The sequence below is a fragment of the Corella eumyota genome, chromosome 2 (genome assembly GCF_963082875.1).
Source record: "Corella eumyota chromosome 2, kaCorEumy4.1, whole genome shotgun sequence".
Taxonomy (NCBI): domain Eukaryota; kingdom Metazoa; phylum Chordata; class Ascidiacea; order Phlebobranchia; family Corellidae; genus Corella; species Corella eumyota.
Genome location: NC_137491.1, coordinates 11,067,690 through 11,178,115, shown reverse-complemented (window position 1 = coordinate 11,178,115; position 110,426 = coordinate 11,067,690). Strand labels below are relative to the sequence as shown.

General features: G+C 30.4%; 13 protein-coding genes and 1 non-coding gene across 19 annotated transcripts; 9 read left to right on the top strand and 5 right to left on the bottom strand.

Annotated features, from left to right (window-relative positions):
• The first annotated feature begins 318 nt into the window (after positions 1 to 318).
• On the top strand, positions 319 to 4,708 carry LOC145741702 (zinc finger protein 703-like). Of its 2 annotated transcripts, none has more exons than XM_082559337.1 (2): positions 319 to 455; positions 2,813 to 4,708. In XM_082559337.1, exons 1-2 carry the CDS (start codon positions 390 to 392, stop codon positions 4,043 to 4,045), a joined length of 1,299 nt encoding a protein of 432 aa, XP_082415463.1. In that variant the 5' UTR covers positions 319 to 389; the 3' UTR covers positions 4,046 to 4,708. The 2 variants fall into 2 exon arrangements, with proteins under 2 accessions (XP_082415463.1, XP_082415465.1); XM_082559339.1 differs by lacking the exon at positions 319 to 455 and adding an exon at positions 2,270 to 2,501.
• A 16,606-nt stretch (positions 4,709 to 21,314) lies between these two features.
• Positions 21,315 to 24,707, bottom strand: LOC145743246 (uncharacterized). The gene is made up of 12 exons (XM_082561165.1): positions 24,637 to 24,707; positions 24,466 to 24,540; positions 24,015 to 24,128; positions 23,831 to 23,922; positions 23,622 to 23,676; positions 23,472 to 23,550; positions 23,267 to 23,397; positions 22,969 to 23,118; positions 22,586 to 22,720; positions 22,342 to 22,428; positions 22,084 to 22,176; positions 21,315 to 21,946 (listed from the first exon to the last, which is right to left on the bottom strand). Exons 1-12 carry the CDS (start codon positions 24,679 to 24,681, stop codon positions 21,746 to 21,748), a joined length of 1,257 nt encoding a protein of 418 aa, XP_082417291.1. The 5' UTR covers positions 24,682 to 24,707; the 3' UTR covers positions 21,315 to 21,745.
• Positions 24,708 to 26,218: 1,511 nt separating this feature from the next.
• On the top strand, positions 26,219 to 39,249 carry LOC145742391 (uncharacterized). Its single transcript, XM_082560171.1, has 33 exons — positions 26,219 to 26,304; positions 26,395 to 26,511; positions 26,718 to 26,807; positions 27,006 to 27,134; positions 27,324 to 27,513; positions 27,597 to 27,749; positions 27,873 to 27,957; positions 28,041 to 28,189; positions 28,309 to 28,364; positions 28,456 to 28,592; positions 28,673 to 28,783; positions 29,307 to 29,437; positions 29,528 to 29,679; positions 29,787 to 29,949; positions 30,190 to 30,316; positions 30,469 to 30,605; positions 31,491 to 31,686; positions 31,742 to 31,938; positions 32,080 to 32,270; positions 32,612 to 33,206; positions 33,778 to 33,963; positions 34,034 to 34,176; positions 34,357 to 34,572; positions 34,701 to 34,795; positions 34,875 to 34,924; positions 35,010 to 35,421; positions 35,536 to 37,309; positions 37,447 to 37,694; positions 37,802 to 37,846; positions 37,960 to 38,051; positions 38,243 to 38,364; positions 38,535 to 38,661; positions 38,764 to 39,249. Exons 1-33 carry the CDS (start codon positions 26,219 to 26,221, stop codon positions 38,995 to 38,997), a joined length of 6,936 nt encoding a protein of 2,311 aa, XP_082416297.1. The 3' UTR covers positions 38,998 to 39,249.
• Positions 39,250 to 39,595: 346 nt separating this feature from the next.
• LOC145742390 (membrane-associated transporter protein-like) lies at positions 39,596 to 43,435 on the top strand. Its single transcript, XM_082560170.1, has 9 exons — positions 39,596 to 40,326; positions 40,490 to 40,636; positions 40,728 to 40,885; positions 41,008 to 41,174; positions 41,283 to 41,847; positions 41,928 to 42,249; positions 42,359 to 42,561; positions 42,713 to 42,918; positions 43,232 to 43,435. Exons 1-9 carry the CDS (start codon positions 39,596 to 39,598, stop codon positions 43,433 to 43,435), a joined length of 2,703 nt encoding a protein of 900 aa, XP_082416296.1.
• A 296-nt stretch (positions 43,436 to 43,731) lies between these two features.
• LOC145742056 (uncharacterized) lies at positions 43,732 to 57,272 on the bottom strand. Its single transcript, XM_082559801.1, has 23 exons — positions 57,172 to 57,272; positions 56,851 to 57,023; positions 54,396 to 54,517; positions 54,051 to 54,187; positions 52,614 to 52,794; positions 50,986 to 51,053; positions 50,751 to 50,865; positions 49,922 to 50,103; positions 49,257 to 49,400; positions 48,521 to 48,655; positions 48,158 to 48,357; positions 47,960 to 48,021; positions 47,719 to 47,825; positions 47,455 to 47,634; positions 47,053 to 47,232; positions 46,871 to 46,981; positions 46,248 to 46,430; positions 45,982 to 46,123; positions 45,658 to 45,799; positions 45,341 to 45,494; positions 45,012 to 45,172; positions 44,581 to 44,765; positions 43,732 to 44,428 (listed from the first exon to the last, which is right to left on the bottom strand). Exons 1-23 carry the CDS (start codon positions 57,227 to 57,229, stop codon positions 44,203 to 44,205), a joined length of 3,348 nt encoding a protein of 1,115 aa, XP_082415927.1. The 5' UTR covers positions 57,230 to 57,272; the 3' UTR covers positions 43,732 to 44,202.
• A 2,189-nt stretch (positions 57,273 to 59,461) lies between these two features.
• Positions 59,462 to 60,860, bottom strand: LOC145742991 (mediator of RNA polymerase II transcription subunit 21-like). Its single transcript, XM_082560842.1, has 5 exons — positions 60,762 to 60,860; positions 60,531 to 60,642; positions 60,282 to 60,382; positions 59,899 to 60,048; positions 59,462 to 59,673 (listed from the first exon to the last, which is right to left on the bottom strand). The coding sequence occupies exons 1-5, from the start codon at positions 60,804 to 60,806 to the stop codon at positions 59,584 to 59,586; spliced, it is 498 nt and encodes a 165-aa protein (XP_082416968.1). The 5' UTR covers positions 60,807 to 60,860; the 3' UTR covers positions 59,462 to 59,583.
• A 285-nt stretch (positions 60,861 to 61,145) lies between these two features.
• LOC145743167 (p21-activated protein kinase-interacting protein 1-like) lies at positions 61,146 to 64,288 on the top strand. Its single transcript, XM_082561076.1, has 7 exons — positions 61,146 to 61,457; positions 61,707 to 61,833; positions 62,033 to 62,189; positions 62,461 to 62,689; positions 62,885 to 63,038; positions 63,511 to 63,669; positions 63,849 to 64,288. The coding sequence occupies exons 1-7, from the start codon at positions 61,218 to 61,220 to the stop codon at positions 63,941 to 63,943; spliced, it is 1,161 nt and encodes a 386-aa protein (XP_082417202.1). The 5' UTR covers positions 61,146 to 61,217; the 3' UTR covers positions 63,944 to 64,288.
• Positions 64,059 to 64,140, top strand: Trnal-aag (transfer RNA leucine (anticodon AAG)). The gene has a single exon. It is a non-coding gene; the product is annotated as a tRNA-Leu (tRNA).
• A 651-nt stretch (positions 64,289 to 64,939) lies between the features above and the next one.
• On the top strand, positions 64,940 to 65,975 carry LOC145743524 (uncharacterized). The gene is made up of 3 exons (XM_082561510.1): positions 64,940 to 65,047; positions 65,147 to 65,335; positions 65,410 to 65,975. Exons 1-3 carry the CDS (start codon positions 65,018 to 65,020, stop codon positions 65,812 to 65,814), a joined length of 624 nt encoding a protein of 207 aa, XP_082417636.1. The 5' UTR covers positions 64,940 to 65,017; the 3' UTR covers positions 65,815 to 65,975.
• Positions 65,976 to 66,101: 126 nt separating this feature from the next.
• On the bottom strand, positions 66,102 to 72,452 carry LOC145743026 (uncharacterized). 2 transcript variants are annotated; one of them, XM_082560885.1, is made up of 10 exons: positions 72,317 to 72,452; positions 69,648 to 69,733; positions 69,431 to 69,525; positions 69,014 to 69,200; positions 68,851 to 68,912; positions 68,354 to 68,536; positions 68,091 to 68,203; positions 67,502 to 67,988; positions 67,239 to 67,379; positions 66,102 to 66,777 (listed from the first exon to the last, which is right to left on the bottom strand). In XM_082560885.1, the coding sequence occupies exons 2-10, from the start codon at positions 69,702 to 69,704 to the stop codon at positions 66,525 to 66,527; spliced, it is 1,578 nt and encodes a 525-aa protein (XP_082417011.1). In that variant the 5' UTR covers positions 69,705 to 69,733; positions 72,317 to 72,452; the 3' UTR covers positions 66,102 to 66,524. The 2 variants fall into 2 exon arrangements, with proteins under 2 accessions (XP_082417011.1, XP_082417010.1); XM_082560884.1 differs by lacking the exon at positions 72,317 to 72,452 and adding an exon at positions 70,418 to 70,642.
• A 2,886-nt stretch (positions 72,453 to 75,338) lies between these two features.
• On the top strand, positions 75,339 to 82,044 carry LOC145742080 (uncharacterized). Its single transcript, XM_082559831.1, has 14 exons — positions 75,339 to 75,492; positions 75,637 to 75,726; positions 75,854 to 75,928; positions 78,411 to 78,504; positions 78,598 to 78,707; positions 78,915 to 79,060; positions 79,288 to 79,408; positions 79,587 to 79,721; positions 79,975 to 80,150; positions 80,371 to 80,475; positions 80,701 to 80,869; positions 80,956 to 81,106; positions 81,261 to 81,374; positions 81,628 to 82,044. The coding sequence occupies exons 1-14, from the start codon at positions 75,364 to 75,366 to the stop codon at positions 81,711 to 81,713; spliced, it is 1,701 nt and encodes a 566-aa protein (XP_082415957.1). The 5' UTR covers positions 75,339 to 75,363; the 3' UTR covers positions 81,714 to 82,044.
• On the bottom strand, positions 82,014 to 84,081 carry LOC145742081 (sequestosome-1-like). The gene is made up of 6 exons (XM_082559832.1): positions 83,818 to 84,081; positions 83,593 to 83,742; positions 83,173 to 83,464; positions 82,897 to 83,067; positions 82,749 to 82,817; positions 82,014 to 82,580 (listed from the first exon to the last, which is right to left on the bottom strand). The coding sequence occupies exons 1-6, from the start codon at positions 83,932 to 83,934 to the stop codon at positions 82,399 to 82,401; spliced, it is 981 nt and encodes a 326-aa protein (XP_082415958.1). The 5' UTR covers positions 83,935 to 84,081; the 3' UTR covers positions 82,014 to 82,398.
• A 1,347-nt stretch (positions 84,082 to 85,428) lies between these two features.
• On the top strand, positions 85,429 to 103,095 carry LOC145742036 (mitogen-activated protein kinase kinase kinase 1-like). Of its 3 annotated transcripts, none has more exons than XM_082559774.1 (30): positions 85,429 to 85,712; positions 85,910 to 86,492; positions 86,754 to 86,863; positions 87,003 to 87,098; positions 87,253 to 87,309; positions 91,093 to 91,263; positions 91,417 to 91,530; positions 92,270 to 92,386; positions 92,591 to 92,736; positions 92,936 to 93,057; positions 93,377 to 93,531; positions 93,893 to 94,050; positions 94,315 to 94,441; positions 94,648 to 94,769; positions 95,018 to 95,109; positions 95,674 to 95,821; positions 96,314 to 96,449; positions 96,565 to 96,725; positions 96,903 to 97,281; positions 97,413 to 98,726; positions 98,887 to 99,113; positions 99,197 to 99,266; positions 99,488 to 99,581; positions 99,703 to 99,956; positions 100,138 to 100,269; positions 100,436 to 100,598; positions 100,816 to 100,947; positions 101,061 to 101,203; positions 101,496 to 101,627; positions 101,741 to 103,095. In XM_082559774.1, exons 1-30 carry the CDS (start codon positions 85,476 to 85,478, stop codon positions 101,885 to 101,887), a joined length of 6,039 nt encoding a protein of 2,012 aa, XP_082415900.1. In that variant the 5' UTR covers positions 85,429 to 85,475; the 3' UTR covers positions 101,888 to 103,095. The 3 variants fall into 3 exon arrangements, with proteins under 3 accessions (XP_082415900.1, XP_082415899.1, XP_082415901.1); XM_082559773.1 differs by having other exon boundaries at positions 99,194 to 99,266; XM_082559775.1 differs by lacking the exons at positions 85,429 to 85,712; positions 85,910 to 86,492 and having other exon boundaries at positions 86,757 to 86,863; positions 87,261 to 87,309; positions 99,194 to 99,266.
• Positions 103,096 to 103,647: 552 nt separating this feature from the next.
• LOC145743046 (calcium channel flower homolog) lies at positions 103,648 to 107,702 on the top strand. 2 transcript variants are annotated; one of them, XM_082560919.1, is made up of 6 exons: positions 103,648 to 103,771; positions 104,147 to 104,261; positions 104,874 to 104,946; positions 105,541 to 105,666; positions 106,075 to 106,182; positions 106,495 to 107,702. In XM_082560919.1, the coding sequence occupies exons 2-6, from the start codon at positions 104,150 to 104,152 to the stop codon at positions 106,565 to 106,567; spliced, it is 492 nt and encodes a 163-aa protein (XP_082417045.1). In that variant the 5' UTR covers positions 103,648 to 103,771; positions 104,147 to 104,149; the 3' UTR covers positions 106,568 to 107,702. The 2 variants fall into 2 exon arrangements, with proteins under 2 accessions (XP_082417045.1, XP_082417044.1); XM_082560918.1 differs by lacking the exon at positions 103,648 to 103,771 and having other exon boundaries at positions 104,031 to 104,261.
• Positions 107,703 to 110,426: the final 2,724 nt, after the last annotated feature.

Genomic DNA, 110,426 nt, shown 5'->3' with positions numbered 1-110,426 from the left:
ATCCGGTTCTAATAGCTACCAGGGTCGCATGTGATATAGGCACGAAGCCTGTAAGAGTGATGGCAGTACATAAATACGAACGTAGGCAGTTATTTTTTTGCCCGATCATCAATTATCTTATAGGATATGAAGGATATGATAGACACCAGTTTTTTCTACCATACGTCAATGTAGCGGGGGTAAAAACAAAGACGCTAATTAAGACAGCATTAGCAAGAAAAGTCAAAATAAATAGATACAAGAATAGGAAAAAATATATACATCATAATTAGATTTTAAAATAACAAAATTTTAAAGCATTTATTTTAAAATTTTAACAGATTAAATTTTTTTAAATATACATTTAAATCGATTTGCGCCGCTTCAGACATCGGGAATATATTTTCAAAATGACGGGAAGAACGCAGCAATATATCCGCAGTGAATATATACAACCACCCCCTGGCCCACCCACGGTAAGATAAAAATAATTTTTCAAATTTATTCTAATAATATAATTAAAAAAATATTATTATATCAAGGCGCAAATAATATTTTTTAAGTAAATTAAAATTTTAAATTGATATAGGCAATTATAATAGTTATTAATAAAATGACACAATCAAAAAAAAATTTGAAAAAAAATATCGATAAATAAATTTGACAGATTAATAATAAAACACTGATTGATCTTGTTGCGTTTTAAATAATTTGGATCGTAAAACAAAGAGACCACGTGATATGTTATTGTGGGCGTATTGACATCAATAATCGCCAGTCGCATTGACAGCTTTATTGTATTGACGTCACATATTGTTCTTTATTACTAACTGTCCAAAATCTTGTGCGCCGCAAATTGGGATCTGTCAAAATTTCGCTAAAACGGACACTGGCCGCGCGATGACCCTGTATGTGGCACTTTGCATGACCCTTGTGGTAGATTTGACCGAAAGTTGGTCGTTTGCGTCGCCGCGAAACATAATAAGAGAGCGAAATTTACGAGCGGCTCACCTAGATTCGAACTCTAATCACGGCGAGAACAATTGTAATGGTTATAAATTACATGGCGCATTACAAACACATACAGGGCCGTATTAGGACCCATTTATCACAATCAACACCACTATACCGGTGCAGAGTTGTAACGAAAATTCTCACCATTTCGATTATTTAACGCGGAAGTTGGAATGCGGTCAAACAGAGGTCGATATGAGTTTAAGCAGTCCCGATCTGGCCCGAAGTTTAAATGATTCAATCACTTCTCCCCCTTTTCGATTTTGGTCGGTTATAATTAATCGCCTGGGATCGATAATAATAACTTTTGTCGCCCAATCGCTGTTTTCTACGACCAGGAAACAATAAACCAATTATTCGCTTTGTTTTGCAAAAGGTTAGCGTTAAACTTGCGCCAAATTGCGGCCATTTAAAAGCATTATAATGACAAGAATAAATTTTAGTGTTTTGCACTAATTAGCGCTGACATTATAAAAGGTTTTGTCGGGATTTATTACTCGCGAATTGAGGCTAATACCGGTTAATCATACATAACTGAAAACAATCCTACGGCACGTCCGCCTCGTAATGCGCGAACAATTAGGCATTATGACGTCATCGAGCCGCTTGAAGGGGCACTCGACAATTGGAATAACGAGGGTGGGGGCGATATATTTTATGTCGAGCTGTTGACTCAAACCCTAAAGAGCTCATCAATCAGCGAATAATCCCGAGCACCTGGCCTTTCTCGTTTAGACGTCTTCCCTCGACGGCCTTTTGTGATTCTTTGGCCTTAGCAAAAAAGCCCGGTACGCTTTAGGCCGCGATGACAGCAGTAATCGCTTCGCGGTGTCGGCTTTTATGCCTGGTGAAGACAACAACCCATGCCACACATGGCGACACACAGGCCGCGGTTCTCGATTACACCAGCGCGTTTTTCTATCGGGGTGCTATAGAGGCCCTGTGCTTGTATACTTCTATGTGTGACGTAACAATAGGCCTGTGAAGCGCTCGGCTTGACTCGTTTGCCATCGCGGATAGTTTACGTTCCCGGTCGCCGCGCGTCACGTGACCCCCTACTTTGATCTTTCCTTCATTACGACCGTCAATCAAACTCCAAGCCGGACATGAATGGATTAGCTCGAATTTAAGGAAAGAATTTGTCGCTAATTTGCCGTGGTATAAAGGAATCTCGGCCCCTTAGCTAATAACCAAGTCTAAAAAAATTAACAGCTCAGTTGTGTATACGTTCCTCGCGCACCCTTTGTGACATCACAATGCGCTTTGATCTTTTTAAAGGCTTCGTTTGTGACACAAAGAATCGCGGTGATTTGTCAAAGAGATTTGGCACCAGCGTGTTTGCCTTACGTAATGACAGCCTAATACGTCAGCTATGCAAAGACATTTTATGTCGTCGGCAGCCATTGCTGAAAATTTACGATCCCAGGCTTGTTTTTATCGTTTTTGTCGCTGTGCAATAAAGCGTCAATCATCGCGCGGCGCCTTTAATCTTTAGGAACAGTTGGAATGTAAATTTCCTTTACACCTGCTTGGCTATTAAGCGTGGATTTATTAGATCTCTTTGTTACGAACCTTTATTAAGGCTTGTTTGATGTCAGAAATGAGTAATTTTGCCTTAACAAAGCAGCGATCGTCGTTTAAAGACTTATTAGTCGTCGTAATTTTACGAAAGCGTACATCTGCCTGGCCTTTTAGTAGATACGTCGTTAGGGTTTTAACGGCCAATTAAAATTTTACAATTATTTATTCGCCGTCCCGACTTCAATACATCATAAAGGGTTATTATTACTTGGTTTTAAATTTAACTTTTTTTTTACAGCTTGATGCCAAAAACAGCCCTCTCGCATTATTGGCTCAAACCTGCAGCGCCATCGGAAAAGAGTTACCATCAACAACAAAGCATTCGCTCCACACCAAATCCTTTCAGTCGAATATTGATGTTAAAAAAATGTCCACCCCATCCCAGCCCAAGACATCGCGTACGTCACCAGTAATGACATCATCAACATCACCAAAGCAACCATCATCGCCAGGTTCGTCCGAAAATGGAAGGTACTCGACGTCAGGAAGGAGCTTGAAACGTGAAAAATCTCCAACCACGCAATGTACGTCACCTGCCAAGAAATCAAGAAGCTCGCCGGATGCATGCAGAAATTATTCTCTTTCCTTACACAAAACAAACAACAAGCATGCTGACAAGGCAGAAAGAAGACGGTATTCTGACGTCGAACCAAAACGTCGCCACACGATTTCGAGTAGCGAACAGCACCTCGACTCAAAGCAAAACAAATCAGAAACAGCACTTACCCGTCATCGATCCCCACAGAGCGCTTCCCCCCAAAATAACCGCTCTTTAGCGGGATTTCCAGTCATGTCAACGTCCTCGATCGAGGCAAGCCGCCAGCTAACCAACAGCATCAGCACTTCGCCACATCAACAACATTTAATGTCGTCGCTTTACGACCCATACTGTGTTGGCTGCCAAGGACCACACGTCCCGGGAAATCCCTGTTTTGACAGCCTAAAATCACCGCACATGCCATTTTACCCGTTTGGTCCTGCCAGTACTTACCCTTTCTACGCACAGATGGTCATGGCAGCTGCAGCGAGAAGTGGGGCAAGTGCGATTGAACCCACGCCGCATGTTTGTAATTGGGTAAGCGTCGGTACAGGAAGTTGCGGGAAAAGATTTGGAACCGCAGACGAACTTTTTAACCACCTTAGAACCCACGCGGTAACCACAAGCAATACCACAACCTCAGGGAGTGACTATTTAATGGCTGGACTTGACAAGTTGGCAAACCCATACGCCACTTATTTATCGCAACAGGCCGCTGCATTAGCCGCCGTATCCCCTACCACCCCAACTAACTTTCTGTCTCGTAGTCACAGTCCATTATCCCGTTATAATCCCTACAAAAGCCCTATGTTGGGCCAATTACCTGGGGTTCCGTCTTTACCTATCGCGGCGGGAGTTGGGCCTTACTGCTCACCCCTTACCTTATATGGACAACGCCTTGGAGCCACCGCCTCGGCTTTTTCATATCAGTAGAACGCCAAAAATGTTTTTGACCTTTCACAACAAGTTCCATATTCTCGACGAATCAAATTTCACGGCACGTTTTCGCCTGTTGTTGTTTCTTTATATTTATTTCCCTCGACCTATTGTGATGTCGAGCCGCGATCTTAAGAGCTTTTTTTTACGTATAAACGTTAATCCAGTGATATATCATCATCGGCTATTATAGCATTTGAATTCAAAGTCGGTCGAGATTTTTAAGTCGAAAAGTTCGCATCGATAATCAATCATCATAAACCCGCACCCTTTAATCAACATCGTCCCAATCTAATTGTACATTTAAATGGCATTCGACTTTGCTTCGTTGTTAAAGAATCACCTATTGTTATACTTGTATTTTTGTAGTCGAACGCATTTCCTTGATATATTGCTATTGCGCTTTTTTATGGAAATTCGTGTTTCCAAATAAGATGGAGAATACATGCTAATTAAACAATATGGTGATCGGCCAATGTTTAATATCAACAAGCAAAAACTTAGACCTACAAACTTACTCGGTTAATTGCAATATTATTTTAAGTTTATTTGCCATTTAAAATGATGCTATTGTTTTGTTTTAGCCAGGTGACTGCATTGTGATTTTTAATCGCCTTTTTTTCTAATGTCTTCATTTTCGTTCGATTTTAGCCAATAAAAGAGTGACGAAAATTAATTTAAGATTGATTGTTGCAGACTAAAAGGTTTAGAAAAAGCAATTAGCAAGTATTTATTAGCCTAATTCCATATTTATTTATACGACAAGGTCTGAAAATTCAAAAAAAAATCCCTGTGAGTTTAATGACAAAGACTGATTGGTTAAGCTTAAAACTGTAAAAACTTTTACATTTATATAAATTAGTCTGTCGGGATTCTTCGAAGCGGTATAAAAATCGCTTTTATAATTATGATTGAAAGCTTCATATCAAACTGTGTAGCTGCAGCACCTGTTCTTCAACTAACCACTAGCTTGATAATGGAACAAAAAGATGTCAAATAAAAAACCAAAATTATTTTGATGAGCTATATCCATGAGATGCTGTTTTAAATACAGAATCTAAAAACACACTCCAAAAGCGTTATGGAGATTTAAAATTACATACTCAAGAGTATTTCGCTCTATTAGGCAACGAAAACTCAACCAATTTTGGTATGTTTATTACATGCTATTACCACACCGGAAGGTAAAATACACAAACGTCTCTCAAATCTGGTGATAGATTTTTAGTAAAGCTTATACGGCAGCTGTCAATACAAGACCCCCATAAGCTCGTTTAAGAGACCAGCGGTTGGATGATAGATTGATTTTGTATTTTTAGTACAAGCACACCTTTGTTGTGTAATGTATGCTAGGTTTAAGATGAAATGTCACCTGTCAGTAAGCTTTTTTGAAAATATAAACGTTGTGTTATCTATGTCTAACTTAAGTATAGTTTGGGAAATTTTGGCTACTAAAATTATTATCTGTAACCTTTACAAAGCTATTTAGAGGTTTAAAGTAGCTTCTAATTTTACGTGATTATTTGTGTGTTTACATTTTAAAGAAAGCTAGAACAATCTTTCTTTGTATTTGTGCATATTAATAAGCTACTTCCAAATTATTTAACCTTAATTACAATTTGACGAAAACATCAATTGACAGCTACAATGAGTGTTATGCCATTAACTCATGCATAATTAATTCACAGCAATCTACCTCACGGGTAATATAAATTTCAAGGGTAAATTTTACTTGTCAACAGCAAATTAATACCATATTTTTCTTGTGATTAATCTTTGAATTTAGAGGTTCTTCTATATTTTTAACTCATAAATACATCTAAAGATTAATTACACACCCAGTTAAAATTAACCACCAAACAAGTTTAAAAATAGAAAGCAATTAAAATCTGTGTTTAAACGTGGGTGTTATCGTGTATTGTATCAAGGTTCACAGATGAACTTAAACAATTTAAATCAGTCTAATTATTTCACCACGTCCGGAAAGTTTCCCATTGCCAGATTAAACCTGCCATGTTACCTGTCACTTTTCCACTACTACACATAACGATTTTGATCTCGCATTAAAATTATTTCCACCTCTTCAAATGTTTATGCGCAAATTTGCATGGCTGTCGTCTGCATTTATGTCTGACTTTGATTTTAAGTTAAAAAGCGTAATGGCTTATACTGTTTCACCTTTGCAATGCATTAAGCAATGCCACAATCATGTTGTGGTGCTTAAACTTGTGTACACAATGCATAGGCCATGGTTATCAAACCGTTTAAAAAACACAAATTAAAATAATAAATATCCCAAGTTTTGATACAAATTGAAAATTATTTGCGTGGGCTAATTATAGTAAAGGGTGTTTTGATGATATAGTTTTTGTGAAAAATTATCCAATTGATGGTTGAATTGTAGATGTGATTCACACCAAAGGGTAGAAAATTGCTTGTCATTGACACATCGTTGTTTTTTGTAGATTTGTATCTAATCACCATTACATCATTTTAAAGCTGTTAAATCGCTTTTAAGTGTAATGTTGCGCAAGGCTAACAAGCATAACAAACACAAAATGATGGATGACATGTCTTGCCTATAAGATATAAATTACGAGCAAGGCCTTCAAAGGGTGTTAGAAATAAAACGAAAACGTGTACAAAAATGGAAAAAAAAGTTAGTCTTAGTGAGTTAAACCGCCTTACATTCCCTCAATTAAAATTCCAATGTCTTAGAAAGGAGAATTTCAACTTAAAAGCCCCTTCAACACTTTCGGCATTGTGTTAGAAGTTTTTTATTTTGATCTCTAAATTATAAGGATCCAAAATGATTAATTCGAAGCAGCTTTAGAGCGAATTATCATTAAAACGAGAATTACTTTTGTTTTTGACATAACCCAGCATGGAATGCTGTACAACACACGCATTCTTAAGGACTGACCTAACACAAAACAAGACTTTATCAATCTCAACTTTAAAATGTATTTAAATTAACAAGATCGTGAATATGGTAATATAATAAAACATATACCTAAGTAAATACGTAAGTGGAGGCCGCATATCAATCATTACAAATCGGCAGCCAACTTTTAAAAGCGCTTAAACATTTTAAATGCATTTTTTATTTAATCACATTACCGTTTCGCTGATTGACGTAGCTGTTAAATTCAAAGAACACCAATTCTCCTTAGTGCGAGGTATCTATGTCTAAAGCCCCTCATTACCTGGTCTATGCCAACTTGTACTATCTCGAGTGTATTATGATCTTTTAATTAGCGGTTTACAGCGTTAGTCTGGCTTCAAAACATTACAATTAGCAGCACTTTGTAGCGCTTAAACTATGCGAGTTTTTCATTTAAGTCTGCTTTTGATGTAAGTTGTCCATTAAATAATGTTTACAAATGTTTTTAACCTAGTAACTCGTAGTTTAGACAGCGGCTACATCACCGTTGTTAGCTAATTTCCGTTATTAACATCTTATTACAATACTGTTTTGTTTACGCTACAAGTAGCCATAATACAGACAAGTAATTACTGCGTCCAATTGTCCAATTTTGTGGGTTACGCATTTTGAGATATAAACTGTGTTGATATTTAAATTTAATAAACCATTGTTTTCAAAATGGCGTATAATTTTATTTAAGGCTAAAGTAATGACAATACTGGTTATATTTTGAAATGTTAAACGACACGTTTTCATTTAAAACATAAAACGTGATTTATTTAAGCAAATTTAAAATTTTTGTTTTGTCTTGATTTAACCTGAAACTTATCTTGGTCAATGGCAACGATTTTGATCTTAATAACGTCAGTTTAATGGCTTTTTCTATGACATGTTATCGCGTATGATCACCAGCATGGTGTCTATTTTAATCTAATCGCATTACAGATCAATACAAGGTAAATTCTCCCCTGCTTATTAGTATTGGGAAAGTCTGACTGACATTCATTCCTATATGCACCTTCTTGCTACCAAAAAATTCCACGTGTCGTGCTTGTTGATATTAAGAAGGTGAACGAGTTTACCAAAATAGGTATGAGTAGGGATATTCTAATACTTCGATTAAAGGGCCTTAAAAGTAAATCGAAAAAAGACAATCTTTTAGCCTATCAAAAAAAGAAACAAATTTTGTAAATGCAGGACTTTAATTTGTGATATTTATCGTTAAGCATTATTTAGTTACAAAACTTTAAAAATAAAAATAATAATGTGTTTATAAACGTTTTTTGTAAGCAATATTAAATTTTTACCAAATTCGTTTTGAATTTTTATTTTTTTTTTCAAATTCGTTTTGAATTTTTTTAAAATGACTAAATGACATTTTTTTTCAAAAATACAGAGGGCTGTCAAAAATTTTGCAAATTTATTCTTCTATTTTGGAAACAACACTTTTTAAAGGGCAATGTTGGCAAGTTTTCCGACTGCTTCAACAATTTGTCATTCACGTCGAATGCAGTGTAATAAATACAACTATAAGTAATACCTGCAAGGTTAATTTAACAACAGAAATTTCAATCAACCCGATGACATTCACATATTTAAAATGAAGAAATGACATAAATAATTTGGTACGTCGTTGGCACCAGAAATAATTAAAAAACGTCTACCTAACAGCAAGGCCCGCAGTGTTACATCATTTTATAAATAAATTTTTCTTCAGGCACAAAAATAAATTAACATAAAAATATTCTGAAAATATTTTAAGGCAGGTTGCTGTATTTATCATTTAAATCCATTTTGTTATCACTACATTTTTGTTTTTTTTGGGTTGCTTTTTAAATTAATTTTTTATTGGTTTGTAAGATTTGGGCGAAACTTGGGTGCGTTATTTTTGTTTAAACGCCTTAATTATTGTAAGTACAATTAACAGATTTGTATTTAATTAGTCGGACTAAGTATTATGCAATTTTTTTTTTAATTTGAATTTTTTATGTGACTGTTTTTAAAATTTGTAAAAAATTTATTTGCCGAAACAATTAATAAGTATTCTTAGTAAATTATTTTTTCTTTAAATCACCATACAATTAAAAAAATTTCTTGTTAAGAGAATTGATGAATAAATAATAAGTATTTTATCTTGGTATAATTTTGAAGTTGAATTTATTTTCTTAGTTATTGCTATCAGGAAATTTTTGTTTTTTAATCTAAATTGTTAATCGTAACGGCAATGTTTATTATTATTTTTCAAACAAAATAAGGGATTACTGAAAACCACCTCCTCACGTTGAAAGTTCTAACAGGGTTGTTGCAAAATGAAGCTGTCAAAATTGCAATCAGGCCCTAGCGCTTACGATTTTATCTGGCATTTTTGTTATCGTTTCAGTCAGAGCCCCGAACTTAAGCGGACGCTATTCTAGTTAAAAGTACATTAGAATAATGAAAACGACACGCCGTTGTACCGCGCCGGGTTAAAGCGATTTGTACAAGTCTTAAAAGACCGTGGCAACATGTCAAAACTGTGGGCAGAAATGGACTGCGTAATCACGATACGGGATTGTAATCACAAAATCAACGCCGGGATCAGCAAAAACAAACGATGGGCGAACTTGATAAAGCGATTTCACCGTAGGGCAACTGATTGGCAGCAGCGATCGGGTTAAATTTAACGCACAGAGCCGTCTGTTTGTTTATTGTGAAGCAGAAATAAATGAGCTCGTGCGAAATTCTCCTTCTGCAAGGTATGTGGATTATATCGACTAAAACCGTTGAATAGTAAAAGCTTTAGCGATCCGACCTGCCAAAGGCTTGACAGAAAGCGAATAAATAAATACGATTTAAACTCTTTTCTATGAAACCAAAGTACTAAGTCCAACTTATTTCTGATACCATAATAAATCAAGGCGAGCGTGTTTTGGACAACGAATTAATCCAATTAAACTTAAGCGACCAGCCGGTAATCTAAGCATGAAAGTTTAGTTGACCCTTTGTTTGTTGTATCAATACTAACACACACGAGATTTGCTAAGATTATCTTCCTTAAACCCTTTAGCGACCACGTCAACACAACATCTACAACCTGTCATATGGATAATGCATTTTAATAATTGAAGGGTTAATAAATGGATTTGCACCGAGATCATCTTTACGATTTGCTCGCATCCCAAGCTTAAATTAGGTTCGGCGTGGGAGAAACTAACTTGGACATAAACAACTAACCTACCCATCCTTCCATCATTAAACCAAGCAGATTAAAAAAACGGATAAACTTTTTAGAGAAAATGAGATAGAAATGTTATTGTTAGGTGTTATGAAAATATTATTCCAATAAATCAATGACAAAAACTTTTAAACAAAGTTATCACCAAAAAATTTTGGCATATATTTAAAAATTATAAACAAACTATCAAAGTTTGTTAGTATAATTTTTCGAAAGCATTTTTAATTTAGTTTTTTATCTAATGTACATGTAATAATAGGCTATGACGTCAAACAATTAACATTGTTATGACGTTTACCAGGTGTTCATAGACGTCGATTTATGATCAAGTCCGTTTAATTAAGCAGTAAAAAGTCAGTTAGGTCGAGATATAAAACAGATTTACCGCCGAGCCAACTGTTGCCTATAATAATAATAAAACGAATGAGCATTTATAGCCAGAAACTATAAAATCCATGCGCGTTTGGATATTGGAACGACCGCATTAAATTTCATTGCTAAAAATACGAAGCTAAAAATTGAAAAGACGAAAAAAAATTCAATTTTGTTTGAAATTTGTATTTACTATTATTAAAATATATTTAATTAAACAATACCGTTGGCGTTTTTGTAACTTTGGGAGCTACTACAGAATAATAATTTTAAAGTATGAGCTTTCAAACGTGGTAGCACCACGAATTCTAAATAACATTAATCACTGTCGAAACGGAATGCAAACAATAAGCTCAAGAGCGATTCCTGATCTCAGAAACCCTTTAAACAATACCGGCAACTAAACATGCCAAGTTGTTTATATAGGAAACGTGTAAAACAATCACACGGTTGGCGAAGGGTTTTGATTGAATGTGACATGCGGATTTTGACGCTGGATTTATTTCTTATCGTTCGATTTCGGCGTCGAATCTCGAACGTTAGGTGCTGATAATTTAATTCGTTTTTTAGAAAAATTTTTCTTAATCCAAACATCATTATCGCATAAAAAAATTTCGTAATTGAGAATTTTATCGTTTGATTGATTGATATTTAATTTACACATTAATTATATTTGTCCATAAGAGTTTACATTTTTTTTAACAAACAATTCGTTGCAATGACTTTTTTTAAATAAATCTTAATGAATTTTTTCTGTTTTTTTTTTGTATAACTTCTTTATTAAAATACTTTAATAAAGGATTAGAATTCGCGATAATAACATTTTAAAAAGCTTATCAGCTGGGCTGTAACAAATTTAAAGTAGGTACAGTTTCAAAGTTTATTATTAATAAACGGAAAATAAAAATTCACAAGTTTTGAAATATTTTTAAATTGCAAATAAAATATAGGTGATTGACCATGGCAAGGAATTAAAAATATTTGCTAAATATTATACTACAAATTTATAGCTAAAGGTATAAAAAATATTTCGTATAACATAATTAATATTAAATAATTAAATAATTTAAAAAGAAGTCTGTTTTATGTTGCTTGAGTTATGTTATTATTAAAAAAGTTATAGCACCCTATCGCCTATTTACACAGGTTTTTATTGAAATCGTATTTATATGACTTAATAAACTGGTTTGACAGCTTAGATTGGTATATTGTAAATAAAGAATTATGCCATCGTTCAACGTCTAATTAATCAAAGCAAGTTACAACTTTGAATTTAGATATTCCACTATCAATCAAACGAAGGTTTTGGTATTGTAAATCACTCCATTGTTTAAACAGTCTTCCCTTGGCTGATAAATCAGTTTTTCTATCACATAAGACCAAGGCAAACAAAATTGAAAGCTGCGATTGATCATTTTTAGATAATTTACCATTTTTAAAAAGTTTGATTGCTGAAGTAATATAAAGCGTTTGGAAAATTAATCACGTATGGGTTTTGTCTGATATAAAGCTTATGAGTTTATTTTTATAACCGTTTGCTCTTATATTTTGACAGCATTGCACATGGAAATTGTAAAGCCAATAATTTTACACTGGAAAAACGAATAAAATATCATCTATTAAAGTAAAATACAAAATTTAAAAAGTAGGTATAGTAAACAACAGTTTTAAAAGTTTAAAAGTACATTAAACGAAAATTGGAGATATAAGTCAAAACACGAGGTTGTGTGGTTAAATTTTTTGCGCAATTTATTCGTCGAATAATAATAAATCGTTCACAAGCCTGAGTGGACGTCAAGTTTGGTTTGTTGGGGAAAGGCGATACTTTAATCCCACTAGAAAGTGTAGGTCACCCTTGTCGCGTCTGCAACTGACATTGGAAAAAGTGAAACACCCTTGAGTTCGACACTTACATGTTATGAAAATTTGTGTATCCTGACTGACAGTGACTTTAAACAGCTTAAATTGTGCTTGTTTTTAATTTAAAATTAATTTAAAAATTAATATTTTTTTAATTATTGTTCAGTGACGTTGATTTAACAAAAAAGTAATTTAATAACCAAAAAGGCTGCGTGAAGTTCAAAAGCGAGTTTTATGCGTAGTAATAATTTAGTTTAATTAATTTTTACATGAAAGAATATGATTTGTCATTACACAGCAGGCACCTATATTAAAAACTAGGCGTCACATAGCCATTTAATCATCACTTTTGCTTTGTAGTGCCGCGCAGGCTCAGAGTAATAGAAATAGTTGCTTTATTGGGGAACTGTTTTAATGCCATCGTATATCCAAAGTGATAATGCGTTAACTTACCATGAACTGGCTTGTGATAGTTTATAGTTTATTAGACAGGTGTTCGGTCGTCATAAGTGCTGATAAAACCACATAAATTGCTTGTGTTAGCATGTAAAACTAGGTTTATAGGCCTAAAAGCAATTTATATGTGAAATAAATAAATTTTTCTGAATTCGTTTGAAAAATGGGGTTTTACTTTTGGTACGACATGCTATTTATCGATCTTCGGCAGCGGTTAACACTCCTTGTAATTTAACACTTTATTTACAATCTATCTGACATACAATACGTTTGCTTGCACATTTTTCACGCACAGGCGCAAAGCATAAACACGTTTATTTTAGGCCCTTGGGAGCACGTAATACCGTTCCAAAGTTTTATTCCCACGTGGTTTTAAACATTACTCGCCAATAAAGCTATATCGTCGTTGCTTTAAAGCAACTTAATTCCATTAAAGCCCTAGCGTATAAGGCAACTTACATAGAGCCTGTGTATTAAAGCAAAGGTCAGTTAAGCCAAGCCGATAATTTGATGGAAAAATAGGACTTAACACATTTATAAATCTTTTGTAAATGAATTCGTTAATGGCAAGTTTAAGCAATACTGTGAGTGCGTATAACTTGTATATGTTTTAAAGACTGCCAATCTACATTGCCAAGTGGTATGATACATTATATAATTTAGGATTTTTAATTTAAACACCACGAAGCAATTAACGCAACGTTGCCATTGTTGTTGTAATACAAGAACACTTTAACGAGTTAATCCAAGTTACTAAGTAGAAATGGAGTTACTTGAACAGGAATTATTAAGTAACTGACCGTATTTCAACTTTAATTCAATTACAATAACAACTTGTCCAACATACCATTATAAACTTGTTATAGATTTTTTTGTACAAAAAAAAATACTTAAAAGTCAGCCAAACTTGTGAAATCTAACAATATAGGCAACACAAAAAAATTAAAACAATCAAGAATTCCCCTTATTAATATATTTCTTTATCCTCAAAATGAGAGGTCGATCTTCACGTCTTATTTTTAAACAAATAAAGCAGCAGCCTATTTTGATAATAAATCAGCAAGCAAGCACATCCAAAATAAAAATAGGTGCTTGATTATTTCAGCCCTTAGTTGTTATACCATTAAGTTTTGATTTATCGTTCAGTTCAACAGTTTGCTTGGTTCTATAAAAACTATCTCTTCACTGGATAGTGATGGATTAACCCTCGACAATAAAGTGACGTTAAGATGATGACGTATTGATACTCTGAAATAGCCTTTTGAGAGGCTGCTGTTTTGTTTAAACATGTTTACCTACATTTCGGTATAGTAGCACGTCTGTCGTCGCCATTTTTAATTATTTAATTGCCTTTTTTGATTAATCTGGGCGATTCGTTAAATCTTTTGCAATTTTTATATAATGAAATATATGTTTTTACTTTTAATTATATTTTACAAAATTTATTTAATAATATATTACAAATCGATGTCTTTTTTGTTTTTTATATTTTTATTTGTATGAAGTAATAGCACAAAATAATAATTACATAAGAGCTTTTCGTTAGACAGAGCAATTTAATCAAAATTTATGAAAAAAGGCACCGCGAAAACCAGCGCTTGTTGTCACAATAACAAATCATTACATATTCATGACAAAGTAACTGCTTTTACATTTTCCGATCATAAATCCATCCTAGCTCGTTAAATAAACATGAGTTGGCCCTCTATTTGAAATTACACCTGTCTAGATCTGTCTAATGTGCAGTTATTTTATGTTACAACTTAGTTGCTGAGTCGCCGTTAAAAGCTTACCGCTTTTTAGTCTTTCGATTTTAAATCAAGCCCCCGTTTATGACGTCATAACGAACGCGTTTATAGCACCCTTAAATGATCATAGACAAGTTTACAACGGCCGTAAAATGTAATTAACCGTGTTCCGCGATTTTTATTTTAAATTTAGCTTTGATTAAAATTTATAAACGCCAAAAAATTTAAAAAAAATGTGACCTAGATTTGTAAAACGTTTTCAATTTTTTTGATTTGATATTTTGAAAAACCCTTAAACATACAAGGGCACTTTAAATACACCAATGGATTAACACTTTTGTCAGCGATATAAATATGTGTTGTTAAAACCGTTATGTGTGTTATGTTTTAAACTTAAAAAACTAATTAATTGTCATTTTACAACGTTCCAATATATCAGTAAAAACAAAATTTATTTTCAAGGCCAGATCAAATATCACCATCCAGTTGGATTTATCTACGCTCATAAAACGTAACAATTCTCTTAAACTGTTGTATCTCACTTTAGGCTTGCTGTTTGTTTTTTTGCACGGGATTATTACAACGACAGATTTATGTTATATCGTCAGGTCCTAAATCAAATTTAATACAAAACACCGTATTTTGTGCGACGGTCGTTAGGCTGGTTCGTAATGAATAAAAATATATTACTTCTATGTTAGTTCTTCCTGTGACATCACAATCAGATGACGTTGAATAGGTCGGTGTTTTCCTATGAAGTGGTTCTTTACGACTTGTATTAGGATTCTAAATCAGCAAGCAGGCTTTTTAGTTATTTATGTCATGACACTTAGCCTTACCACGTGACCAGTTAATATATATATATTGCACAATTTAAATGTTAAAATAGAACCGTTTAACTAAGCAAATATACAAAAATATAGGCAACTTTACCATAATATAAGGGTAATAAACTAGGTTATACATCCCACTTAAGACAGGCGTTAACTGTAATTGACATTTGAGTAATTTGTTTTCCTTTGTGTATACAGAACCGCGCGCTAACAAAATTAGTTTTTTTTTCTTCCTCCAATTTCCGGCCCGATTAATCTCCATCTTGTAGCACAACAAAGCGTCAGTTACCAAAGCCCCGTGTTTACGAAAGTCACACTTTTGAACTGGCGAACTTTTGAACCGTGGTAGTAATAATAATGGCCGATCGTTTTTGCTCAGTTTCCAAAGACAGTTCGAAGCATCGTTGGTCAAAATTAAAGCTTCAAAACGCGCAATCCTGTCATTCCATCATACTGATTTTAATTATTAAGTCAATTATTTTGTGTTGTAAATTTATTTTTTACAATCACTTCGAATATTTTGTAACCAGAAGAGGTATAATAACTTGAAAAGGGCTTTTATTTGAAATCCAATATAAGTATTTTGTTGTGGCAATCATAATAAAATAGTTTGGTATTTCATACTACTTAGTGGTTCAAAGTTAAAACTCTTGACCACGTATCACATTACTAGCAATAGGTTGTTGAGACTTATTAAATAATAGGGCTTATCAGTTGTTGTACATTTTAATCAAAATAACATAAAAATAAGTACGTTTTAAAACTGTATAATACATGTCTAAAAGCCAATCAAGGTACTCCTATTTAAAATCTGCGAATCGAAATTTTTGAATTTATTCAAATAATGACGTTTTTAATTTTTTTCGATAGTACTCACATAAATCCTATCCCTACTAATAACGTCAAGGCCGACGGTTCTAATTGTTACGTCACACAGATTGCGCACCGAGGGCACTCAGAGGAAGCGTTGCCACGGCAACTAGCTGTCGGATTAATGAGGTAATGAGCTCGATCATTAGAGGGGGGCTTTGATCTCCCGGCTCGCCTAAACTGTGTGTGACGTGAACGGATTTAGGCAATCAGCCGTAAAAAGAAAAGCGGCAATTCGCCTGATGCCTTCTTAACATTTCTACTGTGATGGGCCTATGATTTGACGGAAATTGACAAGTGGCAACCCTTTTGGGACAATGCCGATCGAAAGTAGCCTTGATCCATAGCTAATTTTTAGGTCTTGAAGCCTCCCTCGCTGGTTAAAGGTTAATTGGCGGATTTATCGCCTGTCAATATCGGTTTAAATTTAGAGCAGGGTTGGACGTTTGCTCTCTATTAGACTACGAGAATTCTAATAATAAACTGAACACAGGGTTGATAAGCTTGGAAATTATAGTGCGCTCAATCTGTTCGGGCAATTTTGGCCGACCTTATTCCACTGCGGCCATTTAAAACATATTAAAATGTCCAAGTTTTATTTTGATTATTGGTTTGTTGTATTTGGGAGGTTAAAAACAGTCAAAACAGCCAGTCATCGAGTGCCTGGCTTAATCTAACTACCTTAACCTTACGACAACAAGAAAGGGCTATATTTAGACTGCTTTGATAATGGGCGTTGAGTTTGGTAAAACACCAAGTATTTGTTGAATACAAATACTGGTTATCACAATAATTTTCCCATGAGTAATCTAGGTAAGTCTATTGTCAATACAATAATAACCAATTTAAGTACATAATTGGCAAATATATTTTCAGAAATAGAAAGCAATTTTAAAAAAGTAGCCGCGGATAGATTATGTTTTTAATGATTGACAGAATTCAGCCGGAGATTTTGCCAACGCATTGTAGTCAAAGCGTGATGGTAATCGCTTTACTACTGTCCATGGGGGAATTCTTACATCTAGTTGTGATGCCTTTGCGGCGAAAATTTGACAACATAGTCGTAATGTCGACATATCTACACTTGTTCGACTGAACTTGATTGCTTTGAAGTGTGCGCTTTGACACAAGAGCCGAAAAGGCCGTCACAACACTCTGCTAACAATAAAATACGATAACAATACAAATTTTGTTGGGTAATGAAACATGCCAAGAAATCGAACACAAATGAATGTTAAGCAGTGAATACATCATAACTTCGCAAAAATATGTCAGCTCTTTGATGTGAAGCTTGTGTTTCTTCTTTTATTAAAACCTACACTAATTTTATCAATTCCAGTTTATGAGGTTTTTACAATTTAATTCACATAATTTTGATTTCCCACAAGTCCTTACCTTGTTACTAGTCGATTTACTTTCAAACGGCCGACGTCACGAAATTATATTTTCTCATAACAACAAAGCAAATTTGAAATTACCAGCAAACTAACGATGTCCTTTTCAACCCAAATCCCAATGGAAAACTTGATAGCTTTAGTCAAAGTACAAAAATAAGATCAAACCAGTCGTGTACTACATGACCGTGTCATGTCGGGGCGAAGTATATCCATTTATTCCGAGTTAATTTTATTAAATTTTAACAGATTGATTGACACACCGGAGCCCGCTACTCAAGTTTGCGGTTCGCGGGGAAAGGCGTCGAGGGAGCCCGTAGAACATTTGGAAATGTGTTCGTTAACTCACAATACGATTATAGGTATAAAATCATTGCTAAATTCGTAGTTTAACAACTCATGTAAATTTAAAAATAACCTCAATTTGATTTTTTTGCACTGCATAAAAACATAGTAATTTTAGGATTTACGTTAAATGTTTTTTTAAAGTAAGTTTACAAACGTTAAGCGATTTAATTTATTTTAAATTTGTTTTTTTGGAAACGACTTTTTGTTATTTGAACTATTTTGTTGTTCAGTAAAACCACATACTACAACCCAAAATAGCTCGACTTGAATTAGAATGCTTTCAACTGTCACATACTCAGGTTCTTTTCTCCATAGCTAAAACAACAGTAATTGCAATTGAAGTTATCATAGCACTAATTATCGAATAAAGATTAAGATGTAATCGGTGACAAGCCAAGTCAAAAATAGGCGTGATTTTCTATTTATTTCGTTATCGAAATACGACGTTATTACAACTGTCGGCTTAAGTATATATATTATAAAGATCACAAGCAATTATTCTGCCTGAAAAAAGATAAGAAAAAGTAATTATGAAGGGGCTCATAGCTTTGTCATTACATGTAGCTATTAACATACATTACAATGTAGCATATAGGTAAAACTCTTCTAGTCATTATTACAATAACAATAATTATCACATTAATTTCATTTTCGAAAAATTTTGTATTTTTGTAGGCATAATAAATTTTATTTTTAGTGTAAATTTTACATTTTTATGTTAAATATAGCAAATGGTTAGCGCCTATTTCATAAAAATTTCTCTCTTGCTTAAAATAAACAAAAGTTTTAGGTAATTCCGTTGTTTAGGCTAATTAATTCAAATTTGTAAAAATAAAATACCATTTTAGCGTTTCTATTTTAAATAGCGGTTTTAAATTTTTTATTTTAGTGTGTACTAGATCTATAAATAACGATAAAAGTTTTGTAATCCGTTTTTTGGTTTTAATTTTTAAGAATTTTAAATAAAATATGACCAATTACCATCGTGGTTAGACGTCGAGACAAATAATTATAGTGCTAGAAGTTTTTGATCTTGTGTCGAACAACTTGATTTTTTTACTTATTTCAAAAGGAGTCTTCGACAGAAATAAAATCAGCAAAGTTTTAATAATAAAATTTGTCGATTGTTTCTTTAATATGTTTAGCCTAAATTTTTATTTGGTTTAGGTAAAATGGCGCCCCCAATTTACTCTTTAGCACTGGATAGCGGCCAATCTCATTGTATGACGTTATTGTTTCGGTGTTTACGTATAGCGAGAGATTAACCTGAAATTAAAGTAAATACGTAATCAATTATGTTCAGTCAATTAAGGTTTTAACCGTATTAGACATCTGTATTTAGATTATTATTGTACGTAAGGCACGCTCCGAAAATCGCGATGTTATGACTTCTGAGAAAACGAAATTAATCCGTTTTGGCATTAACTGTATTAGTCTATTGCACGCTTAGAGAAAGCATTTCTCAAATATTAAATTCGAGTTTTATATAAGTGTCAAACATTAAATTCATGACACTAAACCGTTTGTGGAACGCTACCGCTCTAATTAAGAACTTCAGTTGGACAAGAAATAACAGCCACTGTTGAAGTGTTTATGCGATATTTCATTGACTTGGTCTCGTAAAAATGCCTCAAGCTGAGAAATCTTTGTTTGACGTGTGCTGGACCAAAGAGGACTTGAACAATGGGCTAATCATCAAAACCACACGAACGGCTAATTGTCACCCTGCCAAGTATGTCTGTCGCAATCTTTTATTTAGTTTAAACGGAGATATGACACAGCCACGTGCAGTGTACATCATGTTTAAGTGTAATAACCTTGTTCCTGATCGTTTTCAGCACCGTGGGAGACTGGTGCGGTTAAAATTCAGGGAAAATAAAGACTTGTCAACTTGTTGTGATTTTTTAACCTTGTTTTGTGGCCATTTCAAGACTTTGCCATGGACAAAAATACCACACACTGGAAATTCCGACCTCCTAGAGTGGGATTATAGGAGTATTAACGAGTGATTTAATTTTAATAGTTATTAATTTAGGATAATTATTGTGAACTAATTTTTAAAATTATAAAAAATAAATTTAATACATTACCTTATACTTTATTAATCATTTTTTTTCAATTAAAAAAAATTAAATAAAAAACCTTATTACATTTTTTTTAAATTAAATAAAAAATCTTATTACATTTGTACTTAAACTACATGAGATATTCTAAATCTTTTGACACAGCCGAAAGTTGAAGGTAGGACAACATGTAATTCACCTAAACAAAATGAAGACATTTTAACAAAGGCAACTTGAATGTGTTACAAAATACTTACTTACAATCCAAAAAAAAAAAAATGTTGCCAAAGAGTTTATTAATGTAATTTCCATCAAAGTTTGTATATTGCAAAACTGGTTTATAAGGTGTCAGAAATGGTTTGGTTATCAAGATGAACCTGAATCATGATTCACATTTTTCCAACTATTCCCAAATTAGGTTCTTTTTGCTATATTAACAGATTAAAGTGCGTGGTTGGTCTTCACTGCTTTGAATGATAACAAAATAAATTATTTTTAAAGAAGAAAAAATTTAGTAATATTCTTAATACTTTAAATATAAAACACATTTAATTGTTTCAAAAATGGATTTTTAGCCTAATTTGAAAAACAAACAACATTTTACGTGATTTGTAACTTATCAGTGCTGCCATTAATTAATTAATTAAATATTGCTTCTATGTAGAATAAAATTGTTTTTTTAAAAAAGTTAAAATTTAAAGAATTTGGACTTTAAACTTGTAACAATAATGTTTTATTAAATTAAAAAAAAGGGTCTCGGAAGTTTATAGTGAGCCATGCTTGTTTGTTAATGAGTGAAAAAGTTATGTATGTTTGTCATTGAATACCTTCACCTTTGATTACCATACCACGACTAAGTTTTGCGACAATTTTTTATTTACACTATTTAGACTTCAAAAGAAATAATAACAAAACAAAGCAACGAAAGAACAGGAACAAACAAAACAAAATACGTCATAATTGTTGCCTTTATGACGCGGAAAACTGCAATTAACGAAGTAAACCTTTTCAACTCTTAAAAACGAACTTAAATTCAACTGTAACCAACCCATTTGAACAAACTAAACCAAAATAAATTGAAAATGATTATTATTTATATCTGATCTAATTAATTACAATATAGAAGGAAGATAAAATTTATACTGATGGGTAACATTAGTGCATTTCTTATAAAGGCAAACATTTGGAAAGGCAAAAAACTCTATTTAAAAAATACGATAAAAAAATATGCACGCGGAAAAATTTCTCATCAATTTGGCATTACACATAATAATAATTTACAAAAGTTAAAATGATGATATTATCAAAATTAGGGTATTTATGTGACGTCATTTAAAAAAACTTTTTTTAAGTATTTCAAGATATGTCTTTAAAATTGGCTTCAACGAAAAAATATATTATGTATAGCACATAACAATTAAACTTATTTTTAAATTAAAATAAATGGAGCCCTCACGCTGGGTAATAGAAATAAAACTATAAAACCATTTACAATGACTGCATGAATATATCTCCGGTCACAAAATTTTTTAAACACTTTTTTGTGTAGCTGGCATCAGCAATAGTCTTTAAAAAAGTTTTCTTTAAGTCTTTATATTACTATGACGTCACATTTAGTGACGTGGCTGCTCGGGGGTCATGGGTGGGGTCAAAATTTCATTCTCTGAGCTCGTCACTGTTTGTTGGATTGTAGGCTGACTGTCAGTATCCGAAGCGGGAATTACACCATAATTAAACATTGCCTGATTGCTTGGGTCGGAAATTTCGACGAATTGCGCATGCGCACACTTTAATGGTGGCTGACAAATCACAGGCTAGATTCGAGTTAGTTATTCGTGTTTATATTACCAAAAAAAATATTATTTATTAAATTTTACCGGATTAAAAGGTGAATAAATTCATTAAATTAAGTTTACACATTAATAATTTATAACTAATTAACCATATTTACCGGTACAGCGTGTAGAATAGGCTGTGGTACATTAGAATGCGGGTAGGCTGGAGCGGGTACTTGGCTTGGTGGCACTATCATGCGAATAGATTGCTGAGTCAAAAAAAATTTAATATTTTGTAAAGCAATTTTGACCACATTTTTTTAATTAGTTTTATCAAGTATAAAATTTTCGCTTTCATTTAAAATAAAATATTGGCTATAATGATGTACCCAATACGTTAAAATTAAAGTTTTAATTAGCTTAACAATATTTACATCGTTGCCTTGGTGCATAAATGATGGTTTTTCTTGATGAACTGGTTGAGGTTCACTTGGTCTTGTTGTAACCAGTGGCTGAACAGCCTAAAAATATTAAAAACATAATTTTATTGACCTCAAAAACATTGTGCTAAATTGCCATGTGTACTGGAAAAGAATACAATAAACCTTGATTCTTGTAGAAATTTGTTTTAATTACAGCATAACAAAAAACAAAGGGTGCTTAAACAAGGCTTTAAACCTGGGTATTTGCTGGCAGCGATCTAGGCACTAGATAGTTTGTGGCTGGAATGGGTTGAGGATTTTGGACAGGGACTACGTTCAAAGGTTCCAATGCGCTGGAAGGTGCAATTATTTGCCCACATGCGCCACTTAGCTGAAATAAAAAAAAGGCTAAAATAAGCAAAAAATCTGATAAGCAAGTCGCATATATACTTTATACGTAAAATGTTTCTATGAACTAGTTCAAAATTATCAACTTTATTAAATAAACCCATTGTTGGATTACAATATTATTTTTATAGCACGTAGTACAAAAGCTGGATTGAAAATTCTTTTAATGCTTGAAAATTCTTTAAAAATTAAAGTATTCTTGTTATTTATTTTATAATCTACTTTTCCTACCGGTGTGTGACCCCATGGAACATGAATTGCACTACAAGGCTGAGCATTACAAGTAGTTGTAGCTGGGTAGTATCCAGTGTAGTGTGCAGCTAATGGATAAGTAGTTGGTCCGTTGTTGTATGTTAAAGCCATGTGGCCATGTGGAAATGGCTACAAAAACCGCCATTAAAAAAATAAATTAAATTAGTTATTAGATAATGCTCATTTTAAAATATATTGAAACAATTTGTTGCTCTGTAAATGTTGTTAATATTATGCAAAATTAAAAAATAAAATATTGTTTTTCCTATGTTTTTACTTGAGATTGTGGCAAAGCTGTAACCATGGGTGGGGTTTGAGAGAAATATGTAATCCCGTTTTGATTTGTAAACGACGAGTAACCTCCGGGATGCATTACCCACGAACCTGGAGGGCCAGGCAACTGAATGTCTAAAAACAATTTAAATTTAATGATTTATCTACAAGTTTTTGTAAAGTTTTCTTTTTCTTTTTCTAATTTTTACCCTTTGGAAAACAGATTTGTTGTTTACGGATTGCTTGTCCGATGTTCAACTTTTTTCCGTTCAAATAAAGACAATCTTCCTAAAAAAACACAACAAAGATAAACATGAATCAAACTATGTAAATGGTAAACTATCTATTTAAAGATTTACCTGTTCTCTAACTTTATTTGCTTCATCTTGGGTCTCAAATGTAACAAAACCATATCTAAAAATGGGAAAATTAGGTAGGCTTCAACCACACAATTTTTATTTATAAAAACAATACACATATAACAATCAAACTGTGATTAATTTTATTTAATTGCAATAGTGAATAAATTTATACTAAAAATTTGGGCCCTTTAACTACAACACTCTACCCTTTGGAAACTTCAGCCCTATCTCTGATAATTTTGGTTTCTTTTACAATTCCAAAACTGCAAAAGAACTTTTGTAAATCCTCTTCTTTTGTCTAAAATAAATTTGAACTATTTAAAAAATGTAATGTAATTTAAACGCTCAGTTTTTAAAGGTTTTCTTTAAACCAGGTACTAAAATTCTTACCTTAAAGTCAATACCACCAACAAAAATTCTGTTTGGAATAATTGTTCCGTATCTTGGTATATTACTTGCAATCACGCTAGCCTGTGGACTGTTAGACGAATACATGTTGGCATCCTTGAATCAATTTAATGAAAAATCTTTGGTTAAAAGTTCAAACAAGTTATTTTTAGTATACGAATATAAATGTTAATGTTATATATTTAAAATAATATATTAAAGGTGGTAGAACGTTTTATCGGAAGAAATAACGTTTGGGTTTGGTGACCATGCCATAACATACTTAAAATCTTTATGTAAACATTGATACTTTTGGCATGTTTTAAATCATTAAATGGATTTTGTCATTTTTTCCCGTTGCATTGTTGTAATATTAAATGTATTTCGTATTTGTTATTTACTTTTATCAATGTGCGAAACCCACCCCCCCCCAAAAAAAACGCATAAAACTAACTTGTGGCAAAGTTTTGTAAAACTGGGCATGTTGACCACGCTCCTTGTCCACTAATTCGTATTCAGAAACTCCATTCTATACATAATAGTTGAGTTTTAAAAAAAACTCAATAATGTATATATAAGAAAGATTACCATGCGGTTTAGGTGAACAGTAATATAACTAACGTACTTTTACTTGATGAAGGTATGAGTTGTTCTGTGGAACTACCGACATAGAGTAATCCTTGTATTCGTTGCAATACGAATCCTTAAAAAAATATAATAAACAAATATATACAAACAACATTAATACACCATTGTTTTGCTTACTATTTTGGAATAATTGTAGCTGTCTTTACACTGATTATGTGGCCAAAGATAACCAAGCTAAAGATGTTGCGAAATGTACGATTAAACTAAAAGGCACATTTCATATGAACGCAAAATATAACGTTTTGAGGTTCAATAAACGTTAACTATTCTGCTTTTACTTTATCCGTCTATAATATGATTTTTTTGTAAGTCAGTCTAGAAATTGTTATTGGAACATCCCTTAAACTGACAAAAACCAACAGCCTACAGAGTTTAAATATTATATATAAAAAAACCTTACCATTATACTGCTTCAGGAAGGTCAACTGTGCGTTTGAAAAAAAATCTAGTGCACAGCAACTAACTTTAAAAAATAAAAAGATCAAAAATAAAACTAAAAAATCTGCAATAAACTTTCAAGTTGAGTTACAATCCCATAGCTAAATAGTAGGCTATATACTTATCGACAGACAAGGTAAAGGCAAATCATATACAGTCCCACGACGTCGCAGCAAAACGTATTTGCATTTGCGATGTCAATCAAACAAAAGTGTTAATGCATGTTCAGAGAAAGACGTCTGACGTCATTACAAGGTACCATGGTAGCAGGCTTAAACTTAGCTGGCGATAATATAATAAAAAAAAATGGCGAAACCAAAACAAAAAACACACGATAACCTAAAGGTTGTGCCATAACCTAATGACAGTTTATTCATAATGAATACCATCACCTGGTTACCTGTTATTTAACTGACTTTGATCCACTTGGTAAAAGAAACAATTCTGCTTAAGCACTTTTTAACTAAATATGTAATATGCATATAGTATAGGTTATAAATCCTGCTACACATTATTATAAATCCTGCTACATAACACCTAATTTCCAAAACTGAATCCTACATTATTAAATTTAAACAACAAAACAAGTATAACAGCTTATAAACCATTTAGTTAAGCCACCCCTATGTTATGCAACTTTGTGCCAAAACATTTAAACTACAGATAAAAAAAGGCAATATAAAAAGTAATTCTCGAACGTTGCCATTATTACGTCACTATATATTTTTTTTAATAAAGTTTAATTCTGATCGCTATAGCGAAAACAAAACTTGTATACATTTATTTCGCGCGAAAAGTCATGCTTTAACTCATTATCTGTTGTTGTACAGGAACTATTTTGTTTTTTGGCTTTTCTTTATTAGTTTTGTGAAAATCTATAAAGTAATTAATATTAGTTAATTAATAAACTCAAATTTGCGTGGTCTAACTCTTGTCCGTCTGTTGTTAACTTCGTTCGATTACAATACAACACAATCTGACAATATAACAAAATTGCGTTTAATCTGTAAATCAACCCAACTAAATTTAATCTGTCAATCAATCCAGCTGGGCAAATAAACAAAATAAAATAGTTTACTAAACATTTTTATAGAAATAAAGCACAGTTTTTTTTAAGTATCATGTCTTCAAAATTGACAAATATTGTAAAAAGTTTGGAGCAGCAAGAATCTAATGAGCGAGTGTCTTCCTACCAACTTTTAGAAAAGTATTTTTTCACATAAAAACTTTTTTTGATCTTTTTGATTCTCAAAACATATTATTTGCTTATTTCTGTTAAATTTTAATTTTTTTTAAGGTTAATTCAAAAGTCAACTTCATCAATTGATGTAACCGATCAAACATGTAAAATACTTGCTTCATGCATTATTACGGATTTAAAGTCTCCAATTAAAGAATGTCTATCTTCGATATTGTTCATTGTTGAATATTTTGTTAAACAAGATAAAAAGAAAAAATTGAAGTAAGTTTTATAAAAAATTAAAGTAAGTAACATTTTATGTTGCCTATTTCTTATATACAAAAAAATAGGTTATTTCGTTAAATAAATCTTACCTAATTTGATAGAGATTAATTTTAAAAAAAATTCCTTTAAAACAATAGAATATTATTCATATAAAGGTTTCCTCCCGATGTATATCAAGATAATGAACTCTTGGCAAATCTTGTCGATATTTTGGGGAATATTGAATTTAAGGAACATGTCGAAAAGTTAGTAGTTCTTAATGTTTATATACTATTTATGTAATTTTATAGGACAGTATTAACCTTACTATTATATTCAACATTTGCTCAAAAAAATATTTATTTTGATTAGCTTATATATATTAAAAACCTTTCTTTAAAAATTTGGACATGTACATTTGGTTTACTTTATAGTATTTTACCAGAACATTATGATTTTTGTAGAATTTATTTCATTTTCATTGAACAAGAATTTGATATTGAAATATTGGAGTTATTTGTTGAAAGCTTATTAACTTCTTGTGTAGTTTCTGGAACATCTACTGATTTAACTTTAGTTAAAGTAATAAAAAGGTAGATTTCATTTAAAATGAATATACTAATGTTAAATTTTTAGATTTAAAAAAAAAAATAATTAAGCATATTTATTTCCGTTACTTTCTTTTTTTAAATTGTTTAATGTTTTAAATAAAGATGTTTGTAATTAAAAAGTTATTTTATTTGTTAAAAACAACTATATATTCAGTTTGTGCAATTTTTTAGGTTTTTGGAGCAGTGTTCTAAAGAAATGCACGACCACATTAATCTGTGGTTTATTCTTATACTCAAAATGACCTCACATAATAACCTTAAAGTAAGGGAATCTGCTTGTAACGTTATTACGGATAATATTAAATTTCTTGTTCAAAACCGAAGCAAAATATTGTCAAAATGTTCCAAGACTCTTCGCCAGGTAAAACCAAGTCAAAATGATTGGAGTTGTTTATATTAACTACCCTTTTTGATTTTTACAAATTTGACTATTTGTTGCCATAGACCATTTTTCCTGCTTTACAATCCATGATTGATAAAACAATTGTTCTTGAAGAAGTATTAACCATTCAGATTCCATTATTTCTTGCACTTATTGGTGAAGAATTTAAAAGGAGCAGCAGTTTTACAAATTTGCATCTTTCTTTTATTCAAAAGGTTTGTTTACAATTTATGCTGATATAAATACTGTATATATAAACAATTTGCATTCATTATTTTCAGTATGCTTGCTTTTGTAATATATTAACAACACTATTGAATTATTATGAATTTTTTTAGGGATTTGTTAGTAAAAATGAAAGCATTCAAATCAACGCCTTTGGTGCTTGGGGTTATTTCATTAATGCATTTGCTGAAAATAGAGGTAAGCTAAGACTACAAATTTTAAAAAAATTGTGATCAAAAAAACCTAATTTTTAATTTAATAATTGCCAAATATTTATGTAGAAATATTGTCTTCCACAAGATATATTAAATTGTTGATTCAACCACTAACCATAAAATTAAAAACTGTTCCTCTTACGAAAACTTGTATTCAAACAATGTGGATGCTATCTGTATACTTAAATGAAAAAATTGTTGAATTATATGATGAGGTAAGACCAATGTTCTTATGTTAAAGCAATTATTTTGTGTAGTTTATAAATAAAAACGGAACAAGAAGGTTTGATGTATAATTTTATGAAGTTTTGTTTAAAGCTTATTTTATTTGCAGGTATGCTTGCCTCTGTTAAGGCTTAGTTTTTCCTGTTTGGCTTCACCTAGTTCACGGTAAGATAACAATATTTATAAATTGATCTAAAACATTTAAAAAAAAATATTGTTAACAGCACAATAATTATTTATTTATATTCTTATTTAGAAGGTTATCTCAGCGTTTGTCTGCTAATGAGTTAAGTAAATCAACAATTAAAGATCCTGTTATACATTTACTTGGTGCTGAGTTGTTAGCTCACATGCTCTGTGATACAACAAGCATGAAATTTAAATTTAGACTACGTGAGTTACAGTTTCAAAAAAAAAAATATTTGTGGTCCTTTAACTTTTCTAATATAAATTTTTTTAATATTTTTAATCAGCTGCCCTAGAAAGTCCATATTTTGGTACACCTTCTTCATTCAGTCGTTATCAAAGTTCTATTGTTCCAGCTCTTACTACTGTATTTGTTCACCCTACTACAAATATTTCAAGTAAGAATGTTAAAATTACAGGCAAAATTTGTTAAAATTGTTAAAATTACAGGCAAAAATCTTACATAATTATTATTTAAATGAACATTTATAGCTTATTAAACATTTATAGCTTCTAAAATGTGTTTAGAAAATTTTTGATTAGTTTATACTTAAAATTTAACTTATCTAGGCCATAAACCGGCAGCGTGGTGTAGTGGTAAAAACACTTGCTAAACCAGACATGGGGTCGTGGGTTCAATCCCCACTGACCTCATGCTGTAGCGCTCTTGAGTAAGACGCTATAAACGATACAAACTCCTGCTGAGCCAGCACTTAATCAGCAGTATAATTATCGGGCAATTATAATCTATAATATCCCAAACTGTCACAGGCAACTCAAGACTGGGTCGGAGTAACTGATGTTACTCTATGTTTAAGTCGCGCATTTGACTTTCTCACATCGAGGATAAAGATATATCCAAAAAAAATAAAAAAATAACTAAAAATTTCTTTTGTTGATTAGATGAATTTTTGTTTGAATTATGGAAAGTTTTTTTAACATGCACGCAAGATCACATAAATCGAAAACGAGATACTGATTTATTTAAAGCATTGTTTCAACTTGCAAACCAAATTGTTACCACTACTAATTATTCTCCAGAATTTTTGTTGGTAGGTAAATGATTTTAAATTATATAACTTAAAATAATTTTTGTTACTATATGTTGAGTAATCTAAAATTAGTTTATTTTTATTTTGTAGAAATTAATATCAAGTTTAACAAGATTTCCCACAAAAATTTTAAACTCAAGTTTAAATTTTTCCCCTGGGTCTTTTAACGGAACTCCAGCGTTAAGTTTGCTTCAACTTTTGTTCCACAAAACAATTTATAATGATACTAAAGACACAAATGAGTAAGCTAAAATAAGAAAATAAATTAGTTTATTTTTAATAGCTGTATCAAAATTGGATTGAGATATTTTATTGCAAGAAGTTTAAGTTTAATTTTATTTTTTAAAAGATTTTTTGATTGTCTGAAGACGGTTATCAGTTGTGGAATGGAAAGTAAATTGGCAACTTTGGACTTTGCGTATTCAGTTGTCAAACTTCTTGGCAATGACAATATTGTTGATCTAAAAATTTGGTTGTGTTTGGCAACTCTGCTTGGAGATTATATAACTAAGGTTGGTTTTTTAAAGATTTAAATTTAAAAATTAAATTTCTTGTTGTTTTAAAGTTTTAATGTATATATTGAAATTTCTTAAACAAATTAACTTAATTAGGATAGGCTATATTTTAATGTTTTGTAAATATACATAATGTGTAAATAATATATCGTTTTGTTTTAAAATTGCATCTTTGGCCTGAAGAACACATTTTAAATTTTTAACCCTGTTTTATTTTATAAATACATTTAAATTCAGACAAGTTACATTAATCAAGGAGACAGCTTAGATCATGACTTTACATCAGTGTATAGCACTCTGTTATTTCCTATTCAATTCCTGATTTCTTACAATTTAAACATTGATAAATTGACTCTTAAAAATGGTATGTAAATAACTTACAGATTGATGACTAAAATGATATACTAAATTTCATTTAAATTATGAAACAAGTACTTTTTATTTATACAATAAAATTATGGAAAAAATGTATTTAATTTTTTTATTTAAAAATTATTAAAATTTTTTTTACTATAGTTACTTCCTCCTGGACGGAATTGTTAAAGAATTTTTCGTTTTTGTCATCTGAAATTGAAACCACAAAACATGAAGAAGCTAAAATGACAATTTGCAATCAAATTTGTGAAAAACTTAATGATCACCAAACCAAAAATGTAATTATACCATAATTAATTTTTCTAGGAGTTAAACTTTATAAATAAGTTAAAAATATTTAATAGACAGCTAGTTAGAATTTAACTCTTTTTTTTAAGTGTACACTTATAGCCACTGGCGTCGATCCTGGGGGTGCATGCACCCCCACTTTTAATTTTATCAAGTGCTGAATATATGTGGCACCCCTAGAATATTTGCAAAAATTTGCATTTTTGGCGTAAAAACGGATAGTTATATACGCGATCTAAAAAATTTCACGATAATAAATACTTGAAATGTCGCCAAGTTTCTTTGTATTATTGACGTCATAAAATAAATTGTACGATCAATGAAAATTGGGGACAGATTTAAATAACCAAATTCGCTCCATTTAATAATTTTCTACTTTATGGGTAGTGATTTTTTTCCGAGTAGTAATAATGGTGTTTTTGCAACGCCTGTAATGCGTTACAGTTGCATTTAACCTTCTGGTGGTTGCATGGAAATTTACCTTGCAAGAAACAAAAGTTTTTTTTATAAAGTGTAAAAAATAACGTTAAAGATGTGTTTCTGTTAGTTAAAAGTTATCTTTATATTTGTTCACATAATTTTGAAATAAAATGTGCATGTATATTATTTTTTTATGAACCGTATATGTCAATAAATAATTGGTTTTTCTTTTCTGTATTACCACAACTTCATGCTTCAAATTTTTTAGTGAACTCACTAATCACATAACCTTCTACTAGATGACGTATTTTATTACAAAAGATAGTTTGAAGGTCACAATGCTTTTTTGTTAATTGTGCAAAGGGCAAAAAATTATTCAGTAAAATAAGCTTTCAATCACCCAATTAGTTTGTAATCAGTTTGTAATCACTTAATCAGTTTTTAATCACCAAAAGGTCATGAGTGGACAGATGAAAATAACTGGGTTTATGCTGCCGTCCCGACCAAAGCGGGTTCGTGGAAACGATGAAGTTCATCAGGGTTCTGTACCTCTTACTTCATTAGAGGTACAGGCTTCAGATTCCTGTCACTCCGAGACTAATCTACCTGCTGCAAGGGCTGATTTATCAGACGTGCTGCCAAAAGAAACAAGTGGAAGGTCGTTTCAGCGCCATTGGTATACTGATAATGACTGGTTTTAATTTAGATAGGGCAACTTTCCACTGTTTAGTGTGTCGATGGGCTGTCGATAATCGGCGAATTAAAAATGCTGAAATTAAAATATTAAACAACTCAAAATGGATTTCTACTTCAAACGGATGGAAAATTTTTAAAAAGGGACGGCAAAAGATCAAGGATCATGCTGAATCTGCTCCTCATAACGAGGCTACAGCATCTTTGCAGGTAACTTGTTTTTAACTTGTCTACAAATGTAAATTATTAGAAAGGATCTTATATTATGGTACATGCATTTTATTTTTTAAAAAGCAAAACAATTTAAATCATTTGTAGCAAAACTTTTAATGAATATTTTACTTACCGCAGATTGATCTTAATGACAGCCGGCTACAGTGCAGAGTGCAGACTGACTTTGAGGAAATTCAAACTAAAAATCAAGTAGCTCTTGAAGCCATTTTTAATGCGATAAGATTTTGTGCTCGGTCTGCCATTGCATTGCGTGGCCACGGCAATGAAAAAAACACGGGAAATCTCTGGAATCTTATGGAAATGATCATGTTATATAATCCTGTGATAAAAGAACATTTCAAAGAAAAAGGCGTAACAAAATTTATATCTGGAGACATCCAAAATGCAATTTGAAATAGGTGGGCCAGTGCCGTTTTGAATAATTTAATCGACAGAGTTAAAAATGAATCAAAAGGAAAAATTTCATACCTTTTTCTATATTCGTCTCCTGTAGCGTATTCTTTCAACAATTGACCCAATACACAAAACAGTACAGGGAAAAAACGTAACCACTGGTTACGTTAAGGATTCTCTCGAAACTTTGTATACCACAATGGAAGCCGACGCGAAATCCGCCGAAAATTTTAATTCCTTTTCCATGAGTGCAAAGAGCAGGCAACAGCTTTGAAGTTGGATCTACCTTGCGTGCCAAGGCTGTCAAGGACTCGGGGCGAGTCGACTTCTTCGAATATGGAAAGCAATATCTTCCAATTTTTCCGTCAAGTATTTTGCGAGATATTTTAAGCACCATTCAAAGTGTGAGCACGAGATACCGAAACGACTCCCTCACCTTTGCCTCGCAACTTCAAAAATTGCTGGAGGACCCAAATATGAAAGCCTCTGAAATCGATGAGGTAAATGCGTTTTATGATGGTGATTGGTCGGCCACCGACATTAAACGCGAAAGGTTGCATTGGTTTGCACGATGTCGACACATTGGAACTAATGTGTCTATTGCCGAGCTGCGTTTACAAATGCGTAATGAGGTTGCTCTGCGTGATATGGCTCCTAATCTATGCGCAGCTCTCGTGACTTATTTGGTACTTCCTACATCGACATGCGAGGCTGAAAGGTCGTTTAGTTTGCTTCGCAGAGAAAAAATCTACCTGCAAAACACCCAAACTCAGCAGCGTCTTAACAACCTTGCTGTAATGGCTGCCCACCAAGAATACGCAAAATCCATTCCACTCGAGCCATTAATGGCGGCATTTATAGATAAAAATTCAATGCGCAGGGCCAAGTTTGGCGCTGCGATTGCAATTTCAAAAAAATAGAGATAGCCTCACTTTTTTCATGGGTTGGTTTTTGTTTCAATTCACACGTTGTTTAAATAAATAAACTTATTAGTTTGTTACTGTTTTCTATTAAAAAAGGATAGTTTACGTCTTAGTATTATTAATAATTTATATCCTTAAAACTCGGCCTGATTTTCGTTCGTTACTTAACAAATGTTAATCAAAATGGCATTTTCTGCGTGCCACGTTGTAGATTGTGTAAAACTGGAATTATTGCGAAACAAATAACGATTGTCTGGTTCCTTATTTTACGTAATAATTGTACTTCCGTTGGTTAAAAACCAACGTGGTCTGCTATCGTTGCGAACATTAAGATTAAGACTATTTAACGTCTATTTTAGAAAAGCTAAACCAATTATGAGCACTTTAAAACGTTTACTTTTTTTGGCACTCCTAACATTAGTAAAAAAAAATTTTGCATCGACGCCCATGCTTATAGCTTTGACTAAAAAAGTTAAATATTTAATTATTAAACATTTAGATTACAACTACCAACTGTGTTCAATTTTTTGAGTCTGTGGTTTTAATTTTGATTGAAAACGTTGAGTTTAAAGAATTGGAAAGAAGAAAATCAAATAAACGCAGATCAATTGATTTAATAGAAGTAAATGAAGACTTAAATGGATTTAATTCTGCAATAACACAACTTATTTCTTGCCTACACAAGGTACCTTTACTAAAATTTTACTTAAGATATCAATTTTTTGTAAGTCTAATATTTTTTTGCATTTTTTCAGGTTAGAATCGATGGTGAAAAATATAAGATAAATTTAATTGCAGCAATCACAGACATTTTTTTTAATCTGCCCCAAGCTTTGGTTCAGGGTTTTTTTCTTGACCTTCTTTTTGTTATTTCGGACCTGCTACAATCTACATCAAAGTAAGTTTTAAGCAACGTTTAATACTTGGTATAAGTCAATGTAGATTTTTAGTGATAAGACATTTCTTTATAATGTTTCTTTTCATTTTATTTAAAATTAGAGGCATAACTTTTCAAATAGCTATATTTGCATTATTATTGTTTTACAATATATGTATAGCATTGACTTTATATTTATAGTTTAAAAAATCTCACAACTGAAAAACAAGTTACCGATTGTTGGTCAGTAATCCTTGAGCGTCTTTCTTTTTCTCAAGAACTTTTTGAAGATGATAATATTTGTGAATTGTTTAAAATTGCACTTAGCTCGAAATCAACAAAAATATATTCCAGTACTGTGAATTTTTGGGAATTTAAAGTTATTTTAGAGACCGAATCTCTCACAGACGACTTTGTGTGAGTATTTGTTACTAAGGTTTAGATTAAATAGGGGTGAATTAATTTAGTAGTAAGTCCAGTACTAAACAAAAGTGATATAAAAAATAGTAACAACAAGTTTAAACTATAATATTTTTTTTATATAGGGAGGTTTTGGATATGATGTACAAAAAAGAGGGATTCAAGATTCCTTGGGAAAAAGAACAAAATGTTTCGTTGGAAGAAAATATGTACCTAAATGGTATTTGTTGATAACTATTTAAATAGTTAATTATTACATATTTATTGAAAAAAATGTTATAATTTTTTTTTGTGTTTAGTGTCCTGCTCTACAACTAAAAGTGAACAAAGTAATTTTTCAGAATTGGAGGTTAGAATAATATGTCTAGATTTAATTTTAAAAATAACACATAGTTTAATCACATCTTACTCAGAAATGTACTTTTTATTTTTAGGAATCAGAAATAATGGAAACAAGTGAAACTGAGGATGCTGCGATCAGCGCTGAAAATGAAAATAATAAAATCATTATTATTGATGATTCAGTTACTGATGATATTATTGACAAAGAAATGAATGTAGAAGAGAACAACATTGTTACAAAAGATATTAAGAGTGATGATCAAAAAAATAAGAATAATAATGTCATTATGTCAAAAGAAGAAGATGATGATGTCATTATGTCAGAAGAAGAAGATAATGATGTCATTTTTAAAGAAGAAGAAAGTGATGATGTCATAAGTGAAGAAACTGATGATGATGTAACTCAATTTACCACACCAAAAACTAACAACAAAAAACTAAAAAAACAAAAAGAAATAATTGTTTTGGATTCAGAAGAATCCGATTCAGAAGAATCCGATTCAGGCAAAAGAAAGTCTGTTGAAAAAGTTCCTACCAGATTAAGTCGTCGCCAAAGTGCAAGAATAAGTGCTCGCTTAAGTTCTGTTGAATTTTGCAAAAAAGTCACTTTAAAAAAAGTTGCTAAACAACAAAAAACTGAAGACAGTGTTTATGAGGATTTAAAAAAATTGTCCAAAAGTCAACCTCAAAAGTCCAACACAAAGGGAGTTTCTAAAAGTATGAAACAAAAAGATGATGATAAAATTACTGAAAAGCGAAAGATTAAAACTATTAATCTTGATGATACAGGAGAAAATCCAAGTGATCATGAAACTTCAGATGAACAGGATAGTTGTGATCTTACAAATGATTCAAACTATGTGGAAACAGAGGAAGAGGAAAATAGTGATGACGATAATTTTATATCAGCTGATGATGCAAGTTTAGTTACTGATTGTGATGTCACAAAAAACGACGACCCAGATGAAATAACTGTTGATGATTCGGTTGTGGAAGAAACTGACTTTAATGAATCTGAAACTTCGTTAAATATAAATGATTCTGTTGCGGAAAAAAGTGTTTATGAGGTTGTGGAAATGGCAAATATGTCGATTTTACCAACTTCTCAGCCCAACAGCGATCAAGAATCTGAAAATGAAGTTAATAAAAGTGCTGTAGAATCTGACAATGAAGTTGATAAAAGCATTATTGATGGTGAAAAAAGCATTTATGAAGTTGTTGAAATGGCAAATATGTCGATTTTACCAACTTCTCAGCCTAGCAGTGATCAAGAATCTGAAAATGAGATTGATAAAAGTGCCGCAGAATCTGAAAATGAAGTTGATAAAAGTGTTGTTGATCAAGAAAAAAGTGTTTATGAGGTTATGGAAATGGCAAATATGTCTATTTTACCAACTTCTCAGCCCAACAGCGATCAAGAATCTGAAAATGAAGTTAATAAAAGTGCTGTAGAATCTGACAATGAAGTTGATAAAAGCATTATTGATGGTGAAAAAAGCATTTATGAAGTTGTTGAAATGGCAAATATGTCGATTTTACCAACTTCTCAGCCTAGCAGTGATCAAGAATCTGAAAATGAGATTGATAAAAGTGCTGCAGAATCTGAAAATGAAGTTGATAAAAGTGTGGTTGATCAAGAAAAAAGCATCATTGATGGTGAAAAAAGCATTTATGAAGTTGTTGAAATGGCTAACATGTCAATTTTACCTTCAACTCTTATGGACATAAATGAGTCTGATTCTAATGATTTAGATTCAGACCAGGAAAATGAAAAGCCATTAAAGAAAAAGGAGGATGTGGATGTCACCATTAAACATGACAATTTAAAAAGTGATGTTACAGCTAAAGCTAGTGACAAAGAAAAATTAACAAAGAATAAATCTAAAACTACTGTGAAACAATCTCGTCAAAATAAGGCTCAAGAACTTAAAACTAAGGATTCACTGAATCGAACTTTTGAGGAAGAATGTGCCGAAGAATTAGGCGTTCAACCTTTGGATGAGAGTTTTGAAGTTGAACCAGTACTAGATAAAAGACAAACACAAAAACAGAAACAAGCTCAGATTATAGAAGATGACCCAATACTTCAAAAAGTTGATGCTGTTGTTAATGATGATGTTATAGGAGCTAGTCAAGAGAGCAATAGTTCAAAAACAACTCCACTTAGAAAATCTTTAAGAAAAAGGGCACCAACTCCAAAAGCCTTGGACAGGTTTTCTTATGGTAAATCATCGAAAACAAGAAAACCAAAGTCATTAAACATGATTCCTGATACTGATGAAACTAATAAAGAAACTAAAAAACAATCTGTAGACAATCCTGACCTGCGGTGTGTAAACGATAAGTCAGATTCTGTTGTAAAAGAAACAGAAAAACTTACTCCCATTACTGAGTGAGGAGAACAACTTATTTATAACTTGTTTAATAGATTTTAAGTCTTTTACCTTGGTAAAAATTTTTAAAATGCTTTTGTAAAAACTAGAATGTGTAGGTAAAACTTTATTTTAAAAATTATTTTTTGTTTTACAGAAAAATCGATGTCAAAAAGGACATTCCAATAAATTTTGATAAAAGTGAGGAAGCAACTGCCACCAAAAAACATGAAGAAAAATCAAGTGAAGTTAATGTTGAGGAAAAATCTCCAGAAAGTGTAGAAAAAAACAAAGAAAATTTAAATGTTGACCTCAGCCCAATATTACCTTTACAAAATGATTCTTCTACTTTATCAAGTGACACAAAGAAATTACCATCTGTATTGATTTCTTCCCAATTAAATGGTAAATGTGTTGAGTACATTACCTTATTATATATACATAATTATCTGAATTGAAATTCAATAATTTGTTGTAAACTTTATTAGTTTTAAATTGTAAATGTTTTTTAGCTAGAGAAGGTGACCAAAAAGGAACTCCTAAATCTGTTAATCGATGTAAGTTTGTAATGAAAATTTGGTCACTTTTTCTTATTTATATTAACCAACAATGTACAGACATTTTGAGTGTAATATAAGTATATATATTTATTTAATATTTTTACTTTCAGTGATGACAATTCGAGAGGAGTGTTCAGTGATAAGCTCACCTGGAATTTTAAAACGACGGATTTCAGAGGTTTTAAGTCCATCTACTAACAAGGTATTAAGCAATCAAATTTTTTATTTAAACCTTATATACCTACTTTATTAGTTTCAAGTTAGATTAATTATGTAGTAAGTAATTTTGCCTTTGTATTAAAAATGTTTTTTATACTTGTGTACAAGTTTATTCACCTTATGCTTATTTTTCCTACTTTACTTTATGCTTTTTATAACCATACCTTCTTTCAGTCAAGACGAGTTTCGTTTGCGGAGCCTATATCAATAAGTTCTACAAACAAAAATGATAATGTTATTGAAACCTCACCTAATACAAGTCAAATAGATTGGCAAAAACGAAAATCACCACATCGGTTGGTATATAGTTAATTAGGCTTATGCATAAATTTTTTTTGTATATATTTTTTTATTTCAATACTATTTAATATTTAAATCATTTATTGGTAAATGTTGCCAGAAGATTTGTTTTTAAATATAGATAAAATAAACTTACAATTCATATAAAAAAAACTAAATTTAACAGAGTTGTTAGCAGACGACTTAGCTTACCTATTTCAAAACGATCAGTAGGTGGCGCTAGACCTGACGTCACATGTTCGCCATTGAGTGTAAGAAGTGTTAAAATTGCTGCTGCAATTGCAGATATCAAGGTTGGTATCCAAAGTTTATAATTATAAAAATAAAAACATTCTATTGCATTTTAGCCCCCTTTTTTCTAGCTAATCAATCATTTTTTTTTTTTGCAATTTTAGGCACGAAGTGGGGATTTAAATAAACCCACAACATCAACTTTATCAAATAAAATCAACGAATCCCCTTCTAAGCTTTCAATGTCAACGATTCCAGAATTATCAATGCTCCGTAACTTGTCAGATGATAAATATTTACAATCTTTCTCGTTGGAGAACTTAGGTCAAATAGCAGAATCACTTTTTCGATTTCAGCACTGTGTACATAAAGCTATAATGAAGAAGTCAACAGGATAAATTAAGTTGTTTTTTGTAGTTTTGTGTATGTATTGAATAAAAGTAAGTGCTGTGAAGGACCTTGAAAATTTAAATATTGTAAAGTCTATGTCTATAAATAAAACATAGCCTACTTACTTTTTCTATTAATTGAATTTTCTGTTACCATCTTGCATTTTTTGTGACTTTAGAAATGTATGTCAATTTGTTTGAAATTTAATATGATCAAGTGTTTACTTTTGACAGGTTTAAAACCTTATCACTGTTAGGAAAGTTTTGTTGTGTGTGAATAAATTATGCAATACGACCAAACAAATTACTTTTTAACTAATAGGAAATATATTTTTATTAGTAGGGTACTGAAATAATTAGGCAAGTCCACTTTATTAAACTAAAATAAACATTGCTAATCTATCCGTTATATAAAAATTAATTTGTTGTGGATATATTTAATTTGTTGGATTATTGGTGCTGTAATGCGTTCTTAACTTTTAATCAACTTCCTCTCGTGATAGAGATTAGGAAATTAATAGAACTTTAAGTCGTATAAAAGCGGCCCTGAATACGAAAGAAATCATTGTCAATTGGACAGCACGCACAGTTGTTTTAAAATAAAAAAATGCCCGCCAATGCCGTTGTTTATAATGGGGTACACTCAGGCAGAAGTAAGTTAGAAGAAAACAATAATGAAAGTTCATCGACAATGAAAGTAGGAAAAGTTGGGCGAATATATCCGCAGGTTGAAAATGAAAATGTTTTGCAGAAGACTGCTATGAAACAGCAGCAGCCTACACCCAAAATGCGAAGTTTCAAAGTCGGTAAGCGTACTTTTGAAGTAAAAGTTTGCCCGAAAACAACTGTAGTCGACGTGCACGCACCAGCAGAACTAGCTGACGAACGCGAGACTGACATGCTTCGTTCTGAAAGATCGCATTTGGACGTAGACTACCAGCAGAGAGGAAATATTTCAATGATAGATGAACGACGACTAGCTCTAGCGACTGACGATCAACTTGTATCTCAACCAAGACATCATAGAAGAAGGAAAAACCGCAGAAAGAGAGCCAATTCTATAGAGTCTCTACCGGTATCTACCATTTCAGCTTTTTCGGCTTTTTCGAAAACTTCTAAAGCCACTGGATATGTACCCCCAAAGCGATCTAAATTTCAACTGTTCATGAATAGTTTTATTATGTTTGGAAGGGAATTTTGTTATGCCGTTGAAGCAGGCTTAACTACGCCTATTTTGCTAAGCATTGGTTTACCATCCAACATGTATAGTTTGGTTTGGGTCATTAGTCCTATTTTGGGATTTATACTTCAGCCTATAATAGGCAATTTAAGCGACAGGTACTTAAAGATAAAGTTAATTTTATTTAAACAATGCATTTAGGCTGGACAATTTCACAACAATTGTAGAAGCAACGTGATTAAATGTAAAATGGTGCAAGTTATATGCTATTATTAAACTAATACTTACTATAACACATATAAATAGTAATCCTATTTGCAGATGTTCAAGCAGATGGGGTCGTAGAAGGCCTTTTATTTTAGCTCTAGCTTTGCTTCTTATAGTTGGTATCACGTTCTTTTTAAATGGGGAACAAATTGTTTCCCTTTTTAACACAAGGGAAAATGGAATAAGAGCGATGAGCGCCAGGTAACTTTAAATGTACTACTTTGGTGTTAACAATCTAAAAGTCAAGTAGTTTTCGACATAATTAATGTTACCAACATTATTTTTTTAACAGAGCAGTGACGATAGCATCTATCACGGTCACAATTATAGGGGTCGTAATATTTGATTTTAGTGCTGATTTTATTGAAGGTCCGATTCGAGCATATTCAATGGACGTTTGTGACGAAGATGACGTCAAAATAAGCCTGCTTTATCAAGCTGTGTTTACTGGTAAACTAAAACTCAGTGTTATTACTACAACTGTCGTTAGTTATACATATAAACTAACCTTATTTCTCACTATATTTTAACGTAATAAACAAATGATTTTGACATTTATTAACTAATTTAAGGTGCTGGCGGTGCTTTTGGATATGCTAGTGGGGCAGTACCGTGGACGCGAGGTACGGGATTGGGCCAGTTATTTCCGACCGACCGACAAGTTATTTTCACGATGGCTTCTTGTATTTTTATTATTACCTGTGTTTGCAATCTAATCAGCATACCAGAAAAACCATTGGTAAGTATAAAGCAAATTTGCATAATAATTGTAATTAGTCAGTTATTTTATATATATATTTTTTTAATTATAATAAACAAAGAAAGTAACATAAATTGGTTTAAACAGAAAGTCAAAAAGAATAAGTCGAAAGTAGAACATCATGAAATGGAGAATGGAGTCTGGGAGCAAGATGAACAATCTCAAAAGCTCATCCGTGACGTCAATAGCAACTTCACAAGACAGCAGCATCTGAAAGACTTAGAACGCGATTTGCTTCATTCGTTAATGAGACAAAAACGAAATCAACTTTTTGAGGAATTTGAGGGCAACACTGAAATCGAGTTTGCTTCTCTGGCAGAAAAACAGCAGTACGAAACAGCAAACCAACTGTTGAGAAATATTCATAAACGTGGAATTAAGAAACGTGGTGGTAAACGTCGCCTTTCTTCTTCGACTAAGAAAGTGCGCAGCAAATCAAAATCTCCCACTTCTAAAAAGTATGGAACTTTTGGTCCAACCGGCGGGTTTGTGAATCCCAACAATGGCGCCATTGTTGGAAGTTCTTCGACCAACTCTAACCCGTTTAACGGGTTAACGTCATACGATGACGTGATGTCTGCAAGACAAATCTACACCAATCAGCGTGAATCGAATGCACAAGGTGGTGTTGAGAATGAAAATTACAGCTCGGGTATGATAGATTTAAAATATTAATGTATATTTTTTTAAAACTTGCATTGTTAGGTTATTAAATATAATAAAAAAATTTAGATTCTTCGGATGCTACTTCTATTGATTTTGTAATGACAAAATCGTCACCATTTATGGCCATCGACCCAGGGGCAGGGATAAACAGTCGTCACGTGACGTCATTGGACGGGGACGTATTCGAGAACGCAACCGCTCCAGCATTGGAGGCACCTAAGCCACCCAAAAAGATAATTCACTACGACGCTAACGACAATGTTTCTGATCATTGGGAAGGTGATGACGTAATTCGACAAGCCAATCAAAAACCAGAAAGTGAATCTGGCGAACCAGGTGGTTTAAGAAGTTTGGTTCGATCCATTTCTACAATGCCAAAAGATTTAAGGTCTGCTTCCCAAATAAAAATTTTTTTTTTTATAAATTATTTATAGATAGAAATTTGCTTAAAAATATCTAAGTTATTTTTTATTTTAAAATATATATTTTTATTTAAGGTATTTATGTGTTTGTCATTTGTTTGGCTGGATTGCCTTCTTGTGTATGGCTTTATTTTTTACCGATTTTGTGGGTCAAGAAGTTATGGGAGGTGACCCACGTGCCCCTCCGAATTCAAGATTGGGGTCACTTTACAGAGAAGGGGTTGAGTATGGTAATTGGGGACTGACGATTAATGCTGCTGCATCTTCGATATATTGCGGTAAATTTTAGTTTTATTCTATTAATGCTGATCATAAAATGCCACGACAATACTCGTTTTATTTGCCATAGAACCTTTGTAATTAATTTATTTTTATTATAATTCATTGACGGAAAACAATTAAATCAGTTATTATGTTTTGTTTTTGTAGTTTTTCTAAAGCCCTTGATTGGCAAGTTCGGGCCAAGAGCAATGTACATTTTTGGTTACCTGACTTTCGGCGTTGGTTCTTGCATTGTCGCCATTTTCCAAAACGTTTATGTTGTGTTAACACTCTCGTCTGTAATTGGTATCATGTCAGCAACTTTATACACTTTGCCCTATTTGTTAGTGGCTCAATATCACGAAGGATATAAAGTAAGTTGTCAGAGTATATAAAAAAATTATACCGATTGCACCAACAGAAATGCTTAGAGGAATATAATGCTTATATTTTACATTGACTATTTAAAGCGGCTATATCAAGAAAAAATTACTGTTTGATGTAAAGACAATATGATTTTGTGCGATTTATAAAATTAAGTTCTATAAGTTTAAATTAATAATCTGGTATTAAAGCAATTGTATTTAAGTTGCTTGTTTGGAGGCCATAGACTTGTTAATATGTTATGTAAGTTAAACTTCAATGCCTAAAATATTCTTTTTAAATATATGTAATCTTATTTTTTAGAGTTTAAAAGGAACTGTTAATGAGCGTGGAATAGGAACTGACTGTGCTTTGGTTACATGCATGATTCAACTAGCTCAAATTATTACCGGTCTTGGGATTGGAACTTTGGTTAATTTACTGGATACAGTCACAGTAACTGTTGCTGCCTCATCGGTGGTTGCATTTGCTGGTACATTGTGGGCAGCTTTTTTGGTTCGATATTAAATTAAAAATGTTAGTTATTAACAATTTTAAATAATTCATATGTTTAACTATACTAAAATCTTTAATTCCTATTAATTTAAAAGCCTTTGTCTAATGCGCTCTATGATGTTTTGTTTACATTTGAAATAATAAAATTGAAGAACTAAAATCAACTAATAAACAATTTTGTGTTCTGATACAATTCGATATTTAGTTAGTATTATAAGATAATCGCAAATGTGTAATCACATAATACAAAAATTCTAAACAAAATTTATTGGGTTTGGGTAATACATTTAGCATACCAACTATTATATGTACACATATTTTATTTCGCTTCAGCGATTTTATACAGAGGTAGAACACACAATTAAACACATATTAATAGTCAAAACAAAAATCTTTATATGTAAATAAACATCATTTATATTGCTCTATTTAATTGACTAAGTTACGTTGAATTTTCCTAATTCCATTATAGTTTAATCTTAGAATATGCACATGAAGGCACAGTACACTAAAATATCTACAAAACTTAGACAGCAAATTTCTATTTAATCTAATGCAATTGAATTTTTGCAACATATTTTAATGTAAAGTGATGTAAATGTAAATACACAATAAAATGATAGCTTACAACATTTTTATCAACGGAACAAAAAAAGATAGAATTAAAACATAAAATATTTAAAAATAAAATTAAAAATCAACAAAATATACAGTGCAATAACTTCGACCTGGAAACTCTAAAATGTTTAAAAACTGTTTTTTCGGAAATTTTTTTTTGTTTATTTGCCTGCGATAGATTTTTTAAGAGAAACTTCCCCTTCAAGGGGAATTTCTTCAAAAATGGCGGGTTCTTCTAGCGGGGGGTCAATAGAAATTGGGTCAACTGGGATAGGGTCAACAGGGGTGGCAACCGAAGTGTGGTTTTGATAAAATTGCGACCAAAATTGTTCTTCAATTGGCTGTGCGGTTTGAACAGCAAGTTGTCGGTTTCTCAAAACAATTTCCCTGTAATAATAAGAATAAGGCTAAAGGTTAAGCTTGAAAAAAATCTAAAGAGCAAAACCTGAATGGTTAGTAATTGTTTTGGGACCTACATTAAAAGCTTAACATATTCATAAATTCATATTGTCACTTTAATTTCTTTTAACAAAAATTACCTTTGTTCGTATTTGAACTCGCAAGGTAACCAGCACACATCATTAGTTAGTTGATCACTAAGATCCCGTGCTAGTTGAGCATATCCGTCGTTGATAATTCGGAGATATTCTTTGCCAGACGAAATGTTTCTTAACTGGGCAAAGTTCATTCGATTAAATCTGTTGACTACTCCGACAACATATATCTAAAATAATTGTAGTTATAATAGATATTGGTGTCTAAACATGATCAAAAAAATATGTAAATTTTATTTAAAAGTGTACCAGGTTACCACCTTAACAGTATGTTTTGGCACGTGGCTAAAAATTAAAAAAACGTGCTTTAATATTAAGGGCAATTTAAAAAACGATGTATGTCCAAGACAGTAAATAAGTAAATTTTGTAATACCGAATAACAAGTAAAATAAGCATGTTATGAGCTTTTTCGTACCTTAACTTGCTCGTCTTTAATAGCTTGTGCAGCTTCATGGACAGGGTCAGTGGCCAGACCATCAGTAATAATAACAATGACATCAGGTATACCAGGTCTATTGCCAGGAGCTCTTAAACTATCATGGTATAGGTGCCACAATGCTCTACCAGTAAGTGTGCCTAGAATTTAAAAGTTTTGGTTTAAGATTTTACTAAATGAATGTTATACTTATTTGTTTTGCAAAACTATTAAAAGATCTAGTACATAAAATTTTTCCATTACAGATTAATTTTTTTAGTTTTATTTAGAAAAGTTTTATCTTGTATTAAAAATTGTTTTGTTTTCACCTCTTCCCTTATAAGGCATGTCTCTTAGCCTTTCCTTTAACTCATCAACACTTGTGTAATTACCAACCAAAATTTCACTCTTTTGATCAAAATGTCGATTGTATCTAGCCACCCCTACTCTCATATCATCTGGACCAATCACAAACTGATCTAACTATAAGAATAATTACAAAGATGGTCATCAAATTTTAAAAGTAAGACAAATAATAAAAAAAAATTTAAATTACCCTTTTTTTAAACGAAGTTTTTTAGAATTATAAATAACTATGTTCAAATTTATTGTTTGTTAGATTCTATATTTTTAGGCTTTGACTAACCAAAGCAATTGTGAAGTTGATTAAAATCTTCCAGTTGTTTTTACCAACAGATGAGGAAGAATCTAAGAGGAAGAGAATGTCAACAAGAGCATGAGGAGGACACATAAGATCACAACAAGGAACATTATCAGACCAGGTTGAACTAAAAATGTAACAAAAGGTTTTAGTTGCTAATTTTTATGCAAATTAAAAAAAAAATTAATAAAAAATTTTAAAAGTGATTTTTTATGATAAAATGTTTTTTTTTCATATAAAAAAACATATAAAATAAATGTATATAAACTAAAATCTACCAAAATTAAAACAAAAAATGATAAATCTTACTCTGTTTGACAGGTAATGTTAGTTGATCCTCCAGCAACAGTAAGACCCCTGGGGCAAGTAAACGTACAATTATCACCCACTTCAAACCCAGTACAAGTTGTCACACCCCCATTTATCAATTTTTGAGCTGGGACCGGACAATCTGGTAAAATAAATTAAAAAATTTATTAACTTAAAGTTTTTGTGAAAAATATGCAATATATTACATATTCGATTTTAAAGTTTAAAACTTGTCTTCTTTTTTTGATATTAAAAACCATACTTACTTTTGATAACGCACAAAGTTGGTTCAATTGAGGTCCAATCTCCGTCGAAAAGACAAGTTGAAAAAGTAGTACCATGTTGTTCGTATCCTTTATCACATTCATACCTACAAATGGATTGATATTTGTTGCCATTTGTGCATTGTAAACTTCCGTGTTCGGGCACTTGGAGTACATCGCAGAAAACTAAATAAAAATGTAATTATTACTTATTCTGTTTTAGATTTTTTTTGTATACATCTTTATTCTCGATGTGGGAAGGTCGAATGCACGACCTAAACATAGAGTCCTATTTGTTACCCCGACCCAGTCTCGAGTTGCCTGTGGCAGTTTGGGATATTATAGAGACTATAATTGCCCGGTAATTATGCTGCTGATTAAGTGCTGGCTCAGCAGGAGTTTTTACCGTTTATAGCGCCTTACGCAAGGGCGCTACAGCATGAAAGCAGTGAGTATTGAACTCACGACCTCATGGTGGTGTAGCAAGTGTTCTTACCACTACACCAAGATTACAAATGGTGGCGATAAAGAGCTAACTTGGTAACTATTTTTGTAAAAGGCACATTATTTTTAAATTTATTTATAGCTTTAGAACAAAGTTTTTTTCATTTTAAAAAAAATGTTACCTTCTTTGTCGCATGTTTTTCCAGTCGTTCCGGGTTCACATTCACATTCAAAATCGTTCGTTAAATCATGACATACAACATTGTTTGCACATGGGTTCGGCTGGCAATCGTCTAAATACAAATCAATTAAATAAAAAAATATTTCTTTTGTGCAAATTTTTTTTTTATTTGTTAAGTTTTACCTTGTTGTACGCAGACTGGATTTTCTTCCCGCCATTTGCCGCTTCTCAGACACGTGACCGTCGATTCTCCCGCCAAAACATAGCCGGGTTCACAAGATAGAAGACACGACGAACCTGCTTGAAAACCTTGCGAGCACGAAATCAAAATCCCTTCTGATTCAACAACAGGCGGACAATCTCCTACAAATAAAAAGTAAATAAATAACTTTATATTCTTGTTCGATATTTTTTTAAATTTTACACAATTTTTACAAACAAATTTTAATTATAACTTTTTAAAACTTGATTAAATTCGCGAAAAATGCGAGATTTTAATTTTATTAAAATTAAAAAAACGTTTGCTGTATTATAAAATATAATTTTTTTCTTTTAAAACATTGTTCAATATTAGTTTTAACTTACTAAGAGGAACACAGTGTGGCATAGACCCACTCCATTCACCACCATCCATACAAGTTGTAACAGATGGTCCCGACAAATAGGCACCTGGGTTGCACCGGAATCGACAAACGGAACCGATCTCGGTATCACTACTGCACCGCGCTACACCACCCGGTAGATAGTCTCGCGATAAACAAAATACTAAAAAAATAAATAAAAATTTAAAACGAATTTTTTTTTAAGGCATGAACTGTGTAAAACTTAAAAATATGTTTAAAAGCTCACCAGGTACAACAGGTTTAATTTCTGTATCTCTAAGAGCGACAAGCCAGCCTAGAAGATGGCCACATAAAGATCCTGGTCCGTTACATAAGTCTCCCTCACAACAACATCTACAAAGTAAATTTAATTTATTGGGTGATTGCAAAAAATCTATGTTTAAGCGTCTTCAATACTATTGAAAGTAATAACTGTTTTTTGTAGGGCTTTATCGTAGGAATCTAGTACACTTATAAAAATATTTTACCTGCATACATCTGGAGGATCTACGTTTCTATTTCGGTCAGGATTGCATTGATTGGTATCATCCTAAATAATAAAATCAAATAGAACTGTAAGTCTTAAACCTGATACATCATGTAACGCAGTATATTAACAATTAATATACAGTTGTATGCCCTTTGGCAACAAATACATATTCTACAAGCAAAGGTTCACAACCTACCTGTAGTTCACTGTTATTGCAAGCCGTAACTTGCTTGCATTTTAAAGTTGCCCTATACATCGACGGGTGATATTCATTATCGTTCGTAATGGAACGTCGTCGAATTTCGTTGAGACAACCACCTTGGTTAGGAAGGCATTCAATGTAACCATCACATTCGTCACGAGAGGAAGCATCAAAACAAGAATAGCAACGAACCACTGTATAAAAGAATGGAACGTTAAATTTATGGCAAACTTGATATATTAAGTTTGTTTTTTACATACAGGATCTAAATAAAAGTCTTTAAATGTTTCAAAGAAGATTGAAATATCTAGATCCAAAAACCAAGGGTAGATAATTTAAGTGCAAATAACAGCTTACATGTAGTAGAGGGTGCTGAGATGGTTGATGGTGATTCTCTTCCGTTCAAACTCATCTTAATAGAGAATGTGTAAGGAGTTTCGGGGGTTAGACCTCTTGCTGTGTATGATCTCCGAGAAGATGAAACTGTTGTTTCTAAATATAAAGAATGTTCAAAGAATAAAATTTTTTAAAAATTCTACCCTTACTGCAAATGATTTTAAGGAAAAGAAGAGTGTTTTTGCAGCTAAATCGTATGCCAAAAATGAATACTAAAGTTTAAAAAGTCGCCAGTGCAATTTGCAAACGCGAGGTAATTAAACGTTCATGTCAATTTTGTGATCCAAATGTTATTGTGTCTATTAAACTCTATGACGTCACTAGTCGGGAAGTTTTGGCAACGGGATACCTATTTTGCACATTAAGTTACGTTTTTGCAACACGTTTTCTGATTGGATTTTGATTGGACCTAATTGACTTTATTTCTGGGAATATCATGTATTTTTATTTTACTTGCAAACATGAAATTGGAAGAAAAAATAGATTTTCTTCGAAATACAAAAATAAAAATGGTTCGTGACAAGATGTTTTATATAAGATACCTTTCCAAATATAATAGAGACAACATGGAAATATGTATTTATAGATAAAAACAAATTGTTGTCCCTTATTTATTACAAAATGTTTATTAATTCTGTAAATTACTTAAAAGATGTATCTCTACTTAAGTTATAAATATATTAACAATGAAGCTTACCTCTTATTATAACACCATTGCTAGCATCTCGGACAGTTATAACAAACTCTTGTTCGGCCATGGACTGACCAGGAATACGGAAAGCCCAAGTTATGTTGGTGGAATGAACCTTCGAGGCGGTTATTCCAATGACCTTTGGCACAGCTGAAATGCAAATAAAGTTTTTTACGTGCTTTACAATGTATTTAAAGGGGACAAAAATTTTAAAAACTGTCGAAGAAAATTGTTATTATTTTAGTTTTAAGTTGTTGAAAGATCGTTTGAAATAACATGAATTAATTTTAACTATCTTAATTAAACGCCCACATGAATCAAAAACATAAAGAATAATAACAGCTTTAAAAAGGATAGACCCTATTAAAATTACAACTAGCACTTCAGTCGTCAATCGAAGCGTCTAGAAAATAAGAAGTTTAAAAATTTGAAATTGTTAACCTTTCTATAGGCAACTGTCTTTAACATGACGTTATGCCCACACACGCCCAATGTGAGATATTATGACGTCATCTGATTTGGGATAAACAGAATTTAACAGCTATTAAAAGGTGTTGGTGCGGTAGGTTTTAAGCATCCCAAAAATTTTAAAAATTTGATCCGTTTGGCATAACCAATGCATTGCCTTTACGCGTATATAATATTTAATATTATGCTTTGTATTTCTTTACCTGTAAATACTGACAAACTAACTCTTTCGGACTTGGCTAAAACACGTCCAGACCTAGTAAGCACAGTGGTCCAAGCAGATACAATATATTCAGTTCCTGGCATCAGGTTGTGAATACTTCGCGTACCTCGCTCATTGAATGTTGGCAACATCACCTCGGCACTTTCCGGATCTGAGGCTTTTCTGGTAAGTATTAAGATTTGGATTATAGGTAAAATAACAATACGTTAAGGTTTGTAAAATGCAATTTGCCCATGAGATATAAAATTTATGTCAAAAAACTTTTACATCTGACTAATAAATGACTCATTAAGCGTTAACCAAAATATTGGCTTTTTAGAGAGATAACGGTGGAAGTAATTGAAAATAAACTTGCTATTTTGGTAACATTTTTAAAGTGTTTAATATCAACAAAAACTTTAAATTTAATGTTGTTTCTGTTATTGCAATATGAGATATGCGATTGGACATATTTAATTGTTTATTTAGTGAAACTTCAAGAATTTCTGTACTCAAGTTCGTGAAACCACATTTAAAAATTTACAAACGAGAAACTCTTTAAATTCAAGTGTAAACTTAAAAACTTAAGTGTTTATAAAGGCCAAGTAGAAGTGTTTTAAAGATTGAACTGCATTTACAAGGATGTTACTATTCTTTAAAAAATTATAAAACGCTTGCATCATTCTATATAAGTGTTTAGAAAATTGCTAAGTTAATTTTACTAAATAATATTTGGTCTTCTTCATTTTAGTTTTACAAAACTTTTTGATATGCGCATAAAATATTCCTTGTAGCAAATACAAATGTATAATATTCAATAAAAAACGTACCTGTAAGAAAGACCATATGAACTCACTTGGCCATCCCCTCTGGGTGAATTAACATATATATTCAAATTTGTTGTGTCAAAATTCACTAATCGTAAAGCACTTGGGGGCCGTGGCTCTAAAAATAAAATAATATGTAATAAAGATAAGATAACGAAAAATAATAAATAAACTATAACGATATCTATGTAATAACAGTCTTAGTTTAATTGAAGAATATAGAAAGCTGTCAACTTACTTGTGATAAATGATTTGTAAATTCTTTGGGTGTATAACGACTTTCCTCTTCTTGAATAAACAACCAATCTGAAATAGAAAATTTTATTGATAACAAACACATAAAAACAGAAAAAATAAATAAGGAAAAAATTGTTTAAGATAATTTCCCTTACCTTCTCATAAAATGCATTAAAAAATACTTAACCTTATACTATATGGATTAAACTTTAGCGTGTGATTAATGGAAACCGCAAAAGCACGACTAGCATGTACACTTTTATTATTACCGCTTCGAAATAGTTATTAAAATATCAGTTCTTTGAAAATCGAAAATTGTTTGAAAACATACAAGGTGTTTCTTTTATCATTTAATAATTCTTTTTAAATGAGGCTCATTGTTCGTGGGAAAAAATATCAAACAATTTGTTTCAATTAAAAAAATGTTTGGTATTTGGAAATTGTAATTGTATAGAATTTGTAAAATTTCATATCATTATATGTCTGAAAATACAAAAAAATATAAAGTTATTTAATAGTTTCGTTATAATTATAGTACAGGGAAAAATATGGTTAAATGTTGAGTTATGTGAAATGAATCACACTTGATTTGCATTTTTGGTCAAAATAAATATCACGATTTCACAATATTTACAGAAATATCAAAAAACTATTGTGATGTCTTTGGATTAACTTGGATTAACCTTAAGGTGACTTTGTAATTACCGATTTTTTTGCCTGCGTTGCACAAACGGGTATTTTTGTTTTTCGTCAAATTGGTATTGTTAGGAATGTTGGTCCAATAAGTTAAAATTGTAAAGTCATGACAAGTGGCTAAACTTAATTGTTTTATACAAAGTTTAGCATTTTTTGTTATGAATTTAAATATTATATACGTTAAAATGTAATATTTGATTAATTTAAATAATATAAACTTTAAATAAAAAAAAATTATAAATTTGAATAATTTAAACTTTAAAATAAAATATTTTAATAATTTAAATAAAATAAACTTTAAGATAAAGTCATATAAAATTACCGTTATTTTATTATTTTATCAAAAGTTTAATTTTTTGGTCGTATACTAATTTCGCCTCGAAAATCAAAACCTTTAAAACGTACATGTTTTTATAAAAACAATGAAAACTTGGTAATGACGTACTCACAAACGGGTGACTTGCGTCATCTTTGCCTTATCTTTTTTTGTATTTTTAGATAGTATTTTAGGTATGTAAAAGGTTGCAAATTTAATTGTTAAAGACAATTCTGGAAAAACTGTAAACCTTTGATTCACGCAAGTTCACAACGATTATGTGATAACAACCAAGGCCTGAAGCAGTTATGTAAAGCCCTATATAATTTTACAGTGTATTTGATATGAATGTGTATTGCTAAAGCATGGTATTTTAATCTCTACATCTAAGCTGTATTATGAAACAACATTTAAGCTATGCGCGGAACGCAAAAGTTAAACAGAAAAACACTTAAAGTCCAATACACACTTAATAAGGTTGACGGTTATACATGGTTTACAGAAATGAGACATGTTTCTTATAAAAAAACAACCAAAAATTGGTAAAAAACGTGCTTAAACTTTGTTATAAGTAAAACCTTACTATTTTAAGAAATTTAATTTAGACTTAATTTTACCTGTATTGGGTTCCGGGAGTTAAGTCTCTTGCCAAATAAACAAGTTTGTCGCTTGGTAAACTTTCCATGTTGAATGACACACCAGGTATTTCATCACTTCGGACAAGTACCGGGAAAACTTTGCTTCGTTTCATCGGGCTAACTTGGACGGTCCAAAATTTGGCAGTATGGTTTTGTATATCTAGTATGAAAATTAAAAATGTATTATTTCGTTTAAACTTTTAAAATTATGTTATGTGTTATTTGACCTTAATCCATCAAATATAAAAAAACAAGGTAAATTTTATACCAACAAAATAATATTAAAACGCAAAAAAAAATATTTTGAAGATAAACTTAGTGCAAAGATGCACATTCTGCCTTTAATAATTTATTAAATTTCCGAGAAGACAAACATGTCATATGATCGTGAATGGAATGATGGCTTAAACTGCAGGATTAAAATATTTAACATCGGATTAGGATATATTTTAACATTTGGGGTAACTTAACGTTAGAGTTAATCCCAAAATGCAATACAGTGCATAATTTGCTCCCATTTAAATAAAGCGTTAAAATTTATAACTTGAATATATTGTGGAGTTTGTTAAATTCTAACGATAGTCAGACATGGTATTTTTTAGCAATATTTTTTGAAAAATTTGAGGTAATTTGAAATTGCTTTAAACTTTAACCTTTTTATTTCATATTTTGCCTTTTATGTATTTACTTGATATTGACCCGTGTTGCCCTTAGCTGATTAAGCGCCAAAAACGTTGCACAACTCAACTTACAGAATTATTTAAGAATTTTAAGGTTTATTATTTTTTTTTAAGTATTGTTATGATATAAATCAAATGTAATTATTACTATGCTGTAATTGTTCTTTGTTTGTTTAATATTTATTTTAAATCAAGATTAAACTACCTTGGGCTATACAAATGGTTAAGTGTTCGTATTAAATATTTTGACATTTATTAGTATGTTTCTGATACAAATAAGCCAGTTTTTGCTAAAAATAACAATATGCCAATGCTATAATCTGTTGCCATATTTGATATGAAAATTATTTTATTCTATAAGTCATAACTAAGCCTAAACAAAAACAATCAAAAATTGATGATTTTGCAAGCTTTTGTCTTGGCATAATAAAATTAAGTTAAAAGAATTAACCCGGCAATGATCAAATGTAGTAATGTCAATCTGTGTTATTGGCTTTTGGCTTTTACCTGGAAACTGTGTAATAATATTGCGACCTTATCGAATTTAAAATACTCTGTTTAAGTTTATAGCAAAACCTTTGACCGTTCAATCATTATATTCAGAACCAGAGTTGCGAACATATAATTTAAAAATTAATAATTTAATAACAAAATTTTGTTTACTTAGTGAATTATAAAGAAAAACACCCTGATTGAATTATATTGAACTGTCCCTTAATTAAGCTAATGAATGTACCTTTAAAGGTTATGATCGCTGTTGATGGCGTAAGGGGGATAACGTTAACATCCCGAATAGGTGGTTGCGTTCTTCGCCATATTTTTGGGGATTTTGGATTTTTCATTCCAGGTCCACCTTCTTCCATCAGATAGGGTCTAAAAAGACGCGACAGTAAAAAAAATTTAGATTGCTAATTTTAAACGAATCATTTGTATTTATAATTCAGAAATCTTAAATCTTTTGTTGATAGAAGTGTGAGAAAATTCAGGCTGTTTTGTTAAGGTTTGCTTATATTTATGTATTTTTTTTACTTTTTAAACATATAATCAAATTTTGAAAGTACTTTTGCATTGTTTAACTTACTTTGAGTTGCACAAATCAGTATTACAACATGAAACACATTTGCTGACAGGTAGCCTGGCCGTTAAATCGACGTTGTTCGATTGAAGTATGGATAATACTGTAGGTTTACATTGGAGTTTGTTCTACAACATTAAAAAAGCATTTTAATTAAATTCTACGTAACTCAAAAAATAAAATAACAAGTGTAAAAATACACTTATTACCAAAAGGTAGAGTAAAACTCTTTTTAATTTTAACATAGTATTTTTAGCTCTATAAAAGGCAGACCAAGCCTTTACGCATTCAATGATTGGTTTATTTTACACCACTTTTAAATGTCAATAGACGTAATTTTAATCCAAAAATTGCTAAATTCGTAAAACTGCGTTTTGAAAGTTAGATTTAGTGACATTTCTTAATTGGCGCAAAGTGCAATCTTTAGGTAATTTCCAACTGGACTAAAACTATATTAAATTCGTATGGATAATTCGCTATTTTATAGTAATATGGGCGTGCTACGTATTCGGATACCATTACATCTAAAGCTTAAGGGATTATTAATTAAAACGAATCTGAATCCAATTAGCCTAATTTATTTCAGTCATTAACGTAGGCTAGGTCTAATGGCCAAATGCGATAAAGTTCAATGTAGGGGGCTAGTCTAGATAGGAAATCAAGGCTACACACATTTAGGACAATTTCGGGTTAAAAACATTTTGCTTAATACAAGTAGAAATTATGTCTTTAATTACAAATCACTTTATATAATAAGTACTAAGTATTCTAAGAGGAAGTCCAACGCCCACTATATTGGTTTTGCTAATCCCAGGTTATTAAAAATCGACCTAACAATCATAACGCCTACACTTTACATGAAAAATGTTAGGGTCATGATCTGTTCTCGAAATGTCGAGCGTTTAATTCCATTTAAAAAGAAAACGTAATTTGAATTCTATGGGCACATGTATCAACTACAATTAATGTAAAAATTGCGACTTTATGGTTCTTTTAGTTATTAGTTATAGTTGTGAGATTTTTTTTAACATTTTTGACATGGTAAAATAATAATGCCTTTTATTAACCTTACACCTAATTTTATGTTTAATATTATAAAAAGAAAACGTTTCTTAATAATTATTAATGTGAAGGATCAAACCAAAAACACATATGTGTAGACAATTTAGGAGAACAAGGTTTTTTAATATTAAATCTTTATCTAGATAACATCGTCTAGCTATAAGATACTATCGCTCATCAAAATTATTTGTTTCACGAAGGTTATTTCCCTATCCGAATTCTTACGAGACATCAACCAAATATAAATTTTAACATTATCAACATCAAAAATCTTATCTGTAGCTCGAATTCGGTAAAATAAAGGTGACCTAATCAAGGGCGTAGTAATTGGATAAACCTGCGTTATATATTTATACCACATAGGTAGTAGTACCGTATCCTAATAAGGTTATACCGTAAAGCATTACAGTCGGCGTTGTAATTTGTGTTTATATTAATTAGATGATTCATTAAAGGCAAGTCTCGCTGCTTGTTGTCATGACCGCTATATTGTCGCAGTTGGGAATTGGAAAAGGCGTGGGTTAACCGTGGCTTTACAAACAATATTATGGGAGAACTGTTAATCTTTGAGAACTGTAGATTTTTGGTTTTAATATTTTCATTACGCGTTTTAGGTTGGTGTTACGTATATGGTATTTTCTGTTTAACTTTTTGTTAGAACAAATTAGATGATGCTTATCTTTTTAAAGCATCACCAATTTTGCAAATTAATTCGTGATTGGCTCGTACCGATATTACATCAACACGGTCGTTAGCATACGTTGAAAAAAAAGTTATGTAAATAAATCATCAAAATAAAAACACGCGCGGATTAATTATTTTGACAACATGACTAAACCGCGGGGATTTTGTAGTCATGTGATCTTATCAATTTAAATTAAAAATTTGCAACCTAAAAACACGGTACGAAAATTTCGAAAAATTTTTCCAGCTTTTAACTAACCGGGCTGCCTGTTTTGACGGGAGCTAACCTTTGAACTAAAAAACTAATTCTCCAACAGGGATTAAAAATCGTGCAACGAAGATTAATTATCCACCAACAAGCTTGTATAATGTTTTGTTAAAATTTCGCCTTTTTAGTTTTGTTCGTGAAAAGCAAGAATTTGTTGTGTCAATTTGCGCTGCTAATTTTACGAAAAAGCGAGATCATATTTTGTGTAAATTTGTCGGATTAAGTTTGTTGATCGCAAAAATATAAAGTCTAGCCTTTTAACAAAGGATATAATATAAATATACATACAAACTAAACAAAATATTTTATATGTGACAGTTACACATATTTGAAGTTTATTAATGTCTTAATCCACGAATTCCTATTTTTCGTCTGCTTTAAAAGCACTTAGTTTTTTTAACTTTTTTTTTAATTTAAAAAAGTTAAGTTGAATGTTATTTTTTTTACCTCTCCGCTGCTGGCCTGACAGGAAGACTTTTGTGCGCACCCTTTAGATATTCTGAGTTGTCCGTTTTCCACTCTGACAACATTCTGACATCCTTCTGAAAACGACCCGCATTTTCTTATTCGTTTGCAGCCAGAATTGCTCGGTACGTTAGTACAAGTATAACATCGAGTACCTGTAAATAATAAAAATTAAAAAGTATATTAAAAAAGACAGTATCATTTTATAAATATACATTTTTACTCATATTTTTGTTTTATTAGTATGTTAACTTTATGTAGATAACAAATTAATTATAGAATATATTTAAATGTTTTTCTTACCTGTTGAGATATCCAAAGTTACCGCCAAAAAACATAAAGACAATAAAATAAAATTCATTTTTCTTCTATTCAACGAATAATTGTAGTAATATTGCCCTAAAAACGCTAAAAATACAAAACACCAAAATTAACTTTTATTTTTTTGAAACTCGTTTTTAGTAGCCTTGCCTTATTTGCAACTCTGCCTTGATTATTTAACTCAATCTAAATATTTATTTCATATAATTCATAATAGTAGTAAGGTTAATTCTTTCAATGTATATCGCAAATTGACTTTTATTTATGATGCGGCATCGCCTTATATATAGCCAAGCCTAATGGCATTGTGACGTCATAAGTAGAACTCTTTTTCTCTCAATAAATTAGTTCGACAAGATATCGAAATTAGGGAAAATTACAGCCAAGGTTTTTTAGTTAATAACTGGCTTATAAATAACATAATTAAAATTTTTTTTTGTCATGTCAATTGAGAATGTCGCCACAATTACAAGCGCTTTCATTTTCTACTTTGTAAAACTTCCCGAAAAATCCCTCGACTATAAAACCCACGCGATTTAAGGTCACGTGATCATACCAAACCATTGCTAACCCCAAATTAAACCCCCGCGCAAATTATTGCGCACTTAAAAATTTTAATAATCGTAAACTATTTTTTGCTAATTGTTTTGTTGAAAATGTCTAACAACAAAATAACAAGTCGTCTGAAAACTGGCCCACGCTTACTATACAACACACACAATATTTTCTAAAAATATGATTTATTTATTTTTTGTTCTTCAGCTTTTAAGAAAGGTTAACTGACATCTTATACGCAACTGCGATGTAATATTAATTGCTACACGCAGGTGAATATTTTAAGTAACGACCCTTTCCTGTATTCTATACTTATTTTATGCGGAAGTTATCACGCACATAGTTAAACTTACATATTGCCATATTTGCTTTACTAGGCAAAAAGAAAACCGGTTTAGTTGGACTTGGCTTGAAGGGGCGTAACACCAATTATGTGACTTTAACGCAATATGCAAAAAAATACATGCCCGTGTTTTATGGTCACGTGACGTGACGTTAAATGTAGTAATGGAGCGTAATTAAAAAGTTGCAAAATTCTGCTCATCAATCAAGTGCAATAGAAAATCGATTACGGACAGGATCACCATATTAATGACGTCACAAAAGGCGTTTGGTGACGTCAGCCTTGCATGAAACTATCGCAACATTCATTCGGCCGATAGGGTTTATTCGTATACTAATTAACTAAATGAGGTAATTTGGCAGAAGGTTTCAAAACGTGATAGTGTCGTCAAATCGAAAAATAAAATTACAGCATACGGAAAAAAATTAATTTTATTTTTGAGTAAGAAACTAATGTCATTTCATGTATAAAGAAAAATAGAATAAAAAACGTGTTATTTGTTAAAATAAAGATAGCTAAAGTTCTAAATTTGTTTTAATTAAGTGTCGGTAATATCACGTATACCAAGGTTTTTGAAAAGTGTAGGAAATCGACTTCCTGCGATTTTTGCAAAATATTAAGGACGAAAACTAATTAGTTGCACCGCTAGCAACTGACTAGACCTTTCCTATTAAAATCTGCAAACAAATCGCAAGTCATTCCTATTTTTATGTTATACTTAATCGGTGATGGAGTTTTTATGGCAATTGAAGGCCAAGCCTCGCGTCTTGCCAAAATTTAGGACACATTTTTAAAGGTTGCCATTATCAATTACTGAATCGCATATAAGTAATTGTATTTAAATCGATGATCATCTTTTAGACTGTTATGGAATAAAACTGGAGTTCTTCCAAGGTGGTTTGATTTTATGCACACAAGGAAATGAAACTTACGTCACGCGGTTTTACTTGACAGTTTAAATTCTTGGTAAAATTTGCCTACTCACGGTATTATCCTCAAACCATTTAAAAACTAATTACTTGTCGTAAAATTCCACATATTTGCATACCTAAAAACATGGCACTTACTTGGTAAGCATTTATTACATAAGACTACTATACAACAATTTTTTTTCAAGTTAGTAGTAATAGCAAGGCTTAGTTAATAAACATGACTTTTACCATCACGTTTAAATATTTGAGTTTTAACGATATTTTCTCCACTTTGATTGTGGAAGCTAAGTGTTTTATTATCAACTCAGTGTCGCCCCCATGAGGCAAAATGTTAGGCAAATTTTAAATCAAATTTATTTTATATTTAATTTTTATAATTTAGTTATTACATTCAAACATTATAAAAAACATTAACAAAATTAATTAAAATTAATACACATGATTTATGTTCCAAAAACTAGTATTTTATTACATTATAATATAAAAATTCATTGTGTGGCAGAAGGGTTTACTGGTATTTTAATATAAAGTTTTAAGAGAAATAGGTGTTTTCTCTTAATGGTATCATCTTTGGGGTAAATCAGAAAAGTCACCGGTAATTTCATGACCACTAGGTAGTGATGTAGAAGGGGAAACACCACAAACCAAATTTGCCTGAAATGGAATTGCAATTTTAATAAAATATGGTTTTTAACAGTATTTCAATTTAACAGTATTTATTAACGATGACAACTTTGTAAAAAATATGTGCATGCTTTTCAAACTTTTACATAATTAAACAAGAATATTTACAAAAAAACATGTAAATATTATTTTAAAAAGATTATATACAGTTTACAAAAAAAAAACGGAAAATTTAAAAATGAAAAAAACATTTACCTCAATTTTTCTTGCTTCTAATTGAGCTTGTGCAATATCCACAAGTGCTTGTTGTATCCTGGTTAAATTTTCTTCTCCTTTTCTTACTAGAGCACTTAGTTGTTCGACTGCTAACATATTTTCCTGCTCCAGTTTGGCCAAATATTGTGCCTGGATTTAAAATACATATTAATAAATTTTTTATGCATTATTGTTAATAGTAGATTAAACAATTTAACCCAAATACAATTTAAGCCTTCAGGGTTTAATAAAATAAATGCACTAATTTAAAAGTCTTATTAGGTTGATTTAACCTGGATTAAGTTGTCTTTTGGATAAATATAAATATTTTAAATGAAAGTGTATGACACATTATGTTAACTTTAAATTATGTTTTGTATCACCTGTAACTCGGGGGTGCTTTCCTTGCTTGGCAAAGATTCAATTAAAACATCAATGTCTTTTACTGTTCGTGTTATAAGATTGCAAAATAATGCAACTGATTCTAAAAACAATTAAATCAGTCTTACGATGGATGGCTAATAACAACTATTTAAAAGTTTAGGAAAATAATTAAATAACTACATAATTCATTATTTTGTTTCAAATGTAAGATATAATGCGAAATAGATAAACAAAAAAAAACGGTTTACCATTATTTGCTACACCAGCATCTTTGACCACTGGTTTTTCAAGCCCAGAAAAACTTCCAGGTGTTGATGATTGTTGTAATATTCCAACACTATTGCACATGTGTTCAGCTAACTATAAAATAAAAAAAAAATTGTTCTGTTCGTTCCATACGTTTACGTTTTAAAAAAGCAATACCTATTTTTAATGATCTTACATATGGATTTTAAATTGTTAAACTGATATCACCTAACCTGGTTTACCACATCCTGTAATTGGGTTATTCGGTCGGACATCATTGATTAAATCTTTTTGGCTTAGACAAAAGTCAGTAGATGTAGGTTTGTTTATATAATTTAAAAAACAATTATAAATAAAGGGAAACATTAGTGATGACATTAAATTTTAAATCGTTATTAAAGAAAATATTTTTGTAAATTAAATATTATTAATTTTCAGTAAATACAAACATATTTTATAAAATTTAAATACTTTTAAAATTACTTTTATTTAATGAAGTTTACATGTTCTTTTTGGTTTTAATACATACCATATAATAAAACAAATACTGGGACGTCATTAACTAATATAAAAACGGGGAACCACCAAATTTTTACAAATTTTTCTGAAAACACACGTGCTGTTAACTAAATACGGAACAGTTTAGATTCGCCTTTAATGTTATAATATCAGTTTATGCACTTTGAATAATGTTTAAAGTTATTGTGGGTTGCTACGAACAACTCGTGATCGGGTATTCTGTTACTTTAAATGACAAAAAAGCCGAAAATGAGTCTTTTTTAAAATATGAAACTCAGTTTACTGACCATTCGCAAACTGGTTGTATTAAATGTCTTGCAACATGTGGTCCCTTTGTTGCAGCTGGATCATCAGATGAAACGATTTGTTTGTATGATTTAAGGCTTGGGGAAGAACTTGGATCTTACCAAGTAAGTTAAAATCTTTTATTTAACATTTTTTGCTACTGGTTTTGTTTCTTAATAATTAAATATTGATTTTGTTTATTTTTTTACAATATATTAATATCGAAAATTTTACTGCTTGGAAGTTTTTATAAGTCAAATTAAACCATGAAGGTTTATAAGTCAATTAACCATGAAGATTTTATATTTTTTGTTTTCCATAACAACCCTCATATTACTTAAAATTTTTTAACAATATATACTTTTTTATTGTAGGGACATTCAGGAGCAGTAAATGAAGTTATTCTACCAGACAAACAACATTTAATAAGTTGCAGCGATGATGGAAATATTTGTGTATGGGAAGTTGGACCTGGTGGAAATCATCTAAAAACTTTACAAGGTAGTTTTTGTTTGTGTTTTTACAATACTTAAGTACATAACTGTTAAATTTTTAGGTACTAAAATTAATATTTAATGTATTGTGAAATGTATATAAAAAAATTTAAATGAAGTATAAACATTTTATTGTTAAGGTTTATATATGTAGTTTGGTTTTACATTTTAAATATGGTTATTTGTAATGTCAAAATTGTTTATAGGTCATAAGGGGCCAGTAACGTCATTTGCCATCCACCCGAGTGGGAAGTTAGGAATGTCAGTTTGTCCAAAAGATGGAACTTTAAGGACTTGGAACATGGTTACTTCCAGATCTGTGTTTGTTAAAAATGTCAAGAAATCATGTCTCGAATATATAAGGTTATGTTTATTAATTTTTTTAATATTCAACTTAACAAAATTAAAAGTTTATATGCTTTTTTATAATTTAACTTTTGTTTGTTTACATTTTTTAATATAGGCCTATATACGTAATTAGTTAAAAATTACTTATTTTATAAATTGTTTGCAGTTGGTAAAAAGTATGTTAAAAAAATTTTTTATTTGAAGTTAAAATCAATTAAAAATTTACAAATTTTAACAACTATATACAGTTACTTTATGCTGATTTAATTTAATTATCAATAAATAGGTGGTCTCCAGATGGAAATTATTATGCAAGTGCATCATCAAGATATGTACAAATATATGATTTAAATACAGCAAATTGTGTCCATGAATTTCCAATTGATTGTCAAATAATGACTGTACAGTTTTGCCCACTTACAAAAACATGTGAAAATTGTTTAATAATTGGAGATAATAGTGGAAGTATTCAGATCTTTGGGGTTAAAACGGGAAAATGTTATTCGAAATACAAAGTATATTTTTTAATAATTTTGGACTTATTGTTAAAATACAAAGTTAAATGTTAAACTGTTAAGGTTATGTATGCCTTTTAGTGATGTGTAGTTAACAGGTTCTTGAACTTGTTTGTAAAATATTGATTTTGATATTAACACTTGAACAATTTCAGGTTAGAAAAATATATTTGATATCTATGTTTTAATTTTTAGGCTCATGATAACCGGGTCAAAGCTGTTAAGGCATTTCTTCCACCAAAAGAATTTAACAAACCTGAAAATGAAATGTGGTTAACTTCAGTATCTTCTGATGGAAAAATTAAAATATGGAGTTTTAATCTTGAAAACTTTACGGAAACACCGGATAGTAAGTAGCAATAAATATATTGTTTCTTTACTTTAATATCTATAAATAGAAATTTAATGAAAAAAATTTATGTGTTACTAATAGTGGTGTAGCAAATTGAAACCTTGTTACTTTGAAACTTATTTTGATTTTTTTTTTTCACTTTCCTTTTTTTTGTATATATTTTTATCCTCGATGTGGGAAAGTCGAATGCTTGACTTAAACATAAAGTAACATCAGTTACTCCGACCCAATCTTGAGTTGCCTGTGGCAGTTTGGGATATTATAGATAATAATTGCTCGATAATTAAGCTGCTGATTAGGTGCTGGCTCAGCAGAACCCACAACCTTATATGTGTTGTAGCAAGTGTTTTTACCACTACACCACGCTGCCGGTATTGTACTTAGTAAGTCATACCTAATTGTTAACTGTTAGTATGGTATCAATTTGCAAATTATTTTTCAACTTTTTTTTTTAATGTAACAAAATTAGTATTTCCTGAATGTTTGTTAACAATCGATACAAAAGCTCGTCTTACTTGTGTGACTGTGTGGAAGGAAAATGATGAATTGAAACAAGAAACTAAAAACACAGCCGCTGTTGAAACCAATGTCACTGAAAAAGTTTTAGAAACTACTGATACTAATAAAGGTAATAACTAAAACTTATTTAGTTATACATTTTAGTCAGAAAAACAGAAATTTAAATGCACATTCTATAAAATTAAATTAAATTTAAACACAAATTTAAATCTTAGTTCTAAACGTTTAGTTCTTTATTTCATGTTAAAAAATATTGGTCATTATTTTAATTTTTTTTTTATTTGAAAGATAATTCAGTAAAAAGAAATAGAAAACGCAAACGTGGAAAAAAGACGGCATCGAAAAACACTAAAACTGGTGTTGATAATGTTCTAGTGGCTTAGTTTTTTTTAATTAAAAATGTAAATATCACAAATTTTTGTTTTTTTCTGTATGCAGTTAAAATAGGTGTGATTTTAAATTGAAATAACCTGTTGGATTGACCACTTTTCAATATGTGGTAGCGTGGCCGAGTGGTCTAAGGCGCTGGTTTAAGGCACCAGTCATTTCGATGGCGTGGGTTCGAATCCCACCGCTGCCAATTATTTTTGCTTTAAATGTAAAAAAAAACTTTTGCAAACGGCAAATTAATGATCAATTAAATTTAAATACTTACAATGTACAATACGTGTACATTATCATTGGTGATTAATAACAATCTACTACCCAACTTCGACCGATATTTTGGATTGTTACATTGCGATTTGCAACTAATGAAGCAAATATTTGTAACTTAAATTCTTAAAATATATTTTAATGTACTAAAATAAATAAAAAATTTATAGGACCAAAATGTAGTAACAGTTTGGAAATTTAAATACAAAACTTCACCCTTTAACCCGTGACTTACGGTCACATGTTTAAAACTTTTTTATTGCAATTTTCCAAATTAAAGATTACTCCAAAGCTATTTTTGTTTTTAAAAAAATCAGCCAAGTCACTGGTTTACTAAAATCCCAATGTCTTGACGTCAAAAAAATTTTGATCACGTATTCTATCGTGACTGGTTCGATTGTCGCGTGATGTTTATGTAGTCGGCGAAATATGATTGTTTTTACAATGTTTCATGATTATTAGCTAATTTAGAATGACTAATATCAAAACATGATATATATCTCTATTAACTATTTGTATTATGAATATCAAAATTTAGTATTAATTTTAAATGAAAACTTGAATTTATCTGCAAAAAGTCTGACTGAATTAATAAATGTTCGTACAGCATCGCATGCAAAGCGGCCTTACAAACATCTTTATTTTTAGTCACGTGGTTGCATAATCACATGATTTTAGTCGCGTTGTTATTATAACGGGTTCGCAAAGCATAATTAGTCTATATATAAGACGTTTTGCACTGGGTTAATTATTATTACTAAAATATCAAAACAAAGAGAAGAAAATAACAGCTGCAAATATTCATGAACAACATAGTAGAGCTACTTGAAAAGGTAAACTTCGTTTAAATTAAGAGCCTACTATTTTATTTAATATATTTAACTTTATCAAATAAAAAAAAATATTATTTTTAACCTTATTTGTTTATTTAGTTAAAAATGAAAATCGAGACACGGCGTTTTTGTAGAAAATCACTTCGTAACCAAGTACTAAACAAAAGACAGGTTACAGAAAAAGCAAAGGAAACTTCGATTACAAAAAATGAGGTTGTTAAGAAAGACGATCAGAAAATTGCCACTCTTGATGTTAAACTGTTAAATTCTGTTGTTAAAAAAACTAAGGTAAGTTTAATTAATAATTCATATATATAAAAAAAGGCATAATATCTAAAAACTAATCCTAAATGTTTATTTAGAAAAGTTTAAGAAAGAGAAATCAAAAAACATTATCTGAACCGGCTAAATCAAATACTCAATCAATTCAAGTTGTCGTTGAAAAAGAAATAATTCCAGTTAAAATAATTTTGGAGGGAGAAGACGACTCAACAATTCCAAAACTTTTTAAAAACGAAAATAAGTTGCCGAAAGCAAGATCAAATATTCAATCAAATCAAGTTGTCATTGAAAAAGAAATAGTCCCAGTTAAAATATGCTTGGAAGGGGAAAATGACTCGACAATTCCAAAACTGTTTGAAAACGAAAATTTTACTAAAACAAAGTCAAATCAGGTCGTTGCTGAAGAAGAAATCTTTCCAGTTAAAATATGCTTGGAAGGAGAAAATGACTCGACAGTTCCAAAACTTTTTGTGAACGAAACTTGAAACTACGTAAACTGCTTTAAAAATACTCCATATAATTGCATAGGCATTGGTCTAATTAGGAAACATGGTGTGACAGTTCGGACATTAAAAATGACTGACGCAGTTTATTAAAATTTGATAAGTCTGCGTGTCATAATCACAAAACGTTTCTGCAATTTTGTTTAAAGGGCTATAGTCAATTTGTTTAATATTGTTTTTTTATTATACTGTTTTTAATGCTTTTGTGAATAAAATTTCATTATATTTTGTTGACACTTAAAAAAAATTATGCCATTTTACCTTTCGTGTATATATATATATTTATTAGCATAAAAAAAAACAAAATTGCAAACTTAAAATGGAGGGAACATATTTTATAATACCCGAAGTTAAACTTACAATGATCAATTAATTTGTATTATTAAAATGTTTTATGTATATATATCCGCAAAACACTAAGCAACATTCTAAAGCATCCTATTTAACAATTTGTAAAAAAAAAAATTTCAAGTAATTTATTTTCATATTACTCCAAGGTGATAGGTTTTTTTAATTCTTAGAGAAAGAACTGCTACTGTGACGTGTTTAAGCTCTTTGTAAACGCCGGGTTTAGGGCCTAAAAGTGTTGCAAAACTACGGATCGGGGTTTGTAATTCAGTGCCATGACCAATATACCACACTATCAGACAAGAATAAAACGATTTTAAATCTCGTGTACTGTTTAAAATAGTTTATTGGCGAACTGGTATTGTTAAAGAAGCCCCAAAATGATTTGTCCTTTCTTGCAGTCCCCTGCTATTGGAAATCCTGTTATTTCTAGGCTTATAAGACAAGTTGTTGTTTTGGTCAGTATCGACACATGAATCATCTACATTTACAACCACCATAGAAATATTTTCGTTGCCGTTGGTGGCGGTAGGGATAGGATTGCGCGGTAATGGCCTTTGTTCGCCAATTCGAAATGTCACTGTTTTGTTTGGCTTTCTAAATAAAAAATAATTATTTGTTGGTTTTGTAAAAAGTTATGATTTTTATAAATATAAAACATTTTTTAAGTTTTAAAAACTTAAATTTTATAAAAAAGTAAATGTTAGTTTAAGAAATTTAGCTTTTTATTTTAACCAACAGTTTTTGTACGATTTAAATGTTCTTATACATTTTTTATTTTTTTTTCAATAAAAACAAATGTATTAAATCATATCATCTTTAGGCTATACTATACGTATGTCTATTAAAATACCATTATATTTTTTCATACAAACAAAAAAGTATGTTACCTATAAGGTCTATGAGAACGTATATAAGATATTTAAACCACAAATCCAACAACAGGATTATATATCACTATTACTCAACTTAATCGCTAAATTTAACGGAAAAGATAAGGTTAATTATCAGTAAATGGCGCAACCTTATACAAGTTACACCTTTTATATTCAACTCACCTTACGTAATAACCATCTCTGTCGAGTTGTTTATTACCGGTGTTTAGGTCAGGAAAAGTTTGAGCTACCCAAGGCGATGAGTAAGTCGTGCTTGGTCGCTCCGTTTTCACTTTGTAGTTTCTTGTTACGGAGTTGAATATTCTAAGAAATATATTTGGAGTAATTTAAATGCTTCTTTTTATGTGTTTTTTAAGTCATGTTATAATATATTTCAGACTAGTTCTGTAGACATGCTTAATTCAGCAAACAAAGGAAAAAAATACTTAGTATCTTTTAAAGGTTGTTTTGTTACTGCATTTTCCTCTTTCCCTACATGACCTGCATCACTAACTCTATTCTGCATATTTGTAGAAGGTGGCAACCCATTTTGAGCGGCGGTGTAGTAATTTCTAACCTTGTGACTACCTGATAGCTTTTTCTGTGGAATATAAGCTATATTTGGATCCATATAAGGGTTGGATCTGGTTGTTAACCCTTCCGTATTATTTGGCCTGGTAGCTGGCCTTTGATTGCTTAAATTTTCCATCGTTGAAGATGGAAGAGTTATGTTTTCTCCCCCTCTTGTGCGTGGCCGAACGGTCGAGGGTAAGGCTAAGTTTCTTGTTACGTCATCAATGAGAGATTTTCGATCTGTTGTTAATGTGTTGTTGTTGTTGTAAGAGTTTTGTTGCTGGGATTTTTTAAAGTTGTATATCACCGTGATGTCGTTGCTCTTTGAAACATTATTCCCCCTTGATTGCTCTGCCAATTCTGTAAGAATGTATAGGTTTTATGTTTAAGTTCTGTTGAATATAAAAGATAAAAAAGGCTCTAGTTCAGATGCCAAACAAAAAGCCATATAAAGATTTTTACCGTTTGAACAGACTCGATATGGCGAAATCTCTCCATTCGAACGTAGCAGTGATAAGCCTGTTGGTAATCTTTGTTTTGTATTCCTTGTGACGTCATCCAGCGAAGAATAACCCCTACACATAGGCACACATGTTTACAAGAGTAAACAGGTTTAAAAGATATCTGTTTACAAAGGTTATCTTTTTTAAGATATTTGCATTGTGTTAAGGTATAAATATGATACTAAATATAATGTCATAATAAAAAAAAAACTATTTTTTTACCGAGTAGCAGCCAGGGTATCAATTGGTTTGCTTCTTAGCGTTGCGGAAGTATAAGATCTTTGTCTCAAATTTAACAACCTTTCTCCGTTTAAACTATCGAGTAACGCACTGTGATCAATTGATGTGGAAGGTCGAATGTTTATCCTTGCATCCCCAATTTTATTAGTTTTTATTTCGTCATCCCTAACAATAAATTATGGTTTATATTACTTTATATATATCTATTTTTTTTAAACATAACTATTTGGCGAAAAAAAATTTTTTTACAGGAAATGATCTTTTTTGTAGGATCATATGTAAAAATATAGGGTCATATGTACAATATACTTGTAAATGATTTTTTCTAAATAGGCTTATTGCATTATTATCTTAGGTACAGATATATAATTAATTAGGTTTGTTAAAAATATTGCAGAAGCCTATTGTTGTTTTTAATTATTCCTTTTTTTTACTGAAGTTTAAAACAACATAAAATTACAAGTAAAGTTTCAACCAACCCATATATTGATGTTTTTGTGTTGACGGTTCCATGGTTACGGGATGGAGCCGACAGGGAACCCTAAAAGATTGTTGGTAATAGATTAAACAATTTGTAATACACGATATATAAACAATGGAAAAAATGACAGAGAATGTGGTTTAAGACATGTTAAACTATACCTGGCGCCTTGCAGTCCTCAGTGCAGAACCGGTTCTTCGGTTGTTGGTATTTTGCAATAAATTTTGTTTGGCGTTTACAAGAGATTCAGTTTTGGCATCAGTCGATTCGGAACATAGGATTTCCAGCGGAGTTCTCCATTTTCTTCGGTCTGAATCACTTTCGTTAGTAAGACCGTATGGCACTTCTCTGTTAATACAAATACCGATAAATCTTGTTTAATGTAAACACTTAATTCAGTATATTGAATTTTCCTTATCGTTACTATTTATTTTTCTAATGGTTCATATCACAACCCCAAATTTCAGCACCAAATAAAATAGTAAAAATTAATTTATTTGCTGTATTTATTATGTACCATAGGATTTATAATTCAGGTTAAAAAACAAAAATATCATATTTAATATTAAAGTATTTACTTTCTCCAGGTGTCGATTTCTATAAACTTTAGAGGTGTTAGGAACCTGCATAGTTCTTCTTTTGAAACTACGTTTGCTAAAATTGCGTGGTTGGTCTAAAATATATAATATAGGGTCAAATACAAAAATATGATATATACCTAACAAAGATATAGCAATGGTTGGATAAATACAAGTTAAATACTATTAATTTGTTTTTGTTTTTTCTAAAAATCACCTCAGAATCCAACAAGTAAGACGTTTCCTCGTGTTTATTTAACTGATCGATCTTCATGTTACATATTGGATCTCTCTTCCGTTTCTCTGCAAAAGAAAAGTGTCATAAAAACATAAATGTCTGATAAACTAACTAAAACAACTTTCAGCTAATCTAACTCTGCCCCAAAAAATAATGCTCGCCATTGTGTAATAATTTGTTTTATCGAAAGATTTAAAGACAAGATTATATTCTTAAACCCGGATCTAAGCAAAATCAGTTTTTCTGTCAAAGGAAAGCGACTTTAGCAAAGTGTACATTACGCTCCGGCATGTTAATACAGTCAATTGGGCAAACAATACGGTTTTGTCGTTTTGTTAATCTTAGCAGCTTATTGCTTAGGTCAATACTGATAAATTATATTTTAGCTTTATCGTTTGAAACGTGATTCTAAAAATATCGTTTTAACATCATATTTATTTTTTATATTTCTTTTTAATTTTTCAATTTAAAATTAAAAAATTAAAATGACAATTCAGAAACTACAGAATTTCATTTGTTATTTAAATTTAAATTTTAACTCTACACCGGCATTTAATTCAAGTCATATTAATATTAAAAATTTTCTTGATGGGCTTTTATAACTTTGTTTCGAATTTCAACTAAATATTTAATATTCTTTAACGCACATTTTAAAAAGTCCCATATTGGTAAAAGATTTCATGACACATATTTGAAATTTTACGTACATGCATGTGCATAAGTTAACACAGTATGTTAAAACAAATTACCTGATCTTTGCAACGATTTTGATATATGGTTACCAAGCGAAATTTTAGGGGCAACATTTTTACGAATATTCTGCTTTCTACCGGCTGTTAACACGTAGTCAGGAACCTGAATTCGTATTTCTAACGATTTTTCATTGGTAGTCGTAGCATATAATTCTTCTATTTTCATCTTAACTACATTTAACCTATACTGAATGTTTTATAATATAAATATCTAAAGTGTTCTTTGCCTAAAAATAGCATATTTTAACCCAGCCTATGTTATAAGCTACTATTTATATGTTAACATAGATTTTAACTATGTAGTATACATACAAATAACAGCCTTCTTAGTTTAACAATACATCATATTTGAGCTCGTAACGTTGAGCCCTTTAATGCGCACGTTCTATTTACAGTTTCTTTTTGTACGGTAGCTAAGTGACTCTGACACTTAAACTTCTTTTCGTATACTTATAATTTCCTTAATGGCCGGCAACACGCTATCATAACACATGAAAACACTCCTATTAATTCGCAGTAGTTTTTGCATTTTTGAATTAAGGCCGGCAATAATATCACTAATAATAAATTGTAAATTAATGTTATACAAAAATTGTTTTGTTTTAATTTTTGGTATCTTGCGTTTAAAGTTATGATGTATATTTTCTGCCTTTTTAAGTATTTTTTTTTTTGTTTATTTGATTAGAACATTTGGAAAATATTATTCTAGAAAAAAACGTGCTTGCCTTAGCACGAAGAAAAATAAAGTCACGTCACGGTTATTTTTTTGTAATATCGACTCCCTGTTAAATACCATAATAACAAAAGCCAAATATACATTAAACTTTTGTTAATATCCCATGTCTTATTATTACAGCTTGAAAAAACATTATTGTATTATACGGTGTATGTTTATACCTTACAGGATGGGCTACACTTATTTAGTAATTTGTTATTTAGTGTTCTTCAGGTTAGAGTCTAGGTTTGGATTAAATACTATTACATTGATTTAAAAAAATACAAGTTACATATTGGCAATCCAAATTTTCTTTAAATTGTTTTTTTTTTAATATATGTAAAGAATTATAACATTCTGCGTTTTAAACGAAAATGTTTTATTTTTTGTACGTACAGAACTGTGCGTATTATAATTTGTATTAATATCCGATTATCTTTAAAAAATAACAAATTTGCAACCCTACATAATATTGTTGTAATGCGGTTAGTGTTTTCCTTATTGTAATTTTTTTGAATTTTGATATCCACGCTTATACCGACCACAATCTGTCAGCTCTTACGATATCAACAAAATAACAATAGGGGATGTTGTATGGACGACCAAAAGAAAAATATAACATCTTAAACCAAAAAGCAAACATCGCAAATGCGTTTAGAAAAACAAACTTTCAAGTGAAAATTAACCATGCTGCTTTGTATGACGAGCCAATCACAATAATAAGGTTATTATGCCTATAATGTTGAGTTAACTAAATACAATATAAAGGCAACTTAGCTAACCTTAATAATCTTTTAGTACCATGTAACCGATAAAAACAACTTTCTAACAAACAAAAACATACTTCACTACATTTAAATATGAGATTAATTGTACCGTTTAATTTGGGGTATGTTTTATGTTATAACATTACCTAAAATCAATCTTTCTCGAAGGTCCGATTTTTTAACATTGGGATTAGGTTTTAGTATAAGAGGTTATATTACATCAAACATCAAAACTAAATAATAAAAATCTGACAGGCTAAAAAATAGGACTATATTAAGCTTTAAAACATTAAAACCTCAAAGTGAATTTATCTTTGCATCTTTATTGAATTACTGTCATTGATATATTTCAGCAGTTAACTTGACCGACTTAAACGTAAGAAAATAAGAAATAAAATTTAAGATAGTTCATACCTGATGAATTGTTGTTTTAAACTGAAGATATCTACACAAATTCCTTTCTTGCTATTATAGCCACCTATTAAATACGATCCTTCAGTTCTTCTATTTGAATTAAGTAACTTGCAATTAAAATTATAAATTGTTATCTGAAATGTAAACAAAAAGGTTTGTCACTACTATTATATCTCTTCTACAACGTATTTTTAAATTTTATTTTTGCCTAATTCAAACTCTATACTGTTTTACAGAATTTTGCCGTTTTTATTTCTAAGTTAAACTGTGTTTGGAATACTAGTTACGACATTTGCGTGATGTATACTGTTATTTTAGCACGAGAGTTTTAAAAATAATAACAAAAATTGACCCTAAACGGTCACACCCTCAATCAGTCAACAAAATTTAAGCGGCCACGAGCACTCACGGAGCACTTAAAAGTCACTTGTAAATCTCACACTTTCTGATGACTTTTCACCCGTTCAATGACGTCACAAATTGATTGAAGTAGCCTTACTCTCAAATGCTTCAATATTTTTTTAAATCCTAGGCTGGTGAGGTATAAGAGCGCTTAAATGTGAGTGTATATATTTTATAATACTTGTGCCATTGTATGCCTATTGGAATATTTCTGCGATAAGTTTTTATTAATAAACAAAAAAATTATTAAATAAACTTAATCACTTCATTTAACATTTAGCAGTCAACTCAAAAGGGTACTTCTCGCAAATTTTCTATCAAATAAACTTGAAACTTTATTTAAATATTCTTCAAACACCTGACGACTCGCAAATACACGTGTGTGAACTGTTTACCGTATTTCCACGTATTTTGTACCATAAATCAAAATTCTATGTTATATCCACTTTTGTATACCTTAACAATAGGCGACGTGTACAAGTACGATTGTAGTGACTTATGTTTTTTCCTCCCCTTACATGACTTGAATAGATTTGACATACGGGTCATCAGAAATACGTTAACAATCTACTTTCTATGCGTGTTGACTGGCAGCACACTTACAATAAAAGTCAATTGTTCGCTAATAAAACGACTTAATTACACTGGAATAGCAAAAGCGCCAGAGAAAGTATTTTGTGTCTGTAGTTGGATGAATAGTTAGAAGGATAATGTTTCAAATTGGGGTAATTTTAACGGGCGTGTTTAAAGAGCTCTAATATGTGCCTATTAAAAACTCTTTGCCCGAGGACATTGTCATACTTTTAAAAATTAAAAATGAATCTATACTTAGGGTTTTCTTGTTTAAAAGGTGTTTTTTATTTATATATTTAAATGTTTTTATATCATTTTATTTGGGCCTTAAAAGAATCTATTAAAAACTGAATGCCGTTTTAAAAGATAAAACAATTTTATTTATTGTTAATCGAATTACATTAATATAAAGAAAAAAATTAACTGATTTAAATATTTCTGATCAGTTAATATTTTGTTGTTATTTTTGGGGGCGTAGGACGTGCAGTTTGTACGCGTTTTAATCTATCCGTAAGCTTTGGGGTTAAGGCTAAATAGGCTCAGGTGCGGTTTGAACCCAAAAACGTTCGGCTTATGGTCTGTTGTTATGACCAGTAAATTATACAACCGGACTATTTTTTGTCGATTTGCGATTTTATTTTTTTGATATAACTTAATAGCGCCACCTACGTTTTAGAAAGTATTAATATTTTTAGCCACTGTAAAATAATTCTAGTTTATTTTAAATATTAAAAAGTAAGAAGTTTAGTAGTAGTCCGGTAGTGTGGTTAAGCGGTCATGGCAGCGGACTACAAGCCAAAAGGTTTCGGGTTCGAGCCGCACATTTGTCAGATTATTCGTCCTAGAGCACGGCGTTTGCGAATAGCTCTTCCACGTCATAACAGCACACTCTTTTCCAACAAAGAGATATAAAAACCTATCACATTAAAGTAATATGGAAAAAAAGTTTAGTAGTATAGTCTATGGACCTTCAGTCATGACATCAGGTTTCAAACCAGAAGGTCTCGGGTTCGAGCCGCACTAATACTTTACTACTTACCTGTGGAAACTGTGTTTCCCGATAGCTCAGACACACTATCCCCCTTAACCAATACAATTTTCTAAAAAAATCAAAAAAATCTGTCTTTTTACTTAATATGAAAATCTTTCCAATTACATTGACTTTTTTCAAATTAATTGTACATGTATGGAAGTAGTGGTGTAAAGGGCGTTGACTGCAAAATTAAAATTATCATTTTGTTGAGCAAATATAAATTATAACCTTAATTACAAGCGTAAACTATATTTAAATGACAAAGTTTAGGTCGGTCGTCAAGATTTTACGTTTACCACATATGTTGAAACAAAAAATGTTTCTTTGTTGGATTATTATTCACCGTTTAAAGGTATGCAAAACAAAGGTATTCGCTAATCAAATTTATGACGCTTCTATAATACATTCTTGTCAGACTGCTATTTATTGTCGACGTAGAACTCGCCCCGGGCAAAGTATTCTTGCTTTTTGACGAAGAAGCACTTCGTCGAAACACTATGTAAAAGCGTGCTCAATCAGTGTAAGAAACATACCAAGTAAACTATGCATTAAGATCAGCAATATTAGAGGGAAAGTTTAGTAGTAATATAAACTTAAAGGTGATTTTAGTTTATCAGATCAGGTATGCTTGTCAGAAATACTATTTATTACAATTTTGTAAAATTTGTGCAAAGCTATGGATAGTTATTTATATTTTGGTAAAATTCCAAAAATCCAAAGTTGTTTTTTCAAAATTTCAATTATGTTTAGACTTTTTTAGAAAGTAAACTAGTATAAGTAAAATTTAATTTAAATTACATGTTCTGTTCTCGTATATTAAAAAACAATAAAAAATTAATATCTGTAATGAGATTATATATAAGGAAAGGATAAAAAAATGATTATATTAAGCAAGGGATTAACATTTACGTGGCATACTTAAACATTAGGCTAATAAGGATAGGCCGCGGAGGCACTAAACTATGTTATATAGTTAAGTTACTACTATTTTACTTTTTAAACGTTATAGGGAAATATTTTTTGTCTCTAATAAGTCTAAATGGTATTAAGAAGAATGCAGAAGCGGATGATAAAAAGGGGTCTGGAATTAATAGGAGCTATAGCTGTTGTTTATCTTATGTTGGAAATTTTAGAATCACACACAATGGAAAAAACAAATGAAACCCCGGTAAATGAATTATGGCATCTAGCTATATTGAAGTTGTAAAATTTATTACACTACGATCTTTACAGCAAAACGTTTAATTAAAAATGGAATAACATTAAACGGAGCTAGTATTTATAATGTTTTTTAATACGTTTTTACATTTAGAACATTCAACCACCAGTAAATGTACCTAGAGCCGAAGTAAAAAGTGATGCTGGCATACCTGCTGCAGAATTAAAGAAATTACAAGAACAAGTATGTTACATTTTAACAAACAGTTTTGTATTAAACATTAATAAAAATATTTTTATTTATAGCACACATTTCGTAATCTTAAATTTACAATATGTGTTATTCTGAATAACTTTTTCATTATTTATAGATAGAACAAGTACAAAAAGAGCAAGCGCTACAAAAAGTTCAAGTTGCTCAACCTCCACAAGCAGTAAACAAACCGGTATGTTTAACTTATAACCAATTACATAAGTATATATCATAACAATTTGCAAGTGTTTTTTTTTCATAAGCTACAAAAATACCTTGTTTTCTGTTATTAAAATTTTGTAAAATATAAGATAATATTTACAACTATAACGCTATTATATCATGAAGGAATTTTAGTACTGGTTATGTATAGTTAGTTTATATTGTTTTTATGTATTTTCTGTCGATTTATCCAAAGCCCTAGTCTTGGCCAAACTTTGATAAACTGCACTCCATGAATATGTTTTAAAGCAGTGACCCTGTCATTGTAAAAATCTCGTCAGGGTCAGCCGACTCTGACATGGGAACTACAAATGCTTTCGTTACATTCAAACTATTTAAGTCATGAATTTCAGCAACAGCAACATCTTTAACGTCTGGGTGTTTAATTAATATAGCATCTACCTCTGAAGGATATATTAATACTTCATTTTTTTAATGACGTCACTAAGTCTGTCAACGAAATAAAGATACTCGTTTTCGTCAAAGTATCCAATGTCACCTGTATGAAACCAACCTTCTGCATCTATTGCCAACCAATCTTTAACTTTCGGTTTAAAATATTATTTTATCATGGATGGGCTTTTAACCCATATTTCACCATGTTCACTTATTCCCAAGTCTTTTTGTGTTCGAATATCGACGATGCGCATTTGAACGTTTGACAAAAATTTACAAACGCTGTTTGCCTTCGATTGTGATGTAGTTCCTGCGAGATAAAATAAACAAATGGGATCCTTATGGACGTCAATGCTAGAATCAGACTCTACTTTATTTTTGTTTAAATCCTTAGTTGTCTTATGATAACTTAAATCGTCGAGAGTAAAAAATGGGTAAGGTAATTTAAATTTCTCAAAAGATTTTTCTGAAATTATAAGAAATGGCTTTATAATTTTAATCCGCGATGAAATTGCATCATTGCTTTGAAAAATATAAGAGAATGCAAAAATAGCACCACAATGTACTATGGCAATTAACAATGCGACGTACACTGAATCGAAGGAAACAATAAGCATGATCACGTGACCTTTTTGAACGCCATGCGAGCGAAGGATTGCGATATAATCCACGATGTCATTTCTTAGTTGCTAAAACGTTTATAAATCTCAAATTGTGTTAAGAGGCGGATTCCAACAGGGGTCTCAGATATAACAACATCTGGATAAGGACTATTAAAAATCATCTTTTAAAGCTTAATAATTAAAATTACAATACACTAACTACATAAAAATAAAACAGAAAAAAATTTGTTCTCTTTTGGGTTGATAAAATCTCCAAATTTATAAATTAAACTTTCTTAAAATTACACAAATTTAATTAAACCTGGCTAAGAAATTTAAACTTTTATTAGGTCATTGTAAAAAATTAGCTGGAAAGGCGTTAGTTAACCTAAAACAGTGATTGTAATAAGTTGCACGTAAAGCTAAATATCTAAAAAAAACAAAATTTGCTAAAATTTCAGCAATGTTTTTAACCAACGTTAGATGAACTGGTTTGTTTTTTTAGCTTACATTTCATATTGCAACGCATCGTTAATCTTTTGCAATGTTTCCTTATTAAACAAACTTTAAGTTGTAAATTGATAACATTATATTCTCTTTGATACATTTAATACTTTTTGCACCAAACAAGAAATTTTCTTTGGCTATACACTTAAAGGAATAGATGATATTTGCAAACTAATACGTCCTGAATGTAACTAGGTTTTTTACTTGTTAAATAAACTTGCTTATGTTTTGCACATATTTAATATCTTGATACTTTGCAAACCCAGTCTTTTTCTTTAATACAATAAATTAGCACTTTTTAAAAACTTTTTCTGTGGATTTATGAAAAAAATTAAATCTTATTAATACAAAAAGCAAACACAACTGCATATGTTCTTAAATCTTGCACGTGTCCAAGCAATGTTGTAAATTCTAAATACTGTATATTAAAATTTTAAGTAGCTGCAACATTTTTAAAAATACATAATAAAGAAAAATAGATTAATTAAATCGTAACCTGTCTATTTATTTATTTATATAATTTAATCTGGAGTTTAGCTTTTTTGTGTTGCAACCAAATACGACCAGCTCGTTTTTAAACCTAACTTTCCTGATGAGATATCACTAAACAAATAATAGAAAACTTTAACTATTACGCAATTTAATCATAATCTACAAAATTACATAGTGGAAATATTAGTTTTGTTAGTTTGTATTGCGACCATATTACAAACAAATCCATATAAACTGGTAGTTTTGGTTATGACGAGCGATTTAAACTTCTTTGCTCACTCGTTTCTTAGGTAAGAGCACAAAGCGAGGCCGTATTTTTTCATTTCTTTTAGTATTTTAACGTTTTCTTTTTAACTTTCATCATAAAAGCATAAATAATTCGTATGCAAAATAGTAAACAGGACATGTTATATTGTATTAAGGAGTGAAAAATTAAATAGTTTTATTTGTATTAAGGTTGAACAAGCTTCCAAGAACGTTCAACCGAAGGCACCTGTAGCAAAGAAAGCACCACCAGCGCCAGCTATTAAAAAACAGCCTGTAAAACAAGGTAATTTAATTTTGTAAATTGTTAAAATGTTGTATGCTAATAAAACTTTAGGAATGTTGTTTATGGTTACCTAAAATGTGTTTTTATTTAAAGCGAAAAATGCTGGTATCAATGTTGGATTTGAAATTATTGGTAACAAAGAAATTCCAAATAAACCATCACTTGATTTGGGAGTTAGCACAGATTTTGGTTCTATGAACATTGTAAGTAAAGTACTAATACAATATATAAATCTATATTAAAATAAACAAATGTACATGTCTAAAGGATGAATTTTAGTATTTAAATAGGCCTATTCTTTATTTGTAAAAAAAAAAAATTTGTAAAAGAGATTTTTCAAACAAACTTTTTTAATTAATTTACACCACCTAAATTAATTTCTAATATACTTTTTTTTTTAAATATTTCAGCCTCTTCCATCGATTAAATCGAAAGGATATGTTTTACCGATGTTGTACTTCGATATGGGTCCTAATAATTTATTTCGATTGTTTCGACAAGGTGCAGTTACTGCTTATGAAATGGGAAGATCTATTGTTGTGCCTGTTTTCCACAGGTACAAATTTAAAGATTTATTTTGATTTTATAAATTCAATGTTAATGTTACAGTTAAAAAAATTTATATTATTTTTTTCCTTTATATTAAATAAGTGAAATTTTTGGTACTGTTTAACTTGATTTGTTTTATAGCTGTACGAACAAATTTTGTTGGTATTTTGTTTTGATATAAAATAAATTTATGATTGTTAATTTAAACATTGCATAATTTTTCAATTTTTCTAGACATCCAAGAATGGGTGATGCTGCTGAAAATCCTTTTGTTTTGCCAATTTTCGACACCAACTATACAGTTGATCTTGTTTGGCCACCAAGTGAAACTATTGATGCTGGGCTGCTAGGCAAAGTGAGATTTAAAAAAAATTTTAAAAGTTTTTTTAAATATAAATGTTGTAAAAAAAATCTAAAAAATATAATAAACTTAAATAGGCCTATAGTATATATATATATATATATATATATGTTATTTTTTGTTCTAAACTCGTAATAAAATAAACAATCATGTTTTTTAAAACTTTGCTTAGGCAATGGATGTTATCTCAATGAAAGATTTTCGAAAGAAATGTTCAGGAAAATTGGATGTTCAAGTTACTTGTGGTGAGGTAGATGTCAAGAGAATGGATGGAATTAAACATTTTCAAAGAGCTGCATCTTTAAAAGTAATTTTAAGTTATATAAAATTTTATAGTTTTTATAGTACGCTGATTTTACTAAGTTGATTGTGTATATTTTTATTATATAGCCTATATAAAAATTTGTAAAATCCATATAAGTTAATATTTTATATTTATTCCAATATTCAACTCCAAAAAAATTAATTAATTTGGTTTTTAACTTACAATTAATTTTTGTGTATCTTGGGTAACCGATGTTAATATTTTATTTTTTAGTTTATTCTTAATTAATTTTCAGATTATGAAAGAAATTACTGTTAAGAGTTACGAGGAATTAGTTCCAAATGATTTATCAGAAGGAATAATAAAAGCTGATGAATACGAATGTATGGGAATTATTTACGGAAAAAAATGTCTCCCTAGTCAGGATCGTTGGCTTGCAACATTTTCAAGAATTGCAAAAAATTTCTGGCGGTAAGTTAAATTCTAATTTTTCTGTCAAAACATTAAAAATTAATTTTAATAAAAATTCTATAAAAATAAAATATAAGCTTGTCAAATTAAAAATATTGTTTAAGATTGAGGTCATACATTTTAAGCTTAATATTGATACTTCAAAATTGGTTTAGTTCTTAATACACTTTTTTTTATATATCAAAACCCTGCTAACTTTATAAACTTTATTATTTTACAGTCCTCTTCTTGTAAGAAAGTTTGCCTTGGAATTTTTGGAGCAGGTTATGGGAAAAAAACCTTACATGGCTGTTCATTGGAGATACGAATCAGATTGGCTTGACATGTAAATAAGAAATTTTTGAATGTTTATAATTCTTTGTTTAAGAATTTAAGTCATTTTAAAAAGTGTTTAAACAAATAAAAAGATGGTTTAAGATATTTTGGTGTCTGTTACTATATAAAGTAAATTTCATTGTTATATTATATATTAGGAATTAAATATTACTAAACGAAACATCAAAATGACTTTAGTCAAATATAAATTTGATAAAACCAACTATAACATTAGGTGCAAACCGTCTCGGCCAAAAGGTGCACGGGAGCGTAATAAGGAGATTTGTAAGATCACATTGGGTCTTTCCTATGATGAAGATATTAGAACTTCATTTATTCAAGCAATCAAGGATAAGATGGCTGATTACAGTATTAAGACAATTTATCTAGCCAGTCCTCCTAATGTAATGTTTTAAGTTTTGTAGTTTAATATTTTTACAAGGTTTTTTAAAGTCTTTTAATTTTTTTATGAAAATTAAATTTATTTTAGAATATTGATTTGATTCGATTGATGAAGGAAAGTTTTCCTGGAAATTTTTATTACGCTGATGACGTTTTACAATTTGCACAAAAAATTGGCAAAGAGGAATTAATGGCCAATAATTACAAAGCTTCTTTTATTGAACAAGAAATCTGCTTTAGTAACTACAAAACCTTTATAAATTTAAATCTAAAAATTGAAATCTTAATCATCTTAATTAAATCAAAAAATCTTTGGTCAAAATGACTAAAAAATTATTTTGTTATTACATTTGTTCAACCCTAAACTTAACAACATAAATTGTAAAATCTTAGGGTCTACTATGTACCTGGGCGCCCCATTATCATCCTGGACACAAACTATTCTTACTGATCGACTTGCAAGAAATATTAAAAGACATGACAGTGTTTTAAAAGTTGTCGGGAAAGGTAAAAAGTTTTATATTTTTAAACGGTGGTGGCTTAAGAGTTTTTTTTTGTATTATTTTCTGTAGTAGATTTTTAGTAAAGCGAACAGTTAGTTTATTTATTTTTTACTATCAAAAATAAATAACCTTTAAAATATATAATTACATAGATAGTAGGGTATTTTTACGTTTATATTTATTTATTTTTTTTTGGGAATTAGATTTTATTTTTGGAATTAGATTTTATTTATATACATTTTTTTCTACAATTTTAGGCAAACCCGGTTATCCTGAATTAATATTTCAATTTCCTGAAGGAAACTTTAATTTTGGTGGCATGATACCAGGAAAAAAGGTTTAATGAAACATATATTTCTTTTACCTTGCCAAAACCTACACTGCACAGATTATGTATTTTTAAAAGTATACAGTGTTCATATTTATATCTATATTATCCTATTCCTGTTGCCAACACCATGATAATCATGCCTTACTTTTTATTTTAAAATGATATTTTAAGATCTCAAAGTTTAGTATAACATTTTTTCAATATTATCAAATATTTTACTTTATAACTGTTAAACTAATGGGAGCTTTTTTAAATTTGTATATATTAATGTTATTATTTACTACTTTTTGGTAAAATAACTTGACATTATAGTGCAATGTGCTGATTTAATGTTAATAATAATATACAATTTTATTATATTAAAACAGATCATTTCATAGAAAAGTGTATAAAGAATAAAGTTGGTAAAAAAATTATAATCAGAATCTATAGTTAACATTTTTTTAAACCAAGAAGTGAAAGGTTAAAAACAAAAGCCATACAATTAAAATACAATACAGAAAAGGGGCATATTGCTAATCTTAAAAAAACCATGATAGAAAAGTTCCGAAACCAAGCATAATACACAAATAAAACTGAAAAGTGCTTAAAATTTTAACAAAGTGCCATGCTATAAACAGTATCCCACAAATGTTCATTGTTAGTCTATGTACATTTTTTCCATTCAAATGGAAAACGAAGTATCTCTATTCAAGGTTTACTTGCTGCCACTTTTGGCAGGCTGCATGGCATCCAATACTTTGGGTATGTCATTGTTACATGACTTCACCAAGTTAGACAACCATCCACCATTATCATTGAAGCCCATGCTAATCAGCTGTTGCAGCGCATTGTCAAATCTAGAATCTTCTGTTTCCATTGTCTCATCCTGGGTTGCTCCTAAAAATGGTTTTGTTTGTTTACTTAGATAATATACGTTAGTTTTTTTGTTTGCTTATGCTTATAAAATGTCAATATTAGGTTCGGCTCATCTGTTAAATAAAGATGTTATTTATCACTTAAACAAAAATCTCTGTATTTTGTTATTTATTTATATAATCAACTAACCTTTTTCTTGGTCATCTTCCTTGACAAATGTCCAATCTGGCTCACCTGGGCTACGTGGTGCAGAAGGTTCTGTTGAAATTAAAAATTTTAACAAAACTAGAAAAAAAGATTAGAATTTCTGTAAATTTTATAATATTTAAAATCTTACCCGAAGTTTGTTGATCTTCCGAACTGCTAGGCTCTTCATTACCGGCTTTATTTTTAGTTCCTTCACACTTCGTTTTCTTTCCTTTATGTTCAACATTGATGTCAACATCAATACCAAATGGGCTCAAGAAATCAGCCACCACATTTCCCATGCTTTGCAAGTAATCATTAGCTAAAAAATAAAATAAATTGTTATTTAGATTCCTATTCTTTTAACAGTTTATACAACAAGATTCAAGTAAATATTTAAACAAATTTTGTTAAATTATTGGTTTACCATTGTTTTGACTTTGATTTTGTTCATTTTCATTTGCACTTGTAGATGCTGATTGCTTTTGACCAGTCTCACTGCTTTGTTGTTGGTTTTGCTCCTGATTTTTGAATGGGCAACCTGAAAATCTGGGATGACCTTGACCAAAAGGGGGTCTAAATTGAAAACCAAAGGGTCCAAATGGAGGGCGTTGGGGGCAACCACCCTGGTATCCCCATGGTCCATAATTAGCTCCCTCGCCAAAATTTCTACCACCGCATCGAGGGGTAGAGTCCTCATTACTTTTTTCTGAATTTTCCTACGCAAAATTTGTAATTAAAAAATATTTATCTAACTTTACTTTATTTAATGACTGAAAGTGCTATTAATTGAATAATAATTACAAGTTTTAAGTAAATAAATTAGTTTATAAAATATTTAATCTACCTTGATGTAGAGCTTAAAGACATCTCCACTAATTTGACCAAGTGCTTGCATCAATTCTTCATCAGAGTTGAACCAAATAAAATCACCCTCAGCATCTTTCCATTGCAAGGCAAAGTTGTCTTCTCCCAAATTGGGAAATACTGATGAAACCTAATTTATAAAAAAACGATGTTTTAGTTGGCTTTAATTTATAAAAATGTCATTAGTTTAAGAAAAATAACTTACCTTTCTTCTCAAATAATCGTAGCTACTTGAAACGTCCTGGTCAATTGCAAAACGTCGAATTTCCTTCGGTCGGTTAGCTTTAAGCTCGTACAAAAATGCTTTAAATTGTAAAGACATGATGACTTTTTTATTTTTCTTCTCGGATGTAGAAAGTAGAATAACTTTATTATTTCTTCTTGGTTGTGATATAACAGCTTAAAGTGAGCACGTTTTATAGCAAAATTTCGGCGAAAGAATGATCTAGAAAATACAAGATCGGTGACATGAAAAAATTGAAGAAATTTTTTTCTATTTTACCATTTTCATAATAATAACAAACTATGACGATGACTAAGCGAGTTTAGTGTTGCCACTCCAGTTTTAAAGTATAAACACAGGGGGTTATTTTGAATTACAAGCTAGTAAATGGATAGAATTTTGTTTTATTTGCAAATATTTATTAACTAGTAGTTCATTTTCAACATTAAAAAAATAAAATTTTAAGCTAAGAGATTTTACATCATTTATAGTTTTAAAGTTTACATTATAGATTTGGAAACACTATTACTTTTTTAATTTGAAAATCACATGACTGGACAGTACAATAGGGGAAATTCCCTTAAGGGCCTTCTTTTTTATTTTTGCGCAAACAATAGTGTTAGCGAATCATCTTTGTAAAATTTCGCCATACCAAGTAATATTTTTTGTTTGGTCCTATTTATTTTTACACGTGTCGTTTAGATGAACTGGTTAGCACACTTCGCTTTACCTTTTTCTAACTTTTTCTATGTTGTTGTCGCCTTATGTAACGCACTATAAACGGTTTAAACCTATGTAGGCTAAAAAAAATAATCTGCAAATTAAGTACTATGAAATTATATTTAATGATATTGCAAAATACCAAAGCCGAATCAAGGCCGATTCGGGGTAGCAAACTTTATCTTAATGTCGGCCTTTCTTTACCGAAAATAAACTAATACAAAAAAGACGCGATAGAAGAATAAAAATAGATGCAATGTTTGTTTTTAATGTTTTTTTTGGTACATTTTAACATGGTCACTAAGAATGGTCGTAAGAAACCTTTTCTTTTATATTGTTTTTGTAAGTTTTTTAAAATGTGGGTAACATTTTATTTTTTTATTTATGACATGTTTGTTAAAGTTTCAAAATTTACACTTATTTTTTGTTATGTTAGAATAAAAATTAAACGAAATTATCTTCAGCCCTATAATAATTTGTTCGGCAGGTAGCGCTGAAGTACTTTGTTTTGGTTTTGCAAATTTCTAAAATTTATGTGTTTGTTTTACTCTTCGTTACGGCAAAACGCGGACATTTATTTGTTTAATAGTTTACACAGCATGGTAGAATTATACTTTCAAGATTCTTAGTTAAATTGTAAATAATACAAATATAAAAAATTTAATTATTAAATGCTAGTAAATGTCACCAAGCTAAGACTTATAAACTAAAATATAAGTTGTAGTGTAGACAAACGTCTGCACGTGCCATTTTTTACTATTCAAAACAGACAGTATATACAGATATACTTGTAGACATAAACTATCAGACAGTATTTATATAAGTTCTTTGTTTTAATTTTGCTGTTCATCACTTCTACTTATCAGGTTATAAAATGTTGTTTTATTGGGTATACTAAGACAGTCTCTAACTGATTGAAAATGGATCGCCAAACAAGTCAAACAGATGCATTAAGAGCTAAAATAACAGGAGTGTCTGTTGGAAGCGAAGAACACCAGCATCGCACTCAAAATAGTAAATTAGAATCTATGAAGCGGCAATTTAATCGCAAACTCGGACGTAGGACTTTACCTCAATCACCAACTAAGCATGGCAATCATGAGAGTATTAATCATGCAGTGCATTCACCTGATGGCCAAGAGCATTATTCTAAACAGGTGAAATAAATTAAATTATAAATGACATCATGACCTATTTTGTATTCCTGTTATTAAAAAACTTATATTAATTGGTAAATCGTGCCTTTGGTGTAACTTGTATTTAAGTGTTTAAATGCTAAGATGACATTTAGGTTTAAAATAATTATACCCTCTGCACTCGTGCAATTTAGTTATAATTATATGTCTTGTTACAGATTTATACTAAGGCAATGGCGACGAGAAACTGTGAAGTCGAACATAATAATTATATGAATGACACGGCATTATCTTCTTCACATTTACCTGTTAGTGCTTCCAAGGATATCGAGAAAAACACTTCAAAATCTAAAATTGAGAGAAGTTTTGTTCATAATACAAGTTCTTCTTCTAACGCAGAGAGGCGAATACCTGTTAATTATCGACAGGGTAGAGCAAAATCTAGGGCTATGCAGATGCAAATTACATCCTCATCGGCCAGACAAGTTTTAGGAAGTGTTTTAACCAGGGAAATGCAAACTACAGAAAAGCGAAAATCAGCAAATGAAAAATCGTTGTTGTTTTCAAATCAAGTGCCAAGTACAAATATGGATTTACGTCAGGAAAGTGAAACAAATATTGCAGCACAGACGCATGCTAGTCCCTCTTCGGGAAGTCTCTTGCCACAGCAAATTGGAGGGACTAGTATTCGAGAAAAGTTACGGAGGCATTATCGTCAAAATGTAACACATCATGGAGTTAAACAATCAAAACCTGAAGCTCAAAAGCCAGATTTAAATGGAATGCCGGAAAATCCAACTGGTAAAAAGTTTTTTTTTGTTTTTGAATACCAGGGAATGATTTATTTATAAACGTTTTAAAAATAGATTTTAGTAAATGTTAATTTAGAAAATTTTTTTTGTTTCCTGCTTACTATAATTTTATTTAAGGTTAATGATTATGCACCGGATTTACCATCAACTAATTAACCAATCATGCTTTCTCTTAATTGTTAAATGTCTAGTCACGTAAAAGAATTTAATAAAAAAACATTTGTTAGATTATTATTTTTTGAAATCTTAGAATCTCCTGTCACTAATATTCCAGTTACCCAGCAATCTACTTCTAGTACAACAAATACTACGTCTACTAATGAGAGTATACTTAACAAGATGAGACAGAAAGGACCTTTGGTAAAAAATACTTTCCTTTAAAATTATCTGGTTTTTAACACAAACATTACTTGAGTATGAGACAATAACTGTTGTTTGAATTTACTTTTGTGCAAATTGTTTTTTTTTTATTATATATTAAATTGGATTTTCAACTTAGATTGCTAAGAGGATAGGAAACGAAAATCCAGCTGCATTTGCATCAGCGATTAGTAAAAAGAAGGAAAAGGCACATGTCCACACAACCCCAACTAAAGTAAACAACTTCAATTTTTTATAGGATAAAATATTTTAATTAGGTTTTATTTATAACTAAATACAGCTTTATATTTTGTAACGTGTTTAGGCGTTTTTTAAATAAAATTATTTTAGTAAACGAAAATATTTATTTGTTAAAAATTATTTTAAAGGTTTCAAGTCGGCCTGGATCACCAAGAACACCAAGAAGAAAAGGATCTCCAGTTAACGTAAGTCCTAAGATTTTTTTTGCACGTATATTTTTGCCTTTTAAAAAGTTTTCTTTTAAACAAAAATGGAAAATAAACATGTGAGAGTCTTGAATTTTGTTGAAATTAACTTAGTTTTGTGTTAAGGAATTATATGTGGTGTGTTGCAACCGTTGTTTGCAATAATTAATAATGCATAAGACAATGAGTAATACAATATTTTGTGAGGACTAGTGAAAGAAAAATACTAATTCAGCTTTTTAATAAAGTGTATGAAACCTAGTAAAATCATATTTTTTTTGGTTAACATTTGACGTAATTTTTTTGATGTGAGTCAGAAATTGTTTTTTTCAAAAATTTGCAACTTCGAAGTTTTGTTTTCACTTCCTTAACCACTTAGATGTGTTAAAAGACTCTTTCAGCGAAAGATTTTCTTTCTAAAAAAAGTAATTTAATCTTGATTGTGATTTTATCTGATTGAAAAAAGGTTTGCTCTTTTTTTGGCATTTACTGGATATTTTAAAACATATTTTTGTATTAGAACCAAATCATAAATTTTTTATTTATGTTTTGGTTATTTAAGAACCCAGTATTAAAATAAACATTTATTTCTTGCCATACAAAATCATTCGTTTAAAGTCGTAAAATGCTTGATGTGGGCGACTGTAATAACAAATATCTATGATCTAAGCTTCGCCAGTTTTGCTATTGATCTACGTTATATCGGGACCACCCGTCGTTTATTGATTTGTAATCTCCCATAAGAAATCTTTAAATTACTCTTAACTTTTTTCAATTTGTGGAATTTTTTTGTTTGTTTTTGTCAAAATGTTTACTTCTTTGCTGTATTTGCGTAAGTACTTTGGTATATTATTGTAAGTAAGATCTGTTTCGCGAAACTAAATGTTTAGTTTAGATTATGTAAATTATTAAAAAGCACCTTTGGGTAAATTTTTCGTATTTAAATATGTAAAAATTTTGGGCGGTCATATTAAGAAGCCGAATTTCAAGGCCGCATGCGCAATTCATTAGGGCGCGTTTACCGGCCCAAAAACGACATCCGCTCTACGGTTTTGCCCAAGGGTACGCAGTAATTTCCAGCAACCGATGTTTTGCGTCTCGAAACAGCTGGCAGTCGATATACTCGTTATTGTCATAGCTTCAACTTAAATCCAAGCTGTCGTGTTTTTTGTAAAATTAAAATTATCAATATTAATAAATGTGGTCGAGTAGGAATGTTAATTTTTTTGGTCTCTAAATTGTTTTAGGATTCTAGCGGCTGACGAATTGTTTTTTAAATTACTCTACCTTTAAATTTGCTAAAAAACACAATACATCTTTTTATTAAAATCGCCATCATGTTTAAAACGAAATGTTTTCATAACAGTTAATCGTGTACATACCATACATGAACCAAATTAAATATAATCTCTCTATAGAATAGTGAATTGATCCTGCCAACTCGACATACCAATTACATAAATTCCTGAAATTTTATTCATATTTAAATTTTGCTACAATAAAGCGGATTTAAAGCTTTGTATGAAAAAAATTAATTGTTTATTTATTTAACCTTTACCACAAATTTGCTAGGTTAATAACTAGCTTTTTAACATAAAATTATCGTACAAAAACCTGAATTACTTTGAATTGACAACATGGATTGTAATTTTTGTACTTTTTAATGTTTTTTGAATTGTAAAACTAATTTTTTGATGTCATAGGTAAAAATTCGTGGTTTTTAGAATTTTTTAAAAATGTTTAAACTGTGCGTTGGCATATATTTCTTACCAAAATATCATATTTAAGCTCAATATTGGTTATTCCAAAACATGGAAATAGACAAACAGGAGTCATTTTAAACATTTGGCGAAACCGTAAACGGAAACCACTTGGCGTTGTTGTAAATACACTCGTGGTAATATAGCGGTATATATACTTGGGATTGCGCACTGTCGAATTGCCGCGTATAATGTGACCGAGTTACGGGTTTGTTGTTTCGGAGCGAGCGTTTAGCGCTAATTTGTTAACACTAGCCAGTAATGGTGTTGTCGAAATTCAGTAATTGCAAACGATTCGTTGGCGAGTGACCAGAAATATACCTATCACTAAATCGCTAAATAATGGCCAAAAACATAACGTCATGAAATTTATATGCAATTTAGCCAGCATTTAAATAAAAAAAGTTAAATGTCATGGTATATGTATTACTTGAAATCTAGTCCTGCTATTTACACTAAACGATATGCCTCGATATACGTCGCGTGTAATACAATTTGACCGACAAGGGATCACGTGTCCTGTTTAAACGACTCTACTACACGCGCGCCTTAATATTTCTCGCCCACCTAACAACACATAACAACACACCCTTGACATTCTCGCTCAAACACGAATGCATTGATGTACGTGATTCGATGATTAAGTGCAGTATGAATCGCTATTTTACACTCGATTTAGTTTTATTTGTTCGACATGCGAGTTATTTTTTGTATATGTGGTTTTGTATTTGTTATTTTAAACTTCTGACCTTACTAGGTGATTCCATGACCAGTAGCCTTTTATTTATGCACATGATATTGCTGTTTTTGATTTGTCGAAATTAAATTGCGTCATCAGATTTGATTTTACTTTTTTTAAATATCTGTTTAGGCTTTGTAAGTTGTTTTATTTCGAGAGCACAAAATTACCTATTTTAATAATTTTTCAGCCAAAAAACGTGGCTTGTTTATCGACAAAACACACACACCAACAACTCGTCTGAAAGTGCCTATTAGTGGCCACGACTTATTGTCTTGCGTATTGTGTTAATGCAACGGTGCGTAAAATATCGCCGTTCCTTATATATTGACACCACACACATTTTATCAGGCGACGGTCTATATTTTCGGTGTTATGTTTCATCGTTAAATATATACTACTTACATAACTTGCCTGTGTGGCATATTTTTTATTAGGGAATTGAATTTTAAAATATCGAAATGTATTTATTCTCATTTCTGCGTTTTTTATACTTTAGAATATTTCTTTTAATTTTCTGTATACGTTTTGTTAAAATATTTGTTTTATATTGTTATGGGGATTTTGCTTTCGTGTCATTTTATAAAACAATACACATGCTTTTTTACATGCAAATAAAGTGGGGTTGGGCAGTTTTTTTTCCAAATACACCCCCCTAAATATCAAAATGCCAAAGCCAATGAGTGCAGACAGTTAACTGTTTTTCACTTTCACGGCCCAATGAAATTGGCGATCTGGTTGAGTGCACATTTTCACAGGTCGCCTGCTTTCTTGAAAATGACAAGTGGCACTTCATGATTTTGTGCCTTTAATTTAAAAATTTTCTCTTTTTTATTGTTTTAAGTCGCCGTGTAATTGTAAATTGGTGATTTTAAGTCGAAAATTGCTTTTCCTAAAAAGTCAAACTTCATTAATTTATTGTTTGTTTGTTTAGGAGTTCTATTTTAAAATGATCCTTCTATTTTTATTGATTCAATTGCCTTTGTTGTTTGTTTTAAGTTTATTACACAACTTAATTTGGTGATTTTTTTAGTATTACCAAAAAATTAAATGTGCTGTCTATTCTTATATTATTAATTGGTTCACTGTTAAGAAACTTAATTAAAATATCTGGCATATGCACCCTAAAATTGAACCTGTTTAATACTTTTAAAAAACAGTTTTATATTTCTAAAAAAAGATTTTTATTAACTGTGTAAAAATAAAAACAAATAGTGTTAAATATAAATATGTGATATTTTTGACATGATTTGTTCCATTGAATTATCACATTTTTATGCTTAGGTTGGTCGAACTAGTCCATTCCTAAAAAGAAATGCAAGTCCTACGAGTCGAGGTTTGGCAAGAGGTCGTAACCCTTCTCCAAAAGGTCGAAATCCCTCACCCAACCGAAGACCTCCTTCACCTAATACCGATGGAATATCCCCATACAGTTCTGAAGTAACCTCAAAAAAGGTAAAAAATTATTAATTTTTGAAAACAATCAAAAATATTTAGTTTAGTGAATATGTTTTTTTTTACTTTTTTTTTAAATCTGTATGCTTATGTATTAAATCACATTGTCTCTTTAATTTGAATGTCCCACATTTTTATGTGTTATTGATTTAGGTAAATCGAGTTTTGAAAGCTCGCTTGTACCTCCTCCAACAAAACGGCCCAAACTCGTTCAGAATTGGTGGGGATTCCCCAGAACACAAATATTTGGTCATCGTAGGTCCTCAGGTAAATTTAATTTTAACATAGTGCAAATAGTGTGGTCTAAATAGCTTTAAATGTGTGTTTTTATGGTTGTTTTATGGCCAGAAATCGAAATGGTTATCATGTTGTTCCTGTTAAGAGTTGAATTTGACATACTTTTCAAATTGGTTAATTTTGGTCATTACATCACTCTGTAATAAACTAACATTATTGTTTTCCAGCTTTGTAAAATGAATACAAACATTGTAATCTGTAGTTTGTTTACTGAGATTTATTTGAAATATCTTTACCTTTGTGTAAATTTGATTTTCAACATTATTCAAACATTAGTTTCAGCTGTATTATCAAATTGTAATTGTAATGTATATAAAAAAACTTTGGCAATCATCATACTACTATATTTACACTTTTTAATGATCTAGATATTCAAATACCACTTATCCTGTAGCACTTTTTTAGTTTTTATAATTGGCATTGTATACATAACGCATTTTTTAACTGTAACTGTTAAATTTTTTTGTTTAATATTATAATGCATTAATAACTGCTATGTTATTAAAACCATTTTGCCAATAGATTTTCTACCGAAAAACATATGCCCAAAAATGTCATTTTACGGACTAGTCCAGGGGAATTTTTGAAAAAAATTTTTCTTTTTTAATTTTTAAAAAACTTTTAAATTTAATTTTGGTGAAATTCGTTTAAAAATCATAGTTTTCAGTATATTGACAAATATAATTAATCTACAATTTTTATGTTTTAGAGTTGTAATTGTGGACGGGGTCAGTTTTGTGTTCATGTTTTATTTGTAATGTTGAGGGTTTTCCAACTTGAGCCAACCAGTGGTTTGTTATGGAGAAGAACATTAAAGAACTATGAGGTAAAAATATAAAAGTTTGCTATTTAAAACCAATTGTTTGCTTTAACTTAAAACTCATATAACATGGTGTAAAAAAACTTTTTTTTTAATTATATTTAAAATAAAAGCAATCATATTGTTTTTATACTTTTATGTCCGTAAATTAAATATTGGCAATATTTAGAAGTTATTTTATCATTTTTTTTTTAATTTTTTTTTTTTTAGGTTGAGAGTTTGTTTAAGAGTTATCACGAACGATGTAATTCTCGAATCTCGCCCAAGAAAAAATCAAGAGTTCAACGATTAGTTTCACATCTCGCTAATGGAACTGAAAAACATCCGGATGGTTCAAGTAACAGTGATGACCAAAGGTAAAACTTGTTTTTCTAGTTCTCTTTTTTATACTTTCGAAAAACATTTTTGTCTTAAATTTATTGGTGCCTTATTGTTAGTTGATTAATTTAAGATAAACACATAACTGTGAAAGTAAACCTTATTAATGTCAGGGCCATGGAAACCTTATTAATGTCAGGACCATGGAAAATGTATATATTTTTATTTTTCGTTTAGTTCTTCAAAAGGGGAAGAAGAGAATTGTCCGATATGTTTATTACAGATGGTAGATGGTGAATCAGTCACTGTATGTGAGGTCGGATGTAGGAACAGACTGCATACCCATTGTGTTAATATTTGTAAGTTAATTGCTGGATTTGGTTGTGCATAGAAATCTCTTTTTACATTCATCTATTTTAACCTATTGTTAAAAATGGAGTTTAATGATCAGTATATGTATATTTACCCATATCATGTGCATATATTATTTGTTAATATATTAAACAATTAAAATGTGGACTTAAGGGCGAGCAATTGACTAGTATTTATATTAAATTTATTATAATTTTTTCTTAAAATACCAAATGACATTACTATGTAAACAACAAAACAGCATAGGTAGTTGTTATCATTTAGTACATAAAAACCCTATACCCACTTTGTGTTTTGGACTTCTAGGGGCAGAAGAATGTAGAAGGAATGGTGGTTCACTCAAATGTCCATTATGTAGAATAGTGTGGAAACCAGCAGATTCAAATAGAGGAAGTGGTTATGGTCCTCTAATGGTTGAAATACCTCATGAGTATACTGAACTAGCAGATAGATGGATTCAGGTAATTTTAGGGGGTTTTCAATGTAAACTTTTCATGCAAACATATTTTAATTCGATAAAGTTCTTTAATAAGTAATAAATATTTTTAGAGTTAAAGTAAATTTAGAGTCAGTTTAATATAAATATTTAAACTTTCTGTTTAAATATTATGAACATCTTAATTATAAGAAAAAATTTTAATTATAAGAAAAAATGCAAACCTGTTTAAAATTTTTGATTTAAATGCAAACCTGTTTATAATTTTTGATAACTTTATCTTATTTGAACTACAAACCTCTGTTAGACTACTAAAATTCTAATAAAACGTTCATACACTAAATTTAAGGGGCTATATATTTTAATATTTAAAATATTGTTTACAGTCATTTGGTTGGGAGATGGTGTCTTGTTTATTTTCATCTCATCCCAACATAAGAGAAAATGGACTTCGTAGATTATCTCATGATATAACTGCTGCTCTGCTTACAAACAGTCAAGTTATTGCTCAGAGAGAAGAAAGAAATTCTGAAGATTCAGACAGGTACAGGAAAATAATTTAATTTCAATATTATAAAAAAAATGTTAAATTACAAAGTTAGATAATTTACAGCTTGTGTTTTTAAAATTTAATTGGTTAATGTTTTGTAAATAATGTGCTTTTAAAAATAAATTAAATATAAATATTACAAAACTTTAAAATATTATAAAAGTAACATTTACTTAAATATGTTTTGTATATTATTTGTACCTAATCACATTAAATTTTTGGCAAAGAAACTTAATTTTATTTTAAATCTATTTTTAGTTCATCAATGGTGGTACCGCCAGCCACAAGTAATATAATATCAAACAACCAGAGCTTAGCTTCATGTTGTAGTATATTGGCCATGGTGTGTTCAGATCCAGAGTATAGAGTTTACATCACTGCTTTGGTAGGATATGTTTTATTATTGTAATGTAAAACAACACCGAAATTAATTTCGTATTATTTAAAAAAACTTTGTAAAATTGTAAAGTTTAAAATTTTTGTTAAGTTGTTTAGTAAAAATGGGGTTGGCTTAAAAATATGTTTTGGTAATTTAAATTTTTTTTCTTTTTTTTAAACCAATTTTTATTTTGTTAATTTAATTTTTAACAGAGAACATTAAGGGCAATGATGGCATATACGCAATGTCATACTGAAGAAGATGTGAAGTCGTTTCAACAACTTCTTTATCCTGTGATTGAAACTATTCTTTTTAAATGTGCTGATTCAAACAGGTAAACATTTAAATTGACAGAAAAATTTGACTTTCTTAATTTTCTTATGTTATTTATACACTATCTCAAATGGTCTTTTACCGATTTCAAATGACCATATACAGTATTTTAAAGTTCTAATACACACATTAAAATCGTCTTGAACAGTATTTTCAAATGGTAAAGCATTTTTAAACCACCATTTTAACTTAATTTATACATAATACAGACATTTTTTATTTCCTTTTTATAATATTTTGTTGTTGCAGGCGAACTGTGCAGTTATCAGTAAGCACGGTTATGGAATTATGTAGAGGACAATCTGGTGAACTTGCAATCGGAAAAGAAATTGTTTCTGATGGTAATTTCCAAAACTAATAGTTATTAATTGTGTTTTAAAGGGGGTTCAAAATCATCTTACAACAACTGGCACATTTTAAAATCTAAATTGCAAACTTTTTGATTTTTTTTTGTAGGTTTCGATTTTATTTTTTTAATGATTTTTAAATATATATTTTTTAAATAAATTAATTTAAACAACTTGCAAAATATTTTGAGACAAAAATTTAAACCCGTTCAACCCGGTGCCTGTCAAAACTACTTAAGCAGATAAGTACCGAACAATAAATGGTGACCTCTTGAATGGTCCAATGCATTTGTGTACAACTTAAATACCATTGCGCGATCCTATTTCGTACTTAGTTTTATTCTTTGAATTTAAATGTCAAAGTTATTATGGGCGAAACAGGAATTTAGTATAAACTTACTTTTTTTGGTCATCGTTTTTTTTTTAAGCGTGAGTTAATGATTTAATACAAAATTTTACACAAAGATTTTTACTTTTTTTTCATATACCAAAAAACATAAATCTTAAAAAAATCATAATTTAAAGAAATATTTTTTAAATGTTGTATTTTTATTTTAGATGCACTTGGAGTTGGTGATGTCAAATATCTTCTCTCATTTCTTGAGTTTAGTGATTCAGTGGATGCGTTGTCATGGCAATGGAAATTGGGAAGACTAAATGCACTCGGGGAGCTCTTCCGGGAATATAAATCTGAGTTAAAACTCGGGTAAGATTCTTTTTTGCCAAATTGTATATTTTTTTAAATTTGTTGTCTAATACAATGAAAAATATTATATATTGCAGGGTACGAATTAGCGTTTAAAAAACGATCGCTAAAAATGAGGTCGCATTTTTAGAGCAATAATTAGGTTCAGGTCATAATCTTTGTTTTTTTAAAACACTTGAAGCGCTGCGTGGCATTTTTAAAATGTAACGTATTGTTAAACAATCGTTAATGATTTTTTGCACAAAAAACGAGACTTTTTTGATTACTTTAAGGCTGTGTTATGTATTTAAAAAATTGCTCAACAACTAAACAAATCCGGCGATGAAGTTTACGCATTGCCAAACATGGAAAGTTATTGTTATTAAATGCCCTATAGTAAACTTTGTTTCAGCTAAGTGTAATTAAAATTCAATAAAGATAATTTGTTTAAACGATATATATGATGTTGTTTTTGTTATAAAAAACACTAATTTTTATTTATTTTATCTTTAGAAGTAACACAATAGAAAACATCGATGAATCTCCTGCCTCCCAGAGACTTTTGTGCATTGCCAACTTTGCTTCCGGTTGTTTGAAAACTACAACGCAACCCAGGGTTAACAAAATGGCCAGAAGAATGTTTTTACAAGTAATAACTTAAGATTTAATAAAATTAATTTTTGGACATATGTACATAAGCCCTATTTACAGTCCAATACCTGTTGTGTCCAATTTAATTAACCAATTTTTCTATTTGTGGTTAGGCTTATGCATTGGCAGCTCATGTACCATCAATAGCATTTTGTATGGAGGCTATGTTAGATGACTTACCACAAGAAAACACTCACAGGTTAAAGAGAAAAATTGCTGCCATTAAATCAATGACCGATAATCCTGATGCATTGCATAGAATGAACCACGCTCAGTAAGTTTAACTATCATAAATGGTTTTCTTGTATTTTTTATATTTGTTTTTTTTTTTTGCTGTGGACATTTTAATTTTTTTTGCAGATTGTAAAAGTAAATTTAAATTTGGAATTGTCTGGATGTGGCAAAAGTGACCTTATTTTTAAAGCGTTGTATATACATCTTTTTTTAACAGAACTGATTACAGTCAATCACAAAGTGACGATAATCTCGGAGATGATGTTCTAGCCATCCATTCTCCCCAACCCCCTCCTTTCCATTACCCCCCAACATCCTACAGCCATAATTCGTCCCATCAAACCCCCTATCAACATTTTTCACCCCACAACAACGAAAATCATGGGGTCTCATACACTAACCCCACCTATTCGCTGTGTTACCCAATTAACAATTACAGAAATACCACCCAAAATGAAACAAACCCATCGTTATGGACCCCGCTTAGTCAAAGTGACTCAGTAAACCATCATCCCCCTAGTCCCTGTACAGTCACGCACCCACCAACTCCACCTCCTTGTTCTGTAGATACCGCAAATCTCGATGCAGCTATTGAAGTAAATATTTAAAAAAAAGAATCATTTGGTTTATAAGTAAATTTGGAGATTCTTTAAAATTTTTGTAGGTAGTGCTGAGTTAAAAAAATTTTTTCCATGTTTTAAATTTGTTGTTTCACTTTTTTCCATAGGTGTCATTATTTCGACCAATCAGATGCATTAGTCCATCGCACGAGACCCAGGATCAACACAAAACTCAAGTGAACAACAACAACCATGTGCCAGAACCAATATATGCCAATATAGACTACAACAAGCAAGAATTGCCACAAGAATCCAATACAGAACAAACAAATGTAACATTAACAACAACAGATAACCATACATCTTCTACAAAGGTTGTACCTGAAATGAGGGCCAGACCTTCTTTGTTGCGTCTTAAATCAGAATCCTCAGCTTTTGCACCAGCTGTGAATATTAACACACAGTCACACTTTCACAGCGGTTTTAATACTCAGTCTTGCCCTAGCGGTGAGTACTGCGGTGCATTTTCCACCTCTTCGCCGAGGGATCGAAGCTCGAGTCGTGAGTCATCTGCCTCTTCGTGCTGCGACGATTTTAGGAGAGCGGCTGATCGAAGACTAAGCGTAAGAGAACTGGCTGACAGTATAAATCGTAAACACCAAAGAATTATTACCTCTATTGATCCAGTAAAGGGACCTCTGCAAGGTAAAAACCCTAAAAGAATTCCACAAGCAAGGCAGTCCCATTCCGAACATGAGGGTTATCAGTCCAAAGAAGAAATTGTGTCACCCCAATTTACTAAACAAACAAGTAGGCTTTCTTTAGGAGATAATGAAGACATTGTAACAAACACTCGTCCTGTGACACTAAAAGCTGGTGCCATTGAAAGGAAAGGCACTGTAGAAAGATACAGAGAAGGTTTAAAGTACGGGAAACCTAAGTCATCAAACAGGCGACGATACCAGAAATGCCCAAATACCATTAACGAAAACTCTGGTAACGAAGAACCTAATATATCACCATTTGTTGGCAATTCAAAGCAAAGTGGACCTACAAGGGGTATACTTAAAAACAGTGGCATACCGTTACCTCCCTCTACACCTATGCGAATGTTTTCTTCTGGCTCAACCAACTCGGCAACTCCTGACAGCCTTAAAACCAATACTGACAGTGGCATAGGAACAGACTACATTGTAGACTCTGGGTCTGTGTACTTAAGATCAAAATCTGCTGGATCAAATTACCAGTTGACTTCACCAGAAAGTGAGCCGCATCAGTTTGATCATGCACGCGACTCCTTAGATCGTGTAACATCACCACCAGAGGAGGAAGTTGCAAAATCAATTCCAATGCGACCTAAACAGTTGCGGCGACCAGGTTTCACAGGAAGTAGTCGTAAACCAAGGTCACTTTTATATCATCAACAACAACATTCGTCTTCATCTAAACAACATAGGCCACTGAGTCGTGAATTCTCTGACGTAAGTTTTTTTTATCATGTAAATTTACCAATTCAATGTGAACTTTTTTAGTGTATTTTTTTTGTGATTTTAGTTTTTTTGCTTATTTATATTTAATTTTTGATATTTTTATTAGATTGTATTGTTTTTACAAAATTAAACTTTTTAACTTTTTTTTCAGAGCGTCACTGATGAGCCTGGAAGTCCAATTACAACCAGATCTATGGAAGAAGATGTCCAAAGCTCTTCCTCAGCCAAACACAAAAGATGTCCATCTGCTCCTGCTGCCACTCTTCTTGGAGCATCTTCAGACACAGTTGTATCTGGAAATGAGGAGGATGAAAACTCTACTGCATCCGACATCACTTGGCCCGCTTCCGATGCAGCCTCTTCTTCTTCTATCAAAAGGTTGTTTAAGAAAAAAAATTATTTTTTAAAATATTTTTTTTAATTTTAAACATACTGTAATCGTTATGTTGTTTATTTAGAAGAGTTCCAGTAAGAAAACTTCCATCCAGACCCCGCAAATTATGTCCAAGAAGAAGCAGAGACAAATTCAGGGTTTGTTTTTTTGAACTTCTATTTTCTTGCTAAAATTCAAAACAATTATTACAGGACTGTACATGTGTCTCTTACTGCTATATTAATAGTAAAAACAATATATAGCTACCATTATATCTATTCGTGTATTTACTTTCGTATGTAACTACTAGATCTGTTTTTTTAGTATATGAAAAACATTAATGGTAGGTTTTATAATTAAAATTTTGTTTTCTTTACAGAAAAGTACTCAGAATGACAATGTTGATGACTTGTTGGCGGAATCTGATCATTCAATGATAGAAAAAACTCCAGTAACGTTCAAGTCTGAGATTGGTAAGTAAAAATGTTATTTAATCCGCCTTAAAAATGTTAGATGTTTCAAACCAGGCTTGTATGTTAGTTAGTCTCAATTTGCTACTTTTTTTACTTTTTATTTATAATATATATACCTTAGGTGTACAAACGCCTGGTTCATTCCCCAACGAAGAACGAACCATCACAGACGGACAGGAACCTCAACCAACCGAAACTGACAACTACTCTACTGACCTTGCGGTTCAGTGTTCATGCAGACAACAAATAGCAGATGAGGAAAGCAAGTTATTTGCTCACACCTTAGCAGTTAGTTACGTACAAGATGCCCTTCCTATTATTCCACATTTGAGTTTCAATGATGAAGAAGTTGATTTAGTGAGAGTACAAGATGAGGTATTAAGCTTTTATTTAATAATTGTTGATTATTTTTAAGTTTTTTTACAAGTATTTATATTTATATGTGTTTTAAGTTTGTGTGTAGTTTGGTTAAATCCTAGATTAAATATTTTAAAAATTTGTTTTCAAAATTCTTATTTTTTTTTCTCACAACACTTTTCCAACCATTTATTTCTAGCACACAAGTAATCAATACGAGTATGCTGAGAACAAGCAGTGGTGTAAAGGAGCTCAAATAGGACTTGGTGCATTTTCTGCTTGTTATCAGGCAAGGGATATCTTTACAGGACAAATTATGGCTGTAAAACAGGTAAGAATTTTAATTATTTTTTGCAATTGTTAAGCAACTTTCAAATACTGTAGTAGTTGGTAAATTATAGCTTTTTTAAAAATTAAATTTACAATTTTTTTAATTTTCTATTTTATAAAAAAAAAATAAAAGTTTTTTTTTAATGCTCTTTTATTATGTTTTTAAGGTAAATCACATTAGATGTTCAGCAGTAGAAGAAAGACAAGTTCTTAATGTAATCACAGAGGAAATATCGTTAATGAGAAGGTTGTCACATCCTAATATTGTTAGATTACATGGGGTTACTAAGGAGGGCCCACTGTATAATGTGTTTATTGAATGGTGTGCAGGTAAATTGAATTTTTAAAGGATTTATTGTGTGATTTCTTTTGGTAAAATTAAGAAATGTATTGTTTTATTTTGGTAGAATAATTTATTTCCAAATTAAATCTTAACTAATGACTGTTTTCATTAAAATATCTTAACTAATTTAAAACAAATATAAATATGATTTAAGAATATGTTGTAAAATTTTATATTTATTTTATAAATATTTTTCTTTTAAAGGTGGTTCTATCTCTACATTATTATCGCACTATGGTGCATTTAATGAAGCTGTCATCATTAATTATTCACTTCAAATGTTAAGAGGACTTACTTACATTCATGAACAGCATCTTATACACAGAGATATTAAAGGTATGTAACTACCTATATATTAAAAAAATGATTATTTAAAAAGGATGTTTTTATACCAAATCTCATTTTAAATGTAGACATAATGTTTATATATTAAATTCATCATTTTTTAGGAGCAAACTTATTAATTGACTCGACTGGTCAGAGACTAAGAATAAGTGACTTTGGTGCAGCAGCAAGGTTGGCATCGAAAGGAACAGGAGCTGGTGAATTCCAAGGACAATTATTAGGAACGATTGCTTTTATGGCCCCTGAGGTAAATTTGGTCACATTTGATGTTAATTGTACTAGTCCATAGTCTGCTCTACATTTGGCGTTTTATTGGTTAGAATATGGTCAAAACTTTCCACTTATATTAACATGCTATAGTTTACCATGTATTACAAATTTAGTTTCATTATTATCAGTTTCATTATTTTAAAGGCCCTCAAAAAATTAAAAAAACGTATTGTCCACTTAGCTCTATTATATTAGATAAGTTTAAATCCCAAACTAACTATTTACATAAAGTAAGAGTGAAATATTAAACTTAATTGTTACTCACACAGGTTTTAAGAGGTGAGCAATATGGTAGGAGTTGTGATATATGGAGTGCTGGTTGTGTGGTTACAGAAATGGCAACTGGTAAACCACCATGGGAGGCTAACATGCATTCTAACCATCTTGCGCTTATATTTAAGGTAAATTTTTATAGAATATTGTCATAAACAACATTGTTTGAGGTTTTTATATATATTTAATATGCACATGTAACAAACTATTTAAAATTTAATAAATATTTTTCTATTTTTAGATTGCCAGTTCCCCTACAGTTCCCCCTATTCCAGACAACCTATCTCCAGCATTAAAAGATTTATGCTTAAGATGTGTTCAAGCTGACCCCAGGGATCGACCGACAGCCAAGGAACTTATTAAACATCCCCTGTTTATACGCTGGTGATTGTATTTTTTCTTTCAATTTTTTATGTGGTCAAATTATTTTTCGGTTATTTGACTAAAATTCCTACTGCTTTTTATTATTCTACTAATAACAAAAATGCTTGCAAATCTCAAGCAATTGATCAACGTATTTTTTTTATTTTGTATAAAATTAAATCTTCTTGTTTCATACCTCTGTATTTCAAATAGGTGCTATTTTGTTTTGTTTTTAATGTTTTAGCGAATTTTACACAACAGAATGTATTTTTAATATTTTTTTAGGAGTTATGTTGTCATATGTTTTTTTTTTAATATTATTGGGTGATTTTATATAAGTTTAACATTTTATCAACACTTTTTTACTGCTTTTTTATATTGCTTGATTTTAATTTTTTTTTGTCAGCTGCACATTTTTTATTTCTTTAAGTCATGATGTATTGGCCTGGTGTATTTTACCATTATTTATTCAATATTTTACTTCTTTTAGAAAATTTTTATCATATGAAATAGGTAGTATTTTTTAAGGTATATTTTAATAAAGTGTATTTAATAAACAAATATTTTTTACACCTATTTTTTTTTTTACACCTAATAGCCCATTGACCATTCTTATTTTACATTTTTAACCAACACTGTTTCTTATGCCAAGTCTTACTATTCATATTTTTTGGTACCTACTCTTTCTGTACATTTCCAATTTTTTTCATTCCTTTCATGCTGTTGTTTTGATATGCTGCTTTACTAACACAACTATTTTTATTAGCAGTTTGTATAGCTATTGTAGTTTAGCAGTTGTTAAATTTTGCCAATACTTTTTCTTGATAAGTTAAACTGTGTGTTAAAAGGGTTTCTTATTTAAGGGAACTTTATTCCACAAACTTCACTGTTTTTTTCAAGGTTTTTACTGTGTGTGTTAATTAATAATTATTCAAAATTTATTTGTGTAATGTAACAGTTTTAACTTAACCAAATACTTTGTAATAAGTTCCATATTTTTTTGTTGGAAAATGGTACGTTATTCATATTGTTGTTGAACAATTTTTGTTTTATGTTGTATCAAATATTGGTTTGTGAAAGTTTTTTTTGTTATGTTGGTTTGCAAAAGGTAAAATGTACTGCATGATTGTAGTTGTTCCTAATTGTTATATATTCAATGAAAATTGCGAGAAAAAGTGAATGTTAAAAGCTTATGCGATGTTGCTTAACCTGTAAAAAGTTTTTATACTTACTAACAGCTCTTCAAAAATAAATGGAATGAAAAAAACTTTTTTGTGTTTTAATTTAAGAAAGCTGGTCTTATTAACTTTAGCCCTCCAACCCCTTAAAATACCAACTTGTATAAAGATTGGCAAATGGTTAAGTTAGCCGCTGGAATCACCAAAATATTATTTTACCCTCAGTAAAACAAAATTTAACGCACAAGTCAAGAATGTTTTTTTGATTTTATTTTCTTCGCCTTTCTAGAGGGTTGGGGTGGATTTATATCACTCTATCAATTTTATAAAGCAGTTACATTATTCAAAGCGAAAATAAATTGCATACGGCATAGTATACTACAAATAGGTTTTCGATTTAAAATTAATGGAAACATGATTTTCCGCGCTTGAAATATTTAGAGCAGAACGAAATAACGGTGACGTCATTTTCAATTTGTGATTTATCATATGACAAAATGACAAAAAAAACCGACTCTTTTTACATATTGTTTAATTTTTAATCAAAAATCGGAGAAACGCAGTGTAAAAAAAGTAAAAAGAACAAAAATAAATATAGACCAAGCCAGTTGTCAGTTAGTTTAAGAGTTGTTTTACCTTTCTGCTTGTTTAGACCTCAAAAATGCAAGAATGTTAAAATATTTAATTTTCGTTGTACGTTTCCTAGACTGCTAGACGTTCAGGACGTTTAGGTATTTGTATTAATAAGTATTATGCCACAATTCTGAAATACACATAACTTGCTGTTGTGTATATTATTATTGTATATTTAGTCTGGTTGGTTGTCGTTTTTTTATGACCTGAAAAATTATGTTGTGGGGTTTATTAATAATTGAAGAATGTTTATAAGCTGGAAAGGACATGTTTAATTATATATTTTTTATTGATTTAAATATCTTTATAGTGATTTTTATTCATTATTGAATTAGTATAGTATGTGCTTTTGTGAAAAAGGTTTAAAACCTTAACACACTAACTAAAAAAAGAATTACAATGTTTATTTATCTATAGAGAAAAAACAGTGTTTATTATTTATTAGTTTAAATTTTTTTAAATATTAAAATTAGAAAATGCCCAATTCACCAGATGTAGAAAACCAACAAGAAGATCCACACGCTGATGATGGAGTGACATGGTGGTGTAAAATGTTGGCGAAAGTGGTGGGAGTTTTAGCAGCGATAAGTATGTTTTTTAATAGTACTTTAGTTATTGTAAAAAACATAAAATTCTAATTGTTAATAGTAAGTTTATGTAAGCTGTTGTGTTTTGAATTTTAAGATAGATTTGATATATATATATATATACTTGTTAATTTTTAAGTGTTGTAAATGGTCGCAAACCTCAACTTATTTGCGATAATTTATTTGCACTACAAATGGCAGTTTTATTTCATATGCAGGCCTATAAAATATATATATACATAATATATAAATATATCATTCACTAAGCTCCATTATAAATAGGTTGTTAAATTAATTTTATGTATATATGTTATAGGTTAGGCTTTATAACTAGTTTTTGGACTAATTGTATTCATATCTGACAAACAAATATTGCTAAAAAATAGATTTTGTGTTGTTGTGTAACAAAATAATTATACCAAACGTGTGTTAACAAACAAAAGGCACTGCTTGTGTAAATCTACCATTACAACTGACTTAAAATGTAATTCACACATCTGTTCAATAATATTACATCGAAGCCTAGCTATTGAAAATTTTATTGAATCCCAAAATTGACATTTCCTGCTATCCAAAAAAATGAAATATTTAATATATTATATTTTATTTTTAGTATGTTTTGTATGTGCCATTTCTGTTCTAATTACAATCAATATAAAGTGTATTTTTGCCGGTGTTATGATGATGTAAGTATAATTATTTCTATAAAAATTCTATATATATTTTAAACACATAACACGTATTTAGTTTTAAAATTTTTTTTTTGTATATACATAATATTAAGAAAAAGCTTTTGTTTATATTATATATAAGTCAGTTGGAAACTGTTTAACCCATTTTTAGTAAATAAGTCCTATTTCTTACTGACTGATTAAATAGCATTATTTTTGATTGTTTTGGATGCCTATAAATTCTAATGTAGGTAGGGGGCAATTAAAATATATTGAAGTTCAATAGATTAAGACAAAAAATCAATATTTTTTATTTTAAATTCCCAAAAAATCAATAATCCCATTTCTTAAAAGCATTAAGAAAAATGCAGTAGGCTATTGAACATTCTATTGTATTTTATATGGTCCCGTATTTTATTTAAAATTGTTTTAGCCCCTACTTTAGTAATTAATTAAATTTTGCATAAATATTAAATTTTGCATAAATAAAAGATATATATACCTTGTTTTTTTTATAATTTAACTTAATAATAGCATTTATTAATTTGGTTTGAATATCGATTTATGAAAAAAAAAATTTTTTTAAACATGTAAAAAATTATATTTTAGAATTATCTCTTGCTTATTAATATTGTTTGAGGCACCCATATGTTGCATGTATTTTAAAGGAACACAAACAATAAATGATTGGATAACTAGAAGAAGATATTGGCAAAAAGGACTAGTATATCTCTTGTAAGTCTGTAAATTATAGCATAATAAATTATGAATAAATAATTAGAAGGTTTTTTTTTAAATTAATTTTTTGTTAGTTTTATATATTGATATATATTTTTTTATATTTATTTACAAGAGTTAATTTCTAAACTTCCTAATACTTTTAAATAAATTACAATTTTGTTTTCAATAGCTTAGTTTTTTTTTATATATATCCGTAATGATTTATGTTTTATTTAAATTTTCAATTGCCTAAAATCTACAAAATGTAGATTGGTTAAATAATTATACTTATACCAGTGCTTAAAAATAACCATATTTTACGGTATTAATAATCCAAGTTTAATTAAAGCAGTTAAACAGTATATATAGATTATGCAACAAATTGCAATTTAATTTTAAAATTGTTGTTTAATTTTTTGATAGAATTTCCATTGTTCCTGTAATATTATGTCCTGAAATATCAACTATACTTGGTTGTGTTGTTCCTTTTGCAACTGGAGTAATATATGGCCTAATGTCTCTGGGAAAAAAGTAAGTTTGTTAATATTGACACTGATTGTAATGTTTTTTTATTATATCACATGATTTTGACTGTGAGTTTTTTTTATTGCCCTTTATTATTATGATAAAATTTTTTAAATAAAGTTTAATATGAAAAGAACTGTTTTTAAATACAGTTTGGTTTGTTTTTTTCTTTGTAAAAAGGAGTATAAACTTTTCATGTTATATATATTTTTCTTTAAATATGTATATTATATTAGTGTATAAATTTTATTGTTAAAGTACTTACCATTTTGTAAACCCTATACACAAACAATAGAAAAGTTTTTATTTGTTTTGCAGGGCCAACAAAAGCGAGATGCTTTCTAAAGCTGGCGGGAATGAGTTCCAACAATTTCACAATCCTCCAGAATAAACTTAACATTTTGGCACTTATATTTTATTTTTAATTCTTTTATTCCAAATCAAGAAGCTTTATTCTATGTTGCCATGTACATCTGTGTTTATTTCTTGTTGTTGGCAGATTTAGTTTTGTTCGTTTAATTTATTAGTTTGCTGTAAAACACTTGAATCAAGTAGTGTGTTAAAGATATAGAAACTTCTGTAGTATAGTACATTTTTTGCGGTACCTACTTGCGCTTTTTGGGGTATTTTTGTATTACTGGTCACAATTATGTTTTAATTCAGATTGGTTTTGTTATGTTTAAGTTAATTTTTAGTCGTGCAATACATTTTTATAGATTTTAATTAACATACAAGACATTGTTACATCGTGGTGCATTTTACAATATTATAATCATTTTTTTTACGAATTTTTTAGAAAATCATGTTTAACTAGGTGCTGTTATAGTTAATATTACATGTTAATAGTTTGTTATAAAAGATAGCGCGTATTTTGTATTTGTTTTTGGGTTCGATTTTGGTCATACCCTTTTTCTTCAGATTTAGGGTATAGTTTTTAAAAAAATATACTTTTTTGTTTGTTAAACGTATTTTTTCAATGCCTAAAATGCAATAGTTTTTATTTTATTCCATGGACAACACTAAATGCAAGAAAAAATAAAATACCCGAAAATATTAGTTAAAGTTTTGACTATACCGCTTTCGTACTAAAAATAGGGTTGTTGTAAAATATATTTGTTGGTTATTTTTCCCTTTTTTTCGCCTACTTAACCGATTTTTTACTTGCTTTTAGTTCTGTTACTCCTTATGTATACATTTAAGTAAACCTCTTATACGTAATAACGGTTTAAATTATTAGCAAAATTTATGTTGTTTTGTAAAACGAAGTGTGTTGTCAAGAAGTATTAGGTGTAGTAAATACGTGTACATTTTTAATTTTAATTTGAAGCACCGTGTCGAAGACTGTGTTCTAATAAACTACATAGTTATCTTAAATATTCCTATTTCTTTAAGAAAATCGCTCATATATTATTTTCTAAACATTAAATATTCAACAATATTTAATTTATTTAATTAGTGCTTGCCTTACAAAATTCTCTAAAAACTTTAAAATTTATTGGTATAAAAATGTAAAAGTTTGTATTGACATTAACAACAAACATTAAATTTTTTAACTTTTTAAAACAATCAGTTAATACACTATGTTTTTAATGTGTATTTTAAAAATTAAATTTTTTGTTTAAATTAGTGGAAATCCAATTGCTTTTAGGGTTAAAATGGCTGAATTTAGGATCGGGATACGAGGCAACTTAAATCTACATTTTAGGGTATCTTTGCCAGTTTAATACTGTCGTCAGGCTGCTAAATGCGTATTTATTTTTAAATATTTTTTCTTTCTTTTTATTTATAGCCTATTGATATTCTCAAAAAATGCTATTATGCAATAACAAACGCCCTTTCTAATAACTCATTTACATAAGCAATTTATTGTAAACAAAAGCCGCGTAAAACATGTCTGTCGCTTTCTAAAGGCATTGTCATAGTTATTTAGTGTGTTTGTTTTTATGTATTTGTTAGTTTAGATCATTTTATTGACGTCTTTGGGTCTATTTTAAAATTAGAAATGGCCGCAATATTGAACTAAGATGATAACTCGAATTTTAAGAAGTAGGTTATTATACCCAATGGTTAATTCTTTGTATAGGAGTAGCTTACAGTTAGAGGAATGTTTACTAAATTATGTTGTGTAGAATGACCTAGTTTTAATTCGCATTAACAGTGCTTGGCGAGTTAATTAGTAGCAAATATTATACAACAAAAAGCAGACAACACGCTTTTTGTTGTTGTTGTAGAAAAAAAAATTGTCGTTGTTTATTTATTATACTGTTTGTTTATGATTCCGCCCAGGGTTTCGAATTTCAGCGGATATCCTATAATTCAAGAATGCAATAACAAACATTTGCAATATGTGTTTTTTTTTCTGATAAACACATGAACTTTGACATTAAAATAATTAACATTTTGCAATATTGTATTATAGGCACTGAGTTAATAGCCATTAGTAATTTTTATATTATATAAGTAAAAATGTTTTTTCTATCTAAACTTATAGTTTATAAGGCCTGAAGAGAGTCCTAGGAATGGTAATCGACTATCGGTATCAAGTGGTGTCAATGCTTTAATCACTAAACATTAATATTGTAAATTCAGTCAGTTATTAAAAGGTGTTTAATAATTTGCGTAGGCAAGCATTTTCGGTTACTAAGTTTTTATGCATTGTACTCAAGGACAATCTTTTGTCATCAAAATATAACTAATTGAAACAGACGACCAATTAAGTATGCTACAAAGTAGACATGCTTGCTGACTGACGACCGTCAAGTTGACTGCAAACCTAACAGTGGCACTTGTTTAGTTTGCTTAACAATTGACCATGGTTACATTATGATTTTAATATTATGTCAAAATAACAACATTATGCCTGTCTTGTTTAGTTCAAGTGGTATGGTAGGTTGTTTTGGCCGATATTTTTCTAGTCTAACGGCTGACTGTGTACTCTGTTAATGTAGCTTGTTTGCTTAACTTGACATTGTTTGTGAATTTGCCCGCAATTTTGATGAGTTGTATAATTAAGAATTTCATAAAAATAATAAATGGGTTATATAATATATTATTACCATCTTTGTTTGATTATCTATGATAAAGTCTATTTTAGTATGACAAATTTAATTCATTGGAAGTTAAGCTATTGGGCAAATAAATATATTTAAAGTAATTGTTATTAACAGACTATTAGTCTTTATTAAACTTCTATTTTGAAGCTTTAACATGTTATAAAAACTATAAAGAGGCTGTATAAAATGCCATACACAGAAGTATTGTTATTGCAAATTACAGTAATTCTTAAACTCCGAGCGTCTTAACAATATAATGATACAATACAATATAACATCCTCAGTATATTAATCATATTCCGCTCTATTCTACTAAACATTATATGCATAATGAATCAGCCTGTCGAGATATCCAAAATGTTTTCCTATAATTGTCTTGCAGTGCGTATTGTAAGTTGCATTTAGATAACGTTAGGCGGAACATGTAACAAAGTAGGAAGAATTTGAGAAGAAACACAAAATAAGGTATATTTTCAAATAAATTTAATTTAAGTAGGCAAAGTTGTATGTCATGTTTTGACTCGCTATGTATTGTTTTATAAGTGTTGTTTTTTAATACTCAGTAAATATTAAAAAAAATACGGGTCAAAAATTATCACTAATTTTTCAATGTACATATTATAACGGTAGTCCCCTGACCATTTTTTTTGTTTAAACTAACTTGAAGCTAGGCTATGACTAGCCTACTTGCTCCACAGCACGTAAAAAGTCTAAAGTACAATGTAGTTTAAATGTATATTATATTACTATTAAAAACTGTTTTTATGATTTACCTAAAAAATAAACATTTACGTTAATGGGTTAGCAGGGTTTAATATACCTTACTTTAGTGCGTGGAGATTTCAATATTGTGTGTGGAGTTGGAATAACATAAACGCAAGTGGGTTGTGGAAACGTGGGTTTTTTTCGATGGCGACTTAGATTTAAATATTCTTTAACCAATCTTATGAAACTGCGTAAAAGTTGGTAGTATTGTGTAGTTTTTATTTTAACTATGTTACCTTTAAGGTGCTATGTTTTGTATTTAATTTGGAAGGGTGTGCTATGGGAGGAAATGTATTTTTGGCCATACGTTAACGCCGGGCTCAATCGTATAATTTTGTTTTTGTACAAGCTTTTGATTTTACAAATATTATGCTTTGCTATAAATTTAACCTTTTAGGGGCTACATTAGCAGTAACACTACAACTTGCTGCT

What these genes read in the sequence shown, in the direction of transcription:
- LOC145742991 (XM_082560842.1), bottom strand. Translation starts at nt 60,806, where the DNA reads ATGATGTCCGACCGAATAACCCAATTACAGGATGTGGTAAACCAG. An exon ending in TACAGGATGTGGTAAACCAG is followed by an intron (nt 60,643 to 60,761) that starts GTTAGGTGATAT and finishes TTTATTTTATAG; the next exon opens with TTAGCTGAACACATGTGCAA. An exon ending in AAAGCACCCCCGAGTTACAG is followed by an intron (nt 60,049 to 60,281) that starts GTGATACAAAAC and finishes TTTTAAATCCAG; the next exon opens with GCACAATATTTGGCCAAACT.
- LOC145742391 (XM_082560171.1), top strand. Translation starts at nt 26,219, where the DNA reads ATGTCTTCAAAATTGACAAATATTGTAAAAAGTTTGGAGCAGCAAGAA. An exon ending in TTGGCTTCACCTAGTTCACG is followed by an intron (nt 28,365 to 28,455) that starts GTAAGATAACAA and finishes ATTCTTATTTAG; the next exon opens with AAGGTTATCTCAGCGTTTGT. An exon ending in TTCAGAAGAATCCGATTCAG is followed by an intron (nt 35,422 to 35,535) that starts GCAAAAGAAAGT and finishes CTTTAAAAAAAG; the next exon opens with TTGCTAAACAACAAAAAACT.
- LOC145742390 (XM_082560170.1), top strand. Translation starts at nt 39,596, where the DNA reads ATGCCCGCCAATGCCGTTGTTTATAATGGGGTACACTCAGGCAGAAGT. An exon ending in ATAAGAGCGATGAGCGCCAG is followed by an intron (nt 40,637 to 40,727) that starts GTAACTTTAAAT and finishes TTTTTTTAACAG; the next exon opens with AGCAGTGACGATAGCATCTA. An exon ending in TGCATCTTCGATATATTGCG is followed by an intron (nt 42,562 to 42,712) that starts GTAAATTTTAGT and finishes TTGTTTTTGTAG; the next exon opens with TTTTTCTAAAGCCCTTGATT.
- LOC145743524 (XM_082561510.1), top strand. Translation starts at nt 65,018, where the DNA reads ATGAACAACATAGTAGAGCTACTTGAAAAG. An exon ending in TAGTAGAGCTACTTGAAAAG is followed by an intron (nt 65,048 to 65,146) that starts GTAAACTTCGTT and finishes TTGTTTATTTAG; the next exon opens with TTAAAAATGAAAATCGAGAC. An exon ending in CTGTTGTTAAAAAAACTAAG is followed by an intron (nt 65,336 to 65,409) that starts GTAAGTTTAATT and finishes ATGTTTATTTAG; the next exon opens with AAAAGTTTAAGAAAGAGAAA.
- LOC145743167 (XM_082561076.1), top strand. Translation starts at nt 61,218, where the DNA reads ATGTTTAAAGTTATTGTGGGTTGCTACGAACAACTCGTGATCGGGTAT. An exon ending in TCATGTCTCGAATATATAAG is followed by an intron (nt 62,190 to 62,460) that starts GTTATGTTTATT and finishes ATCAATAAATAG; the next exon opens with GTGGTCTCCAGATGGAAATT. An exon ending in AATGTTATTCGAAATACAAA is followed by an intron (nt 62,690 to 62,884) that starts GTATATTTTTTA and finishes TTTAATTTTTAG; the next exon opens with GCTCATGATAACCGGGTCAA.
- LOC145743246 (XM_082561165.1), bottom strand. Translation starts at nt 24,681, where the DNA reads ATGTCGGTAGTTCCACAGAACAACTCATACCTTCATCAAGTAAAA. An exon ending in ACAAATCTGTTTTCCAAAGG is followed by an intron (nt 23,398 to 23,471) that starts GTAAAAATTAGA and finishes AATTGTTTTTAG; the next exon opens with ACATTCAGTTGCCTGGCCCT. An exon ending in TTCCATGGGGTCACACACCG is followed by an intron (nt 22,721 to 22,968) that starts GTAGGAAAAGTA and finishes TTTTTATTTCAG; the next exon opens with CTAAGTGGCGCATGTGGGCA.
- LOC145741702 (XM_082559337.1), top strand. Translation starts at nt 390, where the DNA reads ATGACGGGAAGAACGCAGCAATATATCCGCAGTGAATATATACAACCA. An exon ending in CACCCCCTGGCCCACCCACG is followed by an intron (nt 456 to 2,812) that starts GTAAGATAAAAA and finishes TTTTTTTTACAG; the next exon opens with CTTGATGCCAAAAACAGCCC.
- LOC145742036 (XM_082559773.1), top strand. Translation starts at nt 85,476, where the DNA reads ATGGATCGCCAAACAAGTCAAACAGATGCATTAAGAGCTAAAATAACA. An exon ending in GAACATTAAAGAACTATGAG is followed by an intron (nt 92,387 to 92,590) that starts GTAAAAATATAA and finishes TTTTTTTTTTAG; the next exon opens with GTTGAGAGTTTGTTTAAGAG. An exon ending in ATCTTGCGCTTATATTTAAG is followed by an intron (nt 101,628 to 101,740) that starts GTAAATTTTTAT and finishes TTCTATTTTTAG; the next exon opens with ATTGCCAGTTCCCCTACAGT.
- LOC145743046 (XM_082560919.1), top strand. Translation starts at nt 104,150, where the DNA reads ATGCCCAATTCACCAGATGTAGAAAACCAACAAGAAGATCCACACGCT. An exon ending in GGGAGTTTTAGCAGCGATAA is followed by an intron (nt 104,262 to 104,873) that starts GTATGTTTTTTA and finishes TTTTATTTTTAG; the next exon opens with TATGTTTTGTATGTGCCATT. An exon ending in TTTGCCGGTGTTATGATGAT is followed by an intron (nt 104,947 to 105,540) that starts GTAAGTATAATT and finishes ATTATATTTTAG; the next exon opens with AATTATCTCTTGCTTATTAA.
- LOC145742081 (XM_082559832.1), bottom strand. Translation starts at nt 83,934, where the DNA reads ATGTCTTTACAATTTAAAGCATTTTTGTACGAGCTTAAAGCTAACCGA. An exon ending in ACGATTATTTGAGAAGAAAG is followed by an intron (nt 83,743 to 83,817) that starts GTAAGTTATTTT and finishes TTTATAAATTAG; the next exon opens with GTTTCATCAGTATTTCCCAA. An exon ending in TCTTTAAGCTCTACATCAAG is followed by an intron (nt 83,465 to 83,592) that starts GTAGATTAAATA and finishes AATTTTGCGTAG; the next exon opens with GAAAATTCAGAAAAAAGTAA.
- LOC145742080 (XM_082559831.1), top strand. Translation starts at nt 75,364, where the DNA reads ATGGTATTAAGAAGAATGCAGAAGCGGATGATAAAAAGGGGTCTGGAA. An exon ending in ATTTTGGTTCTATGAACATT is followed by an intron (nt 78,708 to 78,914) that starts GTAAGTAAAGTA and finishes TAAATATTTCAG; the next exon opens with CCTCTTCCATCGATTAAATC. An exon ending in GTTGTGCCTGTTTTCCACAG is followed by an intron (nt 79,061 to 79,287) that starts GTACAAATTTAA and finishes CAATTTTTCTAG; the next exon opens with ACATCCAAGAATGGGTGATG.
- LOC145743026 (XM_082560884.1), bottom strand. Translation starts at nt 70,586, where the DNA reads ATGAAAATAGAAGAATTATATGCTACGACTACCAATGAAAAATCGTTA. An exon ending in AAAATCGTTGCAAAGATCAG is followed by an intron (nt 69,734 to 70,417) that starts GTAATTTGTTTT and finishes TTTCTTTTGCAG; the next exon opens with AGAAACGGAAGAGAGATCCA. An exon ending in CAACCTTTAAAAGATACTAA is followed by an intron (nt 67,380 to 67,501) that starts GTATTTTTTTCC and finishes TATATTTCTTAG; the next exon opens with AATATTCAACTCCGTAACAA.
- LOC145742056 (XM_082559801.1), bottom strand. Translation starts at nt 57,229, where the DNA reads ATGAATTTTATTTTATTGTCTTTATGTTTTTTGGCGGTAACTTTGGAT. An exon ending in GTCAGGCCAGCAGCGGAGAG is followed by an intron (nt 54,518 to 56,850) that starts GTAAAAAAAATA and finishes TTAATGTTGTAG; the next exon opens with AACAAACTCCAATGTAAACC. An exon ending in TCCAGTCTGCGTACAACAAG is followed by an intron (nt 46,982 to 47,052) that starts GTAAAACTTAAC and finishes ATTTGTATTTAG; the next exon opens with ACGATTGCCAGCCGAACCCA.